The sequence below is a fragment of the Aquarana catesbeiana genome, linkage group LG10, assembly GCF_042186555.1.
Source record: "Aquarana catesbeiana isolate 2022-GZ linkage group LG10, ASM4218655v1, whole genome shotgun sequence".
In the NCBI taxonomy this organism is placed as follows: domain Eukaryota; kingdom Metazoa; phylum Chordata; class Amphibia; order Anura; family Ranidae; genus Aquarana; species Aquarana catesbeiana.
The window spans coordinates 31,182,329-31,286,712 of NC_133333.1; the positions used below are offsets into that span (position 1 = coordinate 31,182,329).

At 43.9% G+C, this 104,384-nt stretch overlaps 1 protein-coding gene across 3 annotated transcripts; it reads right to left on the minus strand.

The window, feature by feature from the left end:
• Window positions 1–6,396: 6,396 nt before the first annotated feature.
• LOC141110537 (interferon-inducible GTPase 5-like) lies at window positions 6,397–78,125 on the minus strand. Of its 3 annotated transcripts, none has more exons than XM_073601926.1 (3): window positions 77,900–78,125; window positions 15,480–15,867; window positions 6,397–7,936 (listed from the first exon to the last, which is right to left on the minus strand). In XM_073601926.1, the coding sequence occupies exons 2-3, from the start codon at window positions 15,641–15,643 to the stop codon at window positions 6,718–6,720; spliced, it is 1,383 nt and encodes a 460-aa protein (XP_073458027.1). In that variant the 5' UTR covers window positions 15,644–15,867; window positions 77,900–78,125; the 3' UTR covers window positions 6,397–6,717. The 3 variants fall into 3 exon arrangements, with proteins under 3 accessions (XP_073458027.1, XP_073458028.1, XP_073458025.1); XM_073601927.1 differs by lacking the exon at window positions 77,900–78,125 and adding an exon at window positions 18,944–19,156; XM_073601924.1 differs by lacking the exons at window positions 6,397–7,936; window positions 15,480–15,867 and adding exons at window positions 65,635–68,339; window positions 73,352–73,728 and having other exon boundaries at window positions 77,900–78,083.
• Between the last annotated feature and the right edge of the window lie 26,259 nt (window positions 78,126–104,384).

Sequence of the window (104,384 nt, forward strand, 5' to 3'; positions counted from 1 at the left end):
TTGGTGTCAGTTTGTGACAATTACAGTGTTGGGACAGTGAGTATTACCCCCCTTTAGGTCTAGGATACCCCCCTAACCCCCCCTAATAAAGTTTTAACCCCTTGATCACCCCCTGTCACCAGTGTCACTAAGCGATCATTTTTCTGATAGCTGTATTAGTGTCGCTGGTGACGCTAGTTAGTGAGGTAAATATTGAGGTTCGCCGTCAGCGTTTTATAGCGACAGGGACCCCCATATACTACCTAATAAATGTTTTAACCCCTTGATTGCCCCCTAGTTAACCCTTTCACCACTGATCACCGTATAACCGTTACGGGTGACGCTGGTTAGTTAGTTTATTTTTTATAGTGTCAGGGCACCCGCCGTTTATTACCAAATAAAGGTTTAGCCCCCCGATCGCCCGGCGGTGATATGCGTCGCCCCAGGCAGCGTCAGATTAGCGCCAGTACCGCTAACACCCACGCACGCAGCATACGCCTCCCTTAGTGGTATAGTATCTGAACGGATCAATATCTGATCCGATCAGATCTATACTAGCGTCCCCAGCAGTTTAGGGTTCCCAAAAACGCAGTGTTAGCGGGATCAGCCCAGATACCTGCTAGCACCTGCGTTTTGCCCCTCCGCCCGGCCCAGCCCAGCCCACCCAAGTGCAGTATCGATCGATCACTGACACTTACAAAACACTAAACGCATAACTGCAGCGTTCGCAGAGTCAGGCCTGATCCCTGCGATCGCTAACAGTTTTTTTGGAAGCTTTTTATTGAACTGGCAAGCACCAGCGGCCTAGTACACCCCGGTCGTAGTCAAACCAGCGCTGCAGTAACACTTGGTGACGTGGCGAGTCCCATAAGTGCAGTTCAAGCTGGTGAGGTGAAAAGCACAAATAGTGTCCCGCTGCCACCAAAAAGACAAACACAGGCCCGTCGTGCCCATAGTGCCCTTCCTGCTGCATTCGCCAATCCTAATTGGGAACCCACCGCTTCTGCAGCGCCCGTACTTCCCCCATTCACATCCCCAACCAAATGCAGTCGGCTGCATGAGAGGCATTTTTATGTCCTCCCGAGTACCCCTACCCAACGAACCCCCAAAAAGATGTCGTGTCTGCAGCAAGCGCGGATATAGGCGTGACACCCGCTATTATTGTCCCTCCTGTCCTGATAATCCTGGTCTTTGCATTGGTGAATGTTTTGAACGCTACCATGCACTAGTTGAGTATTAGCGTAGGGTACAGCATTCCACAGACTAGGCACACTTTCACAGGGTCTCCCAAGATGCCATCGCATTTTGAGAGACCCGAACCTGGAACCGGTTACAGTTATAAAAGTTAGTTACAAAAAAAGTGTAAAAAAAAAAATATATATAAAATAAAAAAAAATAGTTGTCGTTTTATTGTTCTCTCTTCTCTATTCTCTCTCTCTATTGTTCTGCTCTTTTTTTACTGTATTCTATTCTGCAATGTTTTATTGTTATTGTTATTGTTATTATGTTTTATCATGTTTGTTTTTCAGGTATGTAATTATTTATACTTTACTGTTTACTGTGCTTTATTGTTAACCATTGTTAACCATTTTTTTGTCTTCAGGTACGCCATTCACGACTTTGAGTGGTTATACCAGAATGATGCCTGCAGGTTTAGGTATCATCTTGGTATCATTCTTTTCAGCCAGCGGTCGGCTTTCATGTAAAAGCAATCCTAGCGGCTAATTAGCCTCTAGACTGCCTTTACAAGCCGTGGGAGGGAATGCCCCCCCCCCACCGTCTTCCGTGTTTTTCTCTGGCTCTCCTGTCTCAACAGGGAACCTGAGAATGCAGCCGGTGATTCAGCCAGCTGACCATAGAGCTGATCAGAGACAAGAGTGGCTCCAAACATCTCTATGGCCTAAGAAACCGGAAGCTATGAGCATTTTATGACTTAGATTTCGCCGGATGTAAATAGCGCCATTGGGAAATTGGGGAAGCATTTTATCACACCGATCTTGGTGTGGTCAGATGCTTTGAGGGCAGAGGAGAGATCTAGGGTCTAATAGACCCCAATTTTTTCAAAAAAGAGTACCTGTCACTACCTATTGCTATCATAGGGGATATTTACATTCCCCGAGATAACAATAAAAATGATTTAAAAAAAAAAAATGAAAGGAACAGTTTAAAAATAAGATAAAAAAGCAAAAAAATAATAAAGAAAAAAAAAAAAAAAAAAAAAAAAGCACCGCTGTCGCCCCCTGCTCTTGCGCTAAGGCGAACACAAGCGGCGGTCTGTCGTCAAACAGCAATTGCACCATGCATGTGAGGTATCACCGCGAAGGTCAGATCGAGGGCAGTAATTTTAGCAGTAGACCTGCTCTGCAAATCTAAAGTGGTAACCTGTAAAGGCTTTTAAAGGCTTTTAAAAATGTATTCATTTTGTTGCCACTGCACGTTTGTGCGCAATTGTAAAGCATGTCATGTTTGGTATCCATGTACTCGGCCTAAGATCATCTTTTTTATTTCATCAAACATTTGGGCAATATAGTGTGTTTTAGTGCATTAAAATTTAAAAAAGTGTGTTTTTTCCCCAAAAAATGCGTTTGAAAAATCGCTGCGCAAATACTGTGTGAAAAAAAAAAAATGAAACACCCACCATTTTAATCTGTAGGGCATTTGCTTTAAAAAAATATATAATGTTTGGGGGTTCAAAGTAATTTTCTTGCAAAAAAAAATAACTTTTTCATGTAAACAATAAGTGTCAGAAAGGGCTTTGTCTTCAAGTGGTTAGAAGAGTGGGTGATGTGTGACATAAGCTTCTAAATGTTGTGCATAAAATGCCAGGACAGTTCAAAACCCCCCCAAATGACCCCATTTTGGAAAGTAGACACCCCAAGCTATTTGCTGAGAGGCATGTCGAGTCCATGGAATATTTTATATTGCGACACAAGTTGCGGGAAAGAGACAAATTTTTTATTTTTTTTGCACAAAGTTGTCACTAAATGATATATTGCTCAAACATGCCATGGGAATATGTGAAATTACACCCCAAAATACATTCTGCTGCTTCTCCTGAGTACGGGGATACCACATGTGTGAGACTTTTTGGGCGCCTAGCCGCGTACGGGACCCCGAAAACCAAGCACCGCCTTCAGGCTTTCTAAGGGCGTGAATTTTTGATTTCACTCTTCACTGCCTATCACAGTTTCGGAGGCCATGGAATGCCCAGGTGGCACAAAACCCCCCAACCAAATGACCCCATTTTGGAAAGTAGACACCCCAAGCTATTTGCTGAGAGGTATAGTGAGTATTTTGCAGACCTCACTTTTTGTCACAAAGTTTTGAAATTTGAAAAAAGAAAAAAAAAAAAGTTTTTTCTTGTCTTTCTTCATTTTCAAAAACAAATGAGAGCTGCAAAATACTCACCATGCCTCTCAGCAAATAGCTTGGGGTGTCTACTTTCCAAAATGGGGTCATTTGGGGGGGGGGGGGGGTTTTGTGCCACCTGGGCATTCCATGGCCTCTGAAACGGTGATAGGCAGTGAAGAGTAAAATAAAAAATTCACGCCCTTAAAAACGCTGAAGGCGGTGATTGGTTTTCGGGGTCCCGTACGCGGCTAGGCTCCTAAAAAGTCCCACACATGTGGTATCTCCGTACTCAGGAGAAGTAGCTGAATGTATTTTGGGGTGCAATTCCACATATGCCCATGGCCTGTGTGAGCAATATATCATTTAGTGACAACTTTTTGTAAATATTTTTTTTTTTTTTGTCATTATTCAATCACTTGGGACAAAAAAAATAAATATTCAATGGGTTCAACATGCCTATCAGCAATTTCCTTGGGGTGTCTACTTTCCAAAATGGGGTCATTTGGGGGGGTTTTGTACTGCCCTGCCATTTTAGCACCTCAAGAAATGACATAGGCAGTCATAAACTAAAAGCTGTGTAAATTCCAGAAAATGTACCCTAGTTTGTAGACGCTATAACTTTTGCGCAAACCAATAAATATACGCTTATTGACATTTTTTTTACCAAAGACATGTGGCCGAATACATTTTGGCCTAAATGTATGAATAAAAATTTAGTTTATTGGATTTTTTTTATAACAAAAAGTAGAAAATATCATTTTTTTTCAAAATTTTCGGTCTTTTTCCGTTTATAGCGCAAAAAATAAAAACTGCAGAGGTGATCAAATACCATCAAAAGAAAGCTCTATTTGTGGGAAGAAAAGGACGCAAATTTCGTTTGGGTACAGCATTGCATGACCGCGCAATTAGCAGTTAAAGCGACGCAGTGGCAAATTGGAAAAAGACCTCTGGTCCTTAGGCAGCATAATTGTCCGGGGCTCAAGTGGTTAAGGGGGATATGATCAACATGTATAAATATGTAAGTGGTCCATATAGTGATCTTGGTGTTATGCTATTCACTTTAAAGTCATCACAGCGAACAAGGGGACACTTTTTACATCTGAAGGAAAATAGAGTTAAAGCGGGAGTCCTGCAAAATTTTTTTTTTAAAAAGTCAGCAGCTGCAAATACTGCAGCTGCTGACTTTTAAGATAAGGACACTCACCTGTCCCGTGGTCCAGCGATGTCGGCATCCGAGACCGAACCGTCCCTCGGTCCTCGGGTGCTGCCGCCGCCATTCTCAGTGAGGGAATCAGGAAGTGAAGCGTTGTGGCTTCACTTCCCGGTTCCCTACTGCGCATGCGTGAGTTGCACTGCGCGTTCTCAATGGTCCCCGCTATCTCCTGGGACCTGTGTGTTTCCCAGGAGACAGCGGGGGAGTGCGGGAGGGGGCGCGACTCCCGCAGGAGTCTATTCCCGGAAGTGGGTGCAGATACCTGTATTATACAGGTATCTGCACCCCTCTCCCCCCTGAAAGGTGCCAACTGAGGCACCGGAGGGGGGGAGGAATCCGATGAGCGGAAGTTCCACTTTTGGGAGGAACCCCGCTTTAATCTCCAAATACGGAAAGGTTTCTTCAAAGCAAGAGCGGTGGAAATGTGGAATATACTCCCTCAAGAGCTGGTTCTAGTCAGCTCAGTAGATTGTTTGAAGAAAGGCCTGGATTCTTTCCTAAATGCACATAATTTAACTGGATACTAATATTTATAAGTTGATCCAGGGAATATCCAATTGCCTCTGGGGGGATCAAGCAGGAATTTTTTACCCTGCTGGAGCAAATGATCCAATTTGCTACAGCAAACAAACACTTTATTTGTTTTTTTGCCTTCCTCTTGATCAGTTGTGGGTATATGTGGAGGTTTTCTATTTGTGCGTGTGTTTTATTTATCTAGATGGACTTGTGTCTTTTTTCAAACAGATTAACTATGTAATAGCTGTAGTGACTTGAGCCCCACTCAATTCACATGTGCATTGTAGCATTAATGTCCACCCTCAACCAGAAAAGAGGACCAGCCAGATAACAGGTGGAAAAAAAGTATTCATGCTGTTATTTAAAAAAAATAACATAGAGGGAGTCCAAGGAAAGACTGAGAAATGGAAGAAGTACTGGAGTTCTGCTATAAAGTCTACCTAAAGGCAAAACTTTTTTTTTTTTTTTTTGGACAAAGTGGAGAGGAATTAGAACCCCTGTCAAGTTTTTATTACTATCTATATCCCAATTAGGGGAGGGAGATCCACCTTCTCTATTTATCCTGTTTACAATTATCACCGAGAGTGAAAGGGGAAAAGAAAATCCAAAATGTTGGGTTGTCCCCAGAACAGGAATAAAAGAGATCCATCTACGGCCAGCTTTACTCTATCCAAAATGAAAAAAATAAAAGTTTTGTCTTCAGTTCTAGTACAGGCAAGATGCCAACAGTGCATAGTTAAATGACACTCTACCTAGCAAATATAGTGATATAGAATTTTTAAAATACAAAAGGAATTGTAATATCTGGCTTTAATAATATGTAGTAGTGAAGAAAGAGTCTTGAGCGTGAATAACACAACTTTTATTTTACTTATAATCATCAGCATCTATTTTAGCTTACAAAAGAATGCAGAAATTTCAAAAGCAGGCAATTAAATTAATAAAAGTTCATTGTATTATCAATTATAACAAAAGGTTAGTAAAACTGAGCGTGTTTAATTTAGAAAGAAGATTAGATTTGGGGTATGTATTGTGCATTTTGATATCCTATGAAACTTATACAATAAAAAAACTCACTGTGCTATGTGGTCATTCTTTAAATAGTCACTCAATGCCATTGTCTTGCCAATTTTGTAATTTTATACCCTTTACTTTTATATTCTGTGAATTGCTAAACCATTTTGGTAGTCTCCCTGTCAGATATTTGCCTTTCTAAAATGGATACCTACTTTTCTCAAACACCTGAACTCAAAAATTAGGAGGGTTGTCCACACACTTTGAGCCATTTAGGTAGGAGCGATGGCTATGAATCCACACACATTTTGCAGGGGGGGGGGGGGGTATTAACTAAAGGCAAATCCACTGAGCACTACAAGTGCACTTGGAAGTGCAGTCGCTGTAGATCTGAGGAGGACGGGAATATAAAAAACAGCATTTTTGCTTGTACATGATTGGATGATAGAAATCAACAGAGCTTCCCCTCATTTCAGATCTTCCCCTCAGATCTACAGCGACTGCACTTCCACTTGTAGTGCACAGTGGCTTTGCCTTTAGTAAATCAACCCTATAGTGTGTCAATTTGCAATGTGTAATCAATAGGTCTATTTGAAGCTGAGTGTGTAGCATTCACATGAGTATCCAACATATGATAACATTTTCTAAACTGAAGACTCTAAAGCTTTTAAGAGAACTCTTACAGCATCCTCAGCAATATATTTCAAGAAGTAGTAAAGCATTAAATATGTTGTACCAAACGACATGCCACCTGCAACCACTGTGCCAATCACAGGTATAGTACTGATTAAATATTCAACGAGCGCAACTGCCCCGGCTGCTGATCTGGTTAATAAGGTGGTGACAAGCTGTTTGTTTATCTCTTTTACTACTATAGGTGATCTGATCACAGACTTCAACTCTTTGACATCTTTATTAAATCTGTTAGCCAGCTTTTGAAGTGATCTTTGATCCAGGCCAAATGCATCCCGATATTTTGTCATTTCTGTCACCAAGATGCCAATATCGCAAGCAACTGACAGTCCTGGAATAGGGAATGTTGCCACAGCACAGGAAAGAGTTGCCCACTTCCAGATCTGCTTCCTTAAGGCTTTTCTTTTCTTTTCTAAAATTCGGAGAGAAATATTGGGCAAACATAACATAAACACATGTCGCTTTTGACTTGGAAGTTCCTTTTCTAGTGTCTCTTGCATTTGATTGAAGTCATATTTGTTAAAGTCTAGAGAGGAGATGAGAAACACCTTTGGATCTTGGATCCCTCCATAATTTAGGCATTTAATGCAGTCATTCCGAATCTCACGCAATACATTCTCTTCATCATATGACGTATAACGACGTATTTTAGAAGCGTGCAAGTCTGAGTCTACTTTTGATCGCACAAAGTAAAATTTCTTTCCCATGGACTTGATCTCTTTAGCCAGCGCTCTATCATTATGCCGGAAACGTTCCGATGACATAATTATAAAAAAGTCATATTGATGGAAATTAACATCTTTGAGGTAATTGTTTGGGTCAAAATTTGGGGACCCAATTCCGGGTAGATCCCAAAATGTCACGTTTTTGTACTCTGGATGTGGATAGAGTTTTGTTTCCATGGTGGTCTCTGTAACTCCTGTTTTAGCAGCACCTTTTTCTTCATCATTATCAATGCCACAGATGGCATTGACAAAAGTAGACTTTCCTGATCCTGACTCTCCTGTTACTGCAATGTTTAATGAAACATTTTCAATCTCTCTTAGAGATCGACTGAGTTTTTCGGATGCTGAACATAAGTCACCTTCTTCTAAAGCTGCCTTAATTTCCTCCGCTTCCTCTGTTGAGATCATATGAAAGGTTTCTGAAGAATCCATTTTGGAAAAGTTTCTAAAGAAAAATAAAAAATATTTTTACATAGGTTTTGTAACATGACATTTAAAAAGACCCTGACACTCTTTAAAGGGTTAGTTCACCTTTCTCTGTAGATCAAATTACACTACTTATAGAACTATCCCTGAGGAAGGAGTTAAGTGCCTCTGAAACGCGTTGGATCTCTTCTCTTTATGTGATCTCTGCCTGTGTCAAATCATGTACAAATAAGTATAAGCGTATTGTACCCTTGTGAATCCCTATTAAACCCTACATGTGGAATTTTTAATATAGTGTACTGTTTAATACTTTTTTATGCAATTACAATAAAGTTTATACGTTTATGGATAAAGTATTTTTTGAGCCATTAAAGTCACATTCAATGGGGATTCTTTTTGCCATCCATTGTTAATTATTGGATGTTGGCCAGGAAAACAGTGAACTTCTAATTTTGCGTTTATCTACATAAGATTTTTTTTTTTTAAAGGTTTACTAACCCTTTAAAAAAAAGTCCTAATGGCACTCCCCTAAAATAGAAGAGGTATTATATTCACCTCGCTTGGTAAATACAAGTAAAAACTTAATAGAACTTTTTAACCACTTCCCGTCCGCGATATAACTGAAAGATGGCTGCAGCGCAGACTTAATTTGCCGGGAGGGCCGTCCATGGACGTCCTCCCGTGTTTGAGCGGCCTGCGCACCCCCTGCAAGGTGCGTGCGGCATGCTCTGTGATCAGCGAGTCTATGAGACTCGGCTGATCACAGATCGGAGTAAGGGGTCGATCCCGATCCCTTACCACGTGATCACCTGTCAGCCAATGACAGCTGATCATTTGACGTATACAGAGCCGTCAATTGGTAGTAGCATGTGGAGAAAAAAAAAAGCCGATCACCGGCGGCTGTGAGAGGGACCCACCAGCGTCACCTCTCAGTGCCCACCAACGCCACTTACCAGTGCCCACAGTACCACCCATCAGTGCCCACAGTGCCACCTATCAGTGCCCACAGTGCCACCTATAAATCACCAATCAGTGCATCATCACCATTCTGCCTATCAATACCACCTACCAGTGCCCATCAGTGCCACCTACCAGTGCCCATCAGTGCCCATCAGTGACATCTATCAGTGCCACCCATCAGTGCCATCTTATCAGTGCCCATCAGTGCCATCTTATCAGTGCCCATCAGTGTCGTCTTATCAGTGCCCATCAGTGTCATCTTATCTGTGCCTATCAGTGTCGCCTTATCTGTGCCCATCAGTGCAGCCCATCAGTGCCCATAAGTGCAGCCTCATCAGCGAATATTAATGAAGGAGAAAAATTACCTGTTTGCAAAATTTTATAACAAACTATGAAACATGTTTTTAAATACCACTAAAAGAAAGCTCCATTTGTGTGAAAAAAATGCTAAAAATTTAATTTGAGTACAGTGTTGTATGACCGCGCAATTGTCATTCAAAGTGTGACAGCGCTGAAAGCTAAAAATCGGTCTGGGCGGGGGGGGTTTAAGCGCCCAGTAACCAAGAGGTTAATAAGGCAAAGTGGGGAGCAAATGGTAACAGATCAAAGACCAAACCTTTGCTATATACACACCAAAGGAGAAGAAGAAGATGCATTTTTTCTGGTGCTGCTGGTAAGTATGCAGCATATCGAACCAAATACTGTATTTGGAAAAAAAACATATTTTTATTATCGCAAAATCCTCATTTAATCAGCATATTTTCTTGCAGGAGTGTCTAGGTGCAAAATATTCCCTGCTATGGAGGTTTACAATTCATTTTATAAGATTCTGTACCTTTCCTCTGAAATCTACCTTCAAAATACCCCAGAATTCAGCCAAGTAAATTCTTTATAGGATGACAGTCCAGAGGGGTGACACTTGTGGGCAGCGGCACCGCTAACGCCATACAGTCCTCACCCCCTACCCTGATCATCTCTGGCATCTCTCCTGGCTGTCTCCCTGTCTCACACAGCGGAGCGGAGCGAAGCCGCCTCCCACATCTACACAGGAGGAGGGAGTCCAAGGGACACACTGCTGTGCCTATCCAGCGCTGTTCTAAGGTCTGTAAAAATATAATGCAAATGGACATGTGCTTGGGGGGGCACTATGGGAGGGGGGTCTGCACTGATGGAGGAGGGGGGTCTGCACTGTTGGAGGGGGGGTCTGCACTGATGGAGGAGGGGGATCTGCACTGATGGAGGGGGGTCTGTACTGATGGAGGGGGTCTGCACTGATGGAGGAGGGGGATCTGCACTGATGGAGGGGGGTCTGCACTGATGGAGGGGAGTCTGTACTGATGGAGGGGGGTCTGCATTGATGGGGTTCCTATACTGATGGAGGGGGGTCTGCACTGAAGGGGTCTATACTGATAGATGGGGGGTCTGCACTGAGGGGGGGTCTGTACTGAGGGAGGGGGGTATTTACTGAGGGAGGGGGTCTATACTTAGTGGGGGGTCTGTACTTAGGGGGGGGTTTATACTGAGGGAGGGGGGTCTTTACTGAAGGGGCACTATAGTTGGTGGAGGGGGGGTGACACCAATTTTTAGTGATACCAGTGCCAGTAGATAGAGCTCTTACCAACAGAGCAAAAAAAATACATTTTTACAGAGCTCAGTAGCTCAAGCCTAAATGTACACACACACACCAGAGCAGTTTCTCTTCCCTCTGCCTTGGGTTTCAGTTAGAGGCAGAAGGGTTGATTAACTAAAACTGAAGAGTGCAAAATCTGGTTCAGCTGTGCATGGTAGCCAATCAGCTTCTATCTTCAGCTTGTTCAAATAAAACCTGGAAGCTGATTAGTTTCTATGCAGACAAGATTTTGGACTTTCCAATATTAGTAAACCAACCCCAGAGTGTCTGAAAGAAAACAACTATGGAAGCCCCCTCACCTTGTAAACCCTATAGTGCTCTGTAAATCACGTGTCAGGGGTATATCCTGTATTAAATGTTTACAGTATTTGTCAAACAAGGATTGTGCTCTATATATAGTATAATATCAGTTTAAAACTTAAAACAAATACCCCAAACCATTATAGTTTCCCTTTAAGAACATTTATTATAGAATTTACATACGTGAAAATCATTTGTACAAAACACATTGACATGTATAAGATATAGACTTTTATTTACTCTATACATGAGTATTGCCCCGTACACACGGTCGGATTTTCCGACGGAAAATGTGTGATAGGACCTTGTTGTCGGAAATTCCGACCGTGTGTGGGCTCCATCACACATTTTCCATCGGATTTTCCGACACACAAAGTTGGAGAGCAGGAGATAAAATTTTCCGACAACAAAATCCGTTGTCGGAAATTCCGATCGTGTGTACACAAATCCGACGGACAAAGTGCCACGCATGCTCAGAATAAATAAAGAGATGAAAGCTATTGGCCACTGCCCCGTTTATAGTTCTGACGTACATGTTTTACGTCACCGCGTTCAGAATGATCGGATTTTCCGACAACTTTGTGTGACCGTGTGTATGCAAGACAAGTTTGAGCCAACATCCGTCGGAAAAAATCCTAGGATTTTGTTGTCGGAATCTCCAAACAAAGTCCGACCGTGTGTACGGGGCATATATGTTGTTTTCCTATGATAAATTAAGTAGATATAGTATCTAAAATATTCTACATTCCATTGACTGTTCTCCTTTGCACTATACCTCCTATTACTCTATGAGCAACAAAAATGTGATAAAGCCTCCTAACCATCACCACACTATCCTAAACCAAAGAAGGTTTTGGCTGGAGGTGGGTTTAGGCAAAAAACATTATTTTGGAAGTATTAAGGCAACCACTTTTGAGTTCGCCTTTGAAAATACTAGTTAACTGGCTGCCATTCAGATACAATGACTTCAGTGATTTGTGAGTGACTGGCCCAGAACAAACATGCAGGCCAAGGAGCTCTCAACTAACTCAGAATTTTCTGACCTTCATATTTGTTCTGGGTTAGCAACCTGGTGGCTAGCATTTTGCAGAAGGAGATCAGCAGTGGTAGCTACAGTATTTATCTCAGTAGGGATTTCCATTACAACAACCCTGGGCCACCTGGCCACCTACCTTTCCTGGTGACCTGTGCCTTCAAAATTTGCTTCTTTGCTGCTCCTAGGTCACACAACGTAGAACACATTTCTGGATGAGTTAAATTGTTTCTCTGAATTCTGTGGTTCCTCTAGCTGGCTCACACATCCAGTAGTGACATAGATTCGGCAAGAGGAAAGACCAATAACACTATTCTGTACTCCTACTCCTGGACCTCTCTGCTACCTTTGATATGGTTGACCACCCCCTCCTCCTCAAGAAACTCCACGCCTTTGGTCTCCGTGACTGTACTCTTAGCTGGTTCTCTTCCTACTTATCCAACTGCACCTTTAGCGTTTCTTACAACTCTACTTCCTCCTCTCCTTTTCCTTTCTCGGTTGGGGTCCCCCAAGGTTCTGTTCTGGGACCTCTCCTATTTTCAATCTACACCTCCTCCCTGGGTCAGCTGATAGCCTCCCATGGCTTCCAATACCACCTCTACGCTGACGACACCCAAATCTATTTCTCTACTCCTCAGCTCACTCCCTCTGTCTCCTCACGTATAACTAATTTACTATCAGATATATCAGTCTGGATGTCACACCACTTCCTGAAACTCAGTCTATCCAAAACCAAACTTATAATTTTTCCTCCCACATATGCCCCTTCCCCTGATCTCTCTGTCAAAATCAATGTCACAGCTATAAGCCCATCCCTGCATGCCAAGGTTCTATGTGTAGCCCTGGACTCTGAACTCTCCTTTAAGCACCACGTCAAATCACTGTCCAAATCCTGCCGCCTCAACGTCCCCAACATCTCCAAAATACGCCCCTTTCTAACCAATGACACAACAAAGCTCTTAATTCACTCGCTGGTCATCTCTCGCCTCGACTACTGCAACTCCCTTCTCATTGGCTTACCTCTACATAGTCTATCACCTCTTCAATCCATCATGAATGCTTCTGCCAGACTCATCCACCTTACCAATCGGTGTCTGCTACTCCTCTCTGTCAATCCCTCCACTAGCTTCCGCTCGGCCAAAGAATTAAATTCAAAATACTAACAACTACCTACAAAGCCATCCACAATTTAGCCCCCAGCTACATCACTAGCCTAGTCTCTAAATACCAACCTACTCGTTCTCTTCATTCCTCCCAAGACCTCCTGCCCTCTAGCTCCCTCGTCACCTCCTACCATGCTCGCCTCCAGGACTTTTCCAAAGCCTCTCCAATCCTATGGAATTCCTTACCCCAATCTGTCTGCTTATCTCCTACTCTATTAGCTCTATTAGCTTTTAGACGATCCCTGAAAACCCTTCTCTTCAGAGAAGCCTACCCTACCCACACTTAACAACTGTATTTATATTTTCTCCATCAGCTCATCCCCCACAGTTATTACCTTTTGTTTACATTTGACCCTCCATTCTAGACTGTAAGCTCTAACAAACAGGGCCCTCTGATTCCTCCTGTATTGATTTGTATTGTAAGTGTACCGTCTGCCCAAATGTTGTAAAGTGCTGCGCAAACTGTTGGCGCCATATAAATCCTGTATAATAATAACAGAGTGTGGCAGGAAAAGCAGATATTTATACACCTGGAAGTATGCAATACCTGCAGTGCAAGGGGAGCAACAACGTGTCTGAGTTTGATGACACCAACCACCAGAAAGGTAAGTATGTGGCCTCAATTACAGCATTTGCTTCCTTTACAAATGACCCTGTGATGGTCACTTTTATCCTTTGAGGAGTAAAATTGTGTTCTTTATATAGGTGACCAAATGATCAATGGTGAGGTGCCAAATTATCTCTAACCTGATGACCTGCCACTCTAGGTCAATGCTCATGTAGCAATGGACCACCTTCTCTATTTGTGACCTGCATAGAGGCAAATGCTACATAAGAAAAGAGAGGCCCGAAGCAAAAAAAAAAAGGGCTACATGACAAAGGGGACAGGGTAGGATAGGGTTCTTTAGAGACAACAGGAGAATGGATGCTACTTACCAGGATTGGTCAATTTTCAGAGATTAGGAGGGCTGTGGGGGGTATACAGGTATACAGGGTGGGATTAGTAGAGGTGATAAAGCAGTTGGAACCAACGGACATGGAAGAAACTTCCCACCCGCCCTGCATTAAATCTCTTTTAATGTTGGTCATAATGTCTTGGCGGTTGGGGTCATTGGAATCCTTGGAGATCTAAGGTATGGAGTCCTCTTCTGTATCCCAGGTAATGGTGGGTTAACTGGGAAGTTGTAATTAGGATGTACACTATATTGCCAAAAGTATTGGGACACCCCTCCAGATCATTGGATTCAGGTGTTCCAATAACCTCCATGGCCAGAGGTGTATGAAATTAAGCACCTGGGCATGCAGACGGCTTCTATAAACATTTGTGAAAGAATGGGTCGCTCTCAGGAGCTCAGTGGATTCAAGCATGGTACCGTGATAGGTTGCCACCTGTGCAATAAGTCCATTCGCGAAATTTCCTTGTGACTAAACTTTCCACGGTCAACTGTTAGTGGTAATGTAACAAAGTGGAAGCAACTGAGGACAACAGCCACTCAGCCATGAAGTGATAGGCCACGTAAAATGATAGAGCGGGGTCAGCGCATGATGAAGCGCACAGTGCGCAGAAGTCGCCAACTGTCTGCACAACAACAGTGCATAGAGAGCTTAATGGAATGGGTTTCCATGACCAAGCAGCTGCATCCAAGCCTTACATCACCAATTGCAATGCAAAGCGTCAGGTGCAGTGGTGTAAAGCACACTGCCACTGGACTCTAGAGCAGTGAAGACGTGTTCTCTGGGTGACGAATCATGCTTCTCTGTCTGACAATGCGATGGATGTTTTTGGGTTTGGCAGTTGCCAGGAGAACGGTACTTGCCTGGCTCCATTGTGCCAAGTGTAAAGTGTGGTGGAGAGGGGATTATGGTGAGGGGTTATTTATCAGGGGTTAGGCTTGGCCCCTTAGTTCCAGTGAAGAGAACTCTTAGGCTTCATGTACACGGGACATTTTTACAACCTCTCCTGAATGATTTAACTTGACAGATAGTAACCAACGTTTAAAACGTCCGTTTTGCCACGTTTACGTACCGCGTTTAGAAGCGTTTTAAAAAATATATAATTATATATTTCTTTAAATAGCCAAAAATGAAAAACGCCTGTAAACGAAATGCAACAAAATGCAAGTTACAGCGTTTGGATGCGTTTAGCTGCGCTTAGATGTGTTTGGCGCTTGAAATGCCTGTATTTACTCGGTGTAACATCATCTTTTATATTTTACAAAAAAATTGGGGTAAATACTGTGTGTTTTTTTTATTATTCAATAAAGTATATTTTCCCCCAAAAAATGTGTTTGAAAGACCGCTGCGCAAATACAGTGTGACATAAAATATCGCAATTTTATTCTCTAGGATCTCTGCTAAAAAATATATGATGTTTGGGGGTTCTAAATAATTTTCTAGCAAAATTTAAACTTTTAAACAAAAAGTTCCAGAAAAGGTCCGGTCTTCAAGTGGTTAAAGAGATGGAAGTCATACTTACAGGGGGTGTGGGTAATCTGAAGGATATGTTGTGGTTTCTACCACTCCTGTTTTAGCAGCACCTTCCAATTCATTATCATCAAGACCCCGGATGACGTTGACAAAAGTAGCCTTTCCAGATCTCGATTCTCCAGTTACAGTAATGTTCACTATAGGATTTTCCATGCAGTTGTCTTGCTCATTGATCCTCCCAGCGGTGTCACACAATGTAGTTTCCCGCAATGCATTTATGATCTCTCGTAGCTCAGTTTCGGACACAGAACCATCTCTTGATGTGGCATCACCTTCTTGTAGAGCTTGAGCAATCCAATCTCCCGTATTTCCTCATCAGAAAGTGGACTAAATCCATAACCTGCACCTGCATCCATTCTTATGGTTGAACCAGACTCCTGGACAAAAGGAACATCAACCATGAATGGACAGTATGGCACAATAAAAGATATTAGCACAGAAAGATGAATTTTGGTTGGTATTTTGTTACATTTTTTACATTGTTCTCCATCTTATAAAATCTATTTGGGTCATTTATGAAAGGAAATTGAATAGTTCCATAATTGCTAAGACCTCTATTCTTAGTATGCCGTTTAGTTTGGAAAGGCCTGATTTTTTTTACTCCTTCATGGGCCTACAAAATATGGTGCTTTCCCCACACGTGGGTCAATTTGGTGAGAGTAAATTGGTCAAGTGTTGGGGTTTGATGGAATATGAACATGCCTTTAAAAGGGAGATTTCCATAACAGAGTACCCTGGAATCACGTTGGGTGATTGTCACCAGATAAGAACAGCAGACGCCTAGAACAGCTGGTATCAACAGTTTAACTACTTCAATACCAGGCACTTACACCCCTTCCTGCCCAAGCCAATTTTCAGCCGATCAACGGCTCTTCCTGTTTACATCGTGATCAGCCGTGATTGGACACGGCTGTTTAGTAGTAAAGAACCTCTGTCATAGGCTCTTTACCGAGATCGGTGCAGCGGTGTGTCAGACTGACACACCACCGATCGCCACAATGTGCGCCCCCACGGGCGCGTGAGAGCGGTCGTTCTGGAGGGCCGTCATATGACGTCCACCCAGAACGAGAGCCGCGCCATCATTTGGCGGCCGGCGGGCGGGAATTGGTTAAACTAACCTGAATTTCACTTTTAGGACAGCATTTTGTGTTATTTATGGTAACTTTTTTTTTTCCACTGAATTAGATCATGTAAATGTGAGAGAATACAGTGGCCATATAATTTTTTTATTATAGGTATAATTTAAATTATAGAGACAGAATATCAACCAAAAATCCAGAAAACAACACGATACAAATGTTATAAATTGAGTTGCATTTCAGTGAGTAAAATAAGTATTTAATCACCAACCAACAATAATTCTGGCTCCCACAGACTACAGTAGGTGTTCATGTGGCACACAGATTAGTCCTGTCAATTTAAGAAGGTGCTCCTAACGACAACTCGTTATGGGTATAAAAAGACACCTGTCCACAAAATTTCTTTCTTCCATTGAAACCTCACCATCATGGTCAAGACCAAAGAGCTGTCATAGGATGTCAGGAACAAGATTGTAGACCTGCACAAGGCTGAAATGGGTTACAAGACAATCAGCAAGAAGCTTGGTGAGAAGGAGACAACTGTTAGAGCGATTATTCTCAAATGTAAGAAATACAAAATAACCATCAATCGCCCTCGGTCTGGAGCTCCATGTTTTCACCTCATGGGGTAAGGATGATCATGGGAAAAGTGAGGGATCAGCCCAGAACTACACAGTAGAAGCTCGTGAATGATCTCAAGGCAGTTGGGAGCACAGTCATCAAAAAAAACATTGGTAACTAGGGGTGTTGAAAATAATTGTTGAATCGATGCATCGCGATTCAGCCTTAAAGGATTCTGCATTGATGCGGAGAAATCCTGAATCGCGATTGTACCAATGACGTCATTTTGGTGCACCTCTGTCAGAGTCCTCCTCCCCCCCCCTCTCACCAATCTGAATATCCCGGCGTGCCGTCCTCCTCCCTCCTCCTCTTCCAGCGGCCACTGTAACAGAGTCCCACCTCCTAGACCGAGTCCTGTGATAGACGGAACACTGATCCATCAGTTACTTTTTGTTTTTTTACCTAGGCAAATTATGTCACACATCCCAGGAGTCTTCAGATGGAGAGGAGAGGAGGAAGGGTTTTCTCAGCTAAGCACACCCTCCTGCATGCACGCTTGAGCTAAGGGCAGATGGATTCTAGGAAGTAAATGCTACGTGAATAATTTGCCCTTACTCAAGATCGCCACAGCCAGAAATTCTTGGAGGGTGTTTTTCAAAGTGATTTTGCTACAAAATAAAGCATAGAGACGTGGATGGGTGGGGGTGTTTGCTTTGAATATTCAAAATGAATTAAAGTCATTGTAAAGTCAGAAGTTTTTTTTTTTTCTCTTGATGCATTCTATGCATTAAGATAAAAAACCTTCTGTGTGCAGCAGCCCCCTCAGCCCCCCTTTATTTTTTGCTATAAAACATACCCAATAAAAAAATCTAAAAAAATCTATTTTCTTCATGAATTTAGGCCAATATGTATTCTGCTACATATTTTTGGTAAAAAAAACCCCCAATGAGCGTATATTGATTGGTTTGTGCAAAAGTTATAGCGTCTACAAAATAGGGGAAAGATCTGTGGCATTTTTATTATTATTATTTTTTTCTACTAGTAATGGTGGTAATCAGTGATTTTTAGCAGGGCTGCGACATTGCGGCAGACAGACCGGACATAGCATTTTTTACAATTTTTTGGGAACCAATTACATTATTACAGTGATCAGTGCTAAAAATATGCACTGACATTGTAATAATGACACTGGCAGGGAAAGGGTTAACATCGGGGGTTAACTGCGTTCCCTGGGTGTGTTTACTAACTGTATGGGGGATGGGCTGCTTGGGACAACACACAGATCCATCTTCCTGCATAGCAGAAAGACAAGATCCTGTGTCATCCCCTTACACAGGGAGATCCCCATTCTGTCTCTGCGGGGAACGATCGCGGGTGGCCGGCGGAGATCGAGTCTGACAGACCCGCTGATTTTATCCCCCCGCTGGCCAATGGGCGCCAACAGAACGCCGTGTACAAACCCGACGCACAGCTACAGTGACGAGCCAACCCGCCGTAGTATAAATGCGGCGTCTGGTTGTCAAGCGGATAGCATTTTCAATTTGAGGTGCTCAGATGTAGTAAAGATCTGCTTTAATGCATTCTATGCATTGAGGTAAAAAACCTGTGTGCAGCGGGGGGTGTGGCTTGACGGTGTGAGTAAATGGCTGCCTAATCCCTCAGCTCCTCAGGATAATCAGCTAAAGCGGCCACACAGCGACAGATAACAGGGCCGACAAACGGCTCTTATCACTCCTCTACTCCCCCACACCACCCGACCGCGATGTCCAAATGGAGAAAGGAGTAAAAATCTCCTAGAAAGCTGACAACTTACTTCTCACTGCCTGGTATCACTGACAGCCAAGATGGCGCCCGTGGAAGCTCAGCGCGGCTCTCCTCACCCTCTCCAGGGATGGAATTCCTCCAGACCTCTGTGACACCCCCCTCCACAGACCACCAGGATGAATCTTCCCCCCCAATTCACCCTCCACAGCAAGCCCAGCTAAATCAAGGCTCAGAACAACAGAGCCAGAGCACACACAGCCCAGCACAGGTCCTGTTTATTCTCTCTCCTTCCTCCTCAGCAGTCATCAGTGCTGGAATCATTCCCTGCTTCAGACCAGCCTTTGTCTGAACAAACCATGAAGAACATGCTCTATCCCTCAGACAGACCCTGTACACTGACCTGTCCACAGCTGTATCATCATTGTCTGTCTCAGTACAACACCATGACCAACGCATTAACACTATAGAGTCCAGAGTGGGTGATTTGTACAATGCCCATAATAAAATGGTGGATGCAGTCACTGACCATGAGGATGAACTACAACAAATCCGACTCAAGCTGGCAGACCTCGAGGACCGTTCTCGAAGGAACAATATAAAATTCCGCAATATTCCAGAGTCGGTCCAACAGGCTGACCTAACAAAATTCATCCAATCCCTAATGCGCTCACTCATACCCGAGTTGTCTGAGAGAGACCTGGAGATTGACAGTGTAGATACTTGCCAGCACACCAAGGATCAACACACGGTGGCATCCAAATGGTTTAGTTTATTGCATGAACACAACACAAAAAGGTGCAACGTTTCGGAGTCACGCAGGACCCCTTCGTCAGGCATGTGACATGCCTGACGAAGGGGTCCTGCGTGACTCCGAAACGTTGCACCTTTTTGTGTTGTGTTCATGCAATAAACTAAACCGTTTGGACGCCACCGTGTGCTGATCCTTGGTGTGCTGGCAAGTATCTACATTGTGACTTGAATCAGTATCCAGCTGGTTGTTGCTGCAGCACCCGACCTTTAGAGCTTATACTAGGAACGTGTGCGATGGGAAAATGAAACATTGCTGGAGATTGACAGGGCACACAGACTCCCTAAACCTCCCCATTTATGAGCCTCTTTTCCCAGAGATGTTTTGGCATGCATCCATTTCTTTACGGTCAAGGAGCGCATCATGTATGCAGCGAAATGCACAGCCAGACTTCCAGACCCCTTTAACTCTATCAATCTCTACGCTGACCTCTCCAAAGCCACCATGGAAAACCACCGCCAACTCGCTACGATTACCAAGGCACTCCAGAACCACAAAATCCCTTACAAATGGGGATTTCCCACCAAGCTACTTAGCACCCACCAGAACAAGACCCATGCGGTGAGAATGCTCCCTTCGGGTCTCCAACTATTCAAAGCCTGGCACATCATACTTGCAGATACCCCAGACCCTCAAGACCAATCAAACCACCAAATGGAGACTGGAGGAGCTTACCAAAATGCTTGAAGCTATATTATGACCCTGTTGCCTCTGATTCAACAGATGCTGACTACCTGCAGCTTCGTTCATCTGCACCCGTCTGCCTAGACAGTTGTTTATAGACCTACCCGTTCCACGGTGAGTCTATCTACCCCCATCCTTGTGGTTTTGTGCAGTAATTACTGCCCATTGAGCTTGAGAACTTCACCTCCTCTCGAGCTCTCCCTTTTTATTTACCCTCCCCTATACCTGTACCAGCTACCCTCATCTTATTTTCATTTTACCAATTATATATCTGCATCAGAAATTCTAAACAACAACTTTCTGCCATGGCATTTAAAATTGTCTCCATTAATGCTAGAGGCCTGAACACTCCTCAGAAGAGATCTGCACTACTTAAGGAGGCTATCACCCAAAAGGCCGATATCCTTTTAGTGCAGGAAACGCATTTCGCACTAAACAAAACCCCTCAGTTCAAACTGAAAAATTACCACCAGCTCCTTTTAGCCTCCAATTCAAAGAAAAAAATTGAGTCTTCATAGCTGTCCGAGATTCTATTCACTTCAACCTGTACCAAACCATCCTGGACCCCGAGGGTCGCTATATAATTGCAATTTGCGACATCAATGGAGTCACGTACACGCTAGTCAACGCCTACAGTCCAAACAAGCAGCAACTGCGCTTCTGCAAACGCTTACACAAGAAGGTGACACAAGTCACAAAAGGCAGAATAATTATAGGAGGTGTCTTCAATATAGTCGGAAATCCTGACATTGACACCAAATCAACAACCCGCCACCAACGACCAATTTTGAATCCTTTTCTTCAAGCAAATGGCCTATTCAACGTCTGGAGATGCCATCATGGTTCAGAGCGGGACTTTTCCTATTTTTCGTCATCTCAACTATCCTATTTCCGCATTGACTTCTTTCTGGTAGACAAACACACTCTCCAGTCTCCAAGATATTACGGAATCCTCAATTGGAACCATTACATGGCCTGACCATGCTCCTATTACAATCTCTATGGGAGAAAGGGCAACCAGACCGACTCGTATCTGGAGACTCGACACCTCTCTTCTTGCAGACTCTAGTATCACCCAAACCATCACCGATGAATGCCACGCTTTCTACGAACTTAACGACAACCTAGATATTGACCACTTTGTTCTTTGGTCTACATACAAAGCATATATGCGGGGAATCCTTATTAAACTGCACAGTAAGGCTAAAAAACGCAGGAGGCAGCAAATTGAAGAGATACTATCCCATATTGACCAACTAGAAAGTGTAAACAAACAATCCCCTTCCCACAACTAATGAGCTCCTTGCCCAGAGGCAAAAACTCTGCTCTGTGCTTCTCTATAAATTTGAAACCAATCTTAAAATTAGCAAGGCCAACTTCTATGCTTTGGGTAACAAAGCCAGTTCACTTCTAGCCTGTCAAGTTAAGACTCAAAGAACCAAATGTAAAATTGCTTCCGTCTACCACCCCACTTCTAAACGCTTACTAACCAATCCCCAAGACATAGCAAATGCCTTCAGTGACTACTATTCCTCCCTCTATAACCTAGCCAATGACCCCACCAACCCACAACCAACAGACCCCCTTATTCAAACATTCCTGTCATCAATTGACCTCCCAACCATCACCCCTGGCCAACTTCATCAGCTATCCAAGCCCTTCACAAACAATGAAATTATAAAAGCTATTAAAAGGCTTCCCACCAATAAATCTCCAGAGGAAGACGGATTTGTCAATGAGTACTTCAAACAATTAAACAACATCCTTTCCCCACATCTCACTACTCTTTTCAATTTTGCTGCCTCCTCTGGTTCTTTTCCACTAGATATGTTACACTCGATTATTATTACTATCCCTAAACCAGACAAAGATCCTTCCTCCACAGCCAATTACAGACCTATCTCTTAACACTGACGTGATGTTATATGCCAAAGTGTTGGCATCCAGATTGATGCCCCTCCTCCCAATCTTGGTCCACCCAGTCCAAGTCGGAATGGTACCCGAGACAGCATCACTGTTGGCCTGGAAAAAACATACCCTTAATACCTCTCCTAACCAATCATTACACGCCCACCCCATCCCTCTCAGAGTGTTAGAAAGTCTAATCTTGAATCTTAAAATCCAACACTGGCATACATATGGGATCAAGTCCCTAAGCGACCTCAGATCCCAAAAATCAATGAAAGCATTTAGTGCCCTCCAAAACGAATTCAGTCTACCTACCTCTGAAACCTACAACTATATAAGGATAAGCTACTTCCTCAAAACCTCTAAACTCCCATCCACAATCCTTATACCTACACCATTCCACAGATTTTACTCCCAACCCACATATCCAAAACATGGTATCTCCACGTTCTACGAGGCCCTGAATGATCAAAGACCATACTCCCAAATATCCACCCTTTCCAAATGGGAAGCAGAACTAAATATCAAGGCGACCCCCACTATGTGGCAAAAGGCCTTCAAATCCACCCATGCAGCATCCCAGTGCTCTAACCACTGGGAAAACTATCAGGAAACTGTACATAGGTGGTACCTAACACCCTACAGGTTATCAAAAATATACCCAAACTTGCCTAACACCTGTTGGAGGACTTGCGGCAGTGTGGGTACTACAACACACCTCCTTTGGTTCTGCAGATCCCTCAGCTCCTTTTGGAGACAAATCTTTTTCCTAATCTCATCTATATAACAAATACCTTCACAGCCCTCTCCGGAATTAGCCCTACTCCACTTGGGTATAGAAAAATTACCGCCCAAATCTAGAGTTGTGATCATACACCTTTTACTACTTGTTCTGAATATGTTACACAAGTTGTATTTAACGCTATGCTCCAGTTGGAACATCTGCTGAACTACTACATGTATTAACGATGTATGTGAAAAACTTCTGAAAAAGAATATTGAAATAAAAAAAAAAACCCCAGCCCCCCTGAATACTTACCCCCCATCTCGATCCAGCGAGGTGCATAAGAGCAGCGGCTTTCCTGGGTCTCTCTCTCCTCATTGGCTCACACAGCAGCGGGAGCCATTGGCTGCTGTCAATCACAGTCAGTTAGTCAATGAGGAGAGAGCGGGGGGACAGGGCAGAATCGTGCTCTGCCTGGCTCAGAAGTCAACCTGCTTGAGTGCCGCCATAGCAAGAGGCTTGCTATGGGGGCAGGTGGGACAGGGGGGAGGAGCCAGGACCACCGTGGGGGACCCAAAAAAAGAGGATCAGTGCTGCTCTGCGCTCTGTGCAAAAACATTACACAGAGCAGGTAAATATATTTGTTATTATTATTTTTTTTTGTTATTTTTTAAATTATTTATTTTTTTAATTACAATCTTTAGAATCACTTTTAAAAAAAATGCCTTAGAATCACTTTAAAAAAAAAGGACACAGACTTAAAAAAAAGGACACAGACTCAAACCTCCCTTCTGGTTTTCCTCCAGACCCTACACTTTCTGCTTCCCAGCTCCTCCCCCAGATTCTTCCTGGCAGCAGCACAAGGTAAGGGGATGCACTGTGATGTAAGGGAGGGTGGGGCACTCTTGGCTGCCGATGGTGGGGGGGATCTTGACATCTAATGTAATGGGGGGTGGGGTGCTCTGGACATCTGGTCTTACAGATACAACCGGCCCTTTTAGTGCAACCATAAAGCTGATGCGGCCTGCAATGAAATTGAGTTTGATACCCCTGCTTTAATCCCTAACTCTTAACCCTTTACAAAAAAGTAAAAAAAAATAAAATAAATAAACAGTAATAAATAAAAGTGGATAAAAAAGCTAAAAAAAATAGCACCAAATGATGAAACAGATGATATTTTTCTCTATTGGCTAATTAAAAAATGGCAAAGCTCAAAAATGCTTAAAAAACGCTGTACACAAACGCTCAAAAATGCGCAAGAAAAAAAAAAAAACGCTCCAAAAAAAACCCAAAAGCTCAACGCTCAGGTGTGAATGCAGCCTAACTGCTTCTAAATGGATACATTCCTACATATAATATATCCAAAACATTTTAAGAAAGTCCCAGCAATTGTTACCGTGCTTGTTTTGACATGTCTTCTTCAACGGTATCTGTCTCTTTCCGCTCGTTCTTGTTTGATATATATATGTAGCGCTGACAACTTTTGTTTTTAGCCATATGTGTGTTATACAGGACATAAGTTGTTATAGTGCCATCTTGTGGACAGTTGAAAAGGTACAATGCTTTTAAATTTTATGATTAACCACATGAGCCCCGGACCATTATGATGCCTAAGGACCAGAGGTCTTTTTCCAATTTGACACTGCGTCGCTTTAACTTTTAACTGCGCGGTCATGCAATGCTGTACCCAAACGAAATTTGCGTCCTTTTCTTCCCACAAATAGAGCTTTCTTTTGATGGTATTTGATCACCTCTGCAGTTTTTATTTTTTGCGCTACAAACGGAAAAAGACTGAAAATTTTGAAAAAAAATGATATTTTCTACTTTTTGTTATAAAAAAAATCCAATAAACTCAATTTTAGTCATACATTTAGGCCAAAATGTATTCGGCCACATGTCTTTGGTAAAAAAAATGTCAATAAGCGTATATTTATTGGTTTGCGCAAAAGTTATAGCGTCTACAAACTAGGGTACATTTTCTGGAATTTACACAGCTTTTAGTTTATGACTGCCTATGTCATTTCTTGAGGTGCTAAAATGGCAGGGCAGTACAAAACCCCCACAAATGACCCCATTTTGGAAAGTAGACACCCCAAGGAAATTGCTGAGAGGCATGTTGAACCCATTGAATATTTATTTTTTTTGTCCCAAGTGATTGAATAATGACAAAAAAAAAAAAAAAATATTTACAAAAAGTTGTCACTAAATGATATATTGCTCACACAGGCCATGGGCCTATGTGGAATTGCACCCCAAAATACATTCAGCTGCTTCTCCTGAGTATGGGGATACCACATGTGTGGGACTTTTTGGGAGCCTAGCCGCGTACGGGACCCCGAAAACCAATCACCGACTTCAGGATTTCTAAGGGTGTAAATTTTTGATTTCACTCTTCACTGCCTATCACAGTTTCGGAGGCCATAAAATGCCCAGGTGGCACAAACCCCCCCCCAAATGACCCCATTTTGGAAAGTAGATACCCCAAGCTATTTGCTGAGAGGCATATTGAGTCCATGGAATATTTTATATTTTGACACAAGTTGCGGGAATGTGACACTTTTTTTTTTTTTTTTTGCACAAAGTTGTCACTAAATGATATATTGCTCACACAGGCCATGGGCCTATGTGGAATTGCACCCCAAAATACATTTAGCTACTTCTCCTGAGTACGGGGATACCACATGTGTGGGACTTTTTGGGAGCCTAGCTGCGTACGGGGCCCCGAAAACCAATCACCGCCTTCAGCGTTTTTAAGGGCGTGAATTTTTGATTTTACTCTTCACTGCCTATCACCGTTTCGGAGGCCATGGAATGCCCAGGTGGCACAAAACCCCCCCAAATGACCCCATTTTGGAAAGTAGACACCCCAAGCTATTTGCTGAGAGGCATGGTGAGTATTTTGCAGCTCTCATTTGTTTTTGAAAATGAAGAAAGACAAGAAAAAACATTTTTTTTTTTCTTTTTTCAAATTTCAAAACTTTGTGACAAAAAGTGAGGTCTGCAAAATACTCACTATACCTCTCAGCAAATAGCTTGGGGTGTCTACTTTCCAAAATGGGGTCATTTGGGGGGGGGTTTGTGCCACCTGGGCATTCCATGGCCTCCGAAACTGTGATAGGCAGTGAAGAGTGAAATCAAAAATTCACGCCCTAATGCCCCGTACACACGGTCGGATTTTCCGACGGAAAATGTGTGATAGGACCTTGTTGTCGGAAATTCCGACCGTGTGTAGGCTCCATCACACATTTTCCATCGGATTTTCCGACACACAAAGTTTGAGAGCAGGATATAAAATTTTCCGAAAACAAAATCCGTTGTCGGAAATTCCGATCGTGTGTACACAAATCCGACGGACAAAGTGCCACGCATGCTCAGAATAAATAAAGAAATGAAAGCTATTGGCTACTGCCCCGTTTATAGTCCCGACGTACGTTTTTTACGTCACCGCGTTTAGAACGATCGGATTTTCCGACAACTTTGTGTGACCGTGTGTATGCAAGACAAGTTTGAGCCAACATCCGTCGGAAAAAATCCTAGGATTTTGTTGTCGGAATGTCCGAACAAAGTCCGACCGTGTGTACGGGGCATTAGAAAGCCTGAAGGCGCTGCTTGGTTTTCGGGGTCCCGTACGCGGCTAGGCTCCCAAAAAGTCTCACACATGTGGTATCCCCGTACTCAGGAGAAGCAGCAGAATGTATTTTGGGGTGCAATTCCACATATTCCCATGGCATGTTTGAGCAATATATCATTTAGTGACAACTTTGTGCAAAAAAAAAAAAAAAAAAATTTGTCTCTTTCCCGCTTGGGGTGTCTACTTTCCAAAAAGGGGTCACTTGGGGGGGGTTTGAACTGTCCTGGCATTTTATGCACAACATTTAGAAGCTTATGTCACACATCACCCACTCTTCTAATAACTTGAAGACAAAGCCCTTTCTGACACTTATTGTTTACATGAAAAAGTTTTTTTTTTTTGCAAGAAAATTACTTTGAACCCCCAAACATTATATATTTTTTTAAAGCAAATGCCCTACAGATTAAAATGGTGGGTGTTTCATTTTTTTTTTTTTCACACAGTATTTGCGCAGCGATTTTTCAAACGCATTTTTTGGGGAAAAAACACACTTTTTTAAATTTTAATGCACTAAAACACACTATAGTGCCCAAATGTTTGATGAAATAAAAAAGATGATCTTAGGCCGAGTACATGGATACCAAACATGACATGCTTTACAATTGCGCACAAACGTGCAGTGGCAACAAAATAAATACATTTTTAAAAGCCTTTAAAAGCCTTTACAGGTTACCACTTTAGATTTACAGAGGAGGTCTACTGCTAAAATTACTGCCCTTGATCTGACCTTCGCGGTGATACCTCACATGCATGGTGCAATTGCTGTTTACGTTTGACGACAGACCGCCGCTTGCGTTCGCCTTAGCGCAAGAGCAGGGGGCGACAGGGGTGCTTTTTTTTTTTTTTCTTTATTATTTTTTTGCTTTTTTATCTTATTTTTAAACTGTTCCTTTCATTTTTTTTTTTTTTTTTTTTATCATTTTTATTGTTATCTCGGGGAATGTAAATATCCCCTATGATAGCAATAGGTAGTGACAGGTACTCTTTTTTGAAAAAATTGGGGTCTATTAGACCCTAGATCTCTCCTCTGCCCTCAAAGCATCTGACCACACCAAGATCGGTGTGATAAAATGCTTCCCCAATTTCCCAATGGCGCTATTTACATCCGGCGAAATCTAAGTCATAAAATGCTCGTAGCTTCCGGTTTCTTAGGCCATAGAGATGTTTGGAGCCACTCTGGTCTCTGATCAGCTCTATGGTCAGCTGGCTGAATCACCGGCTGCATTCTCAGGTTCCCTGTTGAGACAGGAGAGCCAGAGAAAAACACGGAAGACGGTGGGGGGGGGGGGCATTCCCTCCCACGGCTTGTAAAGGCAGTCTAGAGGCTAATTAGCCGCTAGGATTGCTTTTACATGAAAGCCGGCTGCTGGCTGAAAAGAATGATACCAAGATGATACCTAAACCTGCAGGCATCATTCTGGTATAACCACTCAAAGTCGTGAATGGCGTACCTGAAGACAAAAAAATGGTTAACAATAAAGCACAGTAAACGGTAAAGTATAAATAATTACATACCTGAAAAACAAACATGATAAAACATAATAACAATAAAACATTGCAGAATAGAATACAGTAAAAAAGAGCAGAACAATAGAGAGAGAGAATAGAGAGAGAGAACAATAAAACGACAACAATTTTTTTTTATTTTATATATATATTTTTTTTTTACACTTTTTTTGTAACTAACTTTTATAACGGTAACCGGTTCCAGGTTCGGGTCTCTCAAAATGCGATGGCATCTTGGGAGACCCTGTGAAAGTGTGCCTAGTCTGTGGAATGCTGTACCCTACGCTAATACTCAACTAGTGAATGGTAGCGTTCAAAACATTCACCAATGCAAAGACCAGGATGTCAGGACAGGAGGGACAATAATAGCGGGTGTCACGCCTATATCCGCGCTTGCTGCAGACACGACATCTTTTTTGGGGGGGTTCGTTGGGTAGGGGTACTCGGGAGGACATAAAAATGCCTCTCATGCAGCCGACTGCATTTGGTTGGGGATGTGAATGGGGGAAGTACGGGCGCTGCAGAAGTGGTGGGTTCCCAATTAGAATTGGCGAATGCAGCAGGAAGGGCACTATGGGCACGACGGGCCTGTGTTTGTCTTCTTGGTGGCAGCGGGACACTACTTGTGCTTGCCACCTCACCAGCTTGAACTGCATTTATGGGACTCGCCACGTCACCAAGTGTTACTGCAGTGCTGGTTTGACTATGACCGGGGTGTACTAGGCCGCTGGTGCTTGCCAGTTCACCAAAACGCTACCAAAAAAACTGTTAGCGATCGCAGGGATCAGGCCTGACTCTGCGAACGCTGCAGTTATGCGTTTAGTGTTTTGTAAGTGTCAGTGATCGATCGATACTGCACTTGGGTGGGCTGGGCTGGGCCGAGCGGAGGGGCAAAACGCAGGTGCTAGCAGGTATCTGGGCTGATCCCGCTAACACTGCGTTTTTGGGAACCCTAAACTGCTGGGGACGCTAGTATAGATCTGATCGGATCAGATATTGATCCGTTCAGATACTATACCACTAAGGGAGGTGTACCGTGCGTGCGTGGGTGTTAGCGGTACTGGCGCTAACCTGACGCTGCCTGGGGCTGGTGCTTGCTAGTTCACCAAAATGCTACCAAAAAAACTGTTAGCGATCGCAGGGATCAGGCCTGACTCTGCGAACGCTGCAGTTATGCGTTTAGTGTTTTGTAAGTGACAGTGATCGATCGATACTGCACTTGGGTGGGCTGGGCTGGGCCGGGCGGAGGGGCAAAACGCAGGTGCTAGCAGGTATCTGGGCTGATCCCGCTAATACTGCGTTTTTGGGAACCCTAAACTGCTGGGGACGCTAGTATAGATCTGATCGGATCAGATATTGATCCGTTAAGATACTATACCACTAAGGGAGGTGTACGGTGCGTGCGTGGGTGTTAGTGGTACTGGCGCTAACCTGACGCTGCCTGGGGCTGGTGCTTGCTAGTTCACCAAAATGCTACCAAAAAAACTGTTAGCGATCGCAGGGATCAGGCCTGACTCTGCGAACGCTGCAGTTATGCGTTTAGTGCCTTGTAAGTGACAGTGATCGATCGATACTGCACTTGGGCTGGGCCGGGCGGAGGGACAAAACGCAGGTGCTAGCAGGAATCTGGGCTGATCCCACTAACACTGCGTTTTTGGGAACCCTAAACTGCTGGGGACGCTAGTATAGATCTGATCGGATCAGATATTGATCCGTTCAGATACTATACCACTAAGGGAGGCGCATGCTGCGTGCGTGGGTGTTAGCGGTACTGGCGCTAATCTGACGCTGCCTGGGGCGACGCATATCACTGCCGGGCGATCGGGGGGCTAAACCTTTATTCGGTAATAAACGGCGGGTGCCCTGACACTATAAAAAATAAACGAACTAACCAGCGTCACCCGTAACAGTTATACGGTGATCAGCGGTGAAAGGGTTAACTAGGGGGCCATCAAGGGGTTAAAACATTTATTAGATAGTATATGGGGGTCCCTGTCGCTATAAAACGCTGACGGCAAACCTAAATATTTACCTCACTAACTAGCGTCACCAGCGACACTAATACAGCGATCAGAAAAATGATCGCTTAGCGACACTGGTGACAGGGGGTGATCAAGGGGTTAAAACTTTATTAGGGGGGGTTAGGGGGGTATCCTAGACCTAAAGGGGGGTAATATTCACTGCCCTAACACTGTAACTGTCACAAACTGACACCAATGCAGTAATCAGAAAAAAAAAAAAAAACTGCTGGTGTCAGTTTGTGACAGGGAGGGGGGGGGGTGATTGGGGGGGGATCGGGGGGCGATCGGGGGGGGGATCGGGGTGTTTTGTGTGCCTGGCATGTTCTACTGTGTTGTGTAGTGTTGGTGCACTCACATACCTGTCTTCTCTCCTCGGCGCTGCAACGGAATACCGAGCCGAGGAGAGATGACATCATTTCCTTTGCTGCTATTTAGCATACAGCAGCAAAGGAAGTGATCTGATTGGCCGGCGGCGATCGCGAGGGGGGGGCCACGAACGGATGGCCTCCCCCTCACCTCCGATCGCCGGGGGACAAAACGGGACCGCCTCGGGCGGCGGGGGGGGGGGTCCGATCAGACCCCCCACCCGCGGGAGGCAAATCACGTACATGTACGTGATTTTGCCTGCCCGTGCCGCCTTGCCGACGTACATCGGCGTGAGGCGGTCCTTAAGTGGTTAAGAGAAGTGACATGGAAGTGATTGATTGTTTACTTCGGAACTTTAGCTGTGACCCACCCACAATGCTCCTGGACAAGAGGAGAACTGAACTGCATTGTGAGAGGATATAAAAAGGCTGGGAGCGGCCATCTTAGGTCTCTTGTTCCTGGGACGCGTGGGCTGCCTGCAGAACTCTGTGGGTGTGTGTGTGTCCCACAGGGTTGCGGCCTACCTTGCGGAGGAGCAGCAGCAGGGATCCTGTCATTGTATCACAGTGTGCTGGAGCAGCAGAAGTGATTGTTCCGGAGACCCGTGGAGGAGGTAACCGAGGACTCCTGGTCGTTAGTGAACGGAGCAGTGTGACGGCATGGCGGTGGTTCCAGATGGACTGAGAACTGTTGAAACAGAGGCATCCACCCGCCCGGATCCCGTGTGGTGAGAGGGTTAACACCCAGAAGTTTGTTTAAATACTACGCACACATTTAGAACTGTTGCAGAGTGTTGCTGGGACTGATAGTCTCACGGAACAAGTTAAGTTGGAGAACCTAATAGTTAGTAATAGTTAAGTTATTATTAGTTAGTTATTATTTCTGATTTTCAATTTTTGTGTTTTCGGATTTTTACATTTCCGAATTTTCGTATTTACGAATTTACGAATTTATGAATTTACGAATTTTAGAATATTCAAATTTAAGAATGATTGAAAAAAATAGTTAAATGAGTTTTCATTAATTCAGATATTTCGTAAAAAAATTAATTTGTTACGAAACGAATCGCACATGTCTACTACGTCTTAATAGTAAAAGTATGTGGCGCTCATCTAGGTGTACCATTCACAATGATGAATCAATTGCAACGTAGCCAGAAAAAACTGAGTACTACCTTATTTCACCTTATATCTGTTGCCTATAAGTGATACAGCAACACCTGCATACTAGGAGAGGGTAAATATAACCAATGTGTCTGTTGTGTTCACATAAACGATAAGCTGCAGTGCACACTCCTACCTTCTCCTGTGGAGGAGTAACTTAAACCAATCTAAAGTGTTTGGATGCTCGTGGTTGGTCTGGATAGACCGTAACTAAAAATCACATGTGTGTAGTATTCCTAAAGCTTAATGAATAAAATATTGATCACAAAATAAAATATTGATGGTGAAAAAATGTTGACATAAATGAATTACACTTCATAAATAAATACAATGTGCATAATAATCCCCACTATTAGGTGATTGAGTGAAAAACAGAGTGACAAGAATATGCATGTAAAAATATGATCCTTAAAAAATGAAACAAACTTTAACACCCCTCCCACCTAATCAAATAACTATAAATATAAAGATAATAAAATCGAGAAAAAAACCGTGACAAATATAAGTGATCAAGTCCAAAGTAAATGTTGCTTCATGCAGTGCGACTCTTGATATCCATATAAAATAGTAGCATGCCAGTAAGGTGACTTTGTGCTGAATTCATTCACTTCACACACTGGTGCGACACACAAGTGTTTCCCCCAGCCTCTCACCTCAATTAGCGGCCCCCAATGGACCAAATCAAGCAGATGGTAAATGCTTAGATGCAGGGTCCAGCAGCTGTTCATCTCCTCCAATAGATATACGTGGGTCAGGCTTTATATACTGGGCACCACCGCTCACATAGACCCCAAAAATGACAATAAGAAGGAGATGCTCCCATGGGGAAGTATCAATACAAGTTTATTAAATAATGTAGTAACTTATAGTTCCAAATCGAAAATGACAGCAGAAACAGAAAGAAGCTTCCGGGTTCGGCCGTCCCCGGGAAGCGTCGGCACCTGGCTCCTCCTACCCTGATGCGTTGCGTCACAGCACGTGACTTTATCAAAGGCTTCCCGGGGACGGCCGAACCCGGAACCTTCTTTCTGTTTCTGCTGTCATTTTTGATTTGGAACTATAAGTTACTACATTTTTTAATAAACTTGTATTGATACTTCACCATGGGAGCATCTCCTTCTTATTGTCATTTTTGGGGTCTATGTGAGCAGTGGTGCCCAGTATATAAAGCCTGACCCACGTATATCTATTGGAGGAGGTGAACAGCTGCTGGACCCTGCATCTAAGCATTTACCATCTGCTTGATTTGGTCCATTGGGGGCCGCTAATTGAGGTGAGAGGCTGGGGGAAACACTTGTGTGTCGCACCAGTGTGTGAAGTGAATGAATTCAGCACAAAGTCACCTTACTGGCATGCTACTATTTTATATGGATATCAAGAGTCGCACTGCATGAAGCAACATTTACTTTGGACTTGATCACTTATATTTGTCACGGTTTTTTTCTCGATTTTATTATCTTTATATTTATAGTTATTTGATTAGGTGGGAGGGGTGTTAAAGTTTGTTTCATTTTTTAAGGATCGTATTTTTACATGCCTATTCTTGTCACTCTGTTTTTCACTCAATCACCTAATAGTGGGGATTATTATGCACATTGTATTTATTTATGAAGTGTAATTCATTTATGTCAACATTTTTTCACCATCAATATTTTATTTTGTGATCAATATTTTATTCATTAAGCTTTAGGAATACTACACACATGTGATTTTTAGTTACGGTCTATCCAGACCAACCACGAGCATCCAAACACTTTAGATTGGTTTAAGTTACTCCTCCACAGGAGAAGGTAGGAGTGTGCACTGCAGCTTATCGTTTATGTGAACACAACAGACACATTGGTTATATTTACCCTCTCCTAGTATGCAGGTGTTGCTGTATCACTTATAGGCAACAGATATAAGGTGAAATAAGGTAGTACTCAGTTTTTTCTGGCTACGTTGCAATTGATTCATCATTGTGAATGGTACACCTAGATGAGCGCCACATACTTTTACTATTAAGACGTTGTACATTAGGGTGGGTGAGGACACCCCTTATGTTGGCAGCTGCTCTAATTTTGTTACCATTGTCCATCAAGCTGTGGAATTGTGGTTTTGCGCACTTGCTCTTTGTTATTTCAGTTTGCACATGTCTACTAGTTTATGGCCCTGGGCACAGCTGTGCATGACCCCATCGATTCCTAAAGTGCAGTGTTTAGACACATAGCTCCCAGCTGTCCCTGATTTCGAGGGACTGTCCCTGATTTGGAACAAAGTCTCTTTGTTTCTCTTTCATCCCTATTTGTCCCTCATTTTGGTCTGATCTATATACACTGTTCAAAAAAATTCAAGGAACACTTTGAAAACACATTAGATCTCATAGGCCATAAGGTGAACTAGGTAAAAGTGGCTAGAAAATGATTTTCGTTCACACACTTGGGCACTACATTTTAAATGCATTTTTGCATAGACAACACCCCTATGGACTTTATGTTAAAAGTTCTCCACAAAACATCCTGCAGTTTTTTTTGTCAAGATCCATAAATGTATGTAATTGTGAACCAAAAAAACGAAAATCTTATGGTTCTGGTTTTGCTTGTAACTTTATTTCTATTCATTTTAGCAACAAAACATATCTCTAATGCCCCATACACTTGATCGGACTTTCCGCCAACAGCCTGACATCCAACATTTCCCGTCGGAAAGTCCGATCGTGTGTACGGGGCTTTAAACTGACATTTTTCACATGTGCATAACATTTGAGACAGGTATTGGTGCATTAGTATACTCAAGAGGGAATGTAGACCATGAAATATGACAAAAATGTAGAAAATACGCTTCAACTTCACAGATTGACACCAAGCAAAATTAACCACTTGCTTACTGGGCACTTAAACCCCCCCTCCTGCCCAGACCAGTTTTCAGCTTTCGGTGCTCTCACAATTTGAATGACAAATACTCAGTCATGCAACACTGTACCCAAATGATTTTTTTGTCCTTTTTTCATACAAACAGAGCTTTCATTTGGTGGTATTTGATCACCTCTGGGTTTTATTTTATTTTTTCACAAAATTGTCATTGTAATAGCTTATTTCTCTCACATGGAATGTGCATACCACAAATGACACCCCAAAATACATTCTGCTACTCCTCCTGAGTATTACGATACCACATGTGTGGGACTTTTTCACTACCTGGCCACATACAGAGGCCTCAACATGCAGGGAGCACCATCAGGTGTTCAAGGAGCATAACTTACACATCTAACTTGTTGATTACCCATTACACTTTTTTAATCAAAAGGATTTTATTGCTCAAAAACAAACAATACAATCAAACATGCATCACATTACACATCTTCCATATAGTGGAGTATTCAATACAAATATAAATCATTCAAATGTATGTGTGCACTCAAGAAAAGAAAAATGGAGCGCCTGATTTATAATATTACTGTAACCATTAAAGTGCAAATCTATATCATGGGACATCAACAATATTTAATTCTAGTGAATGAGCATACTAAATAATTAACGAAAATAAGAGGTACAGCATTTGTAATGAACCCGTATAGTTCTTATATACTTTCAAGTCTCTACTGTAAGTATATTTTATTTAACATACCCTGACCTCTGACAGTATCTGTACCATCCTGTACACTTTGTATTTTCTATGTAGGATAGTTACCATGTGGCCGTTTAACTCGTATCTACCCTAAAAGTAGTCTATATTTAATTAGTTGATGAGGGGCTAATTCTGGGACATCTAACCATGCCTGCCACATTGAGTAAAATTTTTGTGGAACCTTCCTGTGCTGGTACGCAAGTTTTTCTTTAATTAATAATTTATTGACACTATCTATCAATTGTCCCCTGGTGGGCCCCCGTGGATTGATCCACAATTGGGCAATTAGCTTTCGTGCTACATACAGTAACCTTAGGATCGCTGTACGTGTTGGCGTGGGCAATGACTCGTCCTCTATTGCACCTAATAGACAGACAACCGGGTCCCTTGTTATGGGTGTCATATACACTGCGGATATCGTGTCCAAGACCTCCCCCCAGTATCTGAAAAGTTTAGGACACTTCCAGATCATATGTAGAAGATCACCGTGGTCATACTCACATTTCAAGCAAAGGGGAGAGTCCCTGACTCCCCATTTGTGAAGCTGTATGGGGGTCCTGTAAGCTTTATGTAATAGATATAGGTGAGACAATTTCTGGGATGCTGACACTGACACCATAGGAGTGGCCGAAAGGCACAGTTCCCAACACTCCCCATCAATATCTCCTATATCTGATTCCCACCCTTGTCTACAGGGTAGGTTAGAGGGGTCCTGTACATGGGCAAGAAGGGTGTTATAACACCTGGAGATCATACTCTTCTTGACATCGTCCATGAGGATATTTTGTATGATCGTGTGGTCTGTTTGTTGGAGCGTGGTAATTTTTTCCTGGGATTGTATGGCGTGGCATAACTGCAGATATTTATAAAAGTTGTGTGGGATCCCAAACTCTGCTTGAAGCACATTAAACGATTTAAGGGTATTGTCATGGTATAGTTGTGAAATGTAATTTATACCTGCTTCTTCCCAGTTTTTAAATCCTTTAAGTTTCAATATTTCCCTGTATTGTCTGTTTCTTAACAAGGGCGTAGGACCACAATGTATTCAATAATTTAACCGTGGGGGCCTCAGTGTCTAAGTGCATGTAGCCTGCCTCAAGTTCTGACAATGCTGATACTTTCCCATCTACTACTTCCAGGAGTCTACGGATAGGGTCCGTCAGGTCTACCGCTCCCCAGCCCCCCAGTTGTTGCAACTGGGACGCAAGGTAATAGGTCCTGGGATGAGGGACCGCAAGCCCCCCTTCATCTTTATTATATTGTAATGTTGATAATCTTATCCTAGCTATTTTTTTGCGCCATATTCTCTAAATTGGGACTCAGTTCTGTCAAACCATCTCCTAGGTATCCACACTGGGGAATTATTATATATATATAGTAATTATGGTGCCCATACCATTTTAATTAGATTTACTCTACCAACTACGGACAGAGGTAACTTACACCAGGCAGTGCATTTTTCACGAAACCTATTAAGAAGGGGTACTAAATTAAGAGTAATATAGTTAGTTGGGTCTGGGGTCAGCTGACTGCCCAGATAGCAAAATGAGTTCACTATCTGTACTGCCTCTGCACAGGTCGGCAATGGGACGTCTATGGGGTCAAGTGGCATCAGCACCGACTTATCCCAATTAATAGAGAAGCCAGGTAATTCTCCAAAGTCTTTAATAAGGGTCATAACTGCTTGCAAAGTATCCTGTGTGTCACCCAAGTAAAGTAGGGTATCATCAGCATACAATGACACAGTGTCTGTGCCCGTGCCCCGCTGAAATCCTATAATGGTAGCATCTTCTTGAATTTTTGCTGCTAAAGGTTCCAAAGCCAGGGCAAACAGCAGGGGCGACAAAGGGCACCCCTGTCTGGTACCCCTGAACAATGGGAAAGGTTCTGATAATTCCCCATTAATTCTTATCTTAGTAATGGGCTCGGCATACAAAAGTCTAATCCATTGAATAAACGTGTCTCCCAGTCCCATACACTTCAACGCCTTCCACAGGTAAGGCCACTCGACACTGTCGAAGACCTTAGCTGCATCCAGCGAAAAGATCGCCCTGTTTCCTGTATTGTCTACTGGAATCTGCAGATTCAGAAATAGCCTTCCTATATTTTGAGCTGTGGATCTCGTGGGGATGAACCCGGATCGGTCTCTATGAACTATTTTATGGATTACTTTGGCCAGTCTGTTTGCCAACATCCGGACCAATAATTTCATGTCGGACGTCAACAAAGATATGGGTCTGTATGATCCAGGTGAGCTAGCATCTTTGCCTGGCTTCAGTAGGACAATGATGATCGCCTCATTCATGGAGCCAGGCAAAGACCCCTCCTTAAATGCCTCATTATAAACCTTCAATAATGCGGGAAGTAAGGTACTTGAATAACGTTTATATATTTCAGAAGGAAGGCCATCCATACCTGGTGATTTGTTGTTTTGAGACTGGGACAAGGCAGTGGTCAATTCCTCTTCTGTCAGAGGTGCATTAAGCATATCCCTTTCTCTGGCTGACAGACAGGGGAGCTCACATTTCCCTAAGAATTCTTCTATTTCCGCTTCCGTGTGTCCAACCTTGGAAGTGTATAGATCAGCATAAAAAGCCCTGAAGACTTGTATTATATCTGAGGTGGAGGATCTCAATACACCCTGAGCATCGCAGATGGCCGAAATGAGGGATGAAGACTGTTGTGCATGCTCTATTACTGCTAGCATGTGCCCGGTCGCCTCTCCTTCTTCAAAATGAGATTGTTGCAGAAAAAAACGTATTTTCCGTCAATTGCAATGCCAGTTGCCTAGACAATGACTGTGTCCCCAGCCATGCTCTCTTAGTGTCCTCTGTGGGGTTAGCAGTGTAGTTGTCCTCCATCTCAGTGACCATTCCTCTCACTGTTGTTTCACAGGCTTTTGTGTCCATTTTGATACGGGTTATTACCTTAATGAGCTGTCCCCTCAGAAAGGCCTTCGCTGCGTCCCACACTATCCCCAGTGTGGCCGTTCCAACATTATCCTGCAAGAAGAACTTAAGCAAGTCCCTTATCGGGTCTGGCTCAGGGAACAGCGAGAGCCAGAAAGGGTCAAGTCTCCAAACCGGTCGCCCAACCCTATCTGGCAGTGAGATGGATACCCAAAATGAGGAATGATCAGAAATATGTCTATCTGCGTATCCTGAGTCTGTGACCAGTTGTAACATTTTGTGATTGCCTAGTCCCAAATCTATCCTGGATAGTCCCCCATGTGAGGCTGAGTAGCATGAGTATTTCTTTACATCTAAATGCTTGCATCGCCACACATCTGCCAGTCCCAGTTCCCCAATTACTCTGGCTAAGGGTGTATGACCCTCACCCTGACGCCTTAACAGCATCGGAAATAGGTAATTTATCCTTAAAATTGTTTAAATAATTATTATAGTCCCCTACTGCCAGTAGGGGGACCTCCGGATATTGTGCCACAAATCCCGCCAAGTACCTGAGCACCTCTGATGAGTACGGTGACGGTACATATATACTAGCCAATATACAGGTTAATCCATGAATTGACCACAACAGGAATACATATCTGCCTCCCGGGTCTATAAGTTTCTTAGAGCAATGGAACTGAATACCCTTACGTATTAATATGCTCACTCCCCTAGAGTATGCTGAGTAAGTGGCATGAAATTGATGGTCATATAAAGTTAACTTTCCAGTGACGTCACAACCCCGCGCCTGCCTCCCATTTGCGTTACTGGACTCGCTCTGAATTCCACCACCACCGCGGCCGGCTTCAGTGGTGCACAGCAAGCCACACGCTCGGCAAGCTAGCAGAGGGTACTGTGACCGACCTGACGGACTGTTCTCATGATGGATCATCTCCTCAATCCACTACATGCTGTTTTTTAATCTTCTAAATGTGAGTTGCTCGCACATTGTTTTTTTAATAAATTGGTTTTATTCTACACCCAGAGGCACCTTTCCCCTTGTGTTTTTTCCTTCAAATTTTGGATCTTGGTTTCAGTTCTCCTGGAAGGCAGCCCTGGTTGTGGATCCCATACCATTATCCCATTTCCCTATGCTTTTTACATGGACTGTCATGGACTAATATATCATTGCCCTTTCCCTTAATATAGCAGCATATATACCTACCTGTATTTATGGTTAAACATCTGCCCATGGTGATGGTCTTATAACTTTCCAGTTTTTGCGCCCTTACTTGTGTATTATTATCTTTAAGTGCTCTATCCTCCTGATCCAACCACAGTGCCGCAGAGGCAGGTCGGTCAAAAAAGTAGTTTTTCCCCCAAGTGCGACCACCCGGAGTCAGGCAGGGTACAGCATAGCATATGGTAAGTTGAATTCCCTTAATCTTCTCTTTACATCAGTGAACTTTGCACGTTGCTTCTGCAGCTCAGCAGAAAAGTCAGGGAACAAAGATATCTTGGAGTTGTCTATAACAAGCGCACCTCCCATGGTCCTGGCCTTAGATAGGATGGCATCTCTGTCCTTGTAATTAAGTAACTTAAAGAGGAATGCACGGGGATGGTTACCTGGAGGTAGCGGACGGGATGGGACTCTGTGCGCCCTTTCAACTGAGAAGAGTGGGGAAAAGGCTTCCTTGCCGAAGGTAGCAATCAGCCAGTTTTCAATGAATGTGACCGTGTTTTTACCCTCCGCGCGTTCAGGAATGCCCAAAGCGCGAATATTGTTTCGCCTCATGCGGTTTTCCAAATCATCGAGGCGGGCTGCGTGCTGGTCAGTGAGATGGCAATTATACTGTAGATCCCTCTGCATGGGGGCTATGATATCTTCAATCGCACTCACTCTACCCTCTATGGCAACCGTTCGTTCTCTCAATTTTTGCATGTCCTGTCTCACAAATGAAATCTCAGCTTTGATCCCTTTCACTTCATTTGTTAATGTAGAGATGGACAGATTGCAGGTAGTTACTGGTGAAAAAACATCTCTCAGGGTGGATTGGGGCCTATTGAATAGATCCCTGGGTGTACTCACTGCGTTCCAGTCCAGGGATAATCCATTAGCATCCTCCAATGGGACTGTCTCATCTGCTTCAGACTGGCCTCCAACCGCTTCCCCGGGATCAGATCGGGGAGACTGCAGCTCCTTGGAGGTTTTGCTGCCATACAAAAGTCTCTGAGCCACCTCCTTGTATTTTTCTTTAGATAAGCGCTGTGGCAAGGCGCCATCTTGGGACTGATCGTCATGAGGGCCTCCGTTCTCTTTGCCCCGTTTTGGCATGTTTCCTGACCGTCTACTGAACGATAAGACAGGTCGCTAATGTTGCGGGGTCATTGCGGTCCTTTAAGGGCTTGTCACCGGCAAGGATAAACGGTCTGGAGGATTATAGCATGGATTCTCAGTGGAGCAGAGGAGAAGTGCGACCGTCTACATGCCCTGCATAGCCACGCCCCCACCTATTACACTTTTTAAGGGCCTGGAACACCAGGACAATGGAAACGCCCACAAAATGACCCCATTTTGGAAAGCTAACACCCCAACGTATAACATATGAGGCATAATCAGTCTTTTGAACGTTTCATTTTGTTCCAGAAGTTTTTGGAATATGTGGAAAAAAAATGAAAACGCATTTTTTTTTACTCACAGTTTCAGTTTATAAGATATTTCCAACACATAGCATTTACATAGCAAAAATGACACCCCAAAATACATTCTGCCACTCCTTCTGAGTATGGCAATACCACATGTATGAGACCTTTACACAGCCTGGCCACATACAGAGATCCAACATGCAAGGAACACCGTCGGGTGTTCAAGGGACAAATAGCATGCACATACCAAGAATTACACCCCAAAATACATTATGCTGAGCGAAGGGTAAACAAAAGATTACCTGTGGTTTTAGTAGCGCAGTTGTCCACAGGAGGATAGCACTGGTCCAGGCAGCAGGCAGGGACTTGGTCAGCAACAGCGAAACCAATTTTTCAGACAGCAGGCAGGGATACTGACCATATACAGTCCAGGGTCAGTGCAGGCAGAGATATTGTCAACAGTGCCAAAAATATTGGTTCTGGTAGTAGGCAGGAACATGGTCCATGTGCTGTGGTCAGTGCGACAGACAGAGGCATGATGGCAGTAAGTCCTACAGGCAGCAGGCAGAAGTAGGGCCTCGTGGAGTTGCGGTAAATGATATCGGAATTGAATATGGCCAATTGAAAAAATTAAATTGCTACTTTTTTATAAAATGGTATGTCCATCTTGTGGCAGGGTATGGTTGGAGCATTTGGTCATTGAAGTCGACTCCCCCCATAAACAAATTGTATTCATGGATGCATGTTGGTTTTTGGATGGGGCCATTCCTTCTGGGGATTTCCACATAGGTGTTATTGTGGATCGAAGACAACATGTAGACATCCCTTCTGTCCCTCTACTTCACTGCCAGAATCTCCTTGTTTTGCAGACTTGCCGTTTCTCCTTTTCTCAACTTCTTATTGACAAGACTTTCAGGAAAGCCCTTCCGGTTCTTTTTTACCGTGCCACATGCTGACGTCTTCTTCCGGTGCAGGTTGTGGAACAGGGGCAGAGATGTGTAGAAGTTGTCTACGTATAAATGGTAGCCTTTCTCCAGTAGGGGGTATATGAGGTCTCAAACAACTTTCCCGCTGGATCCCAAGTATTTCGGGCAATTAGGGGGCTGCAGCTGGGTGTCCTTCCCTTCATAGACTATGAAGGAATATGTGTACCCTGTAGCTTGGTCACATAATTTGTACATCTTCACCCCATAGCGGGTCCTTTTTCTGGGGATAAATTGCTTAATTTTAAGCCTGCCGCTAAATTTAACAAGGGACTCATCCACACATATGTGTTGGTCCGGGGAAAACAACTGGGGGAATATTTCTGAAAAATAATTTAGTATTGGCCGGATTTTGTAAAGCCTGTCATAATTTGGGTCATTTCGGGGAGGGCATTGGGTATTGTCACTGAAATGAAGGAACCTCATGATCATTAGATACCTGTTTCTGAGCATTACCGCGGAGAAGAGCGGCATGTGGTGGATGGGGTGGGTTGACCAATAGGAACGCAATTGATTTTTTTTGGTGAGTCCCATATTAAATGTGAGGCCCAAAAAAACCTTGAACTCCTCCACTGTTAGGTCTCTCCACTCGTAGGGACAGGCATAATATGATGTTGGATTTTGCTAAATAAATTGCAGTGCATACAGATTGCACTGGGCCACAATTGACGTCAACATGTCCTCCGTATAAATTAAATTAAAAAAATTATTTGGGATAAAATTCTCCGTGTCCACCTGGACTACTGGCTGGGCAGTGAAAGGGGGAACATTAGGGGGAACAAACGCCTTCGTTTGGCGGGTCGAATATCTTCCTCCTCTGAGTCTGTCAGTGTTCCACTACTGAGGACTGGCTCATAATTTACATCAGACTCAGAATCCGAATTTGAAAGGGAATCCGAAAAAGAGAGCTCCCCGTTGCTCTTGTTGGCCGTGGAAAGAATTTGGTATGCCACTTCGGCGGAAAAGCATCATTTGGACATGGTTGCTAGTGGTAATGAGACTGCACAGGTGTGTACTAAGCCTGCACTGATGGGCACTGATGAGGTGGCACTGATGAGCACAGATGTGCACTGATTGATGGCACAGATGTGCACTGATGAGGCGGCACAGATGGGCACTGATCGCACAGATGTGCACTGATGAGGCGGCACAGATGTGAACTGATGAGGCAGCACAGACGGGCACTGATGAGGTGGCACAGATGGGCACTGATGAGATGGCACAGATGGGCACTGATGAGGTGGCACAGATGGGCACTGATGAGGTGGCACAGATGGGCACTGATGAAGCAGCACAGATGTACACTGATTGCACAGATGTGCACTAATGAGGCGGCACAGGTGGGCACAGATATGCACTGATGAGGTGGCACTAATGAGTTGGCACAGATGGGCACTGATGAGGTGGCACAGATAGACACTGTTGAGTCAGCACAGATGTGCACTGATTGATTGCACAGATGGGCACTGTTGAGGTGGCACAAATGGGCACTGATGAGGCGGCACAGATGTGCACTGATTGATTGCACAGATGTGCACTGATGAGGCGGCACAGATAGGCACTGATTGGTACAGATGGGCACTGATGAGGTGGCACAGATGGGCACTGATGGGTACTGATGAAGTGGCACAGATGCGCACTGATTGCACAGATGCGCACTGATTGCACAGATAGGCACAGACGGGCACTAAAGGGCACAGATGGGCACTGATGGCACAGATGATGCACTGATGGCACAAGTGGGCACTGATGCGCACAGGTGGGCACAGATGGCACTAGCTATAGATGCTAATTTTCACTGTGTGCACAGATTGCGCACTGTTTGGGTACACTGTTTGTTTTTTGTACTGTAAAATTCACTCACAATTCTTCACAGAAGCTCTCTCTCCTCACACTCGGTTTCTGTGTAAGGAGAGAATGCCGGCAATGAGAGATGATCTCATATGTTTACATTTGAGATCATCTCTCATTGGCCACGGCGATTGCGCTATAAATGGCCTCTGTGATTGGCCATTTACAGCGATCTGTGATTGGCCGTGTTCTTTGGACACGGCCAACACAGATTATCCCCGATGCACGCTCATGAGAGTGCGCAGGGAGCGAGGAAAGGGAACGACGTCAATGGACGTAGTCCCGGCAATGTAAATCCGCTCTGTAGCCGTCATTTGGCTATAGCGCGGATCTGAACTGGTTAAACATACACATTGTAAATATATCAAAACTGAGATATATTCTTCAGAATTTTCAGTAGGTACTGTGTAATCAAAGACAGTTAAAAAAGCAGTACACTTTACTACAAGTTGCCTGAAATGACTCAAAATGCAACCCCATCCCCCTCAATGCCAAATAATGCCAAACAAACAAGTCTACAATAGATTCTTTACAGCTCAAAAATCACCCTACAATACGAAACCGTGTCTTCACTCATCAGTCTCATCCCTATCACTGTCATCAGAGCGATCGTCCATTGTAGCTCTTTCCTCTTTTTCTTGGGAAACATTTGCACAATTTTTGCAGAGACATAAATCAGTACAAGACAGTCTTGCAGACATTCTGCAACATCTTCCAGTCTCACATTTGCCTTGCTTGCAACTGCAGTGGACTACCTGCAACCCACTTTCAGGGGCAGGATTTCTAGTCATCCAGGTAGGGTTGCCACCCGTCCAGGATTCACCCGCACAGTTTGGGTTTAGAATCATGTGTCCGGGTTTCAAACTGCCTGAAACCCGGACACTTTATTTAGACTGGACTATGGCTTCCTAGCAGGGTTGCTGGCTGCAGTTGTCTAAGCCTGGAGTGGCTGTTACACTTTCTTTCACACTGCCCAAAGCCAGCACTAAACCCCCCCCCCAAACATACACACAGATGGGAGAGGAGAGAGGGCTCAACCTGCACCTCTTCCTCTCACCCCTACCCCTCTTTGTCCGCCAACACTCCAATCCCCGGCTCTGTGCCTCAGAAAAGGAAAGTTGTGGCCCAGAAATTTGAAGTCCAGCAGCCTCTGGATGAGAGGTGCCAAGGGGTGAGTGAGCTCACCATCCATCCCTGTCTGTGACTGAAGTATCCCCCCTTCTCTTACTTGCATCTGAGTGAGTACACTAAGGCAAATCAGGCTTCTCAGAGCACCCCTTTCATCAGAGTTCCCTTTTACACCAGAGGCCACAGTGTTTCCCCTTACATCAGAGTTCTCAGTGTCCCCCCTTAAATCAGGGTTCCCAGAGCATCGCTTATGTTAGAGGCCCCAGAGTTCTCCCTTACATACATCAGAGTCTATAAAAGGGTTTTGCCGCTCTCCAAGCCCTGCGGACCACAAAGGAAAAACCACCACCCTCGATGGAAGCCAGGTGCAGACTGTGCACAAGTCTATGGAAGCAAGAAAATCCCGGACTGCTGCACTCTGGAAACGGTCATCTTTATTTCATGGTTATAATCCAACAAGAGTCATCAGATACGGTCAGTAGATAGCAATAGCTAACGCGTTTCACATACAAAGATGCTTACTCATAGCTAAAGTGTGAATGAGTGCAGTTACAAATAAATAGAACAAGAGGATAAAAAAACCAACAATGAAAAACTGGGGGTGAAACAATCAATTAAATCAATAAACAATTATCAGTGAAAAGGACACACTTGTGGAACATCACATAGACCAAACATCCCAACAGTGAGAAACACATGTGGAAAAAGATACATATATATTCACATGAACTTGAATATCCTAGAAACAGGTCTATATCATTTACAGAGCTTAAGGCCCCTTTCACAATGAGGTGTTGCAAAACCGCGGTAAAAACGATGAGCATTATTAGCGCGGTTTTGCTGTGTTAGCGTTAAAAATAGCGCTAAGGCTCATGCGTTTTAATCGCGTTTTATAGCTTTTTTTAAGCATTAGTGTCAGCAAACAACCCGTCCCCCTTATATCACATCCTGTGCACTTCCTGTTTTTTCGTCAGAGAAGAAATAGAACATGGAGAAGATGAAGTTCCATGTGCTGCTGTTGTTGTTTGTGCTACATGTTTGGGAACATATTCTCCAACAACAGAGACCACAACGACACTTTTGGGTTCATCCCATCACTCAAATGCACTCAGAGAGAGGACAATTTGTGCTGCTCTATCGTGACCTGAGAGAGCACCTTGATAAGTTCAGAAACTACACTTGGATGAGCATTGCAACATAAGTATATCCTAATTCACTAAACACTAATCCCACCCCTCCAAGTCCCAAACTCCTAACCCTAACCCTAATCCCACCCCTCCAAGTCCCAAACTCCTAACCCTAACCCTAATCCCACCCCTCCTAGTCCCAAACTCCTAACCCTAACCCCACCCCTCCTAGTCCCAAACTCCTAATCCTAATCCCACCCCTCCAAGTCCCAAACTCCTAACCCTAAAACCCCAATCCCACCCCTCATAGTCCCTAACCCCCAATCCTAACCCTAATCCCACCCCTCCTAGTCCCAAACTCCCAACCCTAACCCTAATCCCACCCCTCCTAGTCCCAAACTCCTAACCCTAATCCCACCCCTCCTAGTCCCAAACTCCTAACCCTAACCCTAATCCCACCCCTCCAAGTCCCAAACTCCTAACCCTAAAATCCTAATCCCACCCCTCATAGTCCTTAACCCCAATCCTAACCCTAATCCCACCCCTCCTAGTCCCAAACTCCTAACCCTAATCCCACCCCTCCTAGTCCCAAACCCCCAATCCTAACCCTAATCCCACCCCTCCTAGTCCCAAACTCCTAACCCTAATCCCACCCCTCCTAGTCACAAACTCCTAACCCTAATCCCACCCCTCTTAGTCCCAAACTCCTAACCCTAATCCCACCCCTCCTAGTCCCAAACTCTTAACCCTAACCCTAATCCCACCCATCCAAGTCCCAAACTCCTAACCCTAAAACCATAATCCCACACCTCATAGTCCTTAACCCCCAATCCTGACCCTAATCCTACCCCTCCTAGTCCCAAACTCCTAACCCTAACCCTAATCCCACTCCTCCTAGTCCCAAACCCCCAATCCTAACCCTAATCCCACCCCTCCTAGTCCCAAACTCCTAATCCTAACCCTAATCCCACCCCTCCTAGTCCCAAACTCCTAACCCTAACCCTAATCCCACCCCTCCTAGTCCCAAACGCCTAATCCTAATCCCACCCCTCACAGTCCAAAACACCTAACCCTAATCCCACAACTCCAAGTCTCAAACTCCTAACCCTAACCCTAATCCCACCCCTCCTAGTCCCAAACTCCTAACCCTAATCCCACCCCTCCTAGTCCCAAACTCCCAAACCTAATCCTAATCACATTCCTCTTAGTACAAAACACCTAACCCTAACCGTAATCCCACCCTCCTAGTCCCAAACCCCCAATCCTAACCTTAATCCGACCCCTCTTAGTCCCAAACTCCTAACCATAACCCTAATATCACTCCTCCATGTCCCAAACTCCCAACCCTAAACCTAATCCCACCCTTCCAATGTCCCAAACTCCAAAAACCAATGTCCCAAACTTCTACTAGCTGTGGTTTTTAACAACAAATCTGTTTCTTTCCATAGATTTGATGCATAAAATATAATACTGTAATTTTATTTTCAAGAATATAGAAATCTATATAATAATAAATTATCATCTTTACTATATGAGTGTTGATCCGACCCGTGAACATCCGCTGCTCAGCGGGGATCTCTGCGTTTTTCCCAGCTGAGCCGGCGGATGACAGGGTTTGTGCAGGGACCGCCCTTTCAGATCTCCGCTCTCCACTATGGGGGATCGGAGGAGCACGGACCATCTGTCTGTGTTCATCCGATTCGCTCTGCAGACGGATAGAAAAATAGGATTTTCCGCCATCTGCAGAATCGGACGAGAGCGGGGACGGATGATTTCGGGTGTCAGCGGATGTTCATCCACTCATCCACTCCATATGGATGCATGTATGTCCGTATTTCATCCGAAAACAGATGGATGAAATACGGACATAAGGTCCGCACATGTGAAAGGGGCCTAATATATCCAAATAGCTGAATTATAAAAACTTTGAATGAAAATAATCAATAAACATGAAAAACATATGACATGAAGGTTTACTAACACTAGTAAGGCCCCTTTCACACGGGACGGATCCGTGTTGATCCGACCTGTGAACATCCGCTGCTCAGCTGGGATCTCTCCGTTTTTCCTAGCTGAGCCGGCGGAGGACAGGGCGGGACCCGGATGTTCATCAGCTGACACTCGCTATCCCATAGGGATGCATGTATGTCCGTATTTCATCCGAAAACGGATGGATGAAATACGGACATACGGTCCGCACGTGTGAAAGGGGCCTAATTCAAACGTTATCAATTACAGATCTTGATAAAATGAGGGGTGAGGGTGCGAATCCTCTCTAGCGGTGTTAGGAGGAGTAGGAGGAGGGGGAGGAGGAGGAGCTTGAATTGCGGGATAATAATTAGGGGGCATGTCGTATTGGCCTGCATGGAACCTTTTATTAAATTGTGGGGTCATGGACATAATGTTTGGTCCACATGGAGAATTATAAGAAGGGGCACGATAAGATGATTCTTCCCATGGATTCCCATAACGAACATATTGTTGTGGGTTTGGGTTTTCTGAGGTTTGGGCGTGTACACTTTGAGGATTTGATTTTTGTTGGTAAGATTTAATCACTTTCATAATGTCAATTTGAAGATCACATTGGAATTCTTGGTTCACCTGCGCAATCAGAGGAATCAAACTTTTAGTACAAGATGATATCTCGTTTTCATTTTTTTGGCTATCAATCAGGTTTCTGACAACATCAATGAATTCCTGCGTTTGCTGGGTTTTTTTAGGTTTGGATCTTGAATTTGACTTTCGTGGTGGCTCCAGTGTTGTTTCTCTGATATCTTCAACATTTTCCTCTTCTGCAACTTGTGGTTCATTAGTAGTGTTGTTTTCTTGAGTAAGCTCCTCTGTCTCACTCTCACTATTGAAATTGCTTTCTGTTCTGAATAAAATATAAATGATTAGACAGTGCTACGTGATTATTGCTATTATTTCTATACATTGCTTTTAAGAAAAATGTTACTATTTACTGTCTGTCCTGCATCACTGGTTTTAAAAATTCTAATTCGTAGTAGTGACAGTAAATTCTCCCTTGTTTCCCGCTGGATCCACTTCTGATTTGTTGTTGTCTCATTAACTCTCGTTTGAAATGATCTCTTAATGTTTTCCATCGCTGCTTGATCAGTTTTACTGAAAGATAAATTTAATTTTTTCAAAAAATTGTACGAGAACCCCCTAACGGGGCTTTAAAGCAGCCAATAAAATACAGTATTGATGTAAAAAAATTCAGTTTTATTAATACAAAAAATATATAAGTAGCATATTATAAAAATCACTGAGAATAGGTACTGACTATTCGAGTCAAGACATGATCTGAATGTGACATACCATTACAGTGAACAAAGCATACAATTAAACCAGGTGCTAGGCACAATGCATTAAATGGCGACCAAGGTTATCTTAAAAGTTATTTTCTTAAAAGAGGTAGCAACAGATATTGCCTGTGATACCATACATGTATGTGGAACAACAAGTTGTATACGTGAAATCTGACGCGTTTCGACCCTTCCCGGGTCCTCTTCAGAGGATGGTTGCCCACTGTGAAAAGGTCAACATGTGTCAGACATAGCATCAAATCCAACAGTACCACACTTATGTATGTGCACCATCTACTAAAGTTGCCTAGATCATATAGTTACCTATTACAGAAATTATGACGTTTCCGCGTGCAGTTTAAGCATTGTAGGTTATTGTATTTTTAGGTGGTGCAGTTTCTCTTTAGTTCCCCTGTCTCCCCCGTGTCAGAACAGCTCCCAGGAGAGCAGGCGGTGGGCCAAGTGTGTCTTGCGAGGGATCACACCTATCAACCCCCATATAAGAGGGGGAAGTAGAGGAGGGGGGGGCAACGAACAACCCGAAAAGCACCTGAAAGGGTATACGTTGTTGCTAGAAGTAGAAAAATATTGAGTGTTAAATACTGAAGAGCGAGGGGTCACTTGATTAATCCACACAGATTGGGAAATTTCCCAGCTATGGAGATTTATAGAGATGTTGGATAGTGGGTACATGGGTGTGCAGAGGGCATAGCTAAGGGAAGGGAAGAAAGAGGAGGAAAAGATATAAGGAAAAGGATAGGGAGGGGGGAAAGACAGAAAGAGGAAACAAAGGAATGAGAGGGAAAGTGAGAAGAAGTGAAGGAAAAGAAGTAACCCAAAGCGGTGTGTGTGGAAATAGGACGAGTGGAGGATAGCAAATGCCCTGCTGCCAATCAATCCCCATGTACCACAGAAAGTATATGCAAAGAGCAATAGGTAAAGGTGCCGACAAACCACCAGTGAATGGACGGAGTGAAATGAGGGGGGGGGGGGAGGGAAGGGGAAAACCAACCAAAATGGATTGGAGTGGTGGAATAAATAGAAAAGGGAAGGGGAGAAAAAAAAAAAAAGGAGGGGGAGAAAGAGGGAACGGCGAAGGGTGGGAAAGGGAAGGGTGACCAAGGGAAAAACGGAAAAAGGGAACGGAAAAAGGGGGGGGGGAGGGAAAAAAAAAAAAAGGGGAGGGAAAGGGAGAAGAGAATGGGAAAAGAGGGGAAGGTGCTGCGGGGTGGGGGGGAAAAAGGGGGAAGGGGGGGGAAAGGAGGGAGAAAAGAAAAAACGGGAAGGAGAGGAAGGGGAAAGGGAGGAAAAAAGAAAAAGGAAGGTGGACAGTGGGGTTGGGGGTGATGGGGGGGGAGGGTGGGCAGAGAGGGTGGAGAAGTAAAAGTGGAGTGAAAAGCAGGGTGTGGGACAGAGAGGGACGGGGGGAAAAGCAGGGGAAGTGAAAGGAGAAAGGGAAGTGCGAGTGAAGTGAAAAACAGGGTGGGACATGGATGGACGGGGGGGGGGGGGGGAGGGGGGAACATGTGGGGGCTAGAGTGAAAAAAACCATGTGACGCAGATGTGTACAATGCAATAAACAAATAGTGAAGGTGACAAACAGTGTAAAAATACAAGGGAGGTGTCGGAACTGATTACCTATTTCAACTGAACTGAATGGAAGAACTGAAATGTTCTGGATGCTGAAAAATTAAGGTATAAATGAATCTGACGGGGTCAGCAATGATTTAAAAGAACCAAGTCGTTAGATAGATATCACATTCGTTCCACATGTGCTTACCAGTGTTTGCTGTCAGTCTGTGTGACCTGTCTCCGGTTAAGAAAGAATCCAATGAGTGTCCCCTGGCAATTCCCATATTTATAGGGAGTGCCAATTGGCTAACTCCCTTCAGGTGTCTGTGTGCCCTGCGTCCCTCCTCCTCCCCCTCCATCGGGGGAAACGAGCAGCACCGCTGTGCGCCCTGGTGTGGTCCCCCCCGGCGTTCCGGAAAGGAAGACACCTTCAGGCGTCCCCGTCGCTTCCGCCGCAACTGCGCAGGCGCCGCTACGTCACGCGCACGCACACCCTAGGGCGCGCGCTCGTGAGTGCGGCGTCCGGAAGGGATCCGGGACGCCGCTGGCAGGGAGAGAGGCGTCCCACCCAGGTGAAGCCACCTAGTGGGCGTATTGGGAGACGCAGGGCCCCAGCGTCTCCTCTCTCACCCTGCCAGGAAGACACAAAAAGGTGCACCCCCGCCCCCAGAGGAGAGACACAGGCACTGGGAGAGACAATGGGGAACATAGAGCCATATTGCCCAGAATGTGCTATTATGCAGGAATGATAGTGATAATGATAAGGCATGGCACAAACCATTTATATAACTTGTTCAATGGTGCTAAACATATAGTCTGTGTGCCGTGGGCCGATTGCTAGCTGGCCATCTTAAGTGCATCTTACCATACATGGCATTGTATACTTTGGCATGATTGCACAGTTGCAAAGACAATGATTTTTTGCAACCTGCGCGATCAGGATGTTACATATACAGAAACAAAAGAAAAGAACAAGGTTACATAATAGTAAGTATTAAAGCAATAAAAAACACCGAACTGTTTGAGGCTAGATTTCACAAGGGGTAGAACGATACAGAGCACATGGTCCATTTTGTTGAATCCAGTAACAAACATACATATTAATATGCATCTCGTACATATGAGCATAATGAAAAAAACAGTAATAATGATGACTTTAATGGTTGTGTGTGGGGAAAACCAGGCAGTGATATACACAAAGCTGGAAACGCTGATGAGAAAAATGTATTGGGGAAAACTGGCTGGGGTCAGCAGAGGGAAAGAGGGGGGGGGGTGGTGAAGGGGGAAAGGGGGAGGAAAAAGGGGGGGGGGAAGGGGAGGGGGGGAAATGGGGAGGGAAGAGAAGGGGGGAAGAAAGGAGGGGGGAAAGAGAAAAAGAAGAAGAAGAAGAAAAAGAAAAAAAAAAAGAAGAAGCAAGGGGGAGTCATTGTGTCTTCCCCGATGAGAATCCCTGCAAAAAGGGGGCAAATGAAATTGATTAGTTTAAACCTGGTGGAGAGGTGGCCTGTAACTGGAATATCCATCTCTGCTCTTTTTGCAGCAGAGACTTATTCCAGTCGCCACCTCTGTTGGGGATGTTTATTCTATAGAGGGCCACAAAAGTAACTTTGGGAACTTTGTAATTGTGTGTAAAGATTATGTGCCTCCCAATAGGGAGGTACGGGTTCCCCACCTCCATACTGTAAACATGTTGAGAGATGCGTTTCCAGAATTCCTGCCTGGTTTTCCCCACATAATATGCACCACACTCACATTCCATCAAGTATACTATTCCGCGAGTGCGGCAATTTACAAACTGTTTAGGTGTGAATGTGTTGCCATTAGGCAAAACAAAGATTTTATCCTGTTTGATGAGTGAGCAATACGAGCAGTGTCCACAGGGGAAGGAACGCACTGTGGAACAATGCTTGAATCTCTTGTTGTCGTTGGTGTATTCACTGCGAACGAGCTGGTCACGCAGTGACATAGCTCTTTTGTACGTTATAGTGGGTCTGTCTTGAACAAATCCACGTAGCTTAGGGTCATCTGTAAGGATGCTCCAATAGCGTTCTATGATCTTTCTAATAGCCTGATGTTTACGGGAGTAGCGCATGATAATCCGGGTAGAGTTGCATTCGGAGCTTCGGGAGGGTTTGGGTTTGAAGAGTAGCTGAGATCTAGAGTGTCCAATAGCCTGGTTATAAGCTTTTTTAAGGCAAGATCTACTGTAGCCCCTTGCTAACAGTCGATTTTGGAGCCCCTCTGCTTCTTTTATGAACAAAGCATCGCTGGAACAGTTGCGCCGAAGGCGCAAATACTGTCCGTAGGGGATCGAGTTTTTCAATAGGATCGGATGGAAACTATCAAAATGAAGGACCGTATTCCCAGCAGTTGTCTTACGAAACAGAGTGCTGGAAAGGTGTCCTTCCGCAGTAGTCGAAACGGAGACATCTAGGAAGGTGACGCTGTGGGGGTCATGGGTCATTGTGAACTTCAAATTTCGATCGTTCACATTGATTTTATTAAAAAATTCAAATAACTTGGTGTCGGGTCCCTCCCAGATGACGAAGACATCGTCGATATACCTCAGCCATTTGGTTATATGGCTGGTGTATTCGACAAGGTCCTCGTCATCGAGGAGGGACTTCTCCCACTCCCCCAGGTACAGGTTGGCGTAAGAGGGGGCACAACAGGTCCCGATAGCGACACCCTGCACCTGGAGGTAGTGGGAGTTGTCAAAACAAAAGTAATTGTGATGCAGTATATAATGCAGACCATTCAAAATAAACCTAACCAAGCCGGATCATATTGGGAATAATGTTGCAAGGCCCTTTGCACGGCAGCCAACCCCTTGGAATGGGGAATGCTGCTGTACAACGCCTCGACATCTATGGTCACTAGAATCGCATTTTTAGGTAGCCTCAAATCGCTGATGAGTTGCGATTTAATGCGATTCTAGTGACCATAGATGTCGAGGCGTTGTACAGCAGCATTCCCCATTCCAAGGGGTTGGCTGCCGTGCAAAGGGCCTTGCAACATTATTCCCAATATGATCCGGCCTTGGTTAAGGCAGGAATTCTGGAAACGCATCTCTCAACATGTTTACAGTATGGAGGTGGGGAACCCGTACCTCCCTATTGGGAGGCACATAATCTTTACACACAATTACAAAGTTCCCAAAGTTACTTTTGTGGCCCTCTATAGAATAAACATCCCCAACAGAGGTGGCGACTGGAATAAGTCTCTGCTGCAAAAAGAGCAGAGATGGATATTCCAGTTACAGGCCACCTCTCCACCAGGTTTAAACTAATCAATTTCATTTGCCCCCTTTTTGCAGGGATTCTCATCGGGGAAGACACAATGACTCCCCCTTGCTTCTTTTTTTTTTTCTTTTTCTTCTTCTTCTTCTTTTTCTCTTTCCCCCCTCCTTTCTTCCCCCCCTTCTCTTCCCTCCCCATTTTCCCCCCTCCCCTTTTTTCCTCCCCCTTTCCCCCTTCACCACCCCCTTCCCCCCCCCCTTTTTCCCCCCTTTTTTCCCCCCTTTTGTCCCCCCCCCCTCTTTCCCTCTGCTGACCCCAGCCAATTTTCCCCAATACATTTTTCTCATCAGCGTTTCCAGCTTTGTGTATATCACTGCCTGGTTTTCCCCACACACAACCATTAAAGTCATCATTATTACTGTTTTTTTCATTATGCTCATATGTACGAGATGCATATTAATATGTATGTTACTGGACCATGTGCTCTGTATCGTTCTACCCCTTGTGAAATCTAGCCTCAAACAGTTCGGAGTTTTTTATTGCTTTAATACTTACTATTATGTAACCTTGTTCTTTTCTTTTGTTTCTGTATATGTACCATCCTGATCGCGCAGGTTGCAAAAAATCATTGTCTTTGCAACTGTGCAATCATGCCAAAGTATACAATGCCATGTATGGTAAGATGCACTTAAGATGGCCAGCTAGCAATCGGCCCACGGCACACAGACTATATGTTTAGCACCATTTGAACAAGTTATATAAATGGTTTGTGCCATGCCTTATCATTATCACTATCATTCCTGCATAATAGCACATTCTGGGCAATATGGCTCTATGTTCCCCATTGTCTCTCCCAGTGCCTGTGTCTCTCCTCTGGGGGCGGGGGTGCACTTTTTGTGTCTTCCTGGCAGGGTGAGAGAGGAGACGCTGGGGCCCTGCGTCTCCCAATACGCCCACTAGGTGGCTTCACCTGGGTGGGACGCCTCTCTCCCTGCCAGCGGCGTCCCGGATCCCTTCCGGACGCCGCACTCACGAGCGCGCGCCCTAGGGTGCGTGCGCGTGACGTAGCGGCGCCTGCGCAGTTGCGGCGGAAGTGACGGGGACGCCCGAAGGTGTCTTCCTTTCCGGAATGCCGGGGGGACCACACCAGGGCGCACAGCGGTGTGCTGCTCGTTTCCCCCGATGGAGGGGGAGGAGGAGGGACGCAGGGCACACAGACACCTGAAGGGAGTTAGCCAATTGGCACTCCCTATAAATATGGGAATTGCCAGGGGACACTCATTGGATTCTTTCTTAACCGGAGACAGGTCACACAGACTGACAGCAAACACTGGTAAGCACATGTGGAACGAATGTGATATCTTTCTAACGACTTGGTTCTTTTAAATAATTGCTGACCCCGTCAGATTCATTTATACCTTAATTTTTCAGCATCCAGAACATTTCAGTTCTTCCATTCAGTTCAGTTGAAATAGGTAATCAGTTCCGACACCTCCCTTGTATTTTTACACTGTTTGTCACCTTCACTATTTGTTTATTGCATTGTGCACATCTGCGTCACATGGTTTTTTTCACTCTAGCCCCCACATGTTCCCCCCCCCCCCCGTCCATCCATGTCCCACCCTGTTTTTCACTTCACTCGCACTTCCCTTTCTCCTTTCACTTCCCCTCCCTTTCCCCCCGTCCCTCTCTGTCCCACACCCTGCTTTTCACTCCACTTTTACTTCTCCACCCTCTCTGCCCACCCTCCCCCCCATCACCCCAACCCCACTGTCCACCTTCCTTTTTCTTTTTTCCTCCCTTTCCCCTTCCTCTCCTTCCCGTTTTTCCTTTTCCCCCCTCCTTTCCCCCCCCCCACCCCGCAGCACCTTCCCCTCTTTTCCCGTCTCTTCTCCTTTCCCTCCCCCTTTCCCCTCCCCCCCTTTTTCCGTTGCCCTTTTTCCGTTTTTCCCTTGGTCACCCTTCCCTTTCCCACCCTTCCCCATTCCCTCTTTCTTCCCCTCCTTTTTTTTTTTTTCTTTTTTCTCCCCTTCCCTTTTCTATTTATTCCACCACTCCAATCCATTTTGGTTGGTTTTCCCCTTCCCTCCCCCCCCCCCCATTTCACTCCGTCCATTCACTGGTGGTTTGTCGGCACCTTTACCTATTGCTCTTTGCATATACTTTCTATGGTACATGGGGATTGATTGGCAGCAGGGCATTTGCTATCCTCCACTCGTCTATTTCACACACACCCTTATATCTTTTCCTCCTCTTTCTTCCCTTCCCTTAGCTATGCCCTCTGCACACCCATGTACCCACTATCCAACATCTCTATAAATCTCCATAGCTGGGAAATTTCCCAATCTGTGTGGATTAATCAAGTGACCCCCTCGCTCTTCAGTATTTAACACTCAATATTTTTCTACTTCTAGCAACAACGTATACCCTTTCAGGTGCTTTTCGGGTTGTTCGTTGCCCCCCCCTCCTCTACTTCCCCCTCTTATATGGGGGTTGATAGGTGTGATCCCTCGCAAGACACACTTGGCCCACCACCCGCTCTCCTGGGAGCTGTTCCGACACGGGGAGACAGGGGAACTAAAGAGAAACTGTACCACATAAAAATACAATAACCTACAATGCTTACACTGCACGCGGAAACGTCATAATTTCTGTAATAGGTAACTATATGATCTAGGCAACTTTAGTAGATGGTGCACATACATAAGTTTGGTACTGTTGGATTGATGCTATGTCTGACACATGTTGACCTTTTCACAGTGGGCAACCATCCTCTGAAGAGGACCCGGGAAGGGTCGAAACGCGTCAGAATTCACGTATACAACTTGTTGTTCCACATACATGTATGGTATCACAGGCAATATCTGTTGCTACCTCTTTTAAGAAAAATAACTTTTAAGATAACCTTGGTCGCCATTTAATGCATTGTGCCTAGCACCTGGTTTAATTGTATGCTTTGTTCACTGTAATGGTATGTCACATCAGATCATGTCTTGACTCGAATAGTCAGAACCTATCCTCAGTGATTTTTATAATATGCTACTTATATATTTTTTGTACTAATAAAACTGAATTTTTTCAACTATCAATACTGTATTTTATTGGCTGCTTTAAAGCCCCGTTAGGGGTTCTCGTACAATTTTTTGCACTTTATGGGGTGTTGCGGCCTACCTGTCTACACTCATGTGAGTGCCCATGCTATTTGTTTTGATAAATTTAATTTTTCTTTTACAGATATCTTGCAACAGGAAATACATACTCATCGCTGCAATATGAATTTCGCATTGGGATATCAACCATAAGCGAAATTGTGAAGCAAACATTTGATGGAATCTGGGATCTGAGAAGTACAGTCATGCCAATTCCAGACAAGGCTAAATGGGAAGATGTTGCCAGCGATTTTTGAACAAGACCAATTTCCAAACTGTTTAGGAGCTATTGATGGAAAACATATTAGGCTAATAAACCACGTCATAGTGGAAGCCAGTACTACAATTATAAAAAGTATTTTTCCGTTGTTTTAATGGCTGCTGTCGATGCTGACTATAAATTAATTTATGTAGATATTGGATCGTTTGGCAGCAGTGCAGACTCCGCTGTTTTTCAGCATAGTAAATTCGGAAAACGTCTTGCCTATAATGAATTAGATTTACCAGATAACCGACCACAGCCCAGAACAGAGGATGCCATTTGTGTTTGTAGCCGACGATGCTTTTGCTATTCACGAACATCTCATGAAACTTTATTCGCTGAGAAATCTAGATACACGAAAGAGATCTTTAATTATAGGCTGTGTCGGGCACGTAGACTTGTAGAATGCGCTTTCGGTATAACTGGCGAACAAGTGTCAATTTTTCTAAAAACAATAAACCTTAACGTTGAAAAAGCATGTATGGTAATTAAGGCTGCGTGTATATTACATAATGTGGTGAGAGAGAGAGATGGAGTAAATTTTGAGGATACTCTGTCACACAATATTAAACCTGCCAATTTTCTGCATGTATGTGGACCAATAGTAGGATTCACAATTAGAGATGCTTTTGCAGACTACTTTAGGAGTCCGGCTGGTGCACTGAGTTGGCAAGAAAACATGCTCTAAACCTTCAATTTACAGTCTTTATTGTATTTCAGACTAAATACTTCCTTTGAATAGTTTGATGTATGTTTATTAAAGCCATGTATCTATTCACTTCTGTTACATGTTATAATAAATTCACTTGTTAATATGTTTAGTGAGTCAATTATATTAAATTACTACATTACATAATAAAGTTATGAACCTTATTTAAAAAAAATAGATTAAAGTCACATGTACAATGATGGGATTAGGTAGGTGTTTGGGACATTGAGGGGTGGGATTAGGGTTAGGGTTAGGTGTTTTGGACTATGAGGGGTGGGATTAGGGTTAGGAGTTTGGGACTAAGAGGGGTGGGATTAGAGTTAGGATTGGGGCTTAGGGACTATGAGGGGTGGGATTAGGGTTAGGAGTTTGGTACTAGGAGGAGTGGGATTAGGGATAGGAGTTTGGGACTATGAGGGGTGGGATTAGGGTTAGGGTTAGGTGTTTTGGACTATAAGGGGTGGGATTAGGGTTAGGGTTAGGGGTTTGGGAGTATGAGGGGTGGGATTAGGGTTAGGGTTAGGTGTTTGGGACTATGAGGGGTGGGATTAGGGTTAGGGGTTTGGGACTAGGAGGAGTGGGATTAGGGTTAGGGTTAGGAGTTTGGGACTAAGAGGGGTGGGATTAGGGTTAGGAGTTTTGGACTAAGGGGTGGGATTAGGGTTAGGGTTAGGGGTTTGGGACTATGAGGAGTGGGATTAGGGTTAGGTGTTTTGGACTATGAGGGGTGGGATTAGGGTTAGGAGTTTGGGACTAGGAGGGGTGGGATTAGGGTTAGGGTTAGGGGTTTGGGACTATGAGGGGTGGGATTAGGGTTAGGGTTAGGTGTTTTGGACTATGAGGGGTGGGATTAGGGTTAGGGGTTTGGGACTAGGAGGGGTGGGATTAGGGTTAGGAGTTTGGGACTATGAGGGGTGGGATTAGGGTTAGGGTTAGGTGTTTTAGACTATGAGGGGTGGGATTACGGTTAGGGGTTTGGGACTAGGAGGAGTGGGATTAGGGTTAGGAGTTTGGGACTAAGAGGGGTGGGATTAGGGTTAGGAGTTTTGGACTATGAGGGGTGGGATTAGGGTTAGGGGTTTGGGACTAGGAGGGGTGGGATTAGGGTTAGGGTTAGGTGTTTTGGGCTATGAGGGGTGGGATTAGGGTTAGGGGTTTGGGACTAGGAGGGGTGGGATTAGGGTTAGGGTTAGGAGATTTGGACTATGAGGGGTGGGATTAGGGTTAGGAGTTTGGGACTAGGAGGGGTGGGATTAGGGTTAGGGGTTTGGGACTATGAGGGGTGGGATTAGGGTTAGGTGTTTTGGACTATGAGGGGTGGGGTTAGGGTTAGGGGCTTTGGACTAAGAGCGGTGGGATTAGGGTTAGGGTTAGGGGTTTGGGACTAAGAAGGGAGGGATTAGGGTTAGGAGTTTGGGACTAGGAGGGGTGGGATTAGGGTTATGATTGGGAGTTTGGGACTACAGAGCCATGGAATAGGGTAAAGAATACCGGAATTTGGAATAGGAACTAGATTGGGATTTCAACTTACATTTCTCAGCTTTTTGGTTTCCTGATAGTGAATTCCAGTTTTCTATATGTAGGTCGGCAACAGCATTCCATCCAGCACTTTTCTTTAAGCGGTTGGAGTACCAGTTATGTTTCTTGTCCCAAAGTTCTGGGTGCCTCCGCATTGTGTCAATGAATTCCTCTAGATCTCCACTGCCAGAGGGTCTTTCTGCTATGACTTCATCTGGCTGCATCTCTACAGATTCCTCCTCCATAATACTCTGTATTGCTCTGTCTGGTCTCCTCTCCCCTTTTCAACAGGATTTCCTGGTATCCCAGCATCCTCCACTTTACTGCGGTCATGTGACCTTCCCCACAGCTTCTGGGCAGTTTTAAAGCGGTATTACCGCGGTTTTACAGCGTTTCCCATTCATTTCAATTGGAATAGACGTTTTTACAGCACTATTTTATGCGCCCAAAAAATGCTCCAAAAAAGCTGTTTGCAGGATTTTTTCCAACGCACAGCCAGTGCAACGCCTCAGTATGAAAGGTTACACTGAGATACATGGGGGCGTTTTTCATGCAGTATTTAGGCGGTAATTTTAGCGCTAAAACGCCTGAAAAATGCCTCAGTGTGAAAGGGGCCTAAAAAAGCCACCTGTAAACAATAAACTGTAATTATATAGGATCTCTTGCATCAATATTAATGTCATCATAGAATAACTAGTATAAAGGTAGCAAAGTAGATTATAGTAAGAAAATACAGTAGAAAACACACTTAAATATGGGTATACCAAATTAAATAAGCAATATGGATACAATATACAGTTTGAATAGTTATTATCAGAGAGATGTTACAGATAATCGCAAAATCAAATAATTCAATGAAAAATCTTTGAAATTTAAAAAACTTTGAAAAACTTGAAGCGCCTTTATAGAAACCTGAAGCCCCTTTGTAAAATTGTCTCCATTCTAGTCTCAAATTACTGTCATATATGCGTGTCAATGGCATTAAATAATAAAAGTCTCCTTCCAATTGCTGCAGTCAACGAAAAAACCTAGCTATCACTGGCTGTGCATAGTCATGCAATACTGTTGTGGCGATGCATGTGGAGTATGTGGACCGGGTCTGACAAGTATATAAACCAGTACTGAGAAACCAAGAAGCCAAAAAGTCTTTATCTTCCAGTATGATCCAACAAGCATTATGGATTTATAAATCTCGAATAAACAGAATCTCCCTCCACTTGCTGCAAAATAGAAATAACGGGTCATATATCTTACAGCCATTGCAAACTTACAATGATGTAATCTGCAAAGCTACTAAAGACTTACCCTCCTATCTATATTTAAAGATTAATGATAGAGGGACCAAAGATTAACCAAAAAAATGTGAAGAAGTGAATCAAAGAACCCAGTATCTGCATATACAATATGCCGTCAAAAAACGTATGTCGTTCATTATACAACTATTACATCGCATGAGAGAAAACATAAAAATACATCAGAGTCTGCAGAGTCCCCCCTTACAGTGAAAGGGAACTCTGCGAGTTCAGATGTAAAAGGGGAACTCTGTGGACTCTGATGTAAAGGGGGACTCTTGTTATTAACTTCATATGATTAGAAATGTTATTTAATAGCAAAATATATGTATGGTTTATACTATAAAAAAAATTGCTGTGCGCCGCTAAAAGCGTTCGGGTTTGACTTGAAGAAAAGGTGACAACCCTACGTCCAGGTCACTGTTAACTTCCCATCCTCGAGGTGCCATCCATTGCCAATGGGTGACGGGGCACACATTATATTCAGAAAATGTCTCATTATGTCTGCTTGATAGTTTGCCCTTTTACAGTGTTGGTAAAGGGGGTCACTTGTCGGAGGCATGGATAGTTCTGGCAAAGCTGACTATGCCATGCAGAATGCTTTGTATATTGCATTGTTCACATTTTTTGCAGATGACTGGCCATACAGGTGGCACACATATTTGCAAAGTAGTTCAAAGGTAGATTTGTAAATGCAGTCAGGTATTCCTCTTTCTCACAAGCAACAGAAAATGCCTTTCTTTTGGAAGAGGGTCGTGAGACCGGTCTCCCGATTGGTCAAAACGTCAGGCGATCCTTTTGGATGCCTAGAGCCTAGGAATAGGAGTGCAGAGATGCATGGTGGAAGCCGCCATGCTGGAGGTGTAGACCCCGGAGCCACAGCCCGCAGCCCGCAGCCTGCTACCCTGCCGTAGGTGGAGTCCGCCGTGTTGAAGGAGAGGTCACCGGAGCCGCTGCCCGCAGCCTGCCACCCGCCATAGATGGGGTCAGCCATGCTAAAGGAGAGCACACACCCGAGCCCCTGCCTGCAGCCTGCCACCCGCCATAGATGGGGTCAGCCGTGCTGGAGGAGAGCACACACTGGAGCTGCAGCCTGCCACCCGCCACCTAGATGGGGTAAGTGGTGGACCGACCGGCAGACAGTGAGCGAGGGGGGGTTGTTGCAGCCGCCACTGCAAGCAGCCATAATGAGACATTCTCTGAAAGGTATAATGTGTGCCCTGTCACCCATTGGCAAAGGATAGCACCTCGAGAATGGGAGTTTAACAGTGACCTGGACGACTAGAAATCTGCCCCTGAAAGTGTGTTGCAGGTAGTCCACTGCATTTGCAAGCAAGGCAAATGTTAGACTGGAAGATGTTCCTGTATGTCTGTGTAGCGGTGTAGTTGCCACTAATAACAAATATCCACCAAATCACCCCACTGCCAGACTCCCATAGGGTATATGGGATGCCCATAGAATGGTTGATTTTTGCCATCATATTTAAAAGGTTGATCTTTCTCCTGCATCACCATGCATGCAGACTGTTGCTCCTCCTCTGCTTAATTCCCGCAGACTATTACTTCAGGCATTCCCCATCCATCACTCGTGACCGTGTAAGGGTGATGTTCCCAGAACTCTTCTTCTTCTGCACAAAACTTATCAGCACTCCTTTCCTCCTGCACAAAACGTATCCTGAAGTAAAGTAATGACACATCTTCTTCTCTAAGCAAGAAAGACCCACTCTGAATAAGTCCTTAAGCAGGCTCTGGTTGCTCGCTGCTACTAGGCCAGAGGTCTGCAGCACCTCTCCCCGGAGGCCTAGTAGTTTAAAGGCACATTGTTGGATGGTGGACTACTGTTCCCAGTCAGCCCAGCTTGCAAATCCAGTTGCGCTCCAAATTAAAGTGCTAATGTGATCAATGAAGTGCTGAGTGTACAATGATCCACATAAAAATACAATACAAATGTCCAACAATTACGATATTGCACTGTGATCACATAAAAACTAATATACAATTATAAAACAAATGTCCATATGATTCACGAGATAAACCATGCAAACAAGTGCAAGGAGAAGAGATATCAAAATTGATATAAAAGATAAATGAATAAAGTGAATATTAACCACTTCAATACAGGGCATTTATACACCTTCCTGCCCAGACCAATTTTCAGCTTTCAACACTGTCACACTTTGAATGACAATTGCGCAGTCATGTTAGGTCTCACAGGAGTGGCTTTTCAAAGGGGAGGCAAATGAAGCAGCAGGAGCAGCTTGCCTGTCCTGGTTCGGGCAGATATAGCAGCTGCAAGAGGCCAAGCTCTGATACTTTGACTAGCAGTAGTGCTATGCTAAGGCCCCCCTTCAAACAGAAAAGGTCAGAGAGGGAAACTGTTGGTTCAAAATCCTCTACTAGCAAGGCTGAGAGGTCCTGCTCTGAGACCAGAAAGCAGTCGGCATCTATTGCATGTCGTCGCCTTTTTCAGGATCTTTCCCCAAGAACAACCTGCACAATTACTACTAGTGCCAGTTGTGTCACCACCACCTCCGCTATGGGCACTTTGAGAAATGTGGTGACACCAAGTCTTCTTTACAGGAAAGGCCTGACAGTACCACCAACACAGGCTTTTGATTCTGAACATCCATTTAAGCAGCCTAAAAGTGAAATATTTGAATATGAGCAAGACATTTTGCACGCTCATAGTTCCACCACCACCACTCCCATTGGCACCACCATCACCACTGAAAAAATTACATCTGCAGGTCATAGAAGTAATGAAGGAGATTTTTTACTCACATTTCCCATTAGCTATCTGAGAGAAAAGGGAATTCAGCAGGTCCCCCCAACATCTGATGGTGATAAATCCACCTTCGCAAACATGGAAGATTCAGATTATACCTTACCTTTTATTTTTGATCAGGAACCAAATATTTATGGGATAGAATATTCTCCTTCCCAAAATAAATTTGATTCCCCACTGTTGTATTCCCCTGAAAGAACAGCACTGATGGCACCTGCCTCTCCTGTTCCGGTTGAGTCTCCCATAAACATTAGAGCCACCAGCACAACTGTTAGTCAAGTAACCTCCTTCACTATTCCTGGCATGGGGCCACCTTATCACAAAAACACAGCAGCATAGCAGAGTGCGCAGGCCAGGCTACAACCAAAATTAAGCAACTTGCTCTAGCATATGCAGCTGAAGAGGAAACTCTCTAAAAAATCTTCACCACACAGTGGCAGCACCCGTTGTTCTAAAGTTTGGCAGCATTTTGTGACAGTTGGTGATGGCTGCACAGCTGCAAGTAAACTATGCAGCAGAGAAGTCAGCCATGGGATGAAGCAACACATCCTTAGCCACCATAGGCCAGTGGTGCTGAGGGAAGAAATGGGTGTGGCTCCCCCATCATACATACTAGGGGGAGTACAACTGGGGGAATCAATGGTGGAAAAAGATCTGGGTGTTCTGGTAGATCATAAGCTTAATAATAGCATGCAGTGCCAAGCTGCAGTTTCCAAAGTGAGCAAAGTCCTTCCTTGTTCATTAGTAAGACCTCATCTGGAATATGCAGTTCAGTTTTGGGCACCAGTTCACAAAAGGGATATCAGGGAACTTGAGAAAGTGCAGAGAAGAGCAACCAAACTAAGAGGCATGGAAATGCTCAGCTATGAGCAAAGATTGGATGAACTGAATTTCTTGAGAAGAGGAGGTTAAGTAGGAATATGATCAACATGTATAAATATGAAAGTGGTCCATATAGTGAACTTGGCGTTGAGTTATTCACTTTAAGGTCATCACAGCTTGACAAGGGGACACTTTTTACATCTGAAGGAAAATAGAGTTAATCTCCAAATACGGAAAGGTTTCTTAATAGCAAGAGCGGTGGAAATGTGGAATATACTCCCTCAAGAGCTGGTTCTAGTCAGCTCAGTAGATTGTTTGAAAAAAGGCCTGGATTCTTTCCTAAATGCACATCATGGGTTGTCCCCAGAACAGGGATAAAAAAGAAATCCATCTATGGCCAGCTTTACTCTATCAAAAATGGAAAAAAAAAAAGTTTTGTCTTCAGTTCTAGTACAGGCAAGATGCCAACAGTGCATAGTTTAATGACACTCTACCTAGCAAATATAGTGATATAGAATTTTTAAAATACAAAAGGAATTGTAATATCTGGCTTTAATAATATGTAGTAGTGAAGAAAGAGTCTTGAGTGTGAATAACACAACTTTTATTTTACTTATAATCATCAGCATCTATTTTAGCTTACAAAAGAATGCCAAAATTTCAAATGCAGGCAATTTAATTAATAAAAGTTCATTGTATTATCAATTATAACAAAAGGTTAGTAAAATTGATCTTGTTTAATTTTAAAAGAAGATTAGATTAGGTATGTATTGTGCATTTTGATATCCTTTGAAACTTATACAACAAAAAAACTCACTGTGCTATGTGGTTATTCTTTAAATAGTCACTCAATGCCATTGTCTTGTGAATTTTGTAATTTTATACCCTTTACTTTTATATTCTGTGAATTGCTAAACTATTTTGGAAGTCTCCCTGTCAGGTATTTACCTTTCTAAAATGGATACCTACTTTTCACAGGGAACATTTACAAAAATGGAAGCATTCATGTCCAAAATTCTGAACCCCAATCCCCTACTGTGGTTTATGAATAGTACAGCTCCATAGCAGAATTGTGCCTACTAAGTTTCCTAAAGAAAATATCCAGGTATGACATTTTTTTTTACAAAGTAACATTGGTCCAGCTTAAATGTAAGGGGGACTTAAATTGTATGCATTTATATAAAACTGATTATTTTTCAGCCTACAAATATTCTTAAAATATAAGATATGGTCCTCATGCTGAAAAGCTTGGAGACTCTTGGTCTATATGATGGCATCTCATGGGTTTTGTTTGATTTGCAGTGATTGGCGGTCTGAACAAATTGTCAACTGTGTCACGAGCCTCTCAAATTAGGTAGTTAGAAAACCTAACATGAGATAAACTTAGGGACCACCACTACATACAGGACCTCCTTCTAACCATAATAGAAACCTGGCTGTATTACTGAAACATTTGTTTTAATACTTTCTGAGGAGTCTCTGATTTACAACAAATATGCAAATCGGTAGAGTCAAGCTAAAATGAGAAGTCCTTATCAGTATACCGTACTTGTTCTAAATCAGAGATTCAAAATAATGAAGTGTAGGGTCAGTATGGCAGCTAACAAACAGACTTAGGTCAGTAATGGGGGCCTCATGACTGATTTCCTTTAAAGAAGAGGGGAAAAGTTTAATAAAGTGCACTATAACAGTTTGTTAAGGAAAGACTTGGACTTGTTTTTGGATGCAATATGCAGTAAAATGTTTGTGGACGCCTGACCATCACACCAATATGACCTTGCTGGACATCCCATTCCATAATTAGGAGCATTAATAAGGGGATGGCCCCCTCTCCCTATAACAGCCTCCAATGTGTTGGGAAGGCTTTCCACAAGATTTTGGAGTATGCCTGTGGGGATTTCAGCCTATTTGGGCAAAAGAACACTTGCAAAGTAAAATTGCCATTCTAATTTATTCTAAAGGTGTTCATTGGGGCTGAGGTCAGGGCTCTATGCAGGCCCCTCCATACCAAACTCATCAAACCATGTCAAAGTTGGAAATGCACAGTTGATTGCTGTATTATTAACAGTACCCTTCACTGGAAACACCTGAACTCAAAAATTAGGAGGGGTTTCTACACACTTTGAGCCATTTAGGTAGGTGCAATGGTTATGAGTCTACACACATTTAGCCGGGGGGAGGGGGGGTTATTTACTAAAGGCAAATCCACTGAGCACTACAAGCGCACTTGGAAGTGCAGTCACTGTAGATCTGAGGAGGACATGCAAGGAAAATAAATAACATAATTTTTTTCTTGTACATGATTGGATGATAGAAAACAACAGAGCTTCCCCTCATTTCAGATCTTCCCCTCAGATCTTCAGCGACTGCACTTCCAAGTGCACTTGCAGTGCACTTGTAGTGCGCGGTGGCTTTCTCTTTAGTAAATCAACCCTATAGTGTGTCGATTTGCAATGTGTAATCAATAGGTCTATTTGAAGCTGAGTGTGTAGCATTCACATGAGTATCCAATATATGATAACATTTTCTAAACTGGAGACTCTAAAGCTTTTAAGAGAACTCTTACAGCATCATCAGCAATATCTTTGAAGAAGTGATAAAGCATGTAATATGTTGTACCAAACGACATGCCACCTGCAACCACCGTGCCAATCACAGGTATAGTACTGGTTAAATATTCAACAAGCACAAGTGCCCCGACTGCTCCTCTGGTTAAAAAGGTGGTGACAAGCTCTTTGTTTATCTCTTTTAACACTATAGGTGATCTGATCACAGACTTCAATTCTTTGACATCTTTATCAAATCTGTTGGCCAACTTTTCAAGTGATCTTTGATCCAGGCCAAACGCTTTCTGATATTTTCTCATTTCTCTCACCAAAATGCCAATATCACAAGCCACTGACAGTCCTGGAATAGGGACTGCTGCCACAGCACAGGAAAGAGTTGCCCACTTCCAGATATGCTTCCTTAAGGCTTTTCTTTTCTTTTCTAAAATTGGGCGAGAAATATTGGGCAAACATAACATAAACACATGTCGCTTTTGACTTGGAAGTTCCTGTTCTAGCGTCTCTTGCATTTGATTAAAGTCAAATTTGTTAAAGTCTAGAGAGGAGAGGAGAAACACCTTTGGATCTTGGATCCCTCCATCATTTAGGCATTGAATGCAGTCATTCCGAATCTCACGCAATACATTCTCTTCATTATATGACTTTTTCCGACGTATTTGAGAAGCGTGCAAGTCTGAGTCTACTTTTGATCGCACAAAGTAAAATTTCTTTCCCATGGACTTGATCTCTTTAGCCAGCTCCATATCATTATGTCGGAAACGTTCCGATGACATAATTATAAAAAAGTCATATTGATGGAAATTAACAGCTTTGAGGTAATCGTTTGGGTTAAAATTTGGGGACCCAATTCCGGGTAGATCCCAAAATGTCACGTTAAAGTAATCTGGATGTGGATAGGGTTTTGGTTCCATGGTGGTCTCTGTAACTCCTGTTTTAGCAGCACCTTTTTCTTCATCATTATCCATGCCGCGGATGGCATTGACAAAAGTAGACTTTCCTGATCCTGACTCTCCTGTTACTGCAATGTTTAATGGAGCATTTTCAATCTCTCTTAGAGACCGACTGAGTTTTTCGGTTGCTGAACATAAGTCACCTTCTTCTAAAGCTGCCTTGATTTCCTCCACTTCCTCCGTTGAGATAATATGAAAAGTTTCTAAAGAATCCATTTTGGAAAAGTTCCTAAAGAAAAATAAAAAATATTTTTACATAGCATGACATTTAATAAGACCCTGGCAGTCTTTAATGGCAGGCTTTAATAAGACCCTGGCAGTCGATCCCGACCCCTTACTATGTGATCAGCTGTCAGCCAATGACAGCTGATCAGGTGACGTAAACAGAGCCGGTAATCGGCTATTTTTTTTCTCACGCTGGTAGCGTGAGGAGAAAAAAAAAAGCTGATCACCGGTGGCTGTGAGAGGGACATCGGTCCCGATTGTGGAGAGCCTCTGCAGAGGCTTCTGTGCCCCCCACAAGCGTCACCTACCAGTGCCCACCAGCGCCACCTACTGGTGCCCACAGTACCACCCATCAGTGCCCACAGTGTCACCTATCAGTGCCCACAGTGCCACCTATCAGTGCCCACAGTGCCACCTATAAATCACCAATCAGTGCCTCATCACCAGTGCTGCCTATCAATACCACCTACCAGTGCCCATCAGTGCCACCTACCAGTGCCCTTTAGTACCACCTATCAGTGCCCATCAGTGACATTTATCAATGCCATCCATCAGTGCCACCCATCAGGGCCCATCAGTGCCATCTTATCAGTGCCCATCAGTGCCGTCTTATCACTGCCCATCCATGCCGTCTTATCAGTGCCCATTAGTGTCATCTTATCTGTGCCTATCAGTGTCGCCTTATCTGTGCCCATCAGTGCAGCCCATCAGTGCCCATCAGTGCAGCCCATCAGTGCCCATCAGTGCAGCCTCAGCAGCGAATATCAATGAAGGAGAAAAATTACCCGTTTGCAAAATTTTATAACAAACTATTCAAAAATGTCTGTCTTTTTTTGTTTGCTTAGCAAAAAATAAAACCCAAGTGGTAATATATTACCACCAAAAGAAAGCTCCATTTGTGTGAAAAAAATGATAAAAATGTAATTTGAGTACAGTGTAGCATGGCCGCGCAATTGTCATTCAAAGTACGCCAGCGCTGAAAGCTGAAAATTGGTCTGGGCAGGAGGGGGGTTTAAGTGCCCAGTAAGCAAGAGGTTAATAAGGCAAAGTGGGGAGCAAATGGTAACAGTTTAAAGACCAAACCTTTGCTATATACACACTAAAGGAGAAGAAGATGCAATTTTCCAGGTGCTGCTGGTAAGCATGCAACACATATAATTAAATACTGTATTTGGAAAAAAAAAAACATATTTTTATTATCGCAAAATTCTCATTTTTTCATTCTCATTTCAGCATATTTTCTTGCAGGAGTGTCTAAGTACAAAATATTCCCTGCTATGGAGGTTTACAATTCATTTTATAAGATTCTGTACCTTTCTTCTGAAATCTACCTTCAAAATACCCCAGAATTCAGACAAATAAATTCTTTATAGGATGACAGTCCATTCATTCTTACAGTAGCTGCCAGTTCTGTCCCTGCAGTGGCAGTGTTTTAGTCTCATATGGAAGCCTTCATAGTAGGGCATGTACAGTATGGTCAATGTGGGTTGCGGTAAAAGGATACTATGGCTATATACTGAAATTATTTTTAAATCCCATCCGCTTATATCTCGCTTATATCTCACCCAGAAAATTGCTCACATACCGTATAAGAATGTAACATATCATGCTCTCCACATACCCCAATTTTCCTGTTGGTGGGTCATTGTCAGCCTCACAAGGTCCTCAAAACTATTCCTCCTCTCCGCTGGCATGCACACAAAAACCAAAAAACTCCAAAAAACGAAATCACATTGTGGGTTTATTAAAAAAAGATTTCCATTAAAGTTCATCCAAAAGTCATATTTTAACTATAGGTGGAGCCTGGTGAGCTCAGATAGTCCCTGCTTACTCATATGTCTTGGATACTCCAACAATTTTCCTGCCATAATTCCTGACACTTCTTTTGTCTATCTGGGAGTTTTTGGGGTGTTACTGTTCAGTGTCCACTGTTTATTGTCTTCTAGCACCTCCTGTTACATTCTCCATAATATAAAATAAATTAAATATTCAGCAGGGAGGGAGGGAATACTCCATAGTGGCCACATTTTCTCTCTAGCCAAGTGAATAATAAATGTTAAATTTTTTGGTAATCTTACCCAGTAGACATGGGCATCGCTAGGGGGGGGGGCGGGGGGGTGCGGCCCGCACCGGGTGACACCTGCCAGAGGGGTGACACCCACGGGCAGCAGCACCGCTAACGCCGCACGGTCCTCACCCTCTACCCTGATCATCTCCCTGTCTTACACAGCGGAGCAGAGCGAAGCCGCCTCCCACATCTACACAGGAGGAGGAGGAGGGAGTCCAAGGGACACACTGCTGTGCCTATCCTGCTCTGTTCTGAAGTCTGTAAAAATATAATGCAAATGGACATATGCTTGGGGGGGGCGCTATGGGAGGGGGGTCTGCACTGTTAAATGAGGGGGGTCTGCATGGATGGAGGGGGGTCTGCACTGATGGAGGAGGGGGGTCTGCACTGATGGAGGAGGGGGGTCTGCACTGATGGGAGCGTCTGCACTGATGGGAGCGTCTGCACTGATGGAGGGGGGGCCTGCACTGGTGGAGGGGGTTCTGCACTGATGGAGGAGGGGTCTGCACTGATGGAGGTGGGGGTCTGCACTGATGGAGGAGGGGGTTCTGCACTGATGGAGGAGGGGGGTCTTCACTGATGGAGGAGGGGAATCTGCACTGATGGTGGGGGGTCTGCACTGATGGAAGAGGGGGTTCTGCATTGATGGGGTGTCTATACTGATAGATGGGGGGTCTGCACTGATCATCAAACATTCCCATAGACATAATCCTAAACCTTGTGGACATCCTTCCCAGAAGAGTTGAAGCTGTTATAGCTGCAAAGGGTGGGCCAACTCAATATTGATACAATACTGGGATGCCATTAAAGTTCATGTGAGTGTAAAGGCAGGCGTCCCAATGCTTTTGGCAATATAGTTTATCTGCGAAAAGGTGGATTGATCCTGGGCCGGTGTAGTGCGGCTGGGGAGCTTATAGTAGTCACACAGATACAATCTTCATGTTGGTTCGTGGTGCATCCTAAGACCAGCAACTTCTATGTAAGGCCTCATTCACACGAGGTGGACTCCGCTTCCACAGAGCCCGCCTCGGTCTGCCGGCTCAGCGGGAGATCTCTTAGTTGATCTCCGCTGAGCCGGCGGATGACAGATCCCTCTCTGCTCACTGAGTGGGGAGGGGCTTGTCAGGCGCCGCTGTTGCCTATGGAGGGATCGGATGAAAACGGACAGCATGTCTGTTTTTATCAGATCTCACCCGATCCGATCCGTCAGCGACGGATCCGGACGTAGGGCCATCCGTCTGCTTTCAGCGGATCGGACCGGGTCGGATGTCAGCGGACATGTCTCCGCTGACATCCGTCGCTCCATAGGCTAAAATGGGGAGCCCTTTCAGGTCCGCCGTCAAAACTGACAGGCGGACCTGAACGGTCCGATCGCGTGAAAGGGGCCTTATGGTTATTTGATTATGATTATTATTATTATTGTTTCTGTTTTAAGAAATGTTACTTTTTTGGTTAATTGTTAATAAATGGCCGCTGTGGCCAAAATTTCTCCATATTGGCGTCGTTCTTATTATTTGGTTACAGAGGGGTAATTTGAGGGTAAGGAGTGGAACCTTTTACTAAGAGGCTATAAACATCTGTGGCAGACTTTCTCAACCTTTTCAGCACAGAGGAGCCCTTGAATAAACCTTTCGGTCTCAGGGAACCCCTGTTATAAATGGCTATATCTCCAACTCATGATACATTGGTGTAATGGTCAGTGGAAGATGCTCCTTACATCTATGGTCTTGGGGAAGAATTTCCCCCCTACAGATAGCTAAAAAGATCATTGGTGTCACTGGGAACTTATCTGAGAGGGAAAAATTGGTCACTGCTCAAGGAACCCCAAACAACCATTGGAGGAACCCTGATTGAGAAACCGTGATCTGTGGTATCCTAGTCATGTGCAGTACCTGGCTCCTGCTCATCTAATTATTTTTATGAGCACACATTATGTTCAACGTCGTATAGGATACTGAGATGATCCTTTAGAAAGGAACATTTTTTTATATTTCCATATCTTTGTAGCCTTTATCACAAATATATTGTAAATGTGTTGAACATGTAGGCATGTTACCTTTCTTGTATTACAAGTTCTTGACCGGCCCAAAGTAAAAACACGTCATTCCTTTGACGTTAAATGCCGTTGTTATGGCAGCAACCATAATAACCCTGGTATTGTTTTTTACTATGGTCGATTCTGTTTCACATAATAGTGGCCCTGCAGGCATATTTGCCGCAGGTTCACTTTTAGAAGCGGTGGGTAAATGAGAGATTTGGGGTCTTTTCGACCCCAGATCTCTCAATAAAGAGGACCTGTCATCCCTTTTTCTATTACAAGGGATGATTACATTACTTGTAATAGGAATAAAAGTGATAAAAAAATAAAGGTGTAAAAGATAAAAAATAAAAAAAATATATATTTTTTTTAAAGCACCCCAACCCTCTGTGCTGTCATGCAGAAGTGAACACACATGTAAGTCGTGCAAGCATATGTAATTGGTGTTAAAACCACACATGTGAGGTATCGTTAGAGCGAGAGCAATAATTCTAGTGCAAGACCTCCTCTGTAACGCTAAATGGGTAACCTGTAAAATATTTTAAAGCGTGGAGATTTTTAATACCATAATTTGTTGTCATTCAACGAGCGTGCGCAATTTTAAAGCATGACATGTTAGGTATCTATTTACTCGGCGTACCATCATCTTTCACATTTTACAAAAAATTGGGGTAAATATTGTGTGTTTTTTTTTTTATATGATAAAGTCTATTTTTTTCCCAAAAATTTTTTTGAAAGACCACTGCGCCAATACAGTGTGACATAAAATATTACCGTTTTATTCTCTAGGGTCTCTGCTAAAAAATATATATATAATGTTTAGCAAAAAATACTGATTTAAACTTTTAAACAAAAAGTTCCAGAAAAGGTCCGGTCTTCAAGTGGCTAAAGAGATGGAAGTCATACTTACTGGGGGTGTGGGTAATCTGAAGGATATTTTGTGGTTTCTACCACTCCAGTTTTAGCAGCACCTTCAAATTCATTATCATCAAGACCTGGGATGACGTTGAGAAAAGTAGCCTTTCCAGATCTCGATTCTCCAGTTACAGTAATGTTCTCTATAGGATTTTCCATGCGCTTGTCTTGCTCATTGATCCTCCCAGCGGTGTCACACAATGTAGTTTCCCGCAATGCATTTATGATCTCTCGTAGCTCAGTTTCGGACACAGTACCATCTCTTGATGTGGCATCAACTTCTTGTAGAGCTTGAGCAATCTCCCATATTTCCTCATCAGAAAGTGGACTAAATCCATAACCTGCATCCATTCTTATGGTTGAACCAGACTCCTGGACAAAAGGAACATCAACCATGAATAGACAGTATGGCACATTAAAATATATTAGCACAGAAAGATAAATTTTGGTTGGTATTTTGTTGAATTTTTTTACATTGTTCTCCATCTTATAAAATAAATCTATTTGTGTCAGTTATGAAAGGAAATTGAAAAGTTCCATAATTGCTAAGACCTCTATTCTTAGTATGCCTTTTAGTATGGAAAGGCCTGATTTTTTTTTACTCCTTCATGGGCCTACAAAATATGGTGCTTTCCCCACACGTGGGTCAATTTGGTGAGAGTAAATTGGTCAAGTGTTGGGGTTTGATGGAATATGAACATGCCTTTAAAAGGGAGATTTCCATAACAGAGTACCCTGAGATTTGGAAAACGTTGGGTGATTGTCACCAGATAAGAAAAGCAGACGCCTAGAACAGCTGGTATCAACAGTTTAAACTAACCTGAATTTCACTTTTAGGAGAACATTTTGTGTTATTTATGGTAACTTTTTTTTCCACTGAATTAGATCATGTAAATGTGAGAGAATACAGTGGCCAAAATAATTATTTGATCCCCTGCAGATTTTGTAAGTTTGCCCACTTACAAAGAAATTAATGGTCTATATTTTTTTATTATAAGTAATTTAAATTATATAAAAAAAATCTAATTTCTTCATGAATTTAGGCCAATATGTATTCTGCTACATATTTTTGGTAAAAAACCCCCAATGAGCGTATATTGATTGGTTTGTGCAAAAGTTATAGCGTCTAAAAAATAGGGGATAGATTTATGGCATTTTTATTATTATTATTTTTTTTTACTAGTAATGGCGGTGATCAGTGATTTTTAGCGGGACTGCGACATTGCGGCGGATAGATCAGACAGCATTTTTTGCACTTTTTTGGGAACCACTGACATTATTACAGTGATAGGTGCTAAAAATATGCACTGACATTGTACTAATGACACTGGCAGGGAAGGGGTTAACATCAGGAGGTAAATGTGTTCCCTGCGTGTGTTTACTAACTGTATGGGGGATGGGCTGCTTGGGACAACACACAGATCCATCTTCCTGCATAGCAGAATGACAAGATCCTGTGTCATCCCCTGTCAGAACAGAGATCTGCCTTGTTTACACAGGCAGATCCCCATTCTGTCTCTGTGAGGAACGATCGCGGGTGGCCGGTGGAGATCAAGTCTGCCGGACCCGCTGATTGGCTCCCCCTGCTGGCCAATGGGCGCCCACAGAACGCCTTGTATGAGCCTAACGTACACCTACGGTGATTCGGCGCAGCCGAGCCAACCTGCTGTAGTATAAATGCGGCGTCTGGTCGGCAAGCGGTTAAATAGTGTTTTCGGTTTGAGGTGCTCAGATGCAGTGAAGATCTGATTTAATGCATTCTATGCATTGAGGTAAAAAACCTGTGTGCAGCGCACCCCCCAACCCCTCAGAAAACTTACCCCCCATCTCGATCCAGCGAGATGCATAAGAGCAGCCGCTTTCCTGGGTCTCTCTCTCCTCTTTGGCTCACACTGCAGCCGGAGCCATTGGCTCCTGCTGCTGTCAATCACAGTCAGTAAGCCAATGAGGAGAGAGCGGGGAGACAGGGCAGAGACGTGCTCTGCGTGGCTCAGAAGCCAACCTGCTTGAGTGCTGCCATAGTAAGAGGCTTAGTATGGGGGCATGGGGGAGGAGCCAGGACCGCTGGTGGGGGACCCAAAAAAAAGAGGATCTGGGCTGCTCTGTGCAAAACCATTACACAGAGCAGGTAAGAATAACATGTTTGTTATTATTAGTATTTTTTTAATTACAATCCTTAGAATCACTTTTAAAAAAATGCCTTAAAAGGACACAGACTTGATGACATTCCAGACATGCAGTGCGCAGCGTTCCAAAAATCGAATTTCAGAAAAGTGTGTGGCTTCACGAGGGGACAACTTTGAGGCTCGGAAAAAAGATTGGAAATTGGAAAGTGGACTTTATAGGCACAGGCATAGAATTTGTAAAAATAAATTGAAGTTTTTAATTGGATAGAGTTAAAATCATTGTTTACAAACATACATTAAAAAATGAAAACATTATAACGTTATATGACCCCAAAGACTCGAATAACATCTCCAAATTATATATTAATCCAAATAGGTGCAATGTTAAGGATAATTTGGATTTATTTATTTGGATTGATATATAATTTGGAGGTGTTATTTGAGTCTTAGGGGGTCATATAACATTATAATATTTTCTTTTTTTAATATATGTTTGTAAACCATGATTTTAACTCTATCCTATTAAAAACTTCAATTTATTTTTACAAATCCTATTGGTGTGCCTATAAAGTCCATTTTCCAATTTCCAATCTTTTTTCTAAACAATATTAGGACGTTGGCATATTATTATCTGTGTATCCACAGTGTCACCCTGTGAGGATACACGTTAAACCCTAAAATTCTTTGTCAACTTTAAGGCTCGGTCCACACGGCAAAGTTGTATGACTTTGCTCTGCGACTCCCTTGGATGCTACTAAGGAGCCTGTACAATCGCTAAGTCGGACCACAGTAGTGCAGGAACCTTTTCTAAAGTCAGAGCGACTTGTGTAGCATCAGTAAAGACGGCTCTAATGGGGAAACATTGCATTTGACACGCCATGCGACTTGAGGTCTCACAAGTCGGATTCCCATGTCGCAGCAGTGTGAAGCCTGAAGTTGACAAAAATTTTTTACACTCCATTCCGGGAATTAAAGTGTCACACTTCGTATACATTAAGAAGGCAATGTATATATCTAAATAAAATAAAGTCTATTCCTCGGCCTACAGAGAAAAGTTTAAGGCCCCATTCACACCTCAGCGTTTTGGAAAAAAAAAAAAAACAAAGTCAATTATTCTCTATGGAGTTGATTCACATCTCAACTCCAAGTCGCCTGAACCCAAACACCTGAAGCTGAAAAAAGTTCTGGAGCTTTTGTGGTTAGTTTAAATTGGGCAGATTGGTGCGTTTTTGGAGCATTTTCTGTTCCAAGAAAATGCTTGATTCGAACCTTTTAGTGCATTTTTTCTGCTCGAAAGCAATAAAAAAAAAGTGCAATAATTAAATGAAAACGAATAATAATAACTAACTAAATAAATAAATTAAATTAAATTAATACCGGTAAATAAAAACAATACAAATAAATAAATAAAATAAATAAAAAACCTAACCCCAACCCTTAACCCTAATATTAACCCATAACCTTAACACCTAACCTGACAAAATAAAAAAAATAAATATTAAGTCAATAACTAAATAATAATGAATGAATGAATTAACCCCTAACCTTTAAACCACATGTGTCAAACACAAGGCCCTGGGGCCAAATCCAGCCATATCATGTGGCCCTCGCACTTTTCCTGCAGCTGCAGCACCCCCCTCGTTCCCCCCCACCCCCCCCACCCACTGTCTCAGCAGTCGGCAGCAGTGAAGAAGACAGATCTCCTTCTACAGATCCTGTACCTTCCTGTGCAGCTGCAGCACCCCTTTCTCTCCGCCTCCCCTGGTCTCAGCATTCAGCAGACTCCGGCAGATGGCTCAAACCCCCTTCTGGTTCTCCTCCAGACCCTACACTTTCTGCTTCCCAGCTCCTCCCCCAGATTCTTCCTGGCAGTAGCACAAGGCAAGGGGGATGCACTGTGATGTAAGGAAGAGTGGGAGCTCTTAACTGCCGATGGTGGGGGGGGATCTTGACATCTGATGTAAGGGGGGGTGGGGTGCTCTGGACATCTTGTCTTACAGATACAACCAGCCCTTTGAGTGCAACCATAAAGCTGATGAGGCCTGCAATGAAATTGAGTGTGATACCCCTGCTTTAAACCCTAACTCTTAAACCTTTACAAAAAAGTAACAAAAAAATAATAAATAAAGAGTAATAAATACTGGTAATAAATAAAAGTGGATAAAAAAGCTAAAAAAAATGGCAACAAATGATGAAACAGATGCTATTTTTCTCTATTGACTAATTAAAAAATGGCAAAGCTCAAAAATGCTTAAAAAACGCTGTACATAAACGCTCAAAAATGCGCCAAAAAAAGCCCCAAAAAACACCCAAAAGCTCAACGCTCAGGGGTGAATACAGCCTAACTGCTTCTAAATGGATACATTCCTACATATAATATATCCAAAACATTTTAAGGAAGTCCCGGCAATTGTTACCTTGCTTGTTATAACATGTCTTCTCCTTGAACGTTCTTTGGGTATCTGTCTCTTTCCGCTCGTTCTTGTTCCGTATACCTATATATATAGATAGATAGTTTCTATTCTGATGAAAGGAAACTGAAAGTAAAACTGCAACTCATCCAGATACCTTATTCATACGGCCAGCCCAGGTAATTCTTCCATGAACTGGGCATGCTCCAACGCTGTTTACCTTTCTTCTACCTGCCTTAGCTAGAACAGATCTTCATTCTTTGTGCTCAAAAACAGGGGTGATTTTATAGGCTCATTCACACAGACATTTGTGCATTTTCTGCATGGAATGCGGGTTCTTGTTGGCACGACTAGCAGAAGATCCTGCATAAAATGCGTGCCTAATGTACTACTTATGTATAAATGTGTACAATTCCTCTACTGACTAGTTTATAGACATGTGCACTGCCGAAAAAGTTGTTTGTTTTCGTTTCGTTTGTTTTAGGTTTTTTTTCTGTTTTTCGGGTCATTCGTTATGATCGCAATTTGTAAATTCAAAAATTTGAAAACCCGAAAATAAGAAAGAAAATTTGAAAAAATTACTAACTAACTAATAATAACTAACTATTAAATGATAGGTATCGGAATTTCCTTAAAATTTGACTGTTAGTGAACGTAACGAATACGAATTTATCCGAAGTTACGAATTATCCGAAATAACGAATGCCGCATCTAAACGAATGGAACGGAACAAATTAATAATTAATAATAATAATAATAATAATAATAATAAAAAGTTATTATTATTATTATTGTTATTTGTTATTATTAATATTATTCATTTGTTACGTTTCGGCATTCGTTATTTCGGATAATTTGTAACTTTGGATAAATTCGTATTCGTTAGGTTCACTAACAGCCAAATTTGAAATTTGATCCTATGGAGAAACAGTCTTGATACTGCAGTGATCATCTGTCCAGGATATACCCACGGAGGAGGAAAAGAACACATCGGCGTTATATGTCTGTTATATGTCTGTTGATGCACGACTAGAACCATTTGGGGTCTATTTTTAAGATCAGAGGCTAGCACACACAGGGTGTGGATTGGAGAAGGATATCTACCAGCTATCATTTTACCTGCAATTGGACTCTGTTTCCTTTCCCTCTCCCTTTTGTTTCACTTTTTTGTACATCTTTTTATTTCCAAAAGAGACTATTGCATAGTACCTTTAGATGCTTTGGATACACTTTGGATCACTTCCACTTCTACTTCCACTTTCAATCCTCATATTGTTTTGTTGACTTTTATTTTTTTCGATGCCATTGTTTTGCACTGTTTTGCACATTGGGAAGTGAGACATTATCAGCACTTTATTATTAGCACTTTATATCTAAGGATTGGTTTAGAGTTATTTAATGAACATTATTAGCACTTTACTATTAGCACCTTATACTTAAAGATTGGTTTAGAGTTATTTAGCGCTGCTTCACTATATTTTTTATTTATTCACTGGTGCTGGCAACACTATAGAAGTTCAGCAGCTTTATCTTTACCGTATATACTCGAGTATAAGCCGACCTGAATATAAGCCGGGGCACCTAATTTTACCACAAAAAACTGGGAAAACTTATTGACTCGAGTATAAGCCTAGGGTGAGAAATGCGCAGCTACTGTAAGTAGAAAAGAGGGTCAACAATGCCCATTTGCAGCCTCACTGTGCCTATTTGCAGCCATAGGTCCCCCGAACTTCAAACTCAGTAGTTAAGGGTTCCTAGATGCCCCCTAGCAGCAGCCAAATTTTGGGGTCTCTGGACCCAAAGGGTCCCGAAATGACATTGCTGCAGATGGACACAGTTGACAGATTTTGGGGCCCCTTATCTCTGGGCCACTTGATGCAAGGTACCCCAAATTTGGTGTTCAAACCCAGTGGAACTAGCACTACAACATATCCAAAGCTGGGGTTCCTAGCACCAAGTGGCCCCGAGATACGGGGCCCCAAAGTCGGTTTGGAAAATGTCAAGCACTTTTCTGCAGCAGAGAATGACATTTTCCAAACCGATTTGGGGCCCCGTATCTCGGGGCCACTTAGTGCTAGAAACCCCAGCTTTAGATATGTTGTAGCGCTAGTTCCACTGGGTTTGCACACCAAATTTGGGGATCCTGGCACCAAGTGGCCCTGAGATATGGGGCCCCAAATTCAGTTCAGAAAATGAATGTCATTCTCTGCTGCAGAAAAGTGCTTGACTGGAGTATAAGCCGAGGGGGGCATTTTCAGCACAAATAAATGTGCTGAAAAACTCAACTTATACTCCAGTATATACGGTATCTCTTGCATTAAGCACTTTATTACTCTTATCGTTTACACTTCTAGTAGTGCATTAGTACTTCACTTTTATACAAGTTTGAAAGGAAATTCCAATACCTATAATTTAATAGTTAGTAATAGCTAAGTTATTATTAGTTAGTTATTATTTCAGATTTTCGATTTTTGTGTTTTCGGATTTTCAAATTTCCGAATTTTCGTATTTATGAATTTCCGAATTTATGAATTTACGAATTTGAGAATATTCGAATTTAAGAATATTTGAAAAAAATAGTTAGATGAGTTTTCGTTAATTTGGATATTGCATATGTCTATTAGTTTATGGCCCTGGACACAGCTGTGCATGACCCCATCGATTCATAAAGTGCAGTTTTTAGACACATAGCTCCCAGCTGTCCCTGATTTTGAGGGACTGTCCCTGATTTGGAACAAAGTCTCTTTGTTTCTCTTTCTTCCCCATTTGTCCCTCATTTTGGTCTGATCTATATACACTGTTCAAAAAAATTAAAGGAACACTTAAAAAACACATAAGATCTCATAGGCCAGTGATGGCGAACCTTGGCACCCCAGATGTTTTAGAAATACATTTCCCATGATGCTCAACTACACTGCAGAGTGCCTGAGCATCATGAGAAATGTAGTTCCAAAACATCTGGGGTGCCAAGGTTCGCCATCACTGTCATAGGCCATAAGGTGGACTAGGAAAAAAGGGCTATAAAATGATTTTCGTTTCCCACACTTGAGCACTACTTTTTAAATGCATTTTTGCAAAGACAACACCCCTATGGACTTTATGTTAAAAGTTCTCCACAAAATATCCTGCAGTTTTTTTTGTTACGATCCGTAAATGTTTGTAATTGTGAACCAAAGAAAAACAAAAACTGACATTTACTGACATTCCCTCTTCCTTGCAGAACGCAGGCATCATGGGCCCTCATGACCCACTGACGGTAGACGGGCGCTCTGGTCTGGGTGGTGGAAGGCCTGTTCAAAAAGAGCTGCCTGCTGCTTATCAGGGTTCCTGGGATTCCCCAGTCTCCCATTCCTCTTCAGAATCTTCACTAGGGGATGACCACTCCGCCAACCTCTCAAGAGACCCAAACTCGACCTGCATTCTGGGGGAACCCAAATCAATGACCTGGCCCTCATTTTCCGTGTCCAGCTCACCTGAAGGCGCACCTTCCTCTCGCAATGGCTCCCTCCAGACTGGGATGGCAAGGGGCTTGGAATTGGTTGGCTCTTCAGGGTTGCATCTGGTTCCTGTATGGCAATATCTACAGTCACAAGGTCCCTGGCCAGGCCACAGGTCACAGCAGTCTCCTTTCCGCTGATGTCCTCTGTTTTTGCCTTGGAGTCGTCAGGCCACAACTCCGCTCCGCCTTTGGGGGGTGATCCTAGGCCCTCTTTGGCCTTCTGGTTCTTCCGCGGTTGCTGACTACAAAGTCCTGAAAGCAGGTCTATGGTGTAGTATGTTGGCTCCTGCTGGATGGGCCCCAGTCGGGTAAGTGGCTCCCCACAATGGCCGCACTGGGCCCAGGCAGTGACCACCGCGGTTGGAACCCAGCACTCTGTACAGAGCAGGCATAGTCGCTCGGCTCCATCGAACACCCCTGAGGGCAAATCCCCCATGAGGTTCCAGTCGAACACTGGTGTCCACCAGTGTCTGTTCCCGCATATCAGGCAACCACATTAAGTTGGGTAACTGCCGGCTACCTTCCGCCATCTTCCTCTACCTTGTGGTGTCTGCTGCTAGTAGAGAAACTTTCATCTCCTCCAGGGCGTGGCACTGCCCCCTCGGTTCCAGATGGGCTGGCACCTAAGGAACTGATAGGCAGACTCCTCCCTGGACACACTGGTGTAACCCCTTGTTAGACAAATTGAAGTTTGCAGGCATGCTGATACTAGCAGGACTTGTCCAGGCATATTGCTCGGCACCGACTGTGCCCAAGCAAATTGGAATTGATGAATTTTCCGGTGGTTGCCGGTAGCAACAATAAAGTTTGTAACCAATGTCTCACTGAAGGGTAACATCTCAGCACAGTCCCGCCTGCAGGCACCCGCAGGTTGACCCCGATCACCCCGGGGAAAAGTAGACACTTCCAGACACATTTTACTGAAAAATGCAGGAATTTGGAGCAAAAGTTGAAGATGCCCAGCATTAGCAGAGCACTGGGCATATTTGTAATCCAGTGAGAAATGTCGAGTATTAACAGAGCACTGGACATATTTGTAATCCATGGTCGGCGATCGCCCGCCGTGATTGCCACAGGTGACAGCACATGGTAGAAAGTCACTGAATTGCAGGATTGATTTAAGTGTCTGCTCCAGCGCTGGTTGGGGCAGCTGAATAAGCAGGTAGCAATAATCTGGTGACGGCTCCGTCTGGTTGCTATGGGCAACGACACTCACTATTTAGTACTGAATAGCAGGCAGAGCACACAAGTCCTTTCCCGGCTTCAAATGCTCATTACTGGTGGAACAAACACAGTTCCCTGGCTCGCTTCCAGGGTTGCTAGGGGCAACGGCTGGCATGTCACGTGAACAGATGGTCCCAGAACAAGTCCCAAAATGTAGCGGTACCCTCGTAGGGGCTGCTGGATATTGTGGTTCCACTTATCACCTCTGCCCAGCCTGGCATTCACTTCCCATTCACCTTAGAGACAGATTTTGAACTTGGATAGGGTAAGGGAGATTATGGGATGCCCAGAATCAATAATAGAATCAATAAGATGATCATTTGAAACCTCTATTTACACTTCTAGAGCTTCAGTCTCGTCCAGCACAACGCTTATTTGCAGACTTTTTCTCTCTCTCCTGTACAATACTTGGTTCCAGGCACAGCTAGCACATGGTAGGCCCAACTCTAACTCTGTCAGGCCTTAGCAACTGCCATTTGCAGGCAGGGACCGCGGGCCCCTTTAGTGTAGCAACAAATAGTGGAAGAAAAGTATTTCATGCTAGTTGTCCTATGGTGGACTACTGCTCCCAGTCAGTCCTCTTCAGGCCCTGCCAGCCCTCCCGACTGCAGCTGCCTGACTTCACTGCCCATGACATTACAGTCTCTCCTGCTGGCTCTACATCCACACCAGACTGCACATGCCCAGTCCACTCCGGCATGCCTCCCCGGCTTTCGCAACTGTGCCTGTCACTCACCAGCCCTCCTGGCTACACTCCGGTGGATCCCTCCTGGAGACTTGCCCGGCAACACTAGCTCCTGTTGTCCTTCCCGGTCCCTCTCTGTGCCTCCTGTTCAGATCCTTCTTTGTTTCTCAGAAAGGCTCCGACTTGCACCCGAACCCCACAGACTCAAGGTCACCCCCCCCCCCAGACTGGGGAGTGCCTCAAAGGCTCAGACAATACTGACATATAATCACACACATAGGTTGGACTTGATGGACTTGTGTCTTTTTTCGACCTCACCTTCTATGTAACTATGTAACAACCTAGTACTCCATCTCCAACTTCTTCCACTTGACAACAACTCCCCGGCTGGCCTAACCCTGGGTGTATCAAGGAGGCCTGCCCCCTGCCAATCCTAGTTGGGGATTGGTCAGGGCTCCCTGAGACACCCCAGACAGATCCACCTGACCTCTCCTCCCCCTCTCCTTCTAGAATCCTCTAGCAGCAGAAGGGGGGTAACCAAAAGATGATCCTTTCTGTGAGTCACCAGCCTACTCTCAGCCACTCTCAGCCAACACAGATCAAAACAAACAGTTTACAGCTAGGCCTGATTAAATTTACCTGCACTTACAAAAATCCTACTTCTAGCACCTACCTAAGGTAGAGGGTGCTACATTACCATACCTCCCAACTTTTTGAGATGGGAAAAATCGATACCTATTAGCACAAATATGTAAGCATAGGACACACTCCTGCCACATCCCCTTAAAGGAGAATTAAACAAAGAGAATAAGTTAAACCCGCAAATGCTTTTTTTTTTTTTTTTTTTACCACTACCATGCTTTTATACTAGCTTTTGAAATATACAAATGCAGCAATTTAGAAATTGGATGAAAGGTTTAGCACTGGGAAACACTGAAAGATAAATGGTGCGTTTTATATACAACTTCACTATAATACCAAAATGTTTAGGAGATTGTCTATGGAAATGTTTGACCATTCTTCCAGAAGTGCATTTGTGAGGTCAGGCACTGATGTTGGATGAGAAGGCCTGCCTCGCAGTCTCCGCTCTAATTCATCCTAAAGGTGTTCTTTCGGGTTGAGGTCAGGACTCTGTGCAGACCAGTCAAGTTCCTCCGCCCCAAACTCACTCATCCCTGTCTTTATGGACTTTGCTTTGTGCACTGGTGCTCAGTCATGTTGGAACAGGAAGGGGCCATCCCCAAACTGTTCCCTCAAAGTTGGGAGCATAAAATTGTCCAAAATGTCTTGGTATGCTGATGCCTTAAGAGTTCCCTTCACTGGAACTAAGGGGCCAAGCCCAACCCCTGAAAAACAACCCCGCACCATAATCTCCCCTCCACCAAATGATTTGGACCAGTGCACAAAGCAAGGTCCATAAAGACATGGATGAGCGAGTTTGGGGTGGCCGGCACAAAGTCCTGTCCTCAACCCGATAGAACCCCTTTGGCAACGAAAGCACAATTGCGGCAGGAGGCAGCAAAGAGACAAACCCCTTTGGGATGAATTAGAATGGACACTGCGAGCCAGGCCTTCTTGAAGAATGGCTAAACATTCCCATAGCCACACTCCTAAACCTTGTGGACATCCTTCTCAGCAGAGTTGAAGCTGTTTTAGCTGCAAAGGGTGGGGCCAACTCAATATTGAACCCTTCGGACGAAGACTAGGATGCCATTAAAGTTCATGTGCATGTAAAGGCAGGCGTCCCAATACTTTTGGTAATATAATGTATACAGATCAGACCAAAATGAGGGACAAATGATTCCAAATCAAGTACAGTCCCTCAAAATCAGGGACAGTTGGGAGCTGTGTGTTTCAGTGCAGGGAGAAACAACGCTAGTCCCTGCAGGCAAGGGTGACTCCATAGGATGATCCAAGGGAAAGAGGAGCCACCCTGAAACAGGCAATCTGGGGTAGTGGTCATGGCAGCAACTTAAAGTGGAACATAGGCAAGGATTTTAAAGATAAAGAAGCTGCATACTGATTAACTGCTGCTGAAATCGCTTACAAAATTGAGTGTTTAACTGCTTGCCGCCCGCCCACCGCCAAATGATGGAGGGACGGTGTGGCTCCCATTCTGGGTAGACATCATATGACGGCAAACCTGAACAGCCGCTCCCGTGTGCAGCGCCATGTTGCTAGGACACAGCGCTACCCCGATCTCTGTAAAGAGCTGTGGCCGCGGCTCTTTAACCATGAAATGCCAGTAATCGACCGGAGGGACAGAGTGTGTGACAAGGAGAGCCGATCAGTGGCATCTCCTCGCAGGGGACATCGAGACATGTAATCAGGGCACTTATCATTCATCAGTGCCCTGATTACAACAAAGCACAACCAGTGCCAGCAATCAGTGCCCACAAGTGCCACCAATCAGTGCCCATTAGTGATGCCAGTCAGTGCTGGCTATCAGTGCTACCTATTGGTGCTGCCCATTAATACCCATCATTGCTGCCCATCAATGCCTGTCATGAAGCTTGGAATACTGAAGTATTTCCCTTTGATTCTATTACACAGTGGGGGGGATCTGCTGCCCTGTTTTAAGGCTAACCCCCTCCAGACGGCTCCATGGTCTGGAAGGAATGCATTGTTCTGTGTTTGACTGTTTGTTTATGTACTTTAATTACCCCCTGGGGCTTCTCTGTGTCATTACACATATCAGTCCTCCTATTCAAGCTATCGGACCAATCTCTGCTGACCCTGTTTCAAGTCCTCATTTGCATGGACAAGAGGACCTGAGTGAAGACTAGAGGGTACTTTACAATTGACCAATAGGAAAGTGGTTGTTGGGGGTGGGGTGTTCAAACTGCTGTGTATAAAAGTGTCTTGTGTGCATCAATAAAAGTGAGATTCCTGTTTGAACTTACATACAGCCTGCCTGGTGTTTGTTCTGAGCTATCACAACTGGATTAGATCGGCACATAGCTGTAGTTCGAATCCCGGAGCATTGGATGACCGAACCGTCAGATGTTGCGATCTGCAATCTGATTCATTAGCTGCAGAGGAGTGTCGGGAGAGTGGAATCGAGCGAGCAGGGGCTCGTTACAATGCCCATCAGTGCCACCCATTAATGTCCATCAATGCCCATCAGTGCTGCCTATCTGTGCCGCCATTTAGTGCCCACCAGTGCTACCCATCAGTGCCGCCTATCAGTTCTCATCAGTGCCACCTATCAGTGCCCATAAGTGCGGCATATTAGTGCCTCCTCATCAGTGCCACCTAATCAATGCCCATAAGTGTCGCCTCATCAGTGCCTATCAGTGCCCATCAGTGCTATCTATCTGTGCCACCATTCAGTGCCCACCAGTACCCCCTATCAGTGCCACCTATCAGTGCCCACCAGTGCTACCCATCAGTGCAGCCTATCAGTGCTCATCAGTGCAACATATCAGTGCCACCTATCAGTGCCCATAAGTGCGGCATATTTGTGCCTCCTCATCAGTGCCACCTCATCAGTGCCCATCAGTGTAGCCTATCAGTACCCATCAGTGCCACCTCATCAGCGCACATCAGTGAAGGAGAAAAAATTCTTATTTACAAAAATTTACTAACAGAAACTAAGAAAAACTTGGTTGCTATTAAGCCTTCCAGGCCTCTTCATGTAGTGCATGTTCCTTTCATGAGACATTTAGTCCTTCAATTATACAGTAACTCATACAGTATCATCCGAGGAGAGCCAGCATTGCCATGTCTTCTCAAATTTTTTTGGACACCCTCTGCCTAAATATGTTGCTTTATATAACGGTCACAATTTATTCACTATGCCTTTCCAGAAAGCCAAAGATGGGGCCTCAGGTTTTTTCCAGTATAAAAGGATGGCTTTGCGTGCATAAAACAGGGTGAGGGAAAGCATGGTTCGCTGTGCCCTTAGTGGAGCTATATGTTCCACCAGGCCCAACAAACATACTGATATCATGGGAACAGGTAGAGAAATCAGTCCCTGAATGGTTTTGGTAACCCCTGTCCAAAATTCCTGTATTAGCTGACACTGCCAAAATACATGGTCGAAATCCGCTCCCACGGCGGTACAACGCCAGCAGGTTGCATCATCCAGTCCATAAATGCTGGCTAGTCTTGCTGGGGTATAGTATACCCCGTGGAGTATTTTAAATTGAATATATTGACACTAGGACCCGAAAAGGGTGGTCCCACATATCGTCCCAGTCATCCCCTTGAAAATTTTGTACTAGGGAGCTCCACTTCTCTCTACATTTGTTGAGTGCTGGAGGCCTTTCAGCAAATAAATCTTTATATGTTTCTGACAGTATCTTTTGCACAGACTCATCACAGAGCAACTGCTCCAGAGGTGAGGACTGAAGTACCACCATGCCTGTGCCAAATTGCGTGACAAATGTGTGCCGCCACTGCAGATAGCGAAAGAAGTACCAGTTTGGGAGGTCATGTCTATCTTTTAGTTGGCTAAAGGAGAGCAGTCCCCCCCCCCACTATGTTCTTTAGTTGTTTGATGCCAACTCTGGTCCATATTATTGGATCTGGAATTTTGCTAAAATGGGATAATCTGGAGTTAAACCACAATAGTGTATCTGGTGACCATACCTCTGTATCAGTATGCATTAGCACTTTTGCCCTGTCCCATGCTCGAATAGTAGCACGCATGGAGCCGGTCAAGGGCGCCCTTGCCTGTGGTCCTCTGTACAACAGAAAGCCAAGACCCTCATAGGATCCCACCAAGGCAGCCTCCAATACTGTCGCTGCATCGCCATCGTCTCTTACCAGCCAACGCCTGGCAAAAACCATCTGCCCTGCAATGAAATATTTGAACAGGTCAGGTAGAGCCAAACCTCTCTGTCCATAGGGTTCTTGTAATGTGCAGAGACCTACTCTAGGGTTTCCAGAGCCCCATAAAAATGAGCTGAACAGGCTGTTTGCACGCCGAAAGAAAGAGCAGGGGATCCAGATGGGAGTGTTGCGCAAAAAGTATAAAAACACTGGTAATATCTTCATTTTAAGGAGATTCACCCTACCAATTAAGGAGAGTGGTAAATGTTTCCAGGCCTCTAATTGTATTTTAACCTTTGTGAGCTGTGGCATTAGATTAAGTGTCAAGTAGTCTTTAACTTTAGGGGATACACGTACACCCAAATATTTAATTTCAGAGACCCAAGCAATTGGAACCAAAGGAAATGCCCGTGCCTGAGCTCCATCACCGATAGCCATGATATTGGACTTTTCCCAATTTACCCGTAGACCTGAGAAATTTGCAAATGTGTCTAGAATCTCAAATACTGCCTCCAATGATGGTCCCGGGTCCTGATCTGCATACTTGAGGGTATCTGGCCAATCCCGGGGTGCCTGGGTCAGCCCTTAACCTGTTGCTGACCGCCCCATGTACATTTACTGTGACAGGTCGGCCACTCTGTGCAAAAATCACTTACCTGTACGTGATTTGCACCCTCTGGCGGGGGGGGGGGGGGCGCACACATGCTGGTGGTGCTGTGTTTCGGTTCAGAACCAATCAATCTTCAGGTCTAGGCCAATGATTTATGGCCTGGACCTGCTGATCGGTTCTGACAAATCACAGAACCTCCTGCGTCTGTGTTTGCAATACACAGATACAGGAAGCAATGCAATCTTCTCCCCTGGAGCCCTTTTCGGTTCCAGCGTGCGAAGCGAAACCATCGAATGTGAGTACAAGCACTACACTGACACCAGAACATATAGTTAGGCACATTTAACCCCTTGATTGTCCCCCCCCCCCCAGTTAACCCTTTCACTCCCCATCACAGTGTCATAAGGTACAGTGTACAGATATTTTGCTGATGACTGTATTAGTGTGACTAGTGACACTAGATAGCGTTAGCGTCAGTCCCAGATAGCATCAGGGTACCCGCCACATATTCCCTAATAAAGTTTTAACCCCCTGATCACCCCCCGCAGTTAACCCTTTCACTGCCCTGTCACAGTATCATTAGTACAGTGTACAGATCTTTTCTGAACACTGTTTTAGTGTCACGGGTGATGCCAGATAGCGTTAGCATCATTTAGTGTAAATCCCAGACAGCGTCAGATTGCCCTGCACGTATTTACTAATACATTTTAATCCTTTGATTGCCAGTAACACTACCACACACACACACACACACTATACACCTTCATTATTAGTATAGAAAAAACTTTTATGAAAAAATGACTTGCAGTTGGAATGGATCATATCCAACAAATGGACAGTAACCCCCAAGAAAACCCCAATATTAAAAACACAATATTAACAATGTTGTCACAATAAACGCCATAAGTGAGGCCCCACGCACACTCATGCACCCACAGATCAATCTGAACTGAACAGGCCTATAACAAAATGAAATGAAATTAATAAAGCTCAACTATCCGAGACTGGGGTTATAGGAATACATGCCCGGGAATAGGGCTTGTGTATGACAATGAAGGCTTTGTGACAATCGACACTTGTCATCTATGCCTCCCAGTGTCACCCAGTGTCACAGTATCGGGCTTCAGACATGAAAAATGCTACTGTCAATTAATCTTCCTTAATAGGGATGGGAGCAATATAGTTATAGGCAAATGTGTAATGGCACCGGATGCTATTGTATAGATCAATGTATTGTATAATGGTGAGAATCAATGCTACATGCATATTCATATTTTACCAGTAGGTGGCGCAAAAGCACCCAGCAATGATATGGCAAAACGCAACCTAATGGTACGTTTTAACAAATGTGCACATTTAGTGAGCACACATAACAAATGATTATTATAATGATTATTGCTGCATTATTTTTTCTCATATTTAACACACCTCTGCAATACTCTTTTCTTGTTTAATATGTTTATGCTTTTTTTTTTTCAAACAGTATACAAACAGATACAGTATTGTGTTTCAAATGCCGCTTCATGCACTGACATACCTCTTTGGACCCAGTCTGTCTGGACAGCATAGTCACCTACTGACTTGGCACCATCCACAGGCAGCTTAGCTCTTCAGTAAAACACATAATATTAATCCAACACAATTTTACTTCAGCTAATAGCAGGGCAGAGGGTGTTTCTCCAGCCTTTCAAAGGGTAAGAAGATAATAACTTTCCAGAGTCTAATGCCGCGTACACACGACCGGACTTTACGGCATACTTGGTTCGGCGGACCGGAGTCCGTCGGACAATTTAATCGTGTGTGGGCTCCAGCGGACTTTTTTTCCCCAAAAGTTTGACGGACCTAGAAATGAAACATGTTTTTAAATCTTTTCGATGGACTTGAGTCCGGTCGAAAGGTCCGCTCGTCTGTATGCTAGTCCGACGGACAAAAACCGACGCTAGGGCAGCTATTGGCTACTGGCTATGAACTTCCTTGCTTTAGTCCGGTCGTACGTCATCACGTACGAATCCGTCGGACTTTGGTTGATCGTGTGTAGGCAAGCCCGTTCATTCGGAAAAGTTCGTCGTAAAGTCCGCAGGACAAAGTCTGCCGTAAAGTCCGCTCGTGTGTACAGGGCATTAGTCTCTTTGAATGACCAGAACCAACTGAGGGAACACAGAAGAAGTAGGGAGGGTCTAGCTAAGACTAAGCTAACTAGCTCTAAACAGAAGTGGAGGACAGAGGAAGATGCTAAAATCAAATAATAAACAAGTTTCAGTGGCCCAGAACTGCCACTAGATGTTAGCACTAGGGGTTGAGATTCGAGTTCGAGTCGAACATCGGGTGTTCGCCCGTTTGCCATACAGCGAATTTTATGGGGCGTTCGTGGCAAATTTGAGAGCCCCATAATGCACTGCAAGCCAGCAGTGCATTGCTGTATGATGATTGGCCAAAGCATACACCTGACCTGCATGCTTTGGCCAATCACAGCACGTTCCTCAGCGAGAGCCATGATTGGCCAAAGGCATGGTGCCTTTGGCCAATCATGGCTCAGGGGGACTAAGTCCACGCCCCACACTATATAAGGTAGCTTACACGGTGCCCGTATAGTGTGTTATAGTGGACGGAGATAGAGAGATTGAGCTAGATTAGGCAGGCAGGTTAGTCAGTTAGTGGTAGTGCATTTGATATATATATATATATATATATATATATATATATATATATATATATATATATATATATATATATATATATAGCTCCCAACTGTCCCTGATTTCGAGGGACTGTCCCTGATTTGGAGCAATGTCCCTCTGTCCCTCCTTCCTCCTCATTTGTCCCTCATTTTGATCTGATCTATATAGATGTATATAAAATGCACTTTTTATCTATCAAAAAGTGTTTTCCAGAGCTAAACATTTCATCTGATTTCTAAATTGCTGCATTTAAAAATTCCAAAAGCCAATATAAAGGAATAGTAGTGGTAAAAAAACGCACTTGTGGGTTTAACCAATCTTGTTTTTTTGTACAATTCTCCTTTAAGAGGGCGTGGCAAGGGGTGTGCCTGCATACCTTTGCTGATAGGTGTCCCTCATTCCCATCTCAAAAAGTTGGGAGGTATGTATATACTCTGCATTCAGCGTAGCCTATATATACAGTGCATTCGGTGATGTACAGTTTCTAATACAGTGCAGGCGGTGTACACAGTATATAATACAGTGTAGTGTGGTGTTAAAAAAAATACCCATCATGTCCGGAAGGCCTCCAAGGAAAGGCAGACACTCATAGACCACTAAAAGAGGGCAAGCAGCCTCTGAAATAATAATTAACAGCAGGGACCATTCCTGCACCCAACAAGAGCATCTGTGAGGGGTTACAGTGTTCAGGCACCACCAACACCCAAGGCCCAATGTTTCTGCCCCTGTTTAACAGAGGGACTGTAATTACTATTTTTGAAATAATATTTAACAGCAGGGACCGTTCCTGTACCCAAATATGAGTAACTGTGAGGGGTTACAGTGTTGTGGCACCACCAACACCTAACGCCCAATTTTTCAGCAGAGTATATAGTGCAGTCCGTATAGTATATATACTGCTGTTCAGAGTATATAGTGCACTCAGTGTAGTATATATAATACAGTGCAGGGTATAAAGTGCAGTGTACAACCTATAATATAGTGTATTGAAGTGGTTAAGGGGAGCCCTATTACAGAATTAAGAAAGAAACAACATGGGTTCCCCCTGTCCATACCAGGCCCTTTGGGCCTGGTATGGATTTTTTTTGGGGGGGGGCCCACGCCATTAAAAAAAAAATATTGGTGTGGAGTTCACCTTAACCACTTAAGGACCGTGCCTCTTTCTGAGATTTGTTATTTACAAGTTAAAAACAGTTTTTTTTGCTAGAAAATTACTTAGAACCCCCAAACATTATACATTTTTTTCTAACACCCTAGAGAATAAAATGGCGGTCGTTGCAATACTTTCTGTCACACCGTATTTGCGCAGCGGTCTTACAAGCGCACTTTTTTTGAAAAAATAAATTTTTTTGAATGAAAAAATAAGACAACAGTAAAGTTATTAAATGAATGATATATCAGCGCATGTATGCAAAAAAACAAAAGCAGCTGAACACCAGGGTCAAACAATCAAATCCCTCAAGTCAAAATATAAAAATAGGTGCAGCGCTAAACAAATAAAAAAACCAAACAGAGCGTCCAGGGATATAAAGAGGATGACAATATAGTAAAAGTCCTTCAATCGATAATAAGAGCAATGACAATGTCCAGACTTTCCTGTGGGATTCCACCAGATAAACGTGATTTCATGCCAATAATGTGTGACTGATAGAAGTGCCCTTCACCAAAAACTGAATGGCCTCTCACCTGATGACCAGGACCCTTAAAATTATAGAGGGTCATGAAGGCATTCCCATGAGGGTCATAGAGAGTGATGGTCCAATCCGGTGATAGGGAACTCTGCCAGATACCACGTAGCAGGGGGTCAGGATATATCCAAGAGTCCTGCTGAGGGTCCACGGAGAAACTGGTCCAAAGAGGCTCGAATTCCAAACTGTTCAAGAGTTGCTGAGGCCTCCGCATAGGTATCTGTAGCAGCGGCCCCCGATGGGCCAAGTCGAGCGTTAGCCGACAAGCGGTAAAGATCTCCAGAGGCACAGCAGCTTCCGGTGGTAGTCACAGTTCTTGGGGACATATGATGTCCTCTGTACAGATTCCCATGTGGGCTCAGGGGGTGGACCTGAGGGCCGGAACTGCAGAAGCTGCAACCCAGATGTCCTGTAGAGCTGACTAAGAGGGAGGTACGTCTAGAAGGATCTGTTTCTGGCTACTGTGAGTACAGATCTGCCTCTAGGGGCCTGTTTTGTGAGGGCCATCCCTTCAGGCTAATGAAGTCAGTGGATGGGTGTCAGCTAAAGGGGATACCGGTTAGTGTCCTGAAGAAAAGTGGTGCATTGTGTCAGCTGCCAGAGCAAGCAAAGGACTTCTCTTCCCACGCAGCTATAGTGTGGTCCGGCAGGGAATCTGCTATCCGAGTCAAGTTAATGGGGTCAAGTGAGAGTTGTCCTCGTCTGTGCATAGTTTGAGCATCCCACTAATCCCTTCTCCTATCCAAGTACTACCAATAAATACCAAAAAAAAAAACAAATACCCTAGAATGATCATTGCATAACGAGTAGAAGAGTGTGCGGGTGATAGTGTGAAAATACCCAAGTGTCTGGCTGCAGAATAATCAGAGGGTGGCTCAGGGAAAACTATACTCAGCAACCCCTACAGTGGGCAGTGCTACACATATGTTTGCAAATGTGTGAAACCTCTGTTTTTAACACAAATTGTAAAAGCAGTAAATTTAGTCACACACTGGTGCGATGCCAGACATCACATGTGATGTCTGTGTGATGCGAATTCACCAATATAGACTGTATGGTTGAATTCGTATTGCATTCGGATCAAACTCGTGCAGGACCTTTTTTTTTTTTGTTTGCACCCATGCGATCTGATTCCTGTCCGAATTCACGGTTCACACTGTGATCTGCAAACCGATGTCATTAACTTTGTATTGACACCCGCAGCGGACCGCAGAGGGCAGTGTGAACCGCCGGCGATTCAGGTGCGATGCGGGAACCGCACTGAATTTGCAGGGTTTCCCGCATCGCACCAGTGTGAACCGAGCCTTAGTGCTGTCCTGTGAACTGACTTAGCTATGTGCACCTTTATTATGCTAGGTATACATTAACCGCTTTCCATCCAGCCGCAGTCATTTTACTGCAGCAGGTTGGTGCGATCCCGCGAGCCATCGTAGCTATACGTCGGCTCGCGGGATTGGGATAGCAGGCGAGCCCAGGCGCCCGCTGCACAGCAGGGGTGCCGAGGCTCGTGGCCAATGGTCGCGATGACCGCTGGCCACAAGCAATCGCGGGCATGAGAGGCAGAACAGTGACGTGTGTAAACACACAAATCCCTGTTCTGTTCTGTGAAGCGTAACAGATAGTGAGTTCCTATTAGCTAGGAACCACAATCCGTCACTTCCTCTAGGTCAGTCCCCTCCCCCTACAGTTAGAAACACTCATAGGGAACAACCCCGTGATCGCCCCCTAGTGTTAACCCCTTCCCTGCCAGTGACATTTTTACAGTAATCAGTGCATTTTTATAGCACTGATCGTTGTATAAATGCCAATGGTCCCAAAAATGTGTCAAGTGTCCATTATGTCCGCCATAATGTCGCTGTCCTGATAGAAATCACAGATTGCCGCCATTACTAGTATAAAAAATAAATAGTAATAAAAATGCTATAAATCTATCCCCTATTTTGTAGACGCTATAACTTTTGCGCAAACCAATCAATATACACTTATTGCGATTTTTTTTTTACCAAAAATATGTAGAAGAATACATATCGGCCTAAACTGATGAAAAAAATTAGCTTTTTTTAAAAAAAATTGGGGATATTTATTATTGCAAAAAGTACAAAATATTGTGTTTTTTTCAAAGTTGTCGCTCATTTTTTGTTTATAGCGCAAAAAATAAAAACCGCAGAGGTGATCAAATACCACCAAAAGAAAGCTCTATTTGTGGAAAAAAAAGGACATCAATTTTGTTTGGGTGCAACGTTGTATGACCGCACAATTGTCAGTTAAAACGACACAGTGCCGAATCACAAAAAATAGACCGGTCATTCAGCAGCCAATTCTTCCGGGGCTGAAGTGGTTAATAATAGTGGTTGACATTTTTTATTTTGATGGGGTGACATCTGTATGACCTCTCAAGGTCTAGGACCAACAGCTAGTGATTCAGTTGAAGGGTGATGTGTCTCATCGGACCGCCAAAATCATTGAGCTCACTCTTGGTGCGCACATTCGAAAAAAAACACTAGGAGCAATAAGTGAGAACACAAATAGTAAGCCACAAAAAAAGTGCACCGGGTGTAAACATGGTCCTCCTCCAAAGAGAAAGAAACCTAGCCCTGATCCCCTGGGCCTGCTGACAAGGACTGGGGCACTCGTGGTCCACCTGGCCCCATTATTCAGGGAATCTACCGAGGCAAGGTCCACCCAAGTACTAGGTGGTGCTCTCCCTTAAGGGAGATCCCATGGGAGCAGGAGAATCTGACCATAAGGCCATGTACCCTCCCTGCCAAGACTTTCAGGACAATTTCGAGGACCTACACCTTACAAATTAGGAGAGAGTAAAGAAGTAAAGTGTAAAAATAAATACAAGGTAAGTACTTAAAGAAGAGGTCCTGTCTCTTAAGTGAAAATTAAAAGTTAGCAGCTACAAAAACTGTAGCTGCTGACTTTTAATAAACAGCTGATCACCTGTCCCATGATCCAGTGTTGTGCTCACCCCAGTCGTGTTCTCCCTGTGTCCTCCCGCACCGGCTTCTTTACTATGGGAACATGGCTTGCAGCTTCACAGCTGGGTGCCCACTGCACATGCGCGAACAGCGCTGCGCTCTGGTAATGTTACCAAAGTCTTCTGGGACCAGTCATGTGTCCTAGAAGACTTTGGGAGGGAGGGGGGCCCGCTCCCCCCCAAAAGCCCAATTTCACAAACAGGAGCCGGGGAGGAGGCCTTAAAGTTGAACTTCCCCTTTTAAGAGGAGCTCTGCTTTAAGGGTGCCAAGTGCAAGACATTGGTGGATCTTCCGACCCAAAACACCAAAATCATAGAGGGAAGTTCTCTATGTGGACCTTCAAAGAAGGGAGTTGTCCATGTGGACCTTTAGAGAGGGGAGTTGCCCATATGGACCTTCAGAGAGGGGAGTTGTCCATGTGGAACTTCAGAGAGGGGAGTTGTCCATGTGGACCTTCAGAGAGGGGAGTTGTCCATGTGGACCTTCAGAGAGGGGAGTTGCCCATGGGGACCTTCCATAGAGGGGAGTTGTCCATGTGGACCTTCAGAAAGGGGAGTTGCCCATGGGGACCTTCAGAGAGGAGAGTTGTCTATGTGGACCTTCAGAGATGGGAGTTGTCCATGTGGAACTTCAGAGAGGAGAGTTGTCTCTGTAGACCTTCAGAGAGGGGAGTTGTCCATGTGGACCTTCAGAGAGGGGAGTTGCCCATGGGGACCTTCCAGAGAGGGGAGTTGTCCATGTGGACCTTCAGAAAGGGGAGTTGTCCATGGGGACCCTTAGAGAGAAGAGTTGTCTATGTGGACCTTCAGAGATGGGAGTTGCCTGTGGACCTTCAGAGAGAGGAGTTGTCTCTGTGGACCTTCAGAGAGGGCAGTTGTCTATCTGGACCTTCAGAGAGGGAAGTTGTGCATGTGGACCTTCAGAGAGAGACAGATGAAGATGAATTTGGGGTTATGAGAGAATAAGAAAGAGGAGTTTATAATTAGAAAGCTGAGTACAGCCTTTCCCTTGGCAGACAGTCCAGGAAACTATAATTGACTGTAAATATGAGGGTGGCACCACCAAAACTAAATTGCATTCAAATCATGTGATTTATTCAAGATACTGCAGGTGCCTCCCACTTAATTCTTTTTTCCAAGAATCGTTAACAGCAAAATAACATATTTACATTTTTATTACACAACCAGACAAAAATAAAACACCATTAAAATGTTTAATGCATCAGTGAGAAGCTATGCCACATGCAATCTCATATTTGCAGGTGTTCAGGAGGCAGTATCCTCTCTTGAACCCCTGCACACCACTAGTCAGCTACTACTGAAAAACGATCCATCGCGGAAGGGGTGGTAAAGTAAGGTGACCAGAGGTCCCTGGTTTGCAGGGACAGTCTCTAATTTTTGGGGGCTGTCCTGAGAAAAAAGTTCAGGAGGCAGCATTGCCTCCTGAACACCTGCAAACCAAAACTCAGCCACCTTTTAAAAGCGATCCACAGTGGAGGTGGCATGAAAAAGTGACCTTATGTCATGCAATGTATTCTGAATGGGGCACAGATTTGCACAGCTCCAACAAAATTTGCCCTGTTCTGTGTTATAGAATTATCTCGTATGATCACTAGTGCCATCTAGGGACCCAATTACTTTTTTTTTCCTGGTAGTTTAAAAACAAATATCACATTATGGTCACTAGATGGCGATAGTGATCATATGAAATAGTTTTTTAACAAAGGAAAAAGCACATTTTGTTGGAGCTGTACGAATGTGTGTCACGTTTGTTCAGCAAACTTTTTATAAATAGACTTATTCAAGATTTCTTACATGCGGTGTAACGTAATGCGTTTTATTCCTTGAGCTGTCATATATATATATATATATATGTGTGTATTACAGGCTCGCTAAACGAATGTGATATATCTTTGCACAGCTTCAACAACATTTGCCATGTTCTGCAAACTCGCATCATCGCTAGCGCCATCTATTGACCAAAATGTTATTTATTTTTTCTGATTGAGGTATCTAAAAAACAAATACCATCATATAAGATAGTTCTAACACAGAATATGGCAAACTTTGTTCAAGTTGTGTGAATGTGTGTCACATCAGTGCAGAGAATTTTTTTTATACATAGACCCAATAAAGGCCCTTATTCAAGATTTATTACATGCAATGTAATGCTTTTTATTCCTCAAAGTGTCTATGTACACACATTTGTAAATTTCCACAGTATTATAGAACTATCTCATATGATTGCTAGCGCCATCTAGTGACCGAAATTCCTTTTTTTTCTGATTGAGGTATTTAAAAACAAATACTGCATTATGACCACTAGATGGCGGTAATGATCATGCAAGATAGTTCTATTACACATATGGCAAATATTGTTGAAACTGTACAAATGTGTGTTATGTTCGTTCAGCGAACTTTTTATACATACAGCCGTGGCCAAAAGTTTTGAGAATGACACAGATATTCATTTTCACAAAGTCTGCTGCTTCCGTGTTTTTAGATCTTTTTGTCAGATATTACTATGAGATACTGAAGTATAATTACAAGCATTTCATATGTGTCAAAGGCTTTTATTGACAATTACATGAAGTTTATGCAAAAAGTCAATATTTGTAGTGTTGACCCTTTTTTTTTTTTTACAAAGACCTCTGCATGTCGCCCCGGCATGCTGTCAATCAACTTCTGGGCCACATCCTGACTGATGGCAGCCCATTCTTGTATAATCAATGCTTGGAGTTTGTCAGAATTTGTGTTTTGTTTTGTTTCCTGTCTCTTGAGGATTGACCACAAGTTCTCAATGGGATTAAATTATTGATTGTAAATTAGTGATTGTAAGGGTTCTTTTTTTTTTTTTTTTTAAATAACAAACATATCATACTTACCTCCACTGTACAGCTCGTTTTGCACAGAGTGGCCCCGAACCTCGTCTTCTGGGGTCCCCCGGCGGCTCTCGCGGCTCCTCCCCACATCAGATAACCCCCTAGGAGAAATGCTCTCCCAAAGGGTTTTACCTTGCGGGCGCGCTCCCGAGTCCAGCATTCGGTGACAATAGCCGCCGAATGTATGACTCGGCCCCGCACGATCAGCCGTGTCCAACCGTGTCTGTCAGATGCGAGCAGAGGCGAGCCGATCAGCTGCTCCTCTGACGGGGGCGGGGTCTGTGCTGATTGATTATCAGTGCAGCCTCCCCGAGGATGACCACACTGGACAACCAGGGACACCACCAGGACCACCAGGGATGCCACCACTAGGTATGTGACCCATGGCCACCAGGGATAACAATCAGTGCCTACAATGGATGCCAATCAGTGCCCACAATGGATGCCTGCCAATCAGTGATGCCCATTAGTACCATCCATTAATGTACATCGGTGCCACCTATCAGTGCCCATCCATGCTGCCTATCAGTGCCCATCCGTGTCACCTATCAGTGCCCATCCATGCTGCCCATTAGTGCCCATCCGTGTCGCCTATCAGTGCCCATCCGTGTCACCTATCAGTGCCCATCCATGCTGCCCATTAGTGCCCATCCGTGTCGCCTATCAGTGCTCATCCGTGCCGCCTTTTAGTGCCCATCAGTGCCACCTATGTATACCCATCAGTGCTGCATTTCAGTGCCACCTATCAGTGCCCCATCAGTTCCGCATATTAGTGCCCATCATCTAGTGCCACCTCATCAGTGCTTCCTTGTCAGTGCCCGTCAGTGCAGCCCCATCAGTGAAGGAGAAAACTTACTTATTTACAAAGTTTTGTAACAGAAACAAGAAAAAAAATTTTTTTTTCAAAATTTTTGGTCTTTTTTTTTATTTGTTTAGCAGAAAATAAAACCAGCAGAGGTGATCAAATACCACCAAAAGAAATCTCAATTTGTGGGAACAAAATGATAAAAATGTAGTTTGGGTACAGTGTAGCACGACTGCGCAATTGTCATTCAGATTGGTCTGGGCAGGAAGGTGTATAAGTGCCCTGTATTGAAGTAGTTAAGCTTGTGAAATATAATTCTTTTTTTTCCCCGTTCACACCCGAGCGATGCTGCCACGTCATATTTTTCATGCGCCTCTGGACCATTTATTTGAAATGGGCCTCCCTCCGCTCCAAAAATGTACCAAAGATCCTCATGTATGAAATGTTGGCACCGGGCCAGGAGCATTTTGCGGCAATTTGCACATATTTTTTTGTCACGCACAGACGCAGCAAAAAAAATCGCACCGCAGTTTGAGGGTGCATTTAAAAATAACAGCACTGCAAGAACATCTTTGCCGCGATCCTGGAATCACGGACAGAATTCTGCGATTTTCATATGCCCAAGTGTGAACGGGGACCTTACTGCCAACGTCTCCGCACTCATCGGTGTCACCTTCTAGGTCACCGCAGCCTTACACAGGAGGTAGAGGGGGGACACTCTGCGGGGGGGGGGGGGGGTGATTTCCATGGTGTCACCTCTCCTCCTCGGCTCAGATTTAGCAGGCAGACGTAGCAGGAGAAGCAGCGTGTTAATGCTGAGTTATGATGAGGGACGCGAGATGTCCCCCCCTCCCCCCGGAGCCCCTCCGGACTCGTCAGCTGTGTGTGAACTCTGACATTCAACACCTCCGAAGGAACCCAGGAACCCGGGCCTCTCCATTAATACCGACCTCCCAAAATACTCCTCACATCATCCACTGCTGGGGCTGAGCCAGGAGATCCACATAAGGCGTCTCGTGTAGTCCAAGGTCATAACCTGATCCTACGCTGCCTTCTTCACCCAGAAATGTGTCCAAACTCAGACTCTTCTCTGATAATTCATTAAAATAATCCCTGGTGATCCCATAGCTCCCAACTGTCCCTGATTTAGAGGGACTGTCCCTGATTTGGAGCAATGTCCCTCTGTCCCTCTTTCCTTCTCATTTGTCCCTCATTTTAGTCTGATCTATATAGTTGTATATAAAATGCACTTTTTATCTATCAAAAAGTGTTTTCCAGCGCTAAACCTTTCATCCAATTACTAAATTGCTGCATTTGTAAATTTCAAAAGCCAATATAAAAGAATAGTAGTGGTAAAAAAAAAAGTCCTTGTGGGTTTAACTAATCCTTTTTTTTAGCTTAATTCTCTTTTAAGGGGGCGTGGCAGGGGGCGTGTCCTATGCCTACATGCTTTTGCTAGTAGGTGTCCCTCATTCCCATCTCAAAAAGTTGGGAGGAATGTGATCCTGCCATGAAGAACCTTGTTCAGGCACTTCCTGTTATAGGGTGACAACGCTCTGTTCCTCTCCTTCCATTGCACTCCTGTGTTGTCACCCTGCATTATTCTTCCTGCTGATCAAATGTATTCATTTTATATTTCACCTTCCCTGGTAGCTCTCTCTAACCTGAAATGCGTCTCATTGCATACCTTATTTTAGACCCAGTGACTTCAGCACCGCATACCTCCCAACTGTCCCTGATTTGGAGCAATGTCCCTCTGTCCCTCTTTCCTCCTCATTTTGGTCTGATCTATATAGATATATATAAAATGTACTTTTTAGCTTTCAAAAAGTGTTTCCCAGTGCTAAACCTTTCATCTGATTTCTAAATTGCTGCATTTGTAAATTGCAAAAGCCAATATAAAGGAAGAGTAGTGGTAAAAAAGGACTTTTGGGTTGAACCAATCTTTTATTTTTTTTGTACAATTCTCCTTTAAGGGGGCGTGGCAAGAGGTGTGTCCTATGCCTGCATACTTTTACTGATAGGTGTCCCTCATTGCCATCTCTAAAAGTTGGGGGGTATGCCATAAGGCAGTGATGGTGAACCTTGGCACCCCAGATGTTTTGGAACTACATTTCCCATGATGCTCATGTACTCTGCAGTGTAGTGGAGCATCATGGGAAATGTAGTTCCAAAACATCTGGGGTGCCAAGGTTCACCATCACTGCCATAAGGCCATGTATATAAAATGCACTTTTTTTCTTTCAAAAAGTGTTTCCCAGTGCTAAACCTTTCATCCAATTTCTAAATTGCTGCATTTGTAAATTTTAAAAGTCAATATAAAGGAATAGTAGTGGTAAAAAAAGCACTTGCGGATTTAATTAACCTTTTTTTGGGATTAATTCTCCTTTAAGGGGGTGTGGCAGGAGGCGTGTCCCATGCCTACATACATTTGCTAGTAGGTGTCCCTCATTCCCATCTCAAAATGTTGGGAGGTATGGCACCGGGTCTCTGTGCTTCTCTATGCAATGCAGACAGATTATGGCAGGTGGGAGGAGCTGGCGGGGTGCTGTACACGGCTTCCTGAAAACATCACAGCACCCGGCCTCAGTACTCCTCTAAAGAGCCCCTCGCCCTGATGTAAGCAGTGGGAGAGAAATATGCAAATATAAAAATGTCTTCATAGGTGGATGTCAATCTGGAGGAGTAAAGGGGAAGCATAGCTCCCAACTATCCCTGATTTCGAGGGACTGTCCCTGATTTGGAGCAATGTCCCTCTGTCCCTCATTCTTCCTCATTTGTCCCTCATTTTGGTCTGATCCATAAAGATGTATATAAAATGCACTTTTTATCTTTCAAAATGTGTTTCCCAGTGCTAAACCTTTCATCTGATTTCTAAATTGCTGGATTTGTAAATTCCAAAAGCCAATATAAAGGAATAGTTGTTGCACTTTTGGGTTTAACCAATCTTGTTTTTTTGTACAATGCTCCTTTAAGGGGGCGTGGCAAGGGGTGTGTCCTATGCTGCAAACTTTTGCTGATAGGTGTCCCTCATTTCCATCTCAAAAAGTTGGAAGGTATGGGGGGGCGGTCCTAGGCAGGCTGCATTTGCATACCGTCCTCCCCAGGTAACACCCACATATGATGCTGAGCCTCCATTGATTGAAAGAACTAACGTCCAATGAATGGAAGGGGCGGGCCAAGGACAGCAAAGCTGGGGTGGAAAGAGCTAGATGATGCTGGACTTCCTCCAGCCAAAAAATGTGGAGGCTGTTTCTAAGTTGCTGTAGCTTCTATTGTACACTGTGAGAAGCTCACAGTGTGCAGTGGAATCAGAGTAAGTAGCTTAGTCCAGGAGAGGAGCCGCTACAACTGTGCGAGACTGAAGGGAAGGCCGGAGTTCAGCTTTAACCACTTCACGCAAATCGGCTTACCCGTACGTCGGTACTTTGGCGCTAAATACTGTTGGTATGGCAGCAGCTAGCTGCCATTACCCCGGTATTTTCAGGAACAGCGTGCGTTTCTCTTTAGGATAAAAGTGGTCTCTGCGGCAGATTCGCGGCGAGATCACTTTTATCGGTGGCGGGAGAGGGCCCCCCCCTCCCGCTGCGATCTGGTCGTCTCCGCCACTTACCGGAGCCGTCGGCAGCGGCGGAGGCGATCGGATCCTTCCTGTGGCCTGATATGGAGACAAGTGAGGGGAAGATTGGCCCCCACCCATCTCCATATCATTGCAGGGCGGAGTCAAAACGTCACTTCCGCCCATAGCTCTTAAAGGGACATTTTTTTTTTCATTTTTTTAAATGACTATTTTTTTTTTTTATTTTATTGCATTTTAATGTAAATATGAGATCTGAAGTCTTTTTGACCCCCAGATCTCACATTTAAGAGGTCCTGTCATGTTTTTTTTCTATCACAAGGGATGTGTACATTTTTTTTAAAAAGGGCAGTGTAAAAATAAAAATAAAAGGTAAAATAAATAAGAGTTTTATTTTTTTTGAAAGCACTCCGTCCTGCTGAGCTCACGTGAGTAGCGCCCGTATATGAAAACGCTGTTCAAATCACACATGTGAGATATCGCCGCGATCTTTAGAGCGAGAGCAATAATTCTAGCCCTAGACCTCCTCTGTAACTCATAACATGCAACCTGTAGAATTTTTTAAACGTCGCCTACGGAGATTTTTATGGGTAAAAGTTTATCGCCATTCCACGAGCGGGCGCAATTTTGAAGCGTGACATGTTGGGTATCAATTTACTCAGCGTAACATTATCTTTCACAAAATAGAAAAAAATTGGGCTAACTTCACTGTCTCATTTTTTAACTCAAAAAAGTGTATTTTTTCCCCAAAAATTGTGCTTGTAAGACGGCTGCACAAATAGGGTGTGACATAAAGTATTGCAATGACCGCCATTTTATTCTCTAGGGTGTCTAAAAATATATATATATATATATCACTCTCGCCTAGCACTAAAAAGGGTCGCTGGTTCGAATCCAACCACGACACTACCTGCCTGGAGTTTGCATGTTCTCCCTGCGCCTGCGTGGGTTTCCTCTGGGTACTCCGGTTTCCTCCCACACTCCAAAGACATGCTGGGAGGTTAATTGGCTTCTGTCTAAATTGTCCCTAGTATGTATGAATGTGAGTTGGGGACCTTAGATTGTAAGCTCCTTGAGGGTAGGG

Bases quoted from the DNA above. Each gene is read 5' to 3' on its own strand.
- LOC141110537 (XM_073601924.1), bottom strand. From the start codon at position 73,707: ATGGATGCAGGTTATGGATTTAGTCCACTTTCTGATGAGGAAATATGG. The intron at 68,340-73,351 runs GTAAGTATGACT...ATTTTTCTTTAG, and splicing joins TCAGATTACCCACACCCCCA to GAACTTTTCCAAAATGGATT.